Source organism: Caloenas nicobarica, chromosome 2 (genome assembly GCF_036013445.1).
Source record: "Caloenas nicobarica isolate bCalNic1 chromosome 2, bCalNic1.hap1, whole genome shotgun sequence".
Lineage (NCBI taxonomy): Eukaryota > Metazoa > Chordata > Aves > Columbiformes > Columbidae > Caloenas > Caloenas nicobarica.
Window position 1 is genome coordinate 119785109 of NC_088246.1, and position 131786 is coordinate 119916894.

The window sequence follows — 131786 nt, forward strand, 5'->3', positions numbered from 1 at the left end:
TTCATTTTTTTGTAAAGTTAGATTTGACGTAAGGAACATCTCTGCAGCAGGAAAAAAGTTAAAATCAGTCTGAAATGGCAGTCTGTCAGCATGTAATGTTCGGTGTGTTTTAGCCACTTGCTTCATAAGACACCGGCATCTATCTGAGATGGGACAATACTTGGGTTTTGTTTTCTTTTAGTTTGCTCCTAAAGCATAAATATGGAATAAGGGGTCAATTATGGTAGCTTTTGTTTTAACAGGAATCCTGTTCTAATAAAATATTTATGTCACCCGTCATTATTTTCCCAAATGCAATCAGTGTTCGTGTCAGCGCTCCTTGACTATCATTTGTTGTATGGTACGCAGGCTGGCAATATGACAGTTGAACAAGCAGGTCCTGCAAGTGGCTCAGCAACATCTCCTTCTAGTTCTGTCCAAGTCCCTTTCTCAGGACTATAGCAAATGGTGGAAGATTTGTAGGCTCCCTGTAACAGAACAAAAAGTCATATTAAATGTGGTCTACATTAAATCCAACTTACACATCACCTTTAAAGATGAAAAGCCACTTTCGAAAGTGACTTGTGGTTTTGGGCCCTAATTTAAGAGCTTTCCAAGAGGCTTGGTTTTCATATGGGTTGAGCACCCAGCCTTTGCAAATCAGGCTCCTCCACAAGTTCTTTGTAAGCAGATCTATAGGCATACAGTCCCATAAGTCACTTTTGCCAAGTTACCTCTGATTTTTATATTACTCCATGTCAGCGAATACAATCTCGTAATAACTCATCTAAATAGAAACACACAAAGGTGAAAAAATACTCCATGCTCTCCATGTGCTGAAAACCAAAACAAAACCTGCCCCTACAGCTACTTCATCCCTTGTCTCCCCTCCATCCCATCTGAGCGACATACAGACTGGCTGCAAGAGCTTGAAAGGAGTGGAAGGGTCACTGTAGAAAGCAGGTACACACCATACTCCAGCTGTAGCCTCCTACAAGGTAAATACTGTCGTCAAGGACTGCGCAGCCAGGGCCACTGCGACCCTCCAGAATTGGAGTCTGGAGGATATTCCACTGGTCGCCTTTTGGATCGTAGCATTCCACAAGCATTACATCGAGATGGGAGAAACCTAGATGAGAGCATTGAGAACAGAGAACGTGTGTTCTGACATACTGTTTTACAATTTGTTTTACAGTTAAATTTCTGAAATTACAGTTACAAATATATTATTGCAATTATAACACTACTGCTCAACTTTCTTCTAGAAAATATTACCATATACATTTAAGCCATCTTCTGTAACATTAATGTCTCATTATTTCAGCTCAAAAACTGAAAGCTTTTATCATCAGTTCTACGGTCTTCTACAAATCACAAATACATATAAAACCTGAACAAATCAGAAAGTAACACTCAATAAAAACCTATCAACAATGCAAGCAGATTAAAACAGTATTCCTCCTCATCGCTCAGTGCTAATGCGAGTTTGAACAGGTTCAAAAAGGCTCCTGTCAGTCTTTCTCAAAGGTCAGCAGATCTAATCTATTCAAAAGTCGACAGATTAAATCTTGCTTAGAAATCAGTGCCTAACAAGTCAAGGTAAACCTTAGACAACTGATGATGCCACTTGGTTCCAGAGGGACAAGGTGCTTAGCACAAAGGATGTGATGCTACGGACTAGCTTCAGTTTTCACGCTGATTTAAGGTGTACCCTAATCGAGTAGCTGTCATGTGACAAAGTCTTTAAGGTGACAGAAAATGTAACCAAAAAAAAAAAAAAAGATGGCCCCATTCTTCTCTGACAGATCGACAAAGGCTCCATGTAGTCCCCAAAGGGCAGATGGGTCTCAGATCAAGACTCTCAAGCTGTGATGTTTGACAAACATGGACATAAAACACAGGAGTCCTGGTTCCTGCTCCAATATGTAGACATTTCACTATCTCCTACTACCTTCTTTATCAGAGCACCGCAGTAAAATTATGGCTTTCTTAATATGCTGGGATGCTTTACTTGACACTGTTGTCTTCTCCATCAAAGTATGATAGAAAAGAGAAGTTAGATTTTCTGGAAAAGGGCATTTGATGACCTCAGTACTTCACAATGATGCTGCTTGTATGAGTATTATTTATGTCAGGAATGAATAGCTGTGATAAAATAATTTTTCTTCACCGTAAAGATTGCAAGGGGCCACAGAAAGGCCACCGCAGTGCACCCAGAGTCTGTCAAAAGCTCCATAATAAACTGCAGCATGCTCATGACCTGCTGTGGTGCAGTAAATGCGCTGCTGACACAGATCCAGCTTCACAAGGAAGGGTTTTGCTGTGGAGACTGGCTATTCCCACCCATTTGGAGAATTTGTAGCGTTTCACCCATACTTCAGTTCCCCCACTCCTCCCTTTCCTTGCAGTTCTTCCTTTTGTTTCACTGTGCAGAAGAAACCATTTTTGCAAAAAGCCCTTCTTCCCGACAGCAGACAGCTTTCCAGAAACATGGATGCTAAGTACCTCTCACAACAGTGAGCACTTCATACCTAACAAAGGCACCTAGGGCAGCAGTTGCAGAGGCAAAAATGCAATTTTTATTAGAAGTTCCTTCTTTCCCAGAGGGTGGTAGGTGAAACTGGGTGAAGAAAAAAGGCAGGATGGAAACAACTCAAGCCTACATAAACCAAAGCACCTGCTTTAGCTGTAGGAGGGCTGTGACATGTTAACTTTCCCTTTAGTGGGTGGAAAAGCCCACACTATGGAGCTCTGCATCCTCTACAAAATTTTCTGGAGCCCATAAGGTCCAGTCCAGGAGCACCCATCACAGCTGGGGGTGGGACGTGGAGGTACAGCAGCCCTGCACCTGGCTGCAGGGGTTTATGCATCACTACTATTTACCAGGGAAAATTTACATCTGCGACTTTGTCCCCTCTATGCTTGACAGCCGTTCAGATCTCCAAAAAGAGCACACGGTGTTAGAGCCTCACAGGGACTTGGGTACCAGAGTCAACCAGGCACATGGGCCGGTGTTACTGGCAGTTAACATCAGTTTTTCTTTGGCATTACAATTTTCTCTTTTGTTGTGAAGGGGTTTTTTTTTCTGGTTGGGTTTTTTGTTGTTGTTGTTGTTGTGGTTTTTTTTTGTTAAAGCATGAAAGGAGAAAGGAAAAAAAGGGAATAAAAACTGTCAAATATTGTCAGGGGACAAAGGAGCAGGAGCTGTGCTTTTTGCCTAAGTGGCTGGATTAAGCAGAATCTCTTTAGCAGTAAGAGCAACAGTATGTAGGTATTAAGATAAAATTACCAGATGCCTAAATAGTAGTTATTTTAATATGAGACCTTTTCATAAGATGAAAACAAGACCTCTAAAAAGAATTCTAATTAACAAGCTATATTTAATACTAAAAAGGAATCTAAAGAGCCTATTCCTAATAGTTAATGGCTGAAGATTTGTTTTGTTTTTTTCTTCATTAAATCAGGAGCTTGTATTTGTTTGTTGCTCTGAATAAAGCTCTCTCTAACTGCAAATTTTAGAAAATGATTTACAGAGGAAAATATTGCTGGTACTTTCGGGTCAAAGAATAATCTGTTTGTTTCATTGAATTCTTCGTAATGACAAATTGTCCATGCCTTTGAGTAATGGAAGCTCCCATTTTTATTATCTAAAGCATTCATTACTCATGTATTTAATGTACTGTTATAATTTTAAAATAATTTGCATAAAATGTTTTTAAAATTGCTGGCTCAAGTGTCCTGTTAAATTGTGTTGCCTGGTTTATAATGTATTTAACAATGACTGTCTAACAAAAATATTCTTTATCAGGAGATGGGGAACACTGAAATGCTTTTTCACTATTGAAAATGTGACCTTTCAAATGGTTTCCTCCAATTGCATACAGGCGATCATTCATTACAGCCAAAGTGTGGATTGCTCGCTTTGTGTTCATGTCCTGTTTTCGGGCCCAAACGTCCATCACAGGGTCATAGCAGTACAGCCAGGGGACATATTCTCCATTATGAACACCTCCTGCAAAGTAAAGATACTTCTGTTAATTAATGTAAATGGAGACATTGTGCTGCAGCAGGAATTCAGCTCCATGATTTTGAGTTCTGGGTTTTCATGGTTGTTGCTTTGGGTTGGTTTTTTGTTATACAGCAGGAATTATAAAAGATACTGGCCTGAAATATAAATCTTGCCATTGTGAACGGCCCCTGCATGGGCTGCCAAAGGTTGCGGTAAGGATGACACGTAACGCCACTCGTTTGTCTCCAGATTGTAGCACTCCACACTGGACAAGTAGCCAGTTTCATTTCTTCCACCAATTACATACAAGTTCTTGTCAAGGCGACAGGCATAGAAACTGGCTCTCCTGAAGGACAGGGCAAAACGAAACAAAAAGAAGCCAACAACAAACCAATTAGCCACATCAACCATGTTTCTTCCCTCTGCAGCTGACTCCCTGAACTAAGATAGTGGCTCCTTCAAATGCTGCTTCAGAGAGAAGTAACCAGGAGCCTCACATGCTCACTCACAGCTATCCTAGAGACCGTGGCTGCTTTGCTGATCTAATGCTTGCTCCACATCAGACGAATACTTAGTTTTTTGGTGTCAAAATAATTAAGCACACATAATTCTGGAAGAAAATACCCTTTCTCAAAGCTGTTTGTTGCTTTTTCACACCCGTGAAAGATAAAAAGGTGCTCATTAATGTTTGGGGCATTACCTTGTAAGGGATATAACAACTCAGTAAGACAAAGTGAAAAATGAGGTAGATAATGTAACAATAATAAATTATCTTGACATTCACTTTCGTTATGGTCCTTCAAGGGTCATTGTTCCCAATTTACTAAGAGAACCACATCATCAAAATTTTTCTTCAATTATCATTTTTTTCTTCTTTCTGCAGTACTGCAAATAGAACAACTTCCCTTGTGCTAGGCACAATATTGTATTTCCACCCTTTAACTCAAAAGAGGTCTGTCTCCATCCAACTAACTCTGAGAAAAGTTTTAGCCACCTGTTTGCTTTCACATGCAACTCAGGTATCCAGGAAATTTTTTTTTCTGGTCAGGACTGCTAAGCATATATTGGTTCATCTTCTTTGTACCTCCAAAATTAATGGTAAGTGTCTGTTGCTGAAGTGAAGGTAGATGGTTTTGAGAGACCCTGTTTGGTGTAATCCACTTGCAGGGAAAGCTCCCCAGATTATTCAGCAGCAGGAAGGTTGGCTGGGGTAGAGGCCTTTCATTTTAAGCTGCAGGGATATGAGAAAGAAAATTGCAGAACAGCACAGCTAGGCTAGGATGAAGACCTGTGCAAAATGTTGAATGAGAAGAATTGTCAGTCCCAAACCTCAAATTTTCTCCTGGGTGAAACTGGAGCGGTACGCGAGCCCAGAGATGAGCAGGCAGGTGAGGCACAGCAAAGTCTACCTCTGATAGCTCCTGCAAAGCTGGCACGCTGGAGCGTGGCTGCAGCTTGCCAAACCCCCTCCGTGGCTGACACAATGTGCTCCAGTTCCTGGCCAGGGACCCGAATCTGAACCTGGGAGCAGCTGCATGTTGTGCTCCTCAATTGCACAGTAAATCCTGGGGGCTCGACGGTCACCTGCACCATCAAGGGCTTGATCCTGCAGAGCGCTGCAAGGCATTCGGGATGAGTGGCGGTCCAAGTACAGAACACAACACCCTGCAGTGAACAGCTCTGGTATGTCCCAACTCTTGCCCAGGCTTCCCTATAGTCACCCTGTGACAGGTGAGCTAGCAAAGCCTGCTGTGCGATGTCTCCAACCTGCCACCTCGCCAGGTACACATTCAGGAGCATTTCCTTCAGTGAAGGAACAAATAAGATCTCTGCCCTTTACCCAGCTGCCTATTTTCACCAAATCTGTAGTATGCTTTAACATTTTGGAGAAATTTCCTCTTTGTTAAACGTGGCTGAGATTGGCTGTTGGTTTGTAAGTTGGAGGAGAGGTCAGGCAGACATGAAGACAACAGCCATGGAAACGGCAGGGCTGGCTGGGCGCTTGGGGAGCAGACCTGACGCAATGCTGCCTGTTTCTGGCCTTACGTTTTGGATTTGGTGCATGCCTGACAGGACCCCTGACCCGGCTGGAGAGGAGCTGTGTCACTGAGCACCTCCTGCCTACCTCTCGGCCTTCACCTTGCCTGCACATGGACAACTTGGATGGTGCAGGACAGCACGCCTCGTTGAGCAGCAACACTGGCACAGGGGTAGGGCTACCAAAAGAAACGATGCAAACAGGACAGGAATGCTGCTAAGTGCCTTCAGCTCAGCTGACGAATTAAATAAGATCATTTACTTTATCTGTCAATGGGCAGATAGAAGCTGATGGCATTTATTGCTCTGCATGATTGGGCAGCAAATTGTGCATCTATGTTTTTAGCCTGATTTTCTATGGAAACAAAGCTTATTTGATCACGCTGTATGTGTATCCATGTCTGCCTGCGTGTTGTCTCCTCAACAACAACCGTCTGGCTGATTTCACTCTAATTTGACAGAGGGTGTAGGTGTTAGAAGCAATCAAGTGTCTATACGCTTCCTGAGAGTATGTGACAGGCCAGAAGGAAGACAGCCCATAGTGGCGCCAAAAATCGGAAAAGCTGCAGAGGTCACATCTTATGAAACATCAGAGAGCCTGCATGGACAGGCACACGTTCTCTGACCCTTCTGTGTCCACCAGCCGCAAGGCACAAATCAGTAGGATGCCTGGCATCGATACTGGGGGTGCTCACATGTCCACTCATCTGTCCTTGAGCATCACTGACAAACCCATTAACAAACTGGTCTCAGTGTGTTTTTTTCAGTTCAGGTTTAAAAAACAGAGGTAGGTACAACTTGCAGGCTTTACTATTTCAACTAGGATTTCATTGACGTTATTCTGTGCATGTACTCCTGGTTTCATCCACACAGTGTCACTATAAGGAGCAAAAATGAGAGTGTCAGCATGCTTCACTCTTCTGCTTGGATGTGAATATTCACTCAGTTGCTCCTGTCACATATATTTTAAGCTTTTTGGTTTTTTACTTTTCAATGATACAGTGTGCAAGGGGCATGTTGTTAAGTGATGACTCTTAAAACCGCTGTAAAATATGATTCAGATTAAAATATAATACAGCAATCTTTGCACGACAGCTTTTCTCACAAAACTGGGAAGAGACTATCTATTCTAATGAGATAAATGGAATCCACCTCAGGATCTGAATATGGAAAGGATGACAGTTATTTTGTGGTTTTCTTCAGGACTGCAAGTACTTGACGTTCACTGGTCTCTGAAATGCTTTCCCTTCACGCTACTTCACTCAATAATCAACCCAACTAACTACTCATAAGTACACACACATAAAATGGAAGAATTTCTGATTTCCACAGATGATGAATTTATGCCCTGAAACAAGAAATACAACTGACAGTTGGAGGTTTAAACCTACCAATGGTATTGCTGATCATTGCACTATCTGGACCTGATTTCAGAGTCACTGTTAGAGTGAATGCTTTGCTTTTTAAAAAATAAAGTCACATTAATAAGGGTTAACACTACTATTATTAAAGTCAAAGACTAAAATAAAATGTGATATTGTTTCATCTCTTCCTCTGTGGCTTCTTTTCTCCATTCACTCAGCCTCACCTGCTCACTTCCACCTGTGCTCCTTCAGGCCCTGGTAAAATGCCTTATTTTTTGCTGGTCTTTAAGCAAAATCTTTCCATTCAGGATGTAAGAAAAAAGATGTTTTAAGTGTTATTATATTCTACACACCTCATCCAGCTCTGGGCTGAGCTGGCAAGGTGCAACAGTACTCCGACTGAGGTGTCCAGCTCATTCCACAAATTCAGATATGTCCACTGCAAAACCCACTCCTTTGCCAGATCTAGTCTAACAGAACTGCGCTCCAAAAAGCATCCCATTGTTATTGTATTGTCAGGCAGATGTGTATTTCAAAAGCCGAGGAGTCATTTGCTGCTTCTCTAAACAACGCACACCTGAAAATAGTACATACTTTTCGAAAGCATGTGTTTTTGAGATGTTCTTCAAATGAAAATAAACCAAACTTGGCTTTAAAGAAAAAATGCACTGATGGCTCTGAGTCCGTAATGGGATTAGACTTTTCTTTATAGCTCATACAGTAAAATCAATCAGATATGGATTTTAGCATATGAGATAAAAGTTTACTCATCAAATATTTCATACAGATTTTCAACTTTAGAATATACTGTCTGTGAATGAGACCCACATTTACCTGGCAGCCATTTCAAAGGAGCTATTATAGTCTATCCAGCCAATTATTTTCAGACTAAAATTCCTATGCAGGTTTTGACTTGATGGACCATAATGACTCAGAAAAACTCATTAAATAGTCTGTCTTGTCAATGATGCCTGCATTATGCCAGCAGAGACAGGGCATGACCCTGTACTCCTAGGGGGAAAAAATAGCATGTTGACTTTAATGGGAACTTTATCTGACTAAAGGAGCTGTGAAAGGAGACTGCATAAAAGCTCTTTCTTGTTTGTATGATCTTCTAAAAACTGGGCCAGACCATACCTCTAAAGGCTGCAACAACTCTGAGGAAGTCATGAAGGATGAGTAAATAAACCATTAAAAACATTGGAAAATTCCTGTTTTCCAACAATAGCCCAAATACTTAGGAGCCTTTAGAGAAAAATAATGGGCAAGCCTGTGAGTTATGTATCCTGAACAAAAGAGGTGACAATTAACATTGTCATAGTAAAGCCCCTTGCAGAAGGAATGATGTATGAGTTATTTAAATTGCATTTTAAATAACGCTGCAAGGAGCTGGGATGCTAATGCATTGCGGTTTATTACCAGGTAGTTGCTAAACCATCACAATGTCCAGCAGAGTTTCTGACTCTTGGCTGAAGGCGGCAGCTTCCACCAGACCACAAGGCAAGTCATATTCAGCACCTGTGATTATAAACTCATTTTCTAGTGAAACACAACTGGACACTTTGGAGGTGGAAAAAACTCCTATGGTCTGCTTTCTCCAGCCCTCAACTACCTACTTCTGCCTTCTGAGGTTTGTCAGCCAAATAAACCCAACCGTTCAGCCAGTCACACGTGCCCGTCAAGAGTTTTGCTTGCAGATACCCAGAGGGCCTAATTAGGACACAGATTAGGCTCCAAAGAAGAGCTTCAGGCTCCGTACAACCGCTAGTCAGCCTCCTGGTTCACTGAGGATGACCTGCATGGCGATGCTCAATCTCAGGCACAGCTCCTCTCTCCCCCGTGCCAACACCTGGGCTGGCGGTGACTCAGTCCAGGGAGCTCAACCAAAGGGAAAGGCATCCCTTTGTTTTAAGGTAAATGACCCAGCCGTGGGGTCGCCCCGCAGTGCTGGCAGGAGGGAGGAAGGGAGAAGCCAGAGACTATGATGAATTGTGAACCTCTTTTTATCTCTATTTATATTGCTAATTTTATCGGTTTGCTCAGCTCCAACAGGGAACCTCCTCAGATCCGTTCCACTTGTGCTTTTTCATGCAGTGGTACAATGCAGTATTTTTGGGTGACAGGCATTACACATGGGCCTGCACATGGACTCAGGTCAATCAAACTGGACAAAAGCCCTTCAAAAACCCTGCAGACTGACATTTTACCTCTGGAAATCTGAAAAGACAGCCATATTTCCATGCATTTCATAATACACACCTTGAATTGCAAAGTTGCACTGAGTTCAGTATATGACTGCCAGACACCTGAGCACTGGGGCAGCCAGCAGAAAAATATCTGTAACGCTGACAGCACAGGGAATGAGGAAGGTGTCTTGGGAAGACCTTCTGAGATCTCTTGTACATTGGATCAATGAGAAGATGGGTGTCGAACTGAAAGATGGACATTGAATGCTCTTTCATGAAACATTTTAACTTTGGATCATACGCCTTTGAGATTTTCCTTATGAAACATGCATAATTCAGTTCAGATTTGGGGCACTTTTTTCCTGCCAGGGTAGGACTTGGGCTCCAGAGTTAAGTTTACACCATCTTTACGGGTCATTGTGCAAGTCCACATGCACCTCTGCACTTCGGTATACAGTAAGATTAAAATGTGTGCTCCTCTAGTATGCATTGACTGACAGAAACCTCACTCAAAGACCACCTAGGATTAAGAGTCCTCTGACAAGGTGAGTCATGTTGAGAACTTTTCATGGCTGGCATGGTGAGACAGGATGGAGGCAACATGTGAAGGTTTCAGTTCCCTGTAAGATATCTGACTGTAATTACTGCTTGTTTACTGCAAACTCATCATGACACTTCAGTCAGGGGATATGACAGGACACTATGGAGACTTCAGAAAAATCCTTCAGACCGTACTCAGGCAACCAGTAATTGCACAAAGTCCACGGTTATTTTGCATGAGTTAGCACTGCAGGATTTGGCATTTGGAGTTTTGAATTTGGGAAGTTTAAAAAAATTGGGAGACAAATGGGATGCAACTGCACACTGCAGCTTTATCTCAGTATTTTCAATGCTTCTGTATGCCTCCTTACTCCCAGAACTAAGCCAAACTTCAGCTGCTCCTAGGATGATAAAACATATATTGAAAAACACACAGCAGGTTTTTACCTCTCTTGCATGGGTGGAAGTTGTATCCAGCTGTTAAACCTGGGATCGTATCGGCTAACAAAGTTTGTACTGTGTTTCCCTGTAAAGATAGATTATTTTGACACTCAGCTGTTTGTTTCATGTATTTAACATCATGATTTTCATATATATTACATATACTTTACAAGTTGACAGCTTTTATGAAGGGTTCCCCCTTTTACAACAATGTATGATTACACTATGTGTACAGTAATAATTCAACAAATGGGGCACTGCAAGGTTTGAATTAGCAATTGCTAGCAGTAGAAGCAGATAGAGATTATTCTTGCTCTCTGTAATAAGATCTTGAAAATGTGTATTTAAATTTACTTATAGATGCTGTGGTACTTTCACAGCCATAATAAATCACAGCACTAAACAAAATTACTGCCCAAAAGAGGGCATCCCCACAGTATTTTTATGACTAGAGTATTTTGTGCCAGGTAAAAGAACCAAAGGGAGAACATGTGCTTTTCTTTCTCCTCACATCATCTCTGTGTGGAACATGGCAAAAAAACCTTGTGCAAATAACTAGGAGCTGCATAAGCCATCAGCATGGGGTACGCAGTGTTTGCACTAAATGGTTTATTCTACCATGTACTTTTAGTGTTAAGTTAGAAGGAATTACACATGTGCATCGAAGGGGGAATACACTCTTAGATTTATTCCAAGTGTGTTACCTAAAATAAGAAACATGAGCAACATACACCAGCTAACTAGCTTATCCCTGCTGTCAAGCCCAAGAACTGTATTCATGTCTTCACAATATTAAGATTTCACCTTATTTTACATGCAGATTGACATCAAAGCAAGAAAATTGAAGCAAGAAGAGTGTATGGCAATTTCCTGCAACACCTGAGACTTCAACAGATGAGGATCTCGGAAACAGAAACCTTTGTTTATGTATGTGTGACTAAAAAATTGAATTAGAGGCTTCACAAGCCAGCAGAATAACCCAACTGTGTATGTCACAGTTCTATAAATGGTCACTGGGTATTCTACAAGGCAAATATTTTTGCATCGGAAAAGCCTCTGCAGGATTGGCTCGCTTTTGTGTTTCTTTCCACACTTCAGCATGTGTAAACAGACCATCAAGATTGTAGAGAAGAATAACAACACAGCTAGAATTTGTATTCGTAATAATTTAAGATCATGTTCTACAAGGAAACACGAGAAAGAAACCAGGTTGGCCACTCCGTCTGGAAGGAAACTCGTTCCCTTGCTATGTCATAAGCATGTTCCATATGAGGAGGGTAAAACAGAAGATTGATGAGTAATGCAACATTCCCCTTCAAATCCAGTGCGATGCCTAGTAAGGACCAAAGGTCTTTATGCTGAGCACCACTCAAATGCATCCCAAGACACAGGATGATATCCCCGTATGCTAAGGGCAACTGGTCATTTTGCCACTGTGTTTAGTAAAGCGAGGCTTTGCTCTTGGTCCCTATCTGAATTACTTTAGCCTATGCAGACAATTTAGTAAAAGAAGCATTGACAGCTATAGATTGAATAAACAGTGAAAGTAGTAACAGTAGGCATCTGACCACCACTGTTCAGGATATTATTCTATTTCTGATACAAAAAGCAGAATTTCAAACCAATGTAAGTCTTGATCATAAGTTTGGACTTCTAGTAGGAAATTTTAATGCTGCTGTATTCACTACATCTTTCAGAGTTACTGGGGACTTCAGTGGTCACTGGTTATATAGCAGCTTTTTAACTACGTTATAGAAACATCTGATTTGGGGACCTTGGCCTCCTAACACAACATGTGTCACACACATATTCACTACAAATATCACATACATAGAAGATTGTATAGCATAGGGTAGAGAGAGATGGTTTAGTGACCCTAGAGTGGGAATATAAGATACAATCTCGTCACTTCACAGGAAGGGAGATGAAGTCAGACTAGAACAGTCTCAAAGAAGAGCCACTATGGTGGCAGGAGGAACAGAAAGTTTATCTTATGGCAGGAGGCAAAGAACTTGGCTTGTTGTTCCATGGAAAACAAAAGCTGAAAGGGGATAGGAGTGCCGTCTGTAATACATCACAGGAACAAATCTCCAGGAGGGGAAAAACTATTAAGCTAAAGGACAACTTTGGCATGAGAACAAGGTGATTCAAACAGTCAAAGAACACATTTTACTGGAAATTAGAATAAGGCTCCTAGTCATTTAAAGCAATTGGATTCTGTAACAGCTTTCCAACAGGAGTAGTAGGGGCTAAAAATCCAACTGCTTTTTGAAAGGTGCTTAGAAAATGTACAAAATGGGACTATATGATGCCTGTGAAGGCAGGAAAAGGACTCAATGACCTACTTAAGCTTCCTGGTGTAACCAGTGCGACTGGAATTCAGTTTGCAAGACAATTGTATCTATTATTTTGTCTTGCTCACCAGTGGGGAGGTTCACCCACATTAGGCACCTGCCAGAATGTAGAAACTATAACAAGTGATCAGAAATCAGGATTAGCACATCAGGACGACGGGACAAAAAGAGGCAGATGCTGCTGCTCTCTACAGGAAGGTCTCTGCAGCCATGCCAAAAGGTGAAGGGGTCTGACAGTTATGAAGGTTGGTTTTAATCCATGTCTGTGTTCTGCAGCCTGTTCTCATCAGCATTTACTCGTGCGAGGATCTCTTGTGACTGGAAAAGCATAGCCATAGGAGGATGTAAAAGAGAGAAAAAATGTATCCCGTGCTCTCTAGATGATCGGGAAGACACAGGAGCAGTACGGAGGGTACGTGGGCACTCCTCAGTGTCCACCTAGCTTCTCAAGAACCTGCAGGTCTGATGGCTGAAGAAACGCATGGTGCTCCTTTCATTGCCCTCATCTCAAAGATAATTCTGTCCACTGGAAAAACACCTGGCACATTATCATTCAAATCAAAAGCCCTGTAATGCGCTGGGCAAGCGAGTTCCAGCTAGGTCCATAGGAAGCCCCTTTGGTACTATGAGGATAGCAGACGAGGGCCTTTACTTAAATTCAAGTGGGTATGTGAGAGCAGTTCCCATGTAGCTGCACATTTAGACCAAATCAGTTTCAAGAAAGAACTAGCCCGGTAATAGCACAGGATGCAGGTTATGATTTTCAAGTTCCCTTTTTGTGACAAGTAAGATCCACTTCTCTTTGGGCAAATTTGTAAAGAGATCAGTATCAGCAATGCTCCTACCTCTTTTATTCCTGTCTTCTCTGTAGACAAATCACAGCTCTGGTATTCATAGAACAAGGAAGCTGTTAGATGTCCGATGGTAATGTCTTCAGCTCAGAAGTTGATGTACGTGACCTCAGACCTAAGGTACTATCCATCTCACACTTGTGCTCGACTCCTGTCTCAGATGCGGGATATGCACCTGTTCTTACATCTCTCCATCATCTTGCGATTCTGTGTCCACATCCTTAAATTGTGAGTAATTATACTTTTCTTTCTTCCTTCATGTGACATAGCTATTTAATTATAAACTGTCTGGAACAAGGTCTGCCTCTTATTATCCATATGCCTACCACCAAGCACAACAGGGGCCTTCAGCTGTCGGATGTGGCTGATGCTCCTAATAATAATTGTCGTTAATGATACCATGCTATCTCCTGTTCAATATAAAGGAGATCCAACAATAGAAGTGAAGGGCTCTTCTCCCAAGACATTTAGTGATATTTTTAACTACAGCGGAAATATGCTTATAGGGTGGACTGGCTTGTTTGTCTCAGGTTTTAGGAAGTGAACAGATGTAACAATTTTCTATAATTTGGTTTAGTGCAGATGCTGAAATGGGGCATTCACAATAAAATATATGCAGTATATGTAATTTCAGCTGGATCCTCTGGTGTTTTAAAGTAAAAATGTGTACCTGCAAGCTGTTTTATGGTTTCTCAGTCATAATTATCTCTGTTACACAGACTGCTACAACTACAACTCTTTCTTCGTGTGCGAGCTTTTTAACAATGTCTTGACAATTTTGTGAATTTTGCAAGGCATGGTATTCTCCTTTTGCTTTGCTCAGAAGCCTGTTAAATTGTTTAATTTCTCTTTGCGGTAAATTTATGAAGTAATCAAATCAAAGAAGGTAACAGCAGATAATCTATACAAGAAGCTCCTGCACAAGACTAAAAAAAGGACCAGTTTAAGAATCTCAGAATCTAGATAATTAACACATTAACAACTTTAGCTGCGAGTATCTGGTTTGACAATAGAAAGGAAGCATTCATCTACTGCAATTGCATTATTATATTATGACTGGAAGGAGACTGGAAATGAAGGTTAAAATTCTTAACAGCTGCTGCCTGGTGCATGCACTTGAAAGAGTCTGTTCTGCTGCCTGTGGCATTTCTCAAGGGATGTGGGAGCTGATGAATGACGGAGATGCTAATGCTAAAGTAACAGAAATTTATTGCATCAATATCTAGAAGTAGCCTTTACTAGGTTCAACAATTAGGCTGAGGGTCCTCAAAATCCCTTGCTAATGACTACATCAGCTGACCTGATGGACAGATGAGGAAGGCTGATGCTGCCTCTGCCTTTTAATATTCTGTACATACCATTAGGGTTCCACTGGTCTTCTCCTCCGAGCACAAACAAGAAGTTTTCCACTTCCACGACGCAGTGATGGGCACTGTTATATGGCATAACTGCAAGCAAAGCAAGAATGTCAGCTCAGCACACTGATCCCATCAGGTATTTCCAAAGGTACAAAATACAGCACTGGGATTACATCTGTATGAAACAATAGGGGAATGCATCACCCCAAGCATGTATGTCCACTGAATTAGCAGCAGACAAAGCCCCTTATTAGCAATCTTAACATTATGCAATCTTACAAATAATTGAGGAAAAAAGCTGGAACTCTGGTCCCTCAGTGACCCCCCCACCTGCCCAGCCACCATATATGCTGCCCTAAAAACAACTTGTAAAAAGGAGTGAAGTTGCCTGATATTTCCCTGAAAATAAGCAGATGCTAGGAATCCAAATATGCTAGGCAACATTAAAACAACCCTCAGCCCAGCTTTGTTCTGCTGGCAATGTTTCCACAAGAAGAGTCAGTGTGTTCAGTAGCTTTCTATTACACAGCAATGAACAAGCTGCATTTCCATACAGTTTTAAGTTTTTAAATTAAGGTCCTGCTGATTTAATGCCTTTTCCAAATGTATACGCTTAATTTCCTGTACAATGTCATTAGCAGCACAATCACACATTTTCTATTCATCTAATCAGGAAGCCCTTTGTTAACAAAGATCAAAACTGTGGCATTAGGTTTGCAATATCCCTTTTTTTTGGAGGTATCGCGTTTACTACGGACCAACTACAGTCACAATAATCTATTTTTTTTAAATTTCTATTTTCCGCTGCAAATGCTAAGACAAAAAAATAAAGGCTTATATATATATATAATATGCATATATTATTGTGGTGTGCCATACAGCACTGTTGTGATATTATATGGTAAGTGTAAACTTACACAGCATTAGTTATCATACCACATAAAGTAGTTTTGGCCCAGTGACACCAGTAGGAAAAATGATGTCCTTGTTCAGCTCATCATATGGGCACCTTAAATCTAGGTGAGGACAAATGGGGAGGTGATGTGCATGTACAGGCAGGGAACTTATTGCTTGACACGGATCAACAGAGCACTTAGGAAACCAGTGCAGTGGGAAATCAATATGACTCAGGGCCAGCTCTTACTTTGTGCTCTTTTGCCAATGCCAAAAAAAAAAAAAAAAAAAAAAAAAGAGGCAGCCTATCTCACACTTGGATTATTTTGGGTGATATATCTCTCATTTCATTTGTTTTATTATCTTTTATTTTTCTCAGAATGCAGTTGTGCAGTATAGCATATGCAAATAATAATAATAAGAAATATGCATAGCTTTGTTATTTAGGACACATTTTCTTAGAGATCAAGTGGGCTCATTTAAGCTTCTTACTGAAGTTTTTGCCAAGGCAATGATGAATAAGTAAGGTATATTTTTAGTTTCTAGTAAAGGTCGAATATAATTTTCATAGCCTGTGCTCTTACAAGTCATGTAAGTGAAGCAGCTCTTAAACTGGGCAGCCAGGTACACTGAAAGTTCATTAATTAAGGTTATTTGTTACTACTATACTTTCTATAACTGGCAAGTAATCCTATACTAGGCACTGCATAAGATTTTATACTACCTACAGATTCCTACAGTGGGATGAAAGAACGAGAATATTTTTATTATCTTCCTAGCCCCCATATCATATTTATATCATTCTTTAATCTCAGATATTTTCCCCTTTTAAAATTATCTCCCTCAAAAACACGGTACTTTCCTTGATTTTGTGGATGCTCGTACCACGCAATGAATTTGTGTCTCCCACGGGAAATTTGCTGTCTTCTTTAGATATTTTTTGGGACCCCTCCTCTCAAGAAGGATCAGTCCACAGAGGCTTCAATTCTTACCTCACCCAATGCTCTATTATGGTTTAAAATCAGGTCCAAGACATTGGTTGTACTCTCAACCAGGCTCTTCCTTTGGTCAGCCTGGAGACAGCTGGCATTTATCGGAATTGTACATGCATGTTTTTCACATGTTTTCATTTTTACAAACAGTTTTATTTATTTATCCTCTATATTGACACAAACAGGGCCAGTAGAGGAAGAAATTATATTTTAAGCTTTTCTGCTGTTCCCATGCATATAAACTATGCAGCAAGACTCCCGCACTTATGATGATAATTAAACCTTGAAAACTAAGGGCTTAATCCTGGCTCCTACTTAACTTGATGGCAACATTCCCACTGATACAGGATTGGGCCCAAATGACCCAAAATACCACCCATAACTCACGGGAAAGCTAAAGGGAAGCTTGCCTTAGAAAGGAGGGTAGTATTTGGGCTTCAAAAGGAAAGGTGACTGCAATAAAACACTGCAGACCTTTACTATGACCTTTATTTCTCACAGAGCTTTGGGGAAAATCTGTTCTTGGTCTCATGAATCTGCCCGTGGGGTTGGAGGGTGATGGACAAAACGGGAAGGACGGAGGAACATTGTGGACATCGAAGAGAGAGAGAGTTTTGTCACTAAAATAATGAAATCATAAACACCTCAGTCTTTCTTCCCAATCATTTTCAGGGTCCCTCAGAATAATGAGTTATAGACAAAAATCAAAACTATGGGAAGAAACAATTTTTTTTACTGCCGTAAAACACCCCTTGAAAGCACCAGAAAACTTGTGCTGTAAACCGTAATTCTTTATGAACACACAGCCATACAAGACATAACTTTTCACAGACATAGTCAAAATTACATGGCAATGAGTATGCTAAATTCAGCCTCTGGAAGAAACAACCTTCTCAAACTCACTGGGCTTGCCAGGGTGTAACAGGAAGAATTTGGTCCATCACACAGTCTGGCCGAGCTGCTGCTTTCATTAATTTTATATGAGCCTTTGTCTGCTGTTTTGCTTTAATAACATGAAAATCCCATCTTCTCATTTTTCGGTTTCAACCCAGTGGAACACCTGCCTGCCCCGCAAAAAGGGTATTTGAAGAGAAGTTTGTACGCCATGCTCAAACACAGCCCGGTGTGAGTTTTTAGCGTGTCAGTCAGTGAGTTAGAGGGAAAGGGTAAGGAGAAGCTAATCAGGATGAAATGAGATTAAAGGCTGTCTAATTTTACAGCAACTGTGATCCATCAGCCACTGTGAAAGTGACAGTGGAAATGAATGATGGAGACAGACAGGTGGGGCTGTACATTTCACTGATTTATCCTCAAATGCACTGGGCCTTATTTTATTGAGTGAACATGACCGCATTTATCATGACTGTCATCTAAACCCACTTCCCTCCATTTAAAAAGGTCACTTTACTAGGAGGGAGTAGGATAGAGGCACTTTCAAAACAGATTTAAAATTTAATAACACATGTTTATAAAACCCTGTGCAAGAATTCTCAACTTTATTAAAGACCAATTTAAAAGGAAAGAGACAAGACTATTAAAAAGAGGAGAAGACAGAAAAAAAGCCATGGTCATCTGAGAAACGTGCTTAGGTACCATGGCAATAGGTGCCAGAGAATTATAGGAGGCAGACAGATATAAACAGGCTGGTTGGAGCAGGCAGAAACCACCCCCTGGAACCCCTGCCCCTCACACACACTTCCAAGGCTTTGGGGGTCCATAGTTAACAAGCTTGTGCTTTCCTGGAACAAGAGCACAAAGGAGTCCGAGGAGCCCTACAGGGGACAACAGCCCCACCAGCCCCCTGCCCATGTAATTTACCTAAGATCGGTAGCAGACCCTCGGTAAGGTGGGAAGCAATTTCTCCGGTACAGATATGTAACATGCAGAGATTTCTCGGTTAAAACCACATGGGTGATTTATCCTTGAGAATGATCTGGAAGGCTGCGGAGTCCAAGGCTGCTGTGGTGTTTGCTAAGAAATACTCTACCACACAAACACCAGTGACATTGTGCAGGAGGTGACACTCGGGGACGTTCCCCAGATGCAGACGCAGGTGGAAGACACAGTAGCACTCTACACATCAGGATAGCTGTCCCAGGCAAAAAATCCTCATATATGCCAAACCTTAGTTAATAAAAGGTACCACATAATGTTCTGGGACCTACTTTCAAAAGCAGAGCCTACAGGTTATAGCCAAATGCTCATGAAACCAAACATTCTCAAACATGAAGCCTATGAGGTCAGTCAGACGCAATGATGCTCTAAAGACATCTCCAGCTTTTGTATGGGGGTGACAATGACACACCTCACCTAACAAACAATAGTGTGTGCTGTTTGTCTTACCCTGTATTGCTTAGTTTCTGCCAACATTTACACATTTAGGAAACAGCATCTGGTTGTTTTCCACACGTTAATCAAGGGGTCATCAGTTCTTCCTTCTTACAACCCACCTTCCCCTGTCTATTGTCACTTCAACACTAACTAGCAGGGAAGAAGGGGGAACAGGAATGACATTTCTCAAGACAGAAGGAAGGATGAGCTGTGGTCCCAGGAGATCTGAAAGCTGTGATACAGCCCATAGCCATTCCCCTGATGTGCTAAAAGCTCCTTTCAGAAACTGCACTTGATTCTTCTACCCAAAGTTAAAAAAAAATATAATAATCCACAGATTTTTCACTGCCCTGAACCCTTCAATTGCTTGGGATGCAGGAGCTACTATGAAGAAAGCCAAGAAATCTCTTCCTTGGGTATGGCACAGCTTGAGCATAGCCCCTCCAAGACTCAGTATGCACCCAGAAGTCATGCTTATCATCTCTAATGACCTGTGCAGATGATGCAAGAGAAGAGTGTATTTCCAGAACCAGGATGTCATTACCAGAGGACATACGGAGTCAATAATGACCTTCCGCAATATTAACAGCCTAACCTGTTGGCTACATAACATGCAACTACTGATACTTGAGAAATGCTTATTTTCACGTCTCTCCAGAGGGCAGAGTAATGTAAGAAGATGTCTCTTTCCAGTACTGGAGGCACCTGCAAACTCACTTCAGGAGACTGTGATCTGCTCATGGCAGAGACACAATATTCATTTCATTCCCAACTCTCTCCCCAAAATGCTGGCCAGACCACAGCTGGTCCCGTTATTTGCTGAGAACAGAATATCAGACGCTGTTCACCTTTCTTTGGTTCATACATCATTTGCAGGAAGACTAGACACTTATTACTGTATGTTACTTGTTATTTCTCACCAAGGAGGTTACATAAATAAATGCCAGGATTCCTCTGTGAATTGCTCACTTCAATTGTTTGTTATTTAATAACTGTGGGGAAAGACTGACCACAATAAGTATGAAATTCTAGCCTTGGTGAACATGGTGCAAGTTTTGCCATTGACTTTAAAGAGATCGGGTTTTAAACCTCTGGTATTTTCTGCTCAAAAGATAACGAAAAAAAGTTAGAAGAGGAGAATAATCAACAGTATATGGCAAATAGTTATGGCCAAACTGCACCCTGTCACCTCAAACTAAAGTAAATACATGTGAAGTATTTTTTCTAGTAACGCAACAATGCCAATTTTGTGTCTGAGCTCTGGTCAGCGGGTAAAGCCTAGGACAATCCAACAGCAGTCACCATAAACAGAAAATCCTAAGATGATCAGCATGAAGCACTGCACCTCAAAGTCACCTTTGAGAACAAAGAACTGGTATAAGCTCTGGTCCGGCAGCACTGCAGAGAACTTCATCAGCTCAGCTAGAAACTTCACCACCTCTTCATCCCCGTGCCAGTTGTGTGGCACCTCCATCCAAGCCATCACGGGTAGGATGGGCACAGGGCAGCTGAGTTCATCTAGGACACAGCCCCTACATCAACTGAGGCTGCAGGAAAGCAAAGCTAAAATGCCACCCCAAACCTACCTTCAAGTCAAGACAACATAAGCACTAAGAGTTATCTGAGCAGATGAAAGTCCTTGGAATCACTCACAACATAGTGAATGGTATTTCATATAATTAAGATATTTCATATTAATTAAGCTATTTCACATTACGAAGATATTTCTTATTAATGAAAATACCAATATTTTCATTCAAATGTCAGGAGTTATTCTTTTGATACATTCCCTGGAATAATGCCAGCCAGACCTTTTCAGCGGGGTTCTCAGTTTAATTGTTTTAATGGGCCAAATTTTTCATATGTGAGCATCTGAAATAAGACACTTGAATTCATGCTGATGCACCAGATCAGGCAAACTTAGCATGGTCGACTCCGCCCTGAAATAAACTGTTTTAAATTTACTTGGATGCAAGTTCTCAGTACAGACCTGTCTGCTTCCATGGATGAAATTCACCCTATGGCAGAATGTTCTATTGGGTTTTCAGCAACACATATATTTGCCTGTTTGCAAGAACAAATTTTACCCATGTATCTTCAAAGCTGCACGCACCCATTTGGATTTCATTTGAATAATAAAACAAAGCTGCTTACTTGGATCAACAGTATCTGAATAAAGGAGGAAAATACTGCATTTTCACCTTAAAAACTGATATTCCTGTACCAAAATCCTGACACAATCCTCTCCGTGCAATGTATAGCAAAGCTATGCACACTCTGCTGCCTCCCCCACAGAAATGACCCCGTGCAGATACAGCATCTGAGAAGCACACGTAAGTGAATACACCCAACTTCTTGGCATGACGCAGAGCAGGCGAATGTAATGCTCAATCCCGTGGGAAGGTTCAAAGCAACAATTTCTCTCACTTTATTATCCTCTGCCTACCCGTCAATCTGCTGAAGGCTGCCCCTGGCCACTCAGATGCTCCAACAATTCCCACAGATGGTTTATCAGGAGGCACTTGTTGTCCACCACCCTGAGTTATGCAACGCTACCTTAGTGATGGTTGCTCCCCAGTGGAATAAGCTGTGTACCTACTCAGGCCTGGATTTATGGTATCTAAAGTAGAGCCCAACATATAGTACTGGGAAATGACATCTCGTCACACCGTAACAGTCGCATGATGAAACGTTCATGCGTGACATTTTGCACAACAAAATCTCCTCATGGAGAAAATGATGAATAGTCCCTGATGGGAGAAACCCACAGATTTACCAGAAAGCTTCAGAAAGAAATACTATTTTGTCCCACTGGAGGCTTTCAGATCCTCCAAGATGGCAGCTCAAGGACACGCATTCCCTTTTTTAAGAGAGCCACAGGACACAAGACCCCAACCAGGAGTGGTGCGTCAGTGCCCAGGTGTTTGTGACCAGTTGAATCCATTTGTGGCTCAATTTCTACCCAACCATGAGATGCATGCATTCTGTAGTCTCCCCTGAAGGTAACCTTCCAAGCTCAGGACAACCACAACCACTCCTTGCATTTTCCTGGCAGGATCCTGCTCAGGGACCCATGTCTTTAAAAGTATTCATCACATGCAGCAAGATCTTACTTGGCCCCCACTGCCCCAGAAGTTGAATCTTTCACTATTTTCTCTCTTGGTCTCAGCACTTATACTAATCTCCACTCCCGACCAACACATTTTTTAAAGGAAACAAAGGGTTTTTTCTTCCTACTACGTCCTGAAGCCATTCCAGAAGAATTAAAATGTGATATTCCATTCTGAAAATTCTACACGGAAGAGGGATGTGCCCATATTTCACCATATTAGAACAGCACTTTTGATACACTTTAGTTCACTCATAATAGATAAATTGAAACCTTCAGAGTTGCACTGCTGTAGATTTTTTTACTTTTCCCTTTGAAATACTTCAGTATTTGCAAACAAAAGGTTTTGTTTACAAGAGAGTCCAGCACATACCTAAAACACTAAACATAAAGCAGAAGAGGGTGGAAGGACCTGTCCAGTGCTTACTACCAGGAAAAAAAGCTTAAAAAATCCTTTATTTCCCAGAAGAGATATACCTTGTACAGGTACCTGAAGATAAGTCTGAAACTTCCAACATGCCAAACCTCCTGTATCCGCAAGCACAGCATGTAGAAGCACAAATGTCCATGTGGTATTACATTAATGTACCCAGGCTGCCTAACTAAAGCTCAGGTGTCACTGCCAGGGACCACAAGAAGGTTCTGAGTTCATCTTTAATGGACAGGCCACTCAGGTAACACACTGTCAGGGTGCTGAGGGCACCAATACGGCCCAATGACCCTGACTAGCCCCCCAACACCACTTGCCCATGGGCGCATGAGCCCCATTTCAGCTCAGGCCTGGACGCCCAGATCTGGCCAGGATGGGCCCCATGTAGGTACATCTTCAGCCCTGTCTTTGGCCTTGTCTCCTGGATGGACTTTGGACACATGTTGAGGCCTGTCCTCATGGAGCTACCAGCCCCACCACACCCTGGCACAGAGGCGGGAATGTTGCTGTCTGAGCAAGGAGAGCATCCCAGCCTTTCCCTCAGTTCTGCACATCCCTACCAGCACCCTGAGAAAAAAGGCACTTGGAGATACCTTGCCAGAGCTTAACGTTCTCATCATCAATGTAGTCACTCAAGTACCAGGAAATTAGTGTTTTACTGTCGAAACCTTTTCCATATTGGACAGAAAGAAATACAATGTATAATATTATTTTCTCAGGACGGGCAATAAAAGCCCACTGTAGAATGCAGTAACCACTGGGCAAAAAAATACAGAAGGAAACACAGGAATCAATCCACGTAAGTCAAGTAACATCAAAGACTGGTTTCTCCAACCAGGCAGAAATGTTGTTCTCCTAGACCTTTCCCCACAGATCAGCTCCCAAGGAAGGGAAATGGCAGACTCACAGACAATTTCCAAATTCAGAGAAGGGGATTTGACCTGGGCAGCAAAACCACAGACTTCTGTAAAATTGGCACAGATCGCTTACTTTGTAAATCTATACACAGAAGATGAAACTGGAATGTATATCTGGAAAAAAAATCCATTAATAGATTTGAACTAAATTTATGTTAATTTTCTTTTGCTTTCTATAATAACAGTAGTTTAATATTTTCAGAAAAACTGCTGTGAAAAATGTGTTGTGATGCTTAACATAATGACCAGAAAAATTCACTCCATATGAGCACTCATACCAGAAATTTTGTTCTGTCTCCTCAAAGACTTTCTGTGGATTTAGAAAGCATCTAGCCAGGAAACAGACGCAAAACTGTGTTTCTTAAAATTGAATATGGAGCTGAATATCCTAGCACAAGTAGCTGCTATTTTAATCAAGCAGTGTCAAAATTCATGGTCTGAACCACCTTCACACAGAATCACAAATAATTCACAAATCACACACTAGTACATGGTCATGGACTGCTGGCAAACAGGATGAAAGGTCGGGCTCATTTAAATCACTAGCCACATCAGGACTGCAGGATTTGATGTGTACAGTAAATTAAAGTAATTATGACTAATCACAAATACTTAAAGTATACAAAACTAAGTATCCTCAACTGGCCTGCATCTTTTGTTGAAGAAGTTAATTTTGCAGACAGTGTTCTTCATGAAAGTATCATTTTTCCATTAGTTAGGTGAAGGGAAGCGAGGAATGAAACACAATCTGCACGAATGAAACTAGGACTCCCTGTGCTAGTAACCATGCCTTGGACCAGGTTCTGGTCGAGACTGAATTCAAGGAGGGAATGAAACTGAAGTGGACAGGGATGGGTTGGGTCAGGTTGGAGGGAATGTGGCAGAAGAGACCGCGACTGGAGGAAGAGATGGCAAAATCTGCGAACACAGCAGCAAAGACCGATCCAGAGCCCCAAGTCCTGCACTCTTCACACTCCCCTGCTGTCAGCACATCTGGGTGCAAACTTGTGCTGTTTACACCACTTGGCTCCCCAGGCATAGAGCCTCCTCTGTCACCAGCAACCATCTGAATTCAAAAGGCAGAGATGTGTACAGAAGGTCTACAAAGCCAGCCTACATGACGCACTGTTTCTCAGTGTACCCTGAAAAGGCAGTTTCACCTCCAAGTCTATGAAAATGCTGAGGAGATGTGGGGCTCTCAGAAGTTACAGACCGCTATTATGAGAGGCTGCAGTGCACATCTCCTCTGGCACCTCTTTATTTATGGTGGTGAGGTCCTTAAACAGCTGACCATGACACTTCCAAACTACCCATCTTGCTGACGGTTCAGTCCCACGAACACCAGAGACCTGCAGAAGCTGCCACTGCAAGAAACATTTCTGCCCTTTCTCGTCCCAGGTCCCATCACTCCTTGTGATGGCTGATGCATGCATGCAGCCAAGCAATCAACAAGCAGGAAACCACATTGTTTTTTTAAGGTGCATTGAATTTAACCCAGATGTGTTCCCCACTAAGCTTCCCTGCCTGGCCTCACAAATTGGAGTTAGCGGGAGTGCGAGGCCATGAGAAGAGAAGGACTGATGTACCAGCAGCAGCACAGGCTTGCATCAGCTTCTCGCAGTTGTGAAACTACAACCTCAATGCACAATATCAAACAATTTAAACGGGTCTAACCCAGTGTTGCTGTGGCCCTGCTCCTCTTACAGCCCAGGCAATCCAAGTCTCTCTTCGTGCAAGCACAATCTCCCTGGAACCCCCAATGAACCCTTTCAAAGCAATAATCTGGTGGAAAAATAAACCAGAAAACAAGAGAGTATATTTCCATTTTGGTTTAATGCCCTGAGCAGGCTCACCTGTGATTTCCAGAGCTGATAGGAAGGAGGAGACAGGACCATGGGATGGGGTTTGGGTGGAAAGGAACTTGAAACAACAGCAACAGCTTCATCTACCGTATGGCCATGCAGGAGACAAAGCTGCCTTACGAAGGAACTGGGTGACAGTGAACAAGACCTCTGACTGCAAGAGGTTGCTTCACTTCTGGAAGGCATGTAGGGAGAGGCTGGGGGGCTGCCGGAGCTGATGGGATTTCTCACAGTTAAGGCAGCTGTGCCCTGAGCTGGAGAACGTGATCCTGTCCCTGCCTTTGCCACATGATTTTACTGTAGTGCTAGTCAAATCCCTTAAGATATTTTTTCCACAGCTACCTGTTTCCCCTGTTCTGAGAACACTAATTACATGTGTTTCATTTTTGGAGAGCCTGTTCTGATCTCTGTGTCTGATATGCAGGAGCACTCTATGCTCACTGCTGTAACTGAAGTAGGTGGGAGAGGCAGTCTGGAAAGCAGGGTCTGAGGGGTCTTGAAATGGGCACCCCAAAATAAAGGATACCTTTGACTTTAACCTCCTTGCACCTCCATTCCTCATCTGCAAAATGGGAACAACGACAGACTATGCTCCTCACAAAGAGGATAGTGCAAAAATACTGTAACATGCCAATGAAGCAACTGGCCCCTGTTGTTGTGAACACTATAAATGAAACCTTGTGAAAAAATGGTCTTCATAAGATTTTAGTGGCATGTGATAGACAGGATCTGCTTGCTGAACAACAGATAAAACAAAATAGCGTGAGGAGAAATTCAGCACAGTCCCTTCTGTGCACTGACGTGACAAAGAATAGTGTGTGATATCATTAGAGATTGTATCTTAATGCTTATGCAAACAGAGGCCGAATTAAGGTTGCAGAAGCAGCTTAATTCTCACATTTCCTAACTCGAGAAGGGTTGGTATCGCCGTCTGTCTCATGCTCCTTCCAAGCTTGGTGCAAGTCCCTTGTGTGTGATCCACCCCAGGTCTGACAGGCAGCCAGCGCCTTCCTTACCATGCAGCTGCTTCAGCATCTCAGGATCACCCAGGCAGTCGCTCTGGAGTCCCAAGTCTACCCAGCCCATGGCAGGAGTTGCAGGAGCCCTCCTCACCCTCCTCCTCCTCCTGCCGCATTTCCTTCCCGCCGGCAGTTTGAGGCTAAGCCACTAGATGGGGTGCGGGGTGCTCGGCTCCCCCCTCCCCCCCGGAGAAGCATTTCAATCATCTTTTGGCTTCAGGTTTTGCAGCCAACCAAAAAACCAAAATAGGTGAAACGCAGCACAAAAAAAAAAAAAAAAGACAAGACATAGCCAGCTTCCTCCCAAGCAGTTAACTTCTGCTTGTTCCTCGTGTTCGGCGTGAAAGGGAAGAAATCAAACGGAGTGTGCAAACCCCGTCGAACGCTCGGTGCATCAATCCTGGCGGGTGCTGAGCCCCCCCGGCTCCCACCGCCTGCCATGGGCATGGCGGGTGCTCAGGCTTTGGCACGAGTATCAGTCATACCTGCTTTACCTCATCTTGTCTCAGCTCCTCGAACCCAGACTGCGCGAGGATCAGCCAGCAATTTCTCTGGCAGTCCGCACACATCTGCTTTTCTACTCCGCGCGCCAGTCCCAGTGAAATACAGCAGGCACGGTTCCCTTCCCCACCAACACGCCTCCAAATCTCTCTCCCTCTTCTCTCTTAATAATGATCTGGAAGCTGGGTAAAACAACATGCTCGCTTTTGACAAAGAGTGTGCTTCCTCGTTACGGGGGTAAAGAAGAGGAAAGAGGACGTAAGGAAACTGTGATACAAAAAAAAAAAAAAACAACAAACAAACTACAGAATTACAGGGAAAAAAAAGAATCCTTTCTAAAATAGTCATTCCTTTCCAATGGAAACACGGTGCTTTACTCAAGGTTAATCCCAAAGTGAACTGCATTAAGGTGGCCGGATTACAGCTCTCTTCTTGTCACCATAAAGAATGATTTTTTGGGAAGCTGAAGCGTGCCTGTTCCATCAGGAATGTGCAAAGGGACCCGTATGTACCTGCATACACACCACTGCCAAATTACATCTTCTCTCACTCTTTCCCAACTGCTTACAAGAACTGTCCGTCTCAAGGCATCATCCATGCCAGTAACACTACTTATTACTAAACCTGTAAATAAAATACAACTGAGCACTCCTTTCCAACATCCAGCTTCTTCCGGCCCCCCAAGAAAATACAGATACCCTAGATCTCCTACACAGCATCTTCTCATGACCTCGCCTTGTTATCTCCCACAGACTTCTTCTCCATGGCCAAGAGAAAGAGAGCAAAAAGACAGGATCATTTTGAAGTCAGCCTTTTCTTTTGCTTGGCTACCATGGGTAGAGAAAGTCCTCCTCGCACTCAGCGGAGGAAGACTACCTGAGGGTAGATGCTGGGGATGCTCCTAACATGGGGCAGCAGCACTGACAGGGATGAGCAAACCCTCAGTTCTCCCCTTTACTCCAGCAATGGGATAACTTGCATTTTTCAGCCTGTCACAGCTGGTGCTATAGTTGTGAACTGGGAGATGAGCATGGGCAGAGAGATTGCTGCTGCCCAACAGCATGTCTTGTCACATAGCCTGCACGTGAAAGCTCAAGTTTCATTCCTGATGAACTTGGATTTTCACAAAGAGAAACAGATTAAAAAAATGTGGCAGAAAAAAGAAACAAAAATGAAACAAAATTTAAAAGTGCACTTGAGTAGTTTTGGTTTGGGTTTTTTTGGTGGGTTTTTTTGTGTTTGTTTTGGGTTGTTTTATTTATTTATTTATTTATTTATTTATTTATTGTGACAACAATGACAAAATGCACAGTGCATCATTACTGGACATTAATACAGACTGATCCTGCCTGAGGAGTTTGCAGTCTTCCTGTAAATTAATAAAGACAGAACATAATCCCAAATGCAGTGCAGTTGATCATATATATTCATAAGGACACTGCTGATCCACATCTGGTTAAAATAAATGTGTTTTTACACTAATTAGGTTACCACTGATACAGTTTTGATTCATACTACAGAGCACGAACAGATGATCAATGCAATTGCTTTGGTTTAGCACTGTGCTTGTGAAAGTCACCACTTAACAGCTGAGCTGCGGTAATTGCTTCTAGTCTCTTATAATTACAAAAAGCCACTAGCTTAAACTACCTTAAAGCACTGATTAGATTGTTTTAAATAGCACGTTTTACCTTATATTTGTAACCACCTAGGAACACGAGCACTAGCAGGCATTGTGCCTCAACTAGTGGGTGCTACGTTGGAGAAAAGTAGATGAGCTGGATTTCTTGCAATCCTTTGACCACAAAAAAATCACAAAATATTTAGACTCAAAAAACTTCAGAGATGACAAACAAACAATAATAGCAACCACTTGCAAAATGAACTGGTAAAATCAACCTACTCTTTATGCCAATTTACCTTATTTACACAGTATAAAAACACTGAAATTTTGCACTTACTATACATATCTCGAGAAGTAGTGTGGTGTTTTTATTAGAGAAATACCTTTATTAAAATTCTGTAAATTCCTTAAAGCCAAACTTTAGACTTCAGGTCTGCAAAGGCAACTCCATTTGATCAGCTATATATAGACTTCGAAATGTTAGGTCCTCTGATGGATTTTGTTTTCTGATATAAATAAGTACTTTTTGGTGTTCTGCAATATGTAGGACCTCTGAGCGACTACAAAAACCTGTTTGGGACACTTGTTGAGTTCAATGCCACTGAAGGTTCACAAACTCATTCCTATTGTGCTAGCGGGGTACCTAAACATAGTTTTGATAAACACAAGTAATAAGCATTTTTGCAAAAATCTTGTCTTCAAATCACATTCCAAATCTTTGGGCTTCATTATTTGCTCCCTTCTCCACAGTAGAAGTGCTGATAATCCAAAATATTTTCAAAAATTTCAATCCAGACCACTAAATCCAAGACGCTACATATGCTTGATGCCCCTTCAATTTACTTTCTTCAATTTACTTTTAATTTTCAACCATAAGACCAAAACCTCCCATTTAAAAATAATCAGTTGAATCACAAAGCTTTGTCTTAATATTACTAAATGTGCAAGATCAGAGATAAGATTGTTGGCGACACTGCTAATGTAACTCTGCAGCGACTTCCCTGAAATACTCAGAATTAGGTACTCAGTTTGGCTTTATTTAGACACACGACAAAGGGCAGTATTATTGTTGTGCTCTGCGGGGACAGTCTCAGGGTAGAACTGTGAGTACCAAAATTGTTATGGTATCGCATAGCAATACCTGAACTAACTTCATGCTGCTGACTTAGCCAAAACTGGTGTACTTTCAGGTCCTCTTTTGTTTTAAAGGTCCTAGTTGGTCCAGGACCCAAGTTCAGCAGGTGCTGTATCCACTGGTCGCAGGACACAACACATTAAAAAAGCATATAGAAATGATCAACAAATTGGTAAATCAAATACTTCTTTCTGGATTTTTAGTATCTGTGGATTGCAGACAACCAGAAATCATTTTAAAGTAGAACAGACATTACATTTATAGGAGATTTCATCCATAGATTTTACAAAGTGGTATGAATTTGGTCCACACAGTTCACTTTTCCTACCTCTAATAGCCCAGACTCTCCTCTGCTTGTGCTTTTTTCCTGTGACACTCGGATGAGATTTTTGCTCCAGCCTCTGGAACCCACCCAAGATGAATTCCAGCTGTGGACCCAGTGGGCAGCTCTGGTATCTGCCCTCCTTGTCCAACCATACAACCCCCAGCAAACCCAACCAACCAAAACCAGACACTCCTTCACCCTGCCTGCACCCTCCATGGGGTTCCTTACACCTAGAAATGGTGTGTACTTTGGTGCTACCTCTCCAGCCTTGCTTCTGCCAACAGAAGGAGACTTTCCACCCCTGGCCATGCACCATGGGCAGCTCCAGCACCCCGCTGCTACGTAACCCCCACAGCACCCCACAAAGCGTCTGAGCATCAGGGGAAATGCAGAGCTCCCAAGAACACTTTTTGCGTACTGCAAAAAGGTAATTAGTGACTTCAGAAGCAGAGGCAAATAACAGTGGTGTTGTACAGTTAAATGGCCAGCCCTGGAAGAATTTTTTTTTGTGAAAATCAACAGAAGGTGATAGATCAATAGCAGTTTTCTGTATAAAAACATTTTGCCCTGAAACAGTGACTTTAGCATAATTCAAACAAATTCTTCTATTATTTAAAGATGTATCTTCACTCTGGTTGAACACTACTCTCTTGTGCCATGTAAAGCCAGAGGACTTTTCTCTAACGAATCAATTATTTTCTGTGAGGACAAGGAATTATTTTCCAATATTGAAAGTTTCCAATGAAAGCCCTCGAGTAGCAGCAACTGCTTTAGGTGGGCACCAGCGCTATTTTACCTGGAGGGACACCCCTTTCCACAGCAGCCCTGCCTCCCTGAGAGGCCAGGCTGTTAAAATCAAGCAGCTGGGTGAAGCCAAATCACAGCTTCAGGAAAAGGGACGCTATGTCAGGGCTTTACTGCTGTTGTAAATCTCCGCAGTTAAGAAAAAATCAAACTTCTGAGTGCAGAAATGATCATTTCTTGGAGCTGCACTGGAGACAGCCCAAGAGCTGACAGGAGGACAGTGACTCCAGCCTTGCTGGGTAAAATGTGTCCCAGTGCAGAAACCCCTGAAACACCCTGCACGAGACTTAAGTTAGAGACTTGAGCACTGTATAAACCTTTACATGGGACACCAATGCCCTGGACAACTCTTCCTGTCCTGGAGCTGAAGTTTATGTGAGCCAGTAAATGCCCAGCTGACTCCAGTGGCTGTGATTCTGCTGAATAAAACAAAGTTTAAGTGAGCCTGTGCAGACATGGGTGGTAATGCAGCTGGGAGACAAGGACTGCACAGGCACTAGCCAGAAGTCTGGGATGTGGACACCACAGATCATCCAGCTCTCTGCTACTGGCTGCCACAGTGCTTGAAATAATTGTAGTTCTCTGGAGAGAGTGTATAGATAAACTATGTCCTACGTTAATGCACTGTCATATAGAGCCGTTTACAGGCAGTACTTAGTAAAGTACTTAGGCATGTATTTAAACACACTGCTGAACATCAGTGCGATTAATACTTTGCTGAATTAGAGATATGATATGAATACATTTTTGTGCTGTTGTAATTTTTCATTATATACAATTATAAGCTGGTCATAAGGATTTTCTTTCAGTTTTGCAACCAGCAAATGAGTTAATTTGAGAGTCAAATTCTGCCTTAGTTATGCCTGCACAATGCCTTTCACATGCATGAGGGCAGAAGGCTGTTCCGTGACCTTTAATTGGACTTCTTTTTTGTTAGTCTTTAACAATTCATCTAGGAAAACAAAATCCGGTTCTTTCTCTCTGATCTGGCAGCTCTTTGACATTCACTTCACGTCCTTTCAGTCAGAAAAGTATTTTTTACATATGGTATGTATGTTTGTTAAGGCTGTGCGAATACACCAGCTGCAATTCTTGACCAGCAAGAAAGCAGCTGCTCGTGAGTACAGATGGGAGCCCTGCGCTCTGCACGTAAAACTCAGGGGGAGGGAGAGAAGAAACATGGCTCTTGCATCACGTATCATCATAATTCAATTTAAATCTATGTTAATGATTTCTAACAACATAATTTGCCAAGCCTTCCCATCTGAAAGTGATGCAAGTGCATCTCTCTCTCACTTTTCCCCTTTCCTGCTTAACCTAGGGAGAAGCATTTTACCATCTCCTACTTTCAAGTTTTGGAGTCAAACTTTTTTTTTTTTTTAATAATTAGAACTCAAAGCATTGGCTTACTCATATACATTAAAGTGCTGGTTATTGTCATCACTGCAAAACAGTCACTCCACTCTCACCTATTTAGTTTCTACTCACAAGGAAATGAGCATGATTTAATAGTTTTAGCTGTAGCTATCTCAGAGTTGAAGACCTTCCCCCCACCTCCAAAATCATGTCCATTAAATATACAATCTACTTGTAAAAAAATGGGAAATTTTAAAATGATTCAGTCACAGATAATTTGTTACTGCAAACAGCAGGCTTGCGTCAGACACTGGAAGCTCTGGGTGTTTGCTGGGCTCAGGGAGTGCCTGGGTAGGCTTACCTGGGTTCATGGAAAGCAGACGTTCCCACTGTGGAAAAGATCCCGATTCCCTTTTGCTGTCCCTCTCACTACCTCCCAAGAAGCCCGAGTGGGTTCTCTCATGGCCAATGGTTGGGGTGCCGGGGCTGCTCCCACGCCTCAGCCCTCACATGCCGTTCACATGATGCAGGTGAGCTTGGGGCATCACAGATGGAAACCAGCCACCCCCTCCCTGCCAAAAATACAGCCCAGCTTATTTCACGCACTGCTTCCTGCAGGTGCCACAGACAAGACCACCCTATGTCCGGTTTTTGCCCCAGTCCACTGACTTCTTTTTTTTGCACCTGGGGATGATCTGTTCACAAACAGCAGGGGCACAGCCATGGGGCAAGGTAAGGTAGCTCGTACTACAGCTGCCTTTGTTGCTCATGCCCGGCGAATACTAGAGGGCATCACTCATCTAGACTGACGGGAAGGTGTATGTTAAAGCAATTAATTCATCTGGCCTAAAAGACTGAGACCAGGCCAGAATTTGTACCTTTCCTAGGGCTCGGGCTGATGTTAAGCAATGGGATTTCCACCATTTCCCATGGGAGATTATTCCACAACCTAATAGATCTCAATGTCAGGAAGTTTGTTCCTGATATTCAGCCATAATTCATATCAATGAATTATGAGCTACTGTCGACATCACACCCATTGAGGCATTCCTAGAGCCTGCTTCATTTAAAATTATATGCTCTAGTTATGCAGGGTTTCTGTGTACTAGGGTAAAATGCTTTTTCTGCAGGTTAATTCATTACTATTCAATTTGTTAACACTTTTTTTCTTGGTGCGAACAGTCATTCTGCAGTTGCACACCCTATAGGAGCACAATCCCCACTTGGGAATCGAATCACAATACATAAATATGACAAAACAACATACCAAAACCCATCCCTGTAAAGACATATTAGTCTGTTCCTGCAGATACTCCAGCCTTCGGTTAAATGAAAGCAGTAGCTCATACAACACCTGGTATGAGACAGAAAGCTTAGAAAAAGCCCCTCTCAAGTCTGTAATAAATTTTATTCTGTCTTAAACAGAGGGAAGGTATGGGAGTATGGGAGCCAGTAGGGAAGGGGGAAAGGATGGAGAAGGGAAAGGAGAAAAGAATTTAATCAAGCCATGAGGAAACAGAGGAAAATTGACAAGAGAATGATTTCCTGCAAAGAGCCACTACAACACAGGAAGGACATACAACAACAAATAAAGTTAAGGATGCAAAATGCACATTAATAGCACTTACAAGACTGAGAAAGCTAAGGCAGGCTTCTGATATCTGCATTGCAAATAATCGTGTACAAAACACTTATTGGGAGGAAACTGCCTTTTGTTTTAGGAACATTTGAGAGGAGAAAGTTTATAAACTATGTATCAATTTCTCACAAAAGTCTGAGGATTTTTATGAGAATTTCTTATGATAACATTTTGCCCAGCTAGTGGTCCTTTGCCATCCTGTTTGCAACCCATTTGTACATAAATAAAATAACACATTAGATACTGAAAAAAGGGAACGCTTTCTAAAGTAAGCAACTAGCAACACGCCAGAGTTCATTTTCATCTCCATACATGCCTACCTCCCATTAATGCTACATAAATCCCAGAGTAACTAGATGAGAATAAACACATAAATTTTACCTGAAATCATCTAAGAAATAGAAAGCCATGGTTGCAGTGAGTACTAAATTCACACAATGCCACATAATTTTTCGTGGAAATTATTCCAGATGGCTGATTTTTTAGAGACAGTGGCCAAATAGTGTTAAGGGACCTACACAAACAGATCTGCTGAGAACACTTTCAATGATATTTCCTTCCACTGGAAATTAGGTGACTTTACTGAAATCTGTATCTAGCCAGGTGAGACACTTGCTTTGGACAGAAGACAGGACAATGCAGCTCCCAGCTCCTACTGGACCAGGATATCTGTGTTCATAGCAGACACACAATGTCCATAGGTTGAGATGGCTCAAAATGTTGCAGATTCTTTAGAACTGCAATAAGCCTGAGGATCTATGCTCTGTCGCTCACCAGGGTGTACCTGTGAAGTCATAGCAGCTTGTTATTTGTAGCTATGCAGTTTCTGGTTTGCAGCGAGCCTTGCCAAGGTGGACAAAACTCTCTTTGGTGGTGCTGTGAAATACCCATTGGGACATATATGAGGGATTCCTAAGTTAAAAAATGGTACTCTGACTTAAGCAAAGCAAGGACTTGAACCTCAACTGCCTGCCTCTTCCCCAACCTGCAAGAGATGTTGAGACGAAAAGGGACATTCTGATACAACTCGTTTTGAAAAAACATTTGAAGGAATTTGTTTTCATTTTGCCTTGGAACAAAGCTGTAGAAGTTGCTGCAAAATGGAACTGTCATCCTCAAGCCATCTGTAAAGATACGTAACCCAAGTTGAAAGATGAGATAGGAAAAGGTAAGTTCTACGATCCAGGATGAAGGTTTCGAGTCAAAGGTTCTAATGTACTTGTAAGGATGCGGCAGGGAGCAGCATCTCCAGGAACTAGCAGCTTTCTTTGTAAGACATCTCTGCAGAAGCCTGACATCAGCATCTGCTGCGGAAATGGCACAGATCATCTGATAACTCATCTTTCACCTGTCACCTTTTTACTCGGAGCCACCCACGGCTCAGGTCTGCACTGTCTTGGTGCCCTGCCTAAGGATGCCTTGGAACAGGGTTGTGTCCTGTTCCCTTGTCCCACTCGGGTTTCCAACCACAAACGGTCCTGGCTGAGCACAGGCAAGGAACAGGGCATTTAGGTAACACTTCTGGATTCTACCTAAAAGTAACTGTATGCCAGTGTAGTTTCTGAGGATGAAGGTGGGTAGATTCAGGCATCTTTGTATATGCAGAAGAAAATGAACAGCCTGGTATCCAGAGACATGGGTATTCACAAGTCCATAAGAAAGGGCAGAAAGTAGCCAAGAGAAGCTGAAACACTGCTGAGGGCTTAGGCACAAACAGACTGGATGCAGTGGCGAGACCGGCCATTTCAAAGACACAGCATAGCGAGATTTAAAGGGACTGAGAATACAGGAAAAAAAAAAAAGCTATCCAGAATCAAAAAGACACCACACTTACAAAGAAGGTACAGAGTACAGAGGTTATCACAAAAGACACACACCGTCAAGTTACACCTGTGTAAAAGCAGAAGCTAATAACATTGTAATCAAAGAGAAAAATGCACAGAAAAAGGGCTGACATTTCTTGAAAGTTATCTCAAATGGCAGTGCAGAAGAAAGCAATATTTAACGCACAAATACAGCATTCACTGTGAGAACATGCTACATTTTCACTCCTTCTTAGAGCTCTGTCTTGCTCTTAGATACGCAGGCGTGCACCATTAATGGCACTTGCATGGTTGAATTCCCTTGGATCGTTCTCAGAATAGGAGTTGTGGCTAACCTCTGGTATGTCACACGTAAAAAACCACTCTTTGCTATATTTCTGTTTCTCACTTCTATGTGCTCACTTCCCTATATGTGTAAAACGTGGCTTATTGGCAATGTGTCTGACCACTCTGAATTAATCTCTTAAATCCAGGCTTAAAGTTGGATAGTCATACCAATCAGTCAACCTTTCTGTGGATGAATCCCTCTTCTTTTGTGACTATATTTTCCTGGTTTTGAACCTCTTAAAAGGGTCTAAATTTAAGGATGAAAAACCCCGATGGAATTTATGTTTAAAATGAGTGTGTTAGTTTAAGAAGGAGGATACATTTAAGCATGTGCATATGTGTATGTGTACTTGTACAACTTTTACATATATCTACCACATTTATTAAACCTGTCTGGTGGGTGATACGAAGGCTTCTGCTTAGCAAGATGCTAAAGCTTGCTCAAGCTTTTCAATGCAGTGCTGAAACCATCCTCGACACAGCACTGAAGCAGAAGCTGCAGCATCCCTGGCTGCTGGATAAATGGAGAAAGAGAGATTACATTCATCAGTGCTGCCAAGAAGTGTTCATCAAGATGTATTTTTGATTAACATAAGTGTGCACTGTCCTCACAAGTGACAAAAGAAAGGGGGAAGAAATTATAAATGGCATGTGTCAAGAGAACCTGTCCATCTGACTCAACTCACTTTCTGCAAACACCACTTATTTTATTCAGTTACCAACTGATTTGGGTTAAATTGACAGAGGAAACCTTTGTTTCTAACACACTATTATTCTTCTAAAATGTAAAAGCTCTACAGTGGATTAATTTATTTACTTAAACAATGTAACACTTCCAAAGGCACAATATGTGCTAGGCATGTAGTGGTACTTAAGCCTTTGAAAATTTCTCCCAAGAACCTCTCATGTGAGAATATAAAGCATACTGTTTGTCTTGCAAGTAACCAGCCTGGAAAAGAGAAAACTGGATAGAGCACTCCAACACATGAAGGACCAAGAAGTGTTTAGTGACTCTAAAGCCATTTCGGAAAAACAGAGAAACAGGAGTTTGTTAGTAATTTGCCCAGGAAGGACAAAATATCATCCTGTATCGGAAAGGCTGATGCAACTGAGCACCATGGAATTGTCACAGAAAAAAGAGAAGAACAAAATATAACCTGTTCCAGCAGAGGTGATGTAGGCTGGGGAGTGGAGTGACCCAGGGTCTCTTATGCTGACTGTGACATGATGCAAACCATTCTACCTTCCTTTTACTTGACTTTCCTGTGGATAAAATACATCAGTAATGATGCTGAAAGGGTTTCTAGAACCACTAGTATGCCTAAGTGCTGGCTGACATTCAAAATGTTGTTACTGAAGATGGAAGACCGCTGTACAGGAGGCTGCACTGTCATAGAACATATTCAAGGGAAATTTTAAAAAGTCGAGATGACAGAAATAAAAACACGTATTCAGGCCAGACTACCTGCAGTGGAGACCGCCTCATGTAAAAATGAAAGCACAGCCAACCTGGGGAAGGAAGGAGCAGGTGGATCACCTTTATCAGAGCACTGAGGATGAAAAGGATGAAACCGGCTGCTTGTTATGATCAGTGAGTCAGAGGAAGACAAATAAATGACAGCTCCCTGATACTGTGTGATTGCTGCTGGCATGAAGGAGGGGGATGGAGAAGGAAATAAAAGTGCCTGATTTTGTCCTTACACATTGACCAAACACAGCAGACTTAAATATACCTAGAAAAGGGCAGGAAAGTCAAGATAACTAAAATAAGACTAAGGGATAACTAGGAAAAGAGGTAACCAGAAATTAGGTGCTGATTATTCCAACTAAAGTCTCCAGTCTGGCAACCTTCTGGATATTTCCCTGTCTTTCCTATCCAAATATATCCCCTGTGTCATACTTCTCATTGGACAGTGATGTTGGCTTTTACATTGGACTAAAATCCAAACCTAGTGCAAGCCCTAAGCATAAATGCATTATTGCATTTATTGCTAAGGCCAGCCCTCAGGAATCCCAGACCCTAGAGATAGGAGAGAAAGTCTGGAAAAAGGAAGACTCTCCCTTGTTCAAGGAGGATCAGGTTATAGATCATTTAGGCAAACTGGACACCCACAAATCCATGGGCGCCAACAGGATGCATCCACAAGTGCTGAGAGAGCTGGCAGATGTTATTGCAAAGCCACTCTCCATCATCTTTGAAAGGTCATGGAGAACAGGAGAGGTGCCTGAGGACTGGAGGAAAACAAATGTCACTCCAGTCTTCAAAAAAGGCAAGAAAGGTCATGGAGCAATTCATTCTGGATATTGTCTCTAAGCATGTGGAGGAAAAGAAGGTTATAAGGAATAGTCAACACGGATTCATCAAGGGCAAATCATGCTGTACCAATCTGATAGCCTTCTATGACAGCAAGACTGGCTGGATAGATAAGGGGAGAGCAGTGGATGCTGTCTACCTTGACTTCATCAAGGCCTTTGGTACTGTCTCCCATAACATCCTCATAGGTAAGCTCAGGAAGTGCGAGTTGGATGAGTGGACAGTGAGTCACTAGAAGGCTGTGCTGCTATTCAGCAAGACCCGGACAGGCTGGAGAGTTGAGTGGAGAAGAACCTAATGAAGTTCAACAAAGGCTAGTGTGGGGTCCTGCACCTGGGGAGGAATAACCCCAGGCACCAGTACAGGCTGGGGATTGACCTGCTCGAAAGCAGCATTTCAGAGAAGGACCTGGGAGTCACGGTGGACAATAAGTTAACCATGAACCAGCAATGTGCCCTGTGGCCAAGAAGGCCAATGGTACCTGGGGTGCATTAAGATGAGTGTGACCAGCAGGCTGAGGGAGGTTATCCTCACCCTCTGCTCTGCCCTGGCGAGGTCGCATCTGGACTATTGCGACCAGTTCTGGGCTCCCCAGTTCAAGAAAGGTGAGGAACTACTGGAGAGTCAAGTGGAGAGCTACAAAGATGATGAAAGGACTGAAGCATCTTTCTTACGAAGAAAGACTGAGACGGCTGGGTCTGGTTCAGCCTGGAGAAGACTGAGAGGGGACTTTATCAACGCTTATAAATATCTCAAAGGTGGATGTCAAGAGGGTGGGACCAGACTCCTTTCAGTGGTGCCCAACGATAGGATGAGGGGCAATGGGCACAGACTGAAGCACAGGAGGTTCCATCTGAATATGGGGAGAAACTTCTTTACTTTGAGGGTGCCAGAGCACTGGAACAGGCTGCCCAGAGAGGCTGTGGAGTCTCCTTCTCTGGAGACATTCAAACCCCGCCTGGACACATTCCTGTGTGATCTGCTCTGGGTGAACCTGCTGTAGCAGGTGGGTTGGACCAGATGATCTCCACAGGCCCCTTCCAACCCCCAACCATTCCGTGATTCTGTGATTCTCTGGAGACATTCAAAACTCGACCGGGCGTGGTCCTATGCAGCCTGCTCCAGGTGAACGTGCTTTAGCAAGGGGGTTGGACTAAATGATCTCCAGAGGTCCCTTCCAACCCCAACCATTCTGTGATTTTGTGATTGCCCATACATGTATTTGCCACTGTTTTGATGCCCCCTGGACCCTCTCTGTGGTTTACCAAGATTATGTGGTTAACTAGGGAGGTTAAGAAATGTTACAATTAGCATCTTTTTGAAAAACAAAGTACCAATATGAAAAAAAGATCTGCTGTAGCTGCAGCATCACATGGATGGAACACACCATGTAAGAATTCAGTAACATTTCTAATGTTTTACCCTTTTGTGCTTTCGAAAGAAAGGAATTTTGCATTGAAAGGAGGATTTGCTGTATACCTAGAAATCTGTACGACACGATTCCTATTCATTGCTTCTAATCAGACAGAAGGATACATTGCTATGGAAAAAATACAAAAAAAAATAAAACAATGACTGCATCATTTTTATTTATTTCTTGCATTCTCTGTTCACACAGCAAGAAATTTAATTCCAGTTGGATCAGTCTCTTGTGATATTTTTTTCTTTCATTTAATATATTTTTTAAATGCTTAGAGGCGTTATGACAGAAAAGCATGTATTTTTTTGCCCTGGTTTATACCCATCATCCTTACCATTACAACAAGATAAAAGCATTAAAGTAAAATTAATCATGTCAAAAGATTTTAGCAAAAAACAAGGGAGACCATGCATAAAGCATCGCTTTGTCTAGTGTGAAGTCATGCTCTGATTAAAAACATATAATGAAAGTGAAAGTAATACATCATTGCCTTAGCAGTAGGGTTTTTGGGAGAGCTGTGCAATTCTGAACACACAAAAATCTTTATAGGCTCTGGATTTTGAAACGTGCAATAATTACAGAATAATTCTAACAAACAAAACATGGTTTCACTTCCTTAAAGTTTAATTAATCTTAAACATCGCAGTTAAAATGAACAACCCAAGGAGTTCTAGGATTAAACAAGGACTCCTGGCAAGGCCGTAGCTGGCAATTAAAACCAAAGCTGCAGTGGTTGGTTCTGAGCAGTGAGGCATGAGGTAGTGACACAGGGACCACCCCGACTGCCCCACATCCAGCAAGTAGTTATGAAGATTGCAAAATATCATGGAATAATGAAACCTCATTAATAGAGCAGAACTTTTGCTGTTACTAAGGGCTGTCAAACACCCATCAGCTGTTCAGTTTGTGTCACCAGGCAGTGGGAGCCTGTTGCTGCTACGTGATATAGGTAGTACCCAGTTAAAAAATAAACTGGTGTTTGTGCGTGTGTAGGCAAGCCTGAAAAGAAACCACACAGTGAAGATCTGCTCGCTGTACTTTACCATACAGTCTATAAAAGCCTCTACTTCACTCAGGCACAACTGTGCAATAAGTAGTGTTTCAAATTAAACAGCAACGTGCACATTATGAATCTCACATTTGGATTGTGCCCACACCAAGTAAAATTAGGTGGCAGAAAATATTTGTAAAACGCCACTTACTTTCTCCTTTCTTTCTTGACTCTGTCTCTATTCTTTCTTGCCAACATAGAAAAAATAACTCTCTGAGAAATACCAGACAGGAAAAATACACAGTAATACTAGACTGTGAAAAATCTACTGATCTCTTGAGCCATAGCATTCTTGCCTATAGATGATGACATTAAAAAATTGGAAATGGGTGCATACTTCCCCTCCTTTTCTGGATCTATGAACAAGGCAAGTTGTTTTCCTGATACCTTTAGAATTACTGCCATTAGTACTGATGCATTTGGTGCTTTGGGTAGCCAGGCAGAGAGAGGTGGGCAGTATCCCCCGCCAATAGATCTAGTCTTGTAGCGGGAACAAAATGGGATTGCTACTCCGCTGAGCTGTCATACTTGATAGCTTGTGCTGTTCCACCTGCAACTGTCTTCAGAGCTCCAGCTGCAGTGCCATGGCTTGCAGTTTCTGATGGCTGATCTTCTGCTGTTCTTATGCATCACACAAGGCAGGACACAGAGCCATAAACAACTGAGTGGCTGCAACAGCCGCCCTCCACTCCAAGAAGGAAAAAGGCAATAGGCAAGCAGCTCCCCCTCAAATGGATTTGTAGGCTCTGCTGAGTAACTTCTGGGGCTCCTATCAGCAGAGGGTGACAAGAGCAGGTTCGGTCTCCCCTCAGGTATCTCCTTCTATTGTCCTGCCACTGCACCCAGGACTAAGTTCTAAGCAAGCTTCTTTCACACTTTCCCTACGTCCAAACGCCACTGGTACAGTGAGCAGAAAATGACTAATGTAGACGGGTTTGGAGGAGGGAAAGGGGAATTTCTGTGCACAGTTACATTGGATCAGCAAACCTCTAAGCACAAAGCCTGGCTTTTTGTTGGTATGTGGGGGAGTCACAATAAGGTCTCCCCAGAGCCTTCTCCACGTTGAACAACCCCAACTCTCTTGGTCTGTCCTCCTACAAGAGCTGTTCCAGCCCTCTGATCATTTTTGTAGCCCTCCTCTGGACCCTCTCCAACAGGTCCATGTCTTTCCTGTACTGAGGGCTCCAGAGCTGGATGCAGAACTCCAGGTGGGGTCTCAGCAGAGCAGAGCAGAAGGGCAGAATCACCTCCCTTGACCTGCTGGCCATACTCCTTTTGGTACAGCCCAGGATATAGTTGGCTTTCTGGGCTACAAGCGCACATTGTCAGCTCATGTCCAGCTTTTAATCCACCAGCACCCCCAAGTCCTTCTCAGCAAGGCTGCTCTCAATCCCTTCTTCCCCCAGCCTGTATTGATACTGGGGGTTGCCCCAACCCAGATGCAGAACTTTGCATTTGGTCTTGTTGAACCTCACAAGATTCGCATGGGCCCACTTCTCGAGCTTGGCGAGGTCCCTCTGGATGGCATCTCATTCCTCAGGGGTGTCAGCTGCACCACTCAGTTTGGTGTCAACTTGCTGAGGGTGCACTCGATCCCACTGTCTACATCATTGATTAAGATATTAAGCTGTCTGTACTGGTACCAGTACAGACTCATGAGGGACGTATGTTTGCCAGTACATGAGGAAATTAAATACCCCTAAAACAATAGTAAGATAGAACAACCTAAAATACCGGACTACAAGGACTGAGATTCTTCCCATCATAAAACCTCATGAACAGGACACGGCTTTTGCTCTGTCCCTGTTCACTAGGGAGCAAACTCCTCATTTGCACTGATGAGATGGGGGTGAACTGCAACCTCAGGACTGACAGTACTGTCTAAACAAGTGAAAAAGAAACAACAAAATTCCTCCTCCTTCACTGCTGATTGTACATGTCTGATAAGAATAAACAGACCAATTATTTTCCAAAACTGTGGACTGGGAGAGAGATAAAAGGGTAAAGGAAGGAAATAAATGTACTTCTTCCTAAACTGCAAAAAGTACATGTAATATAAAGATAGAACAATGTCCTTAAATTCCCACACACTGTAAATGTCATAGTATGTTCATGACTGCACTGAACTAGCATCATGTTATAAGGGGATTAGTTTGTGGTCCTCCCTAAAACTGCTCAGTCACAGTTCTTCAAGTCCCTGTGCTCCTATGCTGTAGAGTCTTTCAACATTTTATGGAAAGGACAGGACAGCAGTTCTACTTCAACTTGTCTCTACTTCCTATCCTTTCTTAAATTAAGTTAGAAAATAAAGCAGTGAACACTTGAGACTCTTATTTCAACTTTAAAAAAATATTGTCTCTACCAGTTAGTGAGTAGTAATAATATTTTCTAACAAATCATGCTTGCTAACATTTAGTCTTTTTCAGTGTGAATAGACAAGCATTCTCCTCCGCATTCCTTGAACAGTAGTCCAGGCCAAGAGGGTATCTTTTTCTAGAGGGTATTCTAAGACTCAAGTCATGAGAGGCTTATGTATTTGACAGCCACTGTCTCAGCTGACACCGAGGCAGATCCTCCAGGACTTCCAGTGCTGAGAACCAAGAGCTTGAACATGAGCTTGCTGTAACACAAGCATTATCTTTTAATCACAGCACAGAAGGTTATGTGCAGTAACCAGAATGGAATGAGAATTTTTGTTTACTATTGGTTAGAAGTAATAAAGACTACATTCTTTTGATAAAATTACATAAAATCATTCAGAAAAATCTTTCAACAACACCACAGAAGTGGTGTTATGTAAATACTAGTGATGGACTTCTTAGCAGAGCATTTAAGCATCCCGCCTCTGGGACAGCATCACAATGTAAGTAACCAATAACTGAGTAAATTTAATTCTTAAAAAATCTGACCTATCTACAGATATGTAAGGTTCAGAATAAAGTTTTTTACTTTAATTATGTGGAGAGCTCAGATCTTGAAGCACAAGATACATTTCTTCTGTCTCTCCTGGTGAGCCACTGGAGTAGACACAACAAATTCAAAAAACCTGAACATTTCTGCCTTACATAATATCACTGATTTTTCACTGACTTACCATCTTCAGAATTTTCTTAGAAGCAGAATACAGATATGAGTATTATATCTCATTACTCCGAAAAATGTGAAGCATAGTATATTCCCTAGTACAGATGCTGTACACTTTTCTAATGTACAGTTCAAACCACCTTTTGTAACCGCCATTCTTATACAATACTCTCAACTATTAGTCCAGGGCATCTATACCTAAGCAGTCTTTATCTTGCAGTGCTTTGAGAAAGGCTCCTAAATTTTCCATGGGAGAAAGCAATTTGCAAAGGCATCATTTCAAGTCCTGCATCACAGCAGTCTTTTAAATTCTTTTTCATCCTAACCTGTGCATATAATACTGATGTGGCTGTATTCCATTAGAGGGCTTTGGATAAGACATGAAGAACAGAACTCTCTAAAATGTATTTTACTGGGGGAAAAAAAAGAGCAGATGTATTAGGAAATCCAGGTTTTACCAGCTGTCCAGTTTCAGAAGTATGGCTTTGATTTATGGATCAAAATTGCTCATTTATTATTTTATCTATACTGCTTTGGGCAATTTTGACAGTTAAAATTTAGTTTTATTGACCAATGCAGCCAGTTTAGCCACAAGGGGACTAATGCACACACAGCCTGCTGCACTCAAGAAGCTATGATTTGATTCCATGACCAACTCGGACTGGGAATCGCAACCAACATAACAATAAGTTCCAAATCTCTACGCTCAAGGCAAAATACTTACTCTAAAACACAATCAACCTTTAAAAGAAGGTGGGAAATAATTTTGTGATAGGAGCCTCTGTGCACCATTTGCTGTAGCTGATATATTTCACCAAGGCTTCTGTCAGCAATGGATGCAGAGCAGTACAGAGGAAACCTTTCTTTAATGATTGTGGACAACAGATAAAGCTGGAAGAAGGGAATGAAAATGCAAAAGAGAAACAAAGGTGTGCTCTAGTACTGTGCCTTACCAGTGATCTGACTCGGAGAAAACTGTCTCGAACACTGTCTTTTTTTTTTCCTAAACCAGATTTTATTCATATGTACATAAATATGCATGTATTCATGTTGCAGTAAGAAAGACTTACAAGTTGACTTAAAAAACTTACTGGAATGATTTTAAGCCAATGTTAATTTAGGCCTATCCTATTATAAAATTAGCATCTTCTACAATCTCAATTTATTGCTCCATTGTGAAGACCCTTGTGATACATAAACAAATCTCTGAAGAGAAACAAATCAATAAAGTGTCTAATTTGATTAACCATGTTTTTAAATTCATCAAGACAACTGTACCAAAATAAACCACTTACTTGTCAGTATTTTCCACGTCTTCTTTTCATCATCATAATACTGAACCAAATTGCTGGGTAGCCGGTCAGGTCCGGGAGGCAATCCTCCAACCAATAACAGCATTTTCTTATTGGAGCGAATTCTTCACCCAAAACAAGAGGAAAGATGAACAACCACATTACTGAGGAGTATTTTTAGTGGCAACAAAATCATAACCATCAAAAGAATGTTCACTGCTTGCAGTTTTCTATTTCATTTTTTTGTGTTTCTTTCCCCAATCATGTCTCAACAATTTTTTGAACCAAGCAGAAAAATGATCAGAAAAGCTGCATATCTCTCTACTCATGGAATAATAAGCTTCCTTTATGCAATTTGTTAGAGGTTCATTCTAGAACGACCTTTTTCTTATATTATCCCTTTAAATCATCACTCTTTACAGCTGAATACACATGAAATGCTCTGGAGTTGTACTAAGGTTAAGCATTAAAGTTGCATGTCAAAAATCGTATTAGTCAAAATCATTATTATAAGCCATTCTACACTCAAAGAACCTTGAAAAAATTAAGGTTATGCAGAGAGTTTGTGAGCCAACTCTTTAATCACACACTGAACTTCAGATATACTGTTTAGTACAATTAGCAGCACTGGGCTAATGGCTATGGGTTAGATGCTACTTACAAGCACTTTTGTTTGTTTAATTTAGTCCAGACTCTTGCTTTCCCTCTCCCCCCGCAAGCTTCCCCTCCTTCTCTTTGCTCTCCCCCTGTGCACCACTGGCTATAGCAACACCAATTGGTAAAAATGAGACTGTGATGTTGTTGTGAGCCTCCCCAGAGTGGAGCCCTGCCAATGCTTGCCACTGATCCAGCGGCATGAACCTGCTCAACTGTGCAAAGTCACTCTAATTCCCTCCCTCTGTTTTTCTACCTTCTCCCCCAGGGGGCAACCACTGAAAGGAGTGACTACCCACCCATCAAGAGCTGGCAATTCGCTGCTATTAACCGTGACCGTGATTCCCAATCTGCCTGGCAGTTCTTAAGAACAGGACTGCAATGTCTCATAGGCAGTAAAAGCGGTTATCTGCACCCCGGCCTCCAACGCTCCACCTGATGAATGTACGATTTCTTTGCAACATTAAGGGATTAAGCACAATTGTAAGCGAAAAGGGGAGGGGAGGCCCAGACCCCCAGATGAGCCCTGATGCTTTAATAGTCACTTCACATATAATTGAACTTTCATCAGTTATACTAAGCTTGGGTGTGATAACACTGAAATAAAGGTCTGTGCTCAAAATGTTCCTGTTTAGTAGGCAGGTGACGTAGCCCAGAAAACACGCATCGATACAAATGAATGTGCAGGGGGACCATGCATTTGATGGAAAGCACCCTTGTCAAGCACTAACATTTTTTTCCAAGCGCAACAACACCGCTGCAGCAGCCTGTGTGTCAGTCTGCAGCAAACGCTCCTCACCAAGAAAGGTACAGAATGCCACAAACCAAAGCCCACTACCCCAACTACGCATGGCAGGGTCAAACCACTGCCCAGGAGCTCCAAGCTCAGCAGTGCACTCTGGCAGCAGGTGCTTTACTACCAAGGCACACCAGCGGCTTAGCTCCACCTGCTACCTAGAATGAGCGTCAGGGACCCAACAACTTCCATTTGTATCAGGATTCTGTCCTCTCTTGTGAAGACCGGGCAAAACGATCGAGGTTGTGCTGTAGACACGCACTACCCAAAAGTAACCTCCTTCAGGGAGGGAGCAGGCAGCTGAAGGCTCAATATATAAAATGTTTAGGAATAAAACATTTTAAAATGCCTATCCAAAAGACAACTACAGACTGTAGAGACATCTGTCCCAAGGATGGCCAGGGAATTATCTGGCTGATGGCCTTGTTTGGTTTTGAATGGCTTTAGGGCCCAGGGAAGGTCCTGAATTGACAGGGAAGGAAATGAAGCCCTCACTGCAGGGGCAGCAGTGACACTGTGACATTCTCCCATTGCTGTCCTACCCCCCTGCTTTGCTCCCAACTTGGGGGGAGCCCCTGGAGTCCTTCAATCTTTCTGCCAAGCCAGCCTTGGACCTCTGCACCGAACCTGCTACGTACTGTCAAATGATGATGGTTACCTGCCCACCAGACTACATCTGTGCAGGATATCAGGAACCGTCTCGCGATCACTGTCAGCACCAACTCCATTCAGTGAGACCAAGCTCTGGGCAAAGCTTTTCAGAAGCATTGCCAGCATCTGGAAACGTTAAATCTACCCAGTAAAGTTTTTAATGAGAGAACACTTGATAAAAACTATGCAACACAGGAGTATGATAAACTATTTTTGGTATGAAGTTAGGGATGACTGAACACGTAACAAGTGGCAGAGCAAACCAGAGCCATAAGTCAGTTATGCATGGTCATCCCTAACGATAGAGAATAAATTGTTTATTCCAACCCTCTTGTATTGTATGTTATATCACAATCAACTCCCTGTGTATTGTAAAATTCAGAATGCCCTTGCAAGGTTTGCTTGATAAAGGAGTTTATTTTGATTTTCATCTTTCATCTGTAAAACTCCCTTCTAACTCCAAAGCACTGTGAAATACCAACGAATGGCCAAGGCTCAATAGCTAAAGTGAAGAATGAAATGTCAGATGTAACTCCGAGTTTCCAGACTTTGGCAGCTGCAACTATCCTTAACATTACTTTTTCAGCTAAACAATCTGAGAAGCTACTGTTTCTTGAGATGGAGCAGCACTGCTACATGGGAATGTTTAAAAAATATTTATTATTTTACACGTTTAAAATGGGAAGTTGCATGAACAGAAGCCCTTAATAAAAAGTTTAACAGGAGCTTAATAGCCAGCAGAGTCTCCACCAAATGCACAGGGAACTCTCACATGGCTAAGAAGAGGTGGGTTCTTTTACCCAAAGTATCTAATTAGTCTATCTTGAAAGCTCTCTCAGTGAACCAAGTAAAGATAATACAGTTACTAAAGATATGCATGTTTTAAACTGATGTGTTCTCTTGGAGCCAATTCTTCTTTTTAAGTTTTGGTGTGAACTGCTACATTTTAGGTATTGAAAAAAAAATTCTCTATTACATCATATTTGTGTTTCATATTTCACCAAGTAATACTGTTAAAATATTAAAATACATTCTAAAATACGAAAGACATGGAAATGATCACTGCTTATATGCAGAAGACTTTTCCAAATATTAATAAAAATGTAATTCAGTGAAACACTACAATGAAGGATTTAGAAATATGTGTAATACCTTAGCGAGGTGAAGTTTCTCCTTTTCTTGCTTTACTACATGTTTGCTGTTCGGCTAACTCAACATTACCACGTGAAATGCTGTGCATTGTATCTGAAACACTCCCTTTTCATAGTCCTTATTTCACAGTGTAATATACTATTCAGTTACATACTGTGGTTCACAGTACCCCTAGCAAGGCTATTATTATCATCTCATGTTCAATTAACAGTTGTGGGTCGTGGTCAGGGAAGGCTAAAATAATGTTAACCATGACCTGGCAGGCTGATGTCATGGCAAAAAGCTGAGATAAACTTATCCATATTTTATTCTGAAAGCATTTCTTATACCTGGAATACAAAACTCAAGTTCTCACTGATGAACATACACGTTGCTGTTATTATTACACACACACTTTACAGATCTTGTTCTGTAAAGATTCTAAACCAATTAATTCACCTTAATTAAGTTCCTGGGTACCCCATGTGATGGGAAATTTATTTTGTCTACTTGGAAAACTGGAAACCAAAGTGTATTTTAAAGTCAATGTTTTCAAACTTGTATAATTTCCTTCAGGCACACCAAACTCGGAATTCAATAACTCATGCAAGTGGCTTCATTTTCAGATATGTTGAATACCCATCAACATACCTAAATCCTACTCACTTCAAAGGTAGCAGCAGATGTGCATCAGCTCTAAAACTCAGGTCACTAGCCCATAGTCTAAACTAACTGTGAATACACAGGGCAAGATGCTGAGCCCAAGAGAGATTATCAACTCATAAGGTATCAGCAGAAAAGACAGAAACAGACCTCAACACTCCTGACAACCACTCCTACCCAAAGCTCTTTTGCAACCTTGATGATCTCATGTTAATGGAAAATGCATGAATGGGAAATACTCTTACTGTACATTGTTTATTAGCATATCCATCAAACTTGCACTGATGGGTTTTCCTTATCTGGGCAATTAGTCGAAGTTCATTCTACCAAGGCTGGCAAGAAAACAAGCCTCAAACAACGGGTTTGCTCCAGACTCTTCCGGTTTTTAAACAATGCAATAAAGCTCCCCTTCGTATTAGTGAATGCAAAGAAATAGAAAGAATACAACGATGAAGTGGTAGTCCTGTGGTTCTTAATGCATTCAGTGTAGTGTTACATATCAGTAAGAGAGGTGCATCTTAGACATACAGGTGATCATGGTAAACAATAATAAAAAAAAGACGATCCAACTATACTTACCTCTTAACTCAGGGCTATAATAAAACAAAAAATCTGGATAACCGATTCTCTTTAAATACAGGTTATCACCATGGCTTTGATTATGGAGCGAGCGAGGTGGCTGTTCAGACCAGGGGCCTCACAGACATGGGATGCCTCGCTCCTGCTCGAGTGCTGACCTCAAATGCAGCAGAGCCAAACTGAAGTTCAGGCCTTGGCTCACTGAACTCAGGCGCAAACAAAAACAGCCGGACGACCAGTCCAGATCCAGCAAGAGCAGGTGAATGAGTGGTGAATTTTACTTAAATCCACAAATCTCATTACATCAAAGGATCTGAGAAACAGGTGGCTGACACATAGTGGTACTGCCAAAATAAGAAGTAGCAAGAATGTCAGAAAAAGTGGCCCTATTAACCAAAATGTTGCAGTGAGGTTTAGATACTGATGTCAAGGTAACAAAGACATAAATACACTGTCTCAATCAGCAGTTCAGTTGAAGACCTTTTGTTTGTTAACTCTAAAGACTTAACCTAATCTTCGGAAACCACAACAGTCCTTAGCAACCTTTTTCTTCTACAAAAGCATCTGAAGGAGCGTTGTGTCCAACAAAAATTTAACGGAGAATCTAGTTGCAGTCTGCAAATCTGAACTGATGCTGCAGGCATCCATTTACCCGTGACTGAAGAAACTGTTTTGCCATCACAGAACATGTGATGAGATCTTTGACAGTCACCTTCCCCACTTCTGGATAGGCATTTCAGTGCAACAAAACTGTCACATGAAAACTGTTTATTTCAATGGATTTTGGCTTCCGCAGTTGACTGCAAAGACAGCCATGACCAGCAACACATGTTTAATAGATAGAAAGTATCATTATCCAGGAATTTAACTATGAACTTGATGAAAGCCAGAAGACACTATGTAAAAATTATTTTGGATGGAGAAATTTTGCAAGGTTTTGTTATCACAATAAATGAATTAATGGACATCACAACCTATAGGTGAATAGCCATCTAGAATCTCTTCTTAACCCTATAGCACTGCCAGGGGAAGGATATGAGCCCTCACAGTTACCAGACCAAGTCCTGGAGGTCAGACGTCTGCTGAAACTCTGACCCACCAGGAATATCTTTCTTCTTATGGGCAAAATACAGACCTAAAAGAATATCTCAATTTTGTCAAAACCTAAAGCACGTGGAGGTCTCTTGTGAATTATGACCAAGCAATTATTTAGTTCTTAGGTTCAAAATATGTTCAAAAATATGCTGAGTGTATGAATGTTGCTTTATGAACAAATTTTTCCGAGTCTTCTATGGCACACCTATTGCGCAAGGCACACTTGAAAGAATGTGAAAAAACTTTCTATTAATACTATACCTGACAACCAGTCTTATAATTCACTTTACTGCATGCTTAGCAGAAGGCCCCAAGCACAAGTTTTCTTTGCAGCAGAGCTCACCGTAATGTTCACCGAAGAGGTCTGGTGATGCCCAAGAGACACCCGCTCTCCCGCTCATTTAACACATTTTGCTGACCACTGACAGACTGAAGTTTAGCAATATAAACACTAAGTTTGGAATGATTTGCTGCAGACATTGATTGTTGGCTTTGTCCTCTGAATCTATTAGAATTTTTTTTGTCCAATTTTTTTTTTAAATAAATGCATAGAAAAAAAAAGGAAAGTCACTGTTTGCTCCAACAATCTTTCCTTTTTGCCTCTATCTGAAAAGCAGAAGCCTAAGGGTAAGTGAACCTTTTGTCTAACAGGCCACACTCAATTGTTGCAAAGTTACCTGACAAGTTCATGTTTCCTTTATTACTACATTTGCCAGATGATTTTCCATCCCCTATATCAAAATAACTTATAATCTGTATGGAGCTTTGAATATCAAATTTTTCTTTCTGCCATTTCTAATTTGGAATGGTCTCTAAGCAAACATTCAAGAGTTAGAGTATTCTTTTAGCTGGAAGATTTTTAAAGGCAATGTCCCCTCCTTTTGGCATAAAAGCCTCTGAGCTAATAGGCAGCTCAGGGATGGGCAACTATCCTGGAAGAGTGGCATCTACCACCAGTGTTCCTTTGGGAGGAACACACAGGAATGTCCTTTTCATCTTTGTCTCCCTGTATTACCAGCTTATTCTTCACGTTGACAGGAGACTGGTACAGCTCCCCAGAAAGATGCTCAGTAGCTTTCCCATACAGAGTCCTGCCAAGGTTGCTGTATTCATACACAATGCTTGTTCCTTATAGTATGATACAGGCTTTAATTGAAGTGTTGCCTATGTGAGATCATGAACAGTACTTCTATAGTGACAATATCTACACAAACAGATCATTTGAAAACAAGTCTCACTGAGATCTGAATGCTGAAGATATCCTTACGAACCACACAGTGACTGTCTGAAACATTGTAAGTGATTTGGATCAAAGGAATTTTACTAGCAAAGCTTATGTTGGTAAATGAGTCACAAAACCTCCCATGTCATGAATCTTATTGGCAAAACTATGCGAACAACTGATTTTCCATATACTTGGAAGTTCTGAAAAACCTTAAAGAAACTCCCTTGATCCTGAGCACTTTTAAAAATAAAACTAAAGACAATGCCAAAGCTGGATGCTTTTGCAATTTGCTTTCCCTTCCCCACCTGCTTGGTTTTTTGTTAGTTTGTTTCTGTTGTTTTTGTTTTGGGGTTTGTTTGTTTGCTTTTGTGGGACTTTTCGTTTGTTTTAGACACAGACGGTAAAAAGGAAATGTTTATAGAAGGCTTCAGGGTGGTCAAATCCTCATTTTTCCCCTAGGACGTTTCAATCAAGTTTTCTTTTTGATTTTCAGACTGTGAAAATTGAAGAAGGTCCTTTTTTTTTGTTTAATTCTATATGCCCATGATGACAGGATATCTCTGCATCAGAGGCTGTGTTCTCCCCAGCTAAGGCTTCGTTTCCTTAGGAAACCAAGGAGAAGAAACACAACTTGCTGCTGTCTCACCCAAACTATGACTGGTTACCTTTTCGACTGCTTTTTTTTTCTTAGAAGGAGGCAGCAGTCAGGGAACGCAGGAAGAACCAACTGTGGCACTAACTTCTACTTACTTCCAGTTTCATTGCGAACCGTCCACTTCCACTCAACTTGGCAGCTGATAATATTTGCTCAAAGTTTATTGTCTGCTTTCCAAGAATACAGCAAGAAGCGTTGACGACTAAGTACTAGGCATGACGGTCTTTAAAGAAAATTTCAGGGAGGCAGCAAATATGAAAAATTATGCCAGAAAGTATCTACTAATGAATATCAGCTTCACATATTTAATTTCTTTAGATGGCCCTTTGGTAAACCTGTAATACCAGACAGGATCTGTTTCAACAAAATCAACAAGAGAAATGTTTACAGAGCAGTGAAATCCAGCTCAAAACTTTAATTCAGGATTCCTATTAACTTCCTGCTCAATCTATGCAGGATATACTTTGCAAAGGATAACAAACTTTGCTATCATTTAGACAACTGCTCTGATTTTTAGAAAGCAGGAGCTGTTTGAAAAGATAAAACAGTGTTTTCACACATTATGATGATTTCTTCCATAACGTGAGTTTAACAGAACCAAAGCTTTTTTCCCGCTCAACTATTTTCTGTTGATTTTGTGTTCTACGTTTGCTCTCCTCACTCCTCTTGTCCCCAAGGCTCGCTGTACTCTTTCTTCAAGTACAAATCCAAACAATTACACTGTCTCAGCTCTGTTCCATTTACCACTCAGCAGTTACAGAGTCAGAATCTCCGTATTCTTCTCCCATAAGGAAAAAATTATGGTGACTCCAGGCCACAACATGCCTTCAAAGACCCTCTCCTTTCTTTCTACCTCCTCTCTCCACGTGAAGGGGATGCACATCAGGCAAAGAGTGAACAGAGAAGCCTCAGATAGGACACACAGGCAGCCAAGACAGGTGTGTGTGATGCTCACTGTGATCCTACAGCACACTCCATTTGTAAAAGGTACACCCTAAGTGTAATATAACTCATACCAGGAGGACTTTGTTTGAGAGGGAACTTCCTTATCCACGAGACTCTGTACCACCTGTGACTTACATTCTCCCTGACACGACAGTCCTGGATTGTGCTGCCCAAGCATGGGCAAGAATAGCCCACGACCTCATGGGAGACAACTCCATTCTTTTAGGTACCTACACGATTTGTAAGGAGCTGCACAGACAGTTGCAGGTGGTGGAAAGGGGGATTTTGCTTTTGAGGAAGAAGCTCCCGTTTTCCCAGGCTCTTCATCCTCAGTTTGAGCAGCTTAGTAAGATTATCTTTTTTAACTTAATTTTCCCTCTAGAACAAGGCACCTTGAAATCCAGTGGAAGATTTCCCCTCTTGGAAAAAGAGTTTGGACAAGGAGATGCAGATACTTGAAGCTGCTTCAAGCGGTAGAAGGGGCAGGGTGACAGAAAGCCAAGGAGCAGCACAGCCCAAGCAGCTGTAGTAGCCTCCGGAGACCCAAGCTGAGAGGTCTGGAGCAGTCAGCATTGGTGTGGGTGAAGAAGGGAGCCTGGTGGAAGGGGCACCAAGGGGCCAGGGGCCATGGCAGCAGAGGATTCAAGAGAAGGAACAGGTGGAGGTGAAGTTCAGATAGGCTGGATCTCGGGAAGAGCCCTATCTGGCAGAGTGGCCTGGGAGCAAGGAGGAGCCTGTGAGGCAGGCTGGTAAGGGAAAATGAGTTATTCTGGATGACCAAAAGGCTTTGAAGTAGGGGATTTTGAGGAACTGAAGTTCTGGAACAAAAGAGGGCAGGAGGTGGGGAAGGTGCTGGAGGTACTGGGACCATGTGTCGCCTAAGGACATAAATCAGGAGGGGCTGGCAGTTTACAAAGGAGATTATCCCAACTAGTACCGCCGACCAGGACACTGGCTGGCAGGGGAAGAAAAGTACCTGCACATGGTCCTTGGCACCCCTTCTTCATCTACAGCTGTTGGAAAGATGGTTGCCCATAAGAAAGGCCACTAAATGCCCTTCATAAATTATGTTTGTCCTAACAAGTACTATAACCGGGTCAAGGAATTGGTTATCACCTATGCCACCGCAGCCCTCAAGGATTTTACCAGCCAGGACGTAGATGTCTTTAAGAAGGCTCCCAAGGACTTTCCTGACCCACAGCAGTCCTTTTAGGAGAAGAGTGCTGCCTCTGACCCTAACCTGAGCTCCAAGCCTCCTTCTCTCTTGGATACTCAACATTTCTCCACTTACACTTCAGCACTAGCCTGTCTCTAGAGGCAAATGAATGCACATAAGGCAAGAAAGGCAAGTAGGTGAGACTAACCAGGATTAAACTGACTACAGGTCTGTGGTTCATTTGCCCACAGCTTCTAATGTGTCAGTCTTCCTTCTGCAGTTCAGCTGAGAGAGTCCTGGCACAGGTACAATTTCCTGATATTAATTCGGGCACATAATACCCGATCCAAAGCCCACTAAAATAAACTGGAGCCTCACATTCACTTCATCCACACCGTAATGCAAATGTTAATAATCAATTCACATACATTTTAAGGTATGTTTTTTATCCGAATGTTGATTTGGGGTCTGAAATATTTCTCACTTGCAATTAACCATGAGAATGAATATTAGTTAAAAATACAAATATTGGTGTCAGGATCACAAAGGGACAGGCAAGCAGCTGTCAGTAGAACACACAACAATGTATTTCAGTGAAAAACAAGCAAATTTTTACAACCATCAAACATGCCCTACTGATATCCTACAGAAATCTCAGTAGAAAAACAAGTCAAATCAAACTACATCCTGTGAGATTTGCAGGCAAATAGTGTATGCAAGAAGGAAATCGTTTAATTGCCAAGGATTCTTCAAATTTTTAATCTCCTCTGTATAAAGTAAAACTGGGTATATGTCTTCCACATAAATGTTAGCATCTCACATTGTTCAGCACTTTACATTTTCCTTCTTCAACAGTTACCACCTTCCTACTGAGTGAAAACTGGTCATATCATCTTCATCAGTTGTCACTGTTTAATTTACTGTCACTTTCACTAAAATTACGTAACACTAAACAGTGTGGATGACACCCTCTCTTCCCTGAAATTAAAGAAAAATAAAACCCCCTATAATTAATTTCAGCAAGACTAGAATTTGCACTTCTAATCTCCCCAAGGTCTAATAGTCCAGGGAACAAAAGTATAGAAAAGCAGCTGGGTTTGTGAATGCTGGGACTTCACTGAACCCAGGAAACAGCACAGTCAGGCTTAGCCTTCTTATCTCTTTGTCTTTTTATTTTCCTTTTTTCTCTTTTTTAACTCCATATTTCTTGCCCACGACTTCTCGAATTTCAGGTCGGTTCCTCAATCCCCATCCATTTTTCCTCCCCCACATCTGAAATAGCTTTACCAGAAACTGAAATGCTCAGCTGTTATTGACAACAGACGCTGTTTCTGCTAAAAATTAGGGTTTTTTTTCTCTTTCGCTTCATTCCCTCTCTTATCTGCCAAGGTCTTTTTTTGTTCTGCTTGTCTCCTTTCCTGTGTGGTATCCTATTCTTTCACTTTTCTCCCTTCAAAAGTGCTCTTCTCTCCCCTTTTCACTCATTTGTACTTCTTTGCTTCCGCTACTTACGTCCTGTTTTTCCCCTGGGCTACCTCAGTTCCTTTCTTTTTCTGCATTGTCCTCTCTCAGCTTCACTTTCCTCACTCCCCTCTGCCTTCAGGTACCTGATGCAGCTGTACGGACATCTACCTGCTGCTCTGCCAGCAAACCAGCCCACACGCCTATGGATGTTGAGCAGAGCTGCATGTGTCCTGCAGCCGACAAACAACTCCCAGGCCGTAAGGGGCTGCTTCTCCCCACCCAGCCTATCTTTGCATCTCTGTCTGGAACAGAAGCCATTGTAAATAGTTGCAGGTAAGCGGAACCATACAATCATGGGAATATTCTATAAAAAAAAGCAGCAATATTTACGTAAAAACATTTAATAAGAAGTCCCATAATTTAAATATTTTTTCCATAATGCTCCGGTCTCTGTCTACAGCTATATTGTGCATTAGTACAAGCAAAATTAAAGTTAAAAGCTCAGCGTCTCATAGCAGTGATGTGTTTTTAACCATTTTCATTGCTGCAAGTAAACATGGAAGCAATAATAATTCTCACTAGCTCACTCATCTTTAAAAGTGAAATTCTTTCCAGCAACACGGTAATGCTCTAACCCAGACCTTTTTAAAAACTGGAAACACATAACGTGTATTGTATAAAATATATTATATTACACAATAAAGCACAGAGGCATTTTATTCAACTCAATACTCTGGTGAAGTCCCGAGAGTCAAATAAATAACTGGAAGATGAACGCTCCTCTATCTAAATGCATTTTCTTCCCAGAAGGACAGAAAACATGACACAGCACAGAGTTACCTGTGTCTCTCAGGGACATACAAATGTCTGATGTTCATGGTCACTGTAATGGGCCTGATTCACTCCATGCTGAAATCAACTGGGATTTTTCCTACTGATGGCAAAACTGACTGTGCCTCAAGAGGCTTTAACAGCAGCTTGTGTGCGCTGAGGCCCTACTGTAGGTGAGGATCACAGAGGCCGGAGAGCTCCAGCATTAACCTCAAAAAGGGAGATCAAAGTCAACAGATTTACTAACTTGCTTAGAATTGAGCACCTGATTAAATTCCAGATCAGAGCCAAAACACCCACCCCCCGTGGTAAAGTCCTAAACCTCTGAGTGCATGGCAAGGTTCACAAGTCAGGAACGTCATTCCTCAACTTTTTAAACGATGATCGTTTAGTTGCTGCACTTGGAAAAATAATTTTTGCAAAAATGCAGGAGGGCACTCAAGTGTTACCTTCTTTCAGGAAATTTCATGAAAAAAAAAAAAAATCTGCTCTCCCTGGAGGTAAATAGTGTTTTTCGCTGAGGCACAAAAGACAACCCGGATGCCTTCTAGCCCCAGCGTCACTTGTGCTGTAGGACCTGCATTTGTAGCACAAGCTTTATAAATAACTCCATTCACAGTGCGCAGACTGGCTCTTAAGATCCAAAATTGCTTTCCTCCAGCCCTGACAAGAGCAAAAACTTGTGTTCATCAGAAAAGTGAGCACATGTGATTTACCACATAAAAAATAAGAACTGGTGCTATTTTTACAGTTACATTTCAGAGGAGAATCACTGTATTTCAAGCTTTCCATTACACTCATTTTGCTTAAGAAATATACACAGCCCCAATTCCAAAGTACTCCAAAGTGGCAGTGTGCATATGGATATGTACGTACATATGAGTACACACTTTAAGTAATGTGTTACAAAAAAAATAATTTGTTTTAAAAATGCAGAAAAATTATTGGCAAGTTCTAATTCTGAGTGCGATTCTCCTTATTTCTTCAGTACGCAGTAAGCAGGTGGCTATGGCACTGTGCTGCTTGTATTTCTCACTGACCCATACTGTACCATGCAGTATATATTACACAGGAGGAATAGTTAATCTCTTTCTAAAGACATGTGAATCATTTGTGAATGACCTTTCATTAAACTTTAAATTCCAAATTACCAAGGTCACCATTGCTCATAGAAAAAGCAAAGTTTTAAAGTCCTTTTCTGTCTAATATTTTTAATCTATTTGCACACGTACTTAACTGTTAGTTACTTTTAAGATTTCCTTCTGTAACTTAAGAAACTCTTTGCAGATTTTCTTCCTTAAGATAAAATTTTACTGAGTGACACCTGTCACTGCAGCTTTAAAGAAACTGAGTAACAGGAAGGACAAGTCTGGAAATCTCTGTAGTGCTAGGTATGTTTATTTTGTTTCTTCATTCATGTTTAAGAAGGCACTTAGGTAGCCTGATGAAATCTTAAAGCGATTAAGATTCAAAGACAGGGCTTCGTGACCCTCACAAATTCCCAGGAGCATCATTCGAGACCCAAAATGAAAATATACCGATTGTATTCTCTATCACAGAGCATTTCAACATCTCCAATGTTAACATTTTGAGCAAGTTCTAATGCCTGCTTATAAACAAAAAAAATCTAAATGGTTTTGGTCCGATTTCACCACCACTGAAGAGCCCAATCAAGAGAAGCTAGTTATGACACTGTCATTAAACACACATTGAAGTCGAGAAGGTGACAGCACATTTTCATCCACTACAGTTAGGGGTCTCTGAAATACCACTGTCTTCACAGACATGCAAACCTATTACAAACAAAAAACGTGGTGTTTGAGCTATGTGGAGTCCCCTGTAAGTCATTAAGTAAGCGCAACTTAGAATCTAATCTAGGTCTACTGAAAGTGTGTCCCTTTTGTGTACAGTCCTGCTTACAGGGAGAGGCAGCTCCCAGCACCAGAGGTATCAGATTCTTGCAGCGTCCATGACACTTGTAAGCATTCAGTGGTCAGAACACCACTACATATCCTTCAAATGACATGGACCAGTGAAGCTGGAAGGTATCTTCACTGAACCAAGCCAGCTGGTATCTCAGCAATCCACCAGGACACGAGCACAGGCATGCCCCCGGCGGCATGCAGAATCGCCACTGAGAAGGAGGTGGTGGGGTTTGCATTTTTGACAGTCAACAGTTTTGAATATTGAAATGCAAAGGGTACGGACCAGCTGCAACGGCAGCGTCTCAAAAATACTCTACACTGCAAAACACTGCTATTTGTTCTTTATTGTAGGATTTCGGAGTGAGAGTCGGTTAGACAGCAAGGTGATAAGCACAACAAAACACTAACAGAGGCACTAGCCAGAGATAATAAAAGAAGCCACAGCATTTTCAAAGTTAAATCATCGGGGTACCTATTACATGAAGATACAAAGAATACATTAATGCTAACAGAGCGTATTATATAAAATATATAATAACACACTAGTTTTCCTTGCTCCTAAGTCATTAATAATATGCACCTATTAGTTAAAAAGCTGAATTACCAAAGTGTGCTTTGATTTCTACGCTACTGTGCTACTGTACTTGGAAGATGGTATTATCTTTCAATTTTTGAATGAAATGAAGTATAAACGTATTTTAAAAGACAAAAAATAAATACCCCCTTCATTTTGGGTATATTTACTGCTCATTAAACTACACGCTGTGCTTTCAGTTCCTAATACCAACCTTATATTGTCAATCTCTGACATCAAGATTCATTACATTATCAAATGAAAATAACTGACATGTCGTAGATGTAAGGGGTATGAAGTCACAAGTTTCCATGCACGCTATGGACATCACCCAAATACCAAGTGTACCAGGAAGCGCACAAATAACGCGGTTATTTATGAAAATAACTAATTAGGTTTATGACTTGAATATTAGAGCTTAAAAAAACCTGAAGATGCAACTCCTTGTTCAAAGTAACATCGCGGGAAAGTAAATAAATAAATATGGCCTATAATAAATAATTATTATACAGAACAACAGGTTCCCAGGGCCCGGGGTCCCTCATGTTCACGTCTTAGCCCCACGGACCAGGCGTGACGGCTGAGGGAGCTGCGATCGCCGCCAGCCCGCCGGGGAGCCGGGCGGGCACGGCCTCCCCGCCTGGGCTGCCCAGGGGCCCACGCCCCGGGAGGCCCCCGCCGCCGCCTCCGAGGAGGCCTCTCGCCCTCGTACGCGGCCTCCGTCCCCGCCGCGGCCCTGCCGGGGGTCCGGCCCCGCGCCCTCAGCGCCGCCTGGGCGCCCCGGGCCGGGCCGCCTCTCCGCGCAACCAAGGGCCAGCGGCCGGCCGGGCGCTGCGCGGCGCCAACCGCCACCCCCCCCGCCCCCGGCCGCAGCGGCCCCGCCAAGCGGAGGGGAGGGGACGAAAAGTTTGGCGGTGCTGGGGGCGGGCAGATCGGCCCCGCCGCCCCCCTCCGGCCGCTGCCGCGGGCGGGCTCCTGCCGCCCGGCCCGGCCGCAGCCGCCGCGCCGCTCCCTGCCCCGCCGGGGGGCGCCCGGCCCGACCCCGCGGGGTCCCTGCCCGGCGCCGCCTCGGCCCCGCGCCCTGCGGGGACTCCCCGCTCCCCCAGCCTCCCGCGGCCAGGAGCCGTCTGTGAGGAAACGTCCCCCCTCCCCGCCGCCCCCCTCACCTGCTGGCCAGGCTCTGCCGGCAGTGCTGCCTGAAGGGCATCAGGTGGTAGTTCATGGCGTCCAGCAGCAGCTTCTGGCAGACGGGGTCGGTGCGCATGAAATCCACCGACTGGACCCGCTCCACCAGCTCCGGCGCCGGGATGAGGGCGAAGCGAAGGCGCTTCATCAGGTCCGGGGCGTACTGCATGCGGGTCTCCCGGTCGTGCTCCAGCCAGAGCACGGACATCTGGAAGAGCGCCAGCTCCGACTCGACGGGGGGGGGCAGCGAGTCGAGCAGGGCGCGCATCTCCTCGAAGTTGAGCAGCAGCACGTCCTCCACCAGGTACTTGTTGGCCAGCTTCTTGGTCTCCTCCAGGCCGTGCAGGGCGGCGATCTTGCACACCTGCTTGTAGTTCTGCACCGAGATCTGGTCGTTGAGGAACTGCACGCACAGCTTGGTGACCTGCGGGATGTGCAGGATCTTGCTGACCGACAGCACCTCTTCCACTGTGTCCAGCGAGAGGGTCACGTTGGCCGTGTACAGGTACTCCAGCACCAGCCGCAGCCCGATGGACGAGCAGCCCTGCAACACCAGGTTGTTGATGGCCCGCGGGCTGGCCAGCAGTTTGTCCTCCGGGGAAGAGGACGGGGTGCCGGGCTCCTCCTGCGGCTGCGGTGGCGGCGGCTCCTTCGGCGGGCCCCCCAGCCCGTCCTGGGCGCCGGGTCCCAGCCCCAAGGCGTGAGGGTGCCCGCCGCTCCCGCCGCCGCTGGAGAAGAGGGATCGGAAGTACTGGGAGCAGGAGGCCAGCACGGCCTTGTGGCAGTGGAACTGCTGGCCCTGGGCCGTCAGGGTCACGTCGCAGAAGAGCTGCTTCCTCCAGAGCAGGTTGAGGCCGTGCAGCAGGTTGTCGCTGTGGCTGGGGTCGAAGGTGGAGGTCCTGTCCCCGGATCTGGACATGGCGAGCGGCCTCCGACACACCTGCCTTTTAAACCCTCCTCCAACCTGGGCAGAGGGGTGGGGAGGAGAGCGGGGTGGGGGGGACACACGGGACGACACATCAATAAACACAGAGCTTTAGAGGCCCGGGGGGCGCATCCCGGCCGTGTGCGCACGGGTGGCGGGGGGGGGCGGCCGGGGGACGGGCTCCCCTCTGCCCGCCGAGCTGCCCCCCCCCGCCCCGGGTACGGACGGGCTCGCTCGGAGGAGCCGCAACTTGGGAGGGCTGGAGATTTTTTTTTTTTTTTTCCACCCCCCTCCCCCTCTCCTCGTCTTTCCCCCTACACACACACTCACATGCACACACTCAACCCCTTTCTCCTCCCTCCTCAGTGCACACCGGTTTGCTCTCCAGGGGAGGAGCGAGGAAGCCGGGGACGTTTTCAGAGCTGAGCCACCCCCCCCCCCCCAAAAAAAAAAAAAAACCACAACCGCACCAACCACCCAAACGATCGAACACACAGGAAGTAAGATCTCCTCCTCCTCCCCCCCAACTCCGCGATGCCCAGAGAAACTACCAAGTGACTGAAACTCTGCCGGGGAGGGGAACAGCCCTGCCCGCCGCCAGCCCCCGACCCCACCGCCGCTTTGGCAACTCGGCGGTGCCGGGACCTGCTTCCTCCCCGGGGCCGGGGGACGGCGTGCCCGGAGCGGGGGACCCGGCGCTGGCCGGCACCGAAGTTGAGCCTCGCTCCTGGACTCACTGTCGGGGGGCTGCAATACTTTGCACCCGGGAGGAGGAGGCGGGCTGGGGGGGGAGTGGAAGCGGCAGCCCCGGGCCCGGCAAGGGGCCGCCCGCTGCTGTCCTGCCTGTCTCGCTTCTCCTCGCAGCAGACGGCGCCGCTGCCGTAACTCCGGTAACTACGTGAAGTTCATGTTGGGGGAAGGACGGGGGAGGCGGGCGGGGGCGGCGGGGAGCAGGGCCCTGCCCGGCGGCCCCGATCCGGGCGGGCCCCGCCGCGCCTCCCCTGCCCCGGCCCCGTGCCCGGCCCGGGGAGGGGAGGGGGTTCGGCGGGCCAGCCCCGAGCTGCGGCCGCACCTGCGGGGACTGCGCAGCCACCGACCCGCGCTGGTCGCATCTCGCCCCGCGGAGCGCCGCCGCCACCGCTCTTCCTCCTCCTCAGCGGGATCCCGCCGAGACCTGCTCCTGCCATTGCAACGCGCTCAGTCTCTCCTCGCCAGCTCTGGGCTTCCTCTGCCTCCCTTCACCCCCCCCCCAGCCCGATTTATCGACACAGTGAGGGGGTCCCTCCAGCCGCTTCCTCTGCCCCGGCGCCGCTCAGCCCCGCTCCGCGCCCCGCCGCCGGCAACAGAAACCTCCCGGAGCCTCTCCCTTTAAGTGGACCCGGTCAATCCCCCCCTCCCCACCGCAGACACACACACATACATACATGCACACACACGCACATACACACACGCTCTCCTCCTCTTTCTCCCTCCCCTTCTTTCTTCATCGTTTTGCCCATTTCTTGCAATCGGAGTTTATTCTGCAAACGCGTTCGTTACACAACTGCCCCCCCCCTCCCTCCCGCACACACTTCCAGCGCACACACAGACACCCCTTTCCTCTCCCCCAACAACAAACAAATCAGGAGACACAAGAAAATGCACAGAGACGGTTAGACACAAGGCCAGAAACTTACCTGCTCCACAACCAGCTGCCAAAGTAAAGGTTCACTTAAGCTCCCCCCCAAAAAAATCAATTGTCCTTCCTTTTTAAAGGTTTGCTCGCTCCTTCCAAAAAAAAAAAAAAAAAAGGAGAGAAAAGAAAGAAAGAAAAAAAAAAACCTTCTGGTTCCCAACTCGGAGCAGTCACTCTTTACAATTTATTTTGCCGTACATCATTTGATCACCATGAATTAGCAACAGCAAGAAAATGTACGAGAGAGAGAGAAGGAGAGAGAGAGAAAGAGAGAGAGAGAGAGCACAGAGCTTTCTGCAAGAGAAGAAGAAGAAAAAATGTACGTGTGACAAATTATGCTACCAAGAAACAACACATCATTATCCTTGGGCCTGGGGCTCAGTGAGTCGTAACGAGAGTAATAGGAAATCCACGGTTGGGGAGAGAAACGGTCGTGCATGGCCAGTGGAGAGAGACCATACAGGGGGATGGATGCTGGAGAGACTCGCAAAATTATGGCTCAAGGCTATTGTAAAAATTGTCGAGCGTAAATGACTGCGATTTCAAACATCTTTGGAAGAAAGAAGGGGAAAAAGCGAGCCCCCCCCACCCCTCCTCTCTGTCTCCCTCCCTCTCGCTCTCCCTCTCTCTTCTCTCTCTCTATAAAGAACCGTCAAGTTTTAGTGCGCATTGCTAATTAGTCAATTTCTCTCTGCCTTCACAGGCTGGCGACTTTGCTGCTGAGCTGAAACTGCTAATTTCTGTGACCAGCTTTTTTCTTAGCTGTGATCTGGATGAATGAGTAGCTGTCTCACAGAGATGACAAAAATAAACTCTAATCCCCCCAAAAATTTCCACTACATCTTTCTCATGCATAGATTTATGATCTTCAAGCGCCCTGTGCAATATGCAAACTTTTTGTGTGCGAGTGTGTGTGTGTTGCTGGGGGGGCGGGGGTAAGTCTGTTGTATTCAGGTTGCACAGTATTTGGTTTATGTCTCTACTCTCCCCCTGCACCCCGGATGTGATGGAAATAATGTCTGATTTCAGTACCCAATATATTGTCACCCCCACCCCACCCCCCTTGTATTTATATTATTGCTTTGACAGGATACATCTTCCTTCCTTGCAAGTATGATGAGACTGGAGGGGTGGAAGGGAGAGAAAGAAAGTGAGGCTACTAAATGGTGTTAGTGGTAAAACGTTCCCTTTACATTTGTTCCCCTGCACTGTTCGAGATTTATGATCTTGTTTGAAGGCATATTTTCTCTATCGTTTTGTCTGGTTAGACAACCGTCTCTGAACTTCACTGTCAGCTCCTCAACAGATAAGGGTTCAGAAGTCACTTTTTTTTTTTATTGGGAGATTAGCATATTGTCAGATTTGTCTTTTGGTTTCAAGACTTTGCAATGCAGAAACCTGAATCAAATGGCAGGAAAGCAGCTGCTATTTCACAAACATAACCTTTCAACTTTCTGCCGTAGCTGATACCCTAGAAACGTGCACGGCACAGCCCATGGGTTGGGGCTTTGTTCTGGTTTTTGCTCCTTTATAGTTGTAAGAAGTAGAGGGGATTCTCATTGTAGGCATTTAGGGCTTTTTCTTTCCACCAAGGGGCATTTTGGTAGAGGACATGTTCTCCACACTTTATCTCATGATATATTGCACCCTCATATTCATAGCTCTGTTCTTCTGTTGTCAAACCTCCAATTGTCAAAAAAACCCCAAACCAAAACCAAAACCAAACCAAACCAACCAGCCAAATAAACAAACAAAAACCAAAACCACCAAAAAAAAAAAACCCAACCCACCACCCACCCCAAACAAAACAAGACAAAACAAACCAACCAACCAAACAAAGGTGGAATGGATGCCCTTGAATAAAATGTGCATGAAAGGAGACTGGAGCGAGCACTTAGAGAAAGTTGTACCTGATGTGAAAGCCACAAGCCCCTTCCCCTTTCCCAGATAATACTCTGGCTCCCGTTAATTAAAATACACACCAGGAGCGGACTTTGAATGCCAGGTCTCATGGTCTTTCCCTTTGACTTGGCCAAGGATGCCAATGCATTTACAGAGCTGGAGTCAGATTGCTCAGGAATGCAAAGGACTGGAACTGAAAGGCATCAAGGCAGGTTTCGCTTTCATTTATTTTCTGGTGACCTTAAAAAAGAAGTTCTGCCATACCTCTCTATTTTTCCTCACCAGATAGCTCCCTTACTCCTCTCTTTGACATCAATTATTTCTGCAAGAAATTTCCTAGAGAAATTAGGCAGCTGTTGTTTTAGGGCATGGTATTCTTCCCAAATTAATGACACCATCATATGCTGCTTCTAAAACCCTTTGCTTTGCTTTGCTCCTGTTGTCCTTCTCCTTCCTTCCAGTTGTACCCTGTTCGCCACCCAGATTTTGACCTGGTTCAGATGAAGAGAAACATGAATTATAAGACGCCTTTGATAGTAGCTGCTGTCTTCAGTGATGCGAGTTGTCTCTCAACTGTAGTAGATGGGAAGAATAATTTTTGTATCATGCTTGTGCTGTTAACTTTTCTGCTGTAATAGCTGTAAATAATCTCCATGGGGTTTTGTATCAGTTTTCACTGAGTGATGTTTCACACACTCCTATACCATTGTAAACTGCCAAAATAGGTCTGTGCCAATGTGTAGCAAGTTTCTGGGACTAGCATACTGGTATGTTTTCCTCATTAATGAAAATGAGACTTGGTTAATTTGTATTTAACTTTGGTACACTAACTCAAGTTGAAATAAGGTTCACTCTTACTTATGTATATGATTTGTGGTCATTTACGAATTACAATTGACAAAAATTGCCAAAGGTCGTGGGTATGGTATTTTCTAAATGGGTTTGAATGCTTTTGAAAGGAGAGTTCGAAGTTTCTAACTCGCTTGGGTGCTTTTCAAAATTTTACACCTTTTTATCTGCAAAGTAGAAAATTTAAGTTCATCGCTTAAAGGTGGCAGCTGTCAGCAGAAAATACCATGTGTTTTCTTTCTTCTGTAGTTACTTCCAGATCTGCATTTTTTTTCTTTGAAGCAAAACTAGATGTACTGGCCACTTGGCTTAAGCAGGGACTTTGTGTCTCTAGTTTATAAGCCTAAAACCATCACAGACTTACCATTGGGAGCAGCGAGCATCTCCTCTGAGGCACTGAACACATACTAACTACTGAGCCTTCCCAACTGTAGCTTTAGGGCTCTGTCCCTAACCAGCATTTCCAAAGAACAGGAGGCAGTGCCCCATGCTTTCATCTTTTCAAGGCCAGAGGTTGGTAGATGTTGTGCTTTTACTAGTCCTCCCTTAGCTCATCTCTTACTGAAGCCTTGTTGCAGAGACTTGTAGTAGAGGGGTAAATGCTGCAGAAGAAACTGAATCACATCTTGCAATTAAAGGAGGAGGTCCTCACGCAGAGGAGATCATCAAGAAAGCATAAGGCATTATCGTTAAAATCCCAAGGAACAAACTCAGTAAATAAGCAAGGTAAATACTTTTCACTGAGTAATTATATAAAAATGAGAAATTTAGAACCCTTTGATTATCTGTGCTTGTAATATGAAACATATCTCTGCAAAACTGATGTTTTGTGGGGGATTTTTTGCAGTTTTTGTTATTGCAATATACACTGGTATCCTGGCACAGCTCAGAAATCAAGTTACATGCAGAGTGTCTTAATTATTAAGAACAAAAATAAGTGTCAGTTCTGAACACCTGCCCCTTTGTCATTGACACTGTTGTCAGAAACAGGACTTCAGCTGGCTCCACTGGTTTTGGGCAATGTTCTCTGGCTTGCTGAATTCTCTCAGCAGTCTGCATTTCTGCCACTGTTGCATTTCAAATGGTAGAACAGAGATGACAGCATTCACTGGAGCCACCTGTATGTGGGTGGGATCTCTCACCACAGAAAAGGGAAATTCGCTTGGGGACCTTCCAGAGACATAAAGACTGGGTCATTTTTGTTGGGCAACATGCCATACTAGTTGTTAGGACAGATCTGAGCACATAGGTCCCTTTCGTAGTACAAGTACTATACAAATAGATGAGCAACAGCAGTATTGGCTGTTACCAACAACATTGCTACTCATGCCAAATATTGTATAATCCACCTGAAGTTTCTGACGTGGAAGTTTATAAGCTCGCACTTCTGAAGGTAGACCTGTCATCACAACACTGTTCCTGGAGTACAGACTAACTCCTCACTTCAACCATGCCAGGCACTGTCAGCCTAGGAGCAGAGCAGGAGTGAAAGATTTCAAGAGATTGTGTTGGTGGTTGTTAGATCCAGGGCCCATGAATTTGGACATCTGGATTCCTACCACTGGCACACAGGGATTGTACCTACCTTGGTTTGCACACTTTGGGGTTAGGGCCTGGAAACCATCCAAACCTTGCAGGTGCCTTGTTGTTCCCTGAGGAGGTCTGTTCCCTGGGAGTTGAGGAGATGTGAGGCATCACAAGGAGCTGGGAGGGAGAGAGATCTGAAGACAGAAGTTATCTTGGGTCTAATAATGTAGATGTAACAACCTTGACCCAGGTGCATCCTTTAATCTCTCTGTGCTTCAGTTAACAAATGCTAAAAAGGGTTTTCATTAGTGCAGTCCAAGGCTCTCCCAGCTTGTGGTCCCTTGGCCCTGCTGAGCACATCTGCCCAACTCCACCCCCAGCTGGGTATTTTTGAATGTTTACTATTACGCTTGCTATGCCAGTGGCTGCCGCAACCGTGTGGCTCTAGAGACTGGCACAACTGGCCCCAAAGGTGTCATAGGCGTCCTGATCTCCTGTGCTGTGTCCTGGTTAATCCATGCTTGCCTAGTGCTTTGAGATTCCTCCAGCAATACTGACTGGTTTTACTTATACACACAGACATCTGGTGAAGTATTGTTTATATGCCTCAATGTATGCAGAGCAGAATTTTTTCTGTAACAAGGAGCATGATATCATTATGTATTCACACTTTTGCTCTACTTCCCCAAATCTCTGGTGAGAGTGGACTGGGAGCTACTAAATAGGATCCTAAATGAGTAAACCTAAGACACCAAAAGACAAACTGTACTTTCTCCTCTCTCAGTCCCCAAAAAGGCAATAGGGTAAACTACATAAAAAATTAAAAAGTCATTTGATGCTATGCAATCAAGATGACATGAAAAAAGTTCATCAAAAACCAGTAGCTTCTGAAAAATCAGAATATAAGGTATTGCCTCTGAAAGAGTTATTAAAATAACTGGGCGGGGGGCAGAACTCAGAACTGTTAAAAGAAGCAGCTAAGCTTGGGGAAATTGCAATCTAAAAGCAAGGTGGATTAAGCAAATCCTTCTGTATGGAACCATGCTACAACTAGGAACCCTCTAACCATCACTTGGAAAAGCTTACGCTCTGGGACTCGATTTTCAGGCACATAATATGAGCTTTAGTGATTGTGTCTGCACTGTACTCCCAAATAAGGGATACTCTCTTGTGCTTAAGTCCATTTCTGTTCAGGAAAGCATTTAAGCATTTCTTAAAGCATATTCTTAAGAACTCCCTTGAAAAGGGATGCTTTCCTGACATGGGAGATGTGTCTGCCTTCACCATTCAGTTTGGCTGAATTTTCCCAGCCTGGTGCACACAGGACTCATTGCAAAACCAGGAGGAGGATATGTTGGTGGCGAATGGCATCACAATTGCTCCAAAGTGATGGTCAGGCTTTGTAAGAAGCCATCCTCAAGTGGGACAGTGCTCTATACCAGTTGCTTGGTTTCTTGATGCAAGACTTTGAGACACATGGGACAAAGGGTAAGCTTCAGAGCAACAGGAACTAGCCGGATTGCGGTGGCTAGATTTAGAGTACATTTTTGTACTGAAGTAATATATAATCTATAGGTTGAATGTGGCTCTCACAATCCCCAAGGGAGCACTAACAATTTTTAAGGGAGAGAAGAGTTGTGAAATTTTTTAAATTCCCTTTCAAGACAAAGTCTGCTGACAAAGACTTTTGTTCTGCATCGCATTTAAGTGCTCTAGGGACAGAAATCTTTCCTGTAGTGTTCCATTTCAACTGCCCCAAGACTGTCTCCTCCCTTTGGATGTAGTAGAGAGGACTCATTGGATGTTGACTCCCTTGTGAGAAATAGTGATTTTAAATAAAATGTAGTGTTAAATTTGACTACCAAGATACTCATCATTAACATAATTTGGGTGTCATAAGTTAAATGTGAGTATAAAAAAGCAAAGGAAATGCAAGTTAATGTTTATGACCTCCCTTTGCTTTACTCCATCTTTCTAAGATAACACAGAGCACCTTCTGACCTGGCTGCTTAAATAGTAGAGCTGTGCTTAAATATACAGCCTTGTTCTGCTGCAGAGGGGAAAAAGGTGATCTCTCTATGGAGATGATGTATCATTTTCTCAGTAGCTAGACCTATTCACCATTGTGAAATAGTCAATATGCTGCTTTGCCCCCATATTCCAAATTGTATTTTTAAATTCATAACCTACTAACTCAAGTTAGCTAGTTTGCTGAGAGAAAAACCAAACCAAACCAAACCAAAAGAACCCCACAAAACATGGAGACAGGGCTTCATTAGATTAAGACCAGATAAACGCTAACTTTATGTAGCCAGTGAAGGTCAAGCATTGTTCTTCCAATTGGTGTTGACGCTCACTAGCTGGTGAGGCTGATTTTGGTGAAATTCACTAGTGGCTTCTACTTAACCCAACTAGCTAAAGGATAAACAAGGATCTCTCTCTTGTCTCCAATAGGTCCAACTGCAAAACAGAAACTGGAGGTTGCTGTAGCATTGTAAAAATACACTTTTTTTGTCAGGGAAGAGATAACTTTGGTAGCATGTACTCTGAATGGGGAGAAAGTGGGACATGGAAAATAATGACTTTCCTCTGCCGCAGTGTTTCACTGCTTCTCAGCAAAGTGGGCAGTTGTGTCCAGCTTCCTGGTTCAAATCTGGCCCAGGCAGTAGAAACCAAGAAAAAGTCATCACTGAATGGCCGGCAAGGCTCTGTGTGTCACCAGTCAGCTGTTTCAGGCCAGCATCTAGTTCACATAACAAAAATGTCCTTGTATTTGGCTCTAAGTGACATTGCCTTGGAATACAAACAGATCATCTGTGGTCTGCTTTGGCGTGAAGGATATGCCAGCTGTTCACAGCTGGAAATTGTTCCCCCCTCATGTTTTGAATATTTCAGTTCTGTTTAATATCTTTATCAATGATCTGGATGAGGGGTTTGAGTGCGCCCTCAGTAAGTTTGCAGATGACATCAAGTTGGGTGGGAGTGTTGATCTGCTGGAGGGTAGGAAGGCCATACAGAGGGATATGGACCAGCTGGATCGATGGCCTGAGGCCAATTGTATGAGGTTCAACAAGGCCAAGTGCTGGGTCCTGCCCCTGGGTCACAACAACCCCACACAACGCTACAGAAGAGTGGCTGGAAAGCTGCCTGGTGGAAAAGGATCTGGGAGTGTTGATTGACAGCTAGCTGAATATGAGCCAGTAGTGTGCCCAGGTGGCCAAAAAGGCCAACAGCATTCTGGCTCGTATCAGGAATAGTGTGGCCAGCAGGACTAGGGCGGTGATCATCGCCCTGCACTCGGTGCTGCTGAGGCCCCACTTCGAATCCTGTGTTCAGATTTGGGCCCCTCACTACAGGAAAGACATTGAGGAGCTGGAGAGAGTTCAGAGAAGGGCAACGAAGCTGGTGAGGGGTCTGGAGCACAAGTCTGATGAGGAGCGGCTGAGGGAACTGGGGCTGTTCAGCCTGGAGAAAAGGAGGCTGAGGGGAGACCTGATCGCTGTCTGCAACTACCTGAAAGGAGGTTGTAGCATGGAGGGGGCTGGTCTCTTCTCCCAAGTAACAAGCAGTAGGACAAGAAGAAATGGCCTCAAGTTGTGCCAGGGGAGGTTCAGATTGGATATTAGGAAAAAATTCTTCACGGAAAGGGTCGTCAAGCATTGCAACAGGCTGCCCAGGGAAGTGGTGGAGTCACCATCCCTGGAGGTGTTTAAAAGACATGTAGATGTGGTGCTTAGGGACATGTTTTAGAGATGGACTTGGCAATGCTAGGTTAACAGTTGGCCTTGATGATTTTAAAGGTCTCTTCCAACCTAACCAATTCTATGACTATATGATATCCATGGTGCCGAAAAAGGAATGTGAGGAAATCAATACTAGCTCCATTTCTGTTGTACCAGAGAATTAAGAGGAGACTTTAGTCTTCCCTGTTAACAAACTCATTCATGAACCATATATGGGAGGCAAAAAAGCAGGTATGAGGGTAGATATGATTTATTCTAAAAAATGGCAATGAAATAGAATAAAACGGTATTTGATGATGGAGCCCAGTCACCAGAATTTCATCTTCTTTTTTTTTTTCTTTGGCTCAAGTTTCCTGGGTGATTTTCAGATACCTATTGCTCATGACATAGTATCTTCCTGTCTGCCAAATGCCTCACAATTATTTGCACCAAGGTATAAATAAACATCCCAAATATCCTAGATCTGAGAAGAGACACCAGAGAAAAATGAAAAATGTTTCCGTTTTAACTTCATTTGAGTACAGCTCATCAGCAGACAAAGGTTCATTGCTGATGTAAAGGGAGGGTCCTAGTGGACCCAGTGCTCACTCACACAAGCGATGAATCTGGCCAATAGTCTTTTACTGATGATAAAACAGGGAGACAGGCAAAATGAAGAACATCCCTCTGCTGAGAAATTTCATTTTTTAAAATTAGACGTTTTAGTTACAAAAGACTGCAAAGGTGTTCAAAATAATAAAACTTTAGGATTTCTGTGCTCCTTATCTCAAGAATAGCCGCAATGATTTAAAATGAATATGATTAGAAGAGAATTTATATATTGCACCTTGACTTTTGTTTCAGACCTGAATGGATTTTAACTGCCAAGCAACAAGCCCTTTAAAAAGGGATTAACAATGGAAATTCTGGCTTTTTTTAAGCTACCATGGTACTATTATAACACAGGCTTCTTCATAGCCCTTGGTCTGTCATCAAGAACTCCCAGTGACAGACACCAAGACTAAAGCTAATGCAGTGACCTGAGTTATTTTGGAAGTTACAGCTCAACATATAAGATTTCATGCAGTAGCTCTGATGACAAAAAACAAATTTACCACATGGAATCTCACAACATATTGTGCGGTAACTCAGAAAATAACTTGGGTTACCATTGCACATATATATATAACGTGCATTAACAGCATTTATAGACACTGATCTATTAAGTCATTTTCCTACACTACCTTCAGACCTTTTGCGTGAAGCAGAAAAACCATCATTAAAGCTATGGTTTGCCAGACAATTACTTTGTCAAATCTCAAGAAATTGCATAATAAATTGTATACATGCATCAAACATGAACAGCAGAGGGGTATAACAAGCTGCGTATTTCCAGTCCAGTTGTTCTTTCAGCTAAACAGTAGCTTTTGTTTTGACGAGTAATCCTATATTCTATTCAAGGCATAAAATGTGCATATACATTTATCTATCAAACTAAGTAGAAATAATTGAAACACTTAATATGCACAGTAATAAAGAAATGCACGAACAACTTCATTATTAATGTCTATTGATTATTTATGTTTTCAAATAGGCAAATGTAGCTACTAATATTTGATCATGTTAGTCTATATGTGCTTTTTGGCTTTACCTATTTATTGGCAAATTTACTATCCACATTATGGGTGTTTTTATTGCTGTACACTCATTTACTATGCACATAACTGAGGTCAGTTTACGAACTGACTAGTGTTTACTCAATTTGATTACTATGTTACATTGCTGAGACTATTCCCCCTTTGGAAAATTAACTGTACAAGGAAGCCCAGTAAATCTTTACTTAAAAATTCCAAACTTTAGATTGATTTCAGCAGTGGGTCTGTATTGATCTAAAAAGCTTTGCGTTCCTAACTAAAAACTAATCTTTATTTCACCCTTTAGTGACTGCAGCCATAAATATGTTCTCTGGTACTGGAGTTTAGTGGATTAATGGTTATTGGAGATTGTGGCTTCCAACTGCGGTTGGTAAACCTTAACCTTTGGAGGACAACATGAAGGCATTTACCCCTTGTCATCTGTAATAGCTGGCTCCCTTTCTGACAGTTACCTGAGTGTTAAAGAGGAGGCAGAGCAGGGGATAGGAAATAAAGCACCAGCAGCTCACTTTAGCTATTTGTCACTTATTAGATGCAGTGCTGTATCCGGACCTGGCTCATTTTCTGATGCAAAGGCATTGAAATGAAGCGATTAGTTTTGTTCGTGATACCAGAACTCCAGAATTTCCAAGCACCAGAATTAGTCATGCCTCAAAACTGAGAGGCAGAAGTATTGTGTCTTCTTTTATTTCACCATGTTTGAAGGAGATGCTTTATGTGACTCAGGACAGATCTTTCTCACTGTCTCTGACAGAGGATTTTTGAAGGCAGCTGGCGGGAAACATTACCTTCCATTCCACTGCAATGACTTATTAGTTATTACCCAAAACATAATTATACTAATTGTTATAAAAACCATAATTGCATTAATGTCTCAAAGTAGGGTTTATTCCGGAATGTCATGTTCTGAAATAGATGTCAATTAGCACTTAAGTTATGAACAAGCCATCCCTACAAAACTTTAATTCACTCAAGTCAGCTTAAGTTACTCAAGAAAGTAATGTGAGGGTACAAATTATTCCCACATGTAAGGACTGAAAGATCTGCCCTAACTTTTCATTAAAGAGAATAATGATTATTGAGAACATAAAAAAATTATTTCATTAGCAATACAGAGGAGGTTTCACTGGAACACGAAATATACAAAACGGTAGATGTCAAGCGATTATATTAACAGACACAATTCAATATCCATTGTTCCAGAAAATATACTGAGCTTAAAGGAGAGATTTCTCCTGCAAGAAATATTGACTCAAGCCTGCCTAAATTCAAGAGAGAAATTTATTTTTCATAAGCAGGTACCATCTTGTGAGAGTCACTTCTGAAATTATTCACATTTGAGAGTGTAAGGGATACTTGTGTTAAAAAGGGCACCTGGTTTTTGGAAACTGACCTTATTTTAAAACATTTCTTTCTAATTCTATTAATTCTTCTATTTTTGCAAATCAAATTTCCAGGAAGGAAGATTGCTTTTGTAATAACATAGAATCGCAGTCGCTGGCAGCTGTTGCAAATGATTCTAGGCAATTTACATCCCTCGAGACATTTCCCCAACATCAAGGTAATCAGGGCCAGTGGGATATAATCTGGGCACAATTCTAACAACAGGTTTTCCATCCTGGACCAAAAAACACAGTCCCAGGGGACACGCAGATCACTCGCTGTGCCTTGACATTCATTCCTAACACTTAGCTGCAAATTTTGCATCTGTTTTGTTTATTAAACTAAGAGCATTGATTCAAACATTTAAACAAAGGTAACCAGACTGTAGGAATACCAAACATCTGCTAGGCAGATCATCGCCCTTATTTTGCTATTTCATTTGTCTTACCTTTTCCTTGTTCTTCCAATTGTCTCTGACTCATTTCCCAGTTTCAGACTGTGATATATTCCACCCAAGAAGGTAAAAAAGCACAGCAGAATATGGGGTGAGACCTCACTATTTGCTGTCCTCACTGAATATGGAAACAGGATTTGTGGGGGTCTTCTACAAGCATTGGCTAATCACAACACCCACTGGAGCTTTGTAAAGGTAATCTCAGTTTTAATAACAAAGCATCAGCTTTCTTAAATATATTGGTTTCTAGAAATCTTTGATGATCTGACTGAAGTGTGTTTCCCTTTAGTTGGCAAAACAAGCCTTAAAAATGAGACCAAAGAGGAGAGAGTGGAAAGAATAGACAGTGCTTGCGCTGCAGGAGGCTGAGCAGACAAAAATATGCCTCTGTCTCCCTGCCGAGCATATACCAAGAATATATAAAAAATAGTAGCAGTTAAGAGTGTCCTAAAAACATAAACTCATTAAGACCCCTAAAATCTTTGTGCAATATAAGTGAAGTCATAGTAATTGCAGGTATCTTTTGATTGCACTTGGAGTGGGAAGAACAGGGCAAACCTGTCTCAAAACAGTGGAAATGAGAGTATGGAGCTGATGTTTTCTGGTTGAGAAAGGAGTATATGGAGTTGGCATGTTTTTTTTGTGAGGAGGACATGCCCGCAGAACATCACAGGTATCACCGAGGGAGCGGGAAAATATTTGTGGGAACCTTTGTTAAACTCATGGGAACCCATCACTGATGTTCACCTAGCTGAGATCAAAGTAAGGCCACCTGGAGTGAGACTGCTGTTCTCCTCAAACAATGCCAAGCTGCTTAGAATATTATAGGAAAAATAAAAAGAAATTAAAAATGACCACATCATTTCACACAGCAATAAATATGTCAGAAGGATTTTTTATCACATGCACTTGATGCATGTTGGACAGTAAGAAAATAGATTTGATCAACAGGAATAGCTGCTCAACAGCTAATATGATCTACTGAGTCACAAATCCTCTTTTTCATAATGCTTAAATATGGATGTACATGATGGACCATAACAACTCCAAATGCACCATTTATGTTTATCATGTAAATAATGATGAGTTTTCAAATTAGAATGCTGATCAAAATAGCATGCTAGTTATTCAAATGGCTTCTGGGTTCAGAAACTCACTTTTTGAATAGTTCTAAAGTATGAACTCTTTAGATTTTGAGTGTACATTACTGAGACCCAGGTGAGTGTTGTGCACATGAGAGTGGTCCTGCTGAGCTCAATAGGTTCACTCAGTTGTATAAGGTTACTTATGGCTATAGGTACCTGCAGAAGGGATGTCAAAGTCAGTAAGGACACTTTATTTTTTCTTGTTAACTTCCAATGATTCTGTGAGCTGATCACATATTAGCATTCACTATTTACTGCTAGGGGAATAATTTCTGTGTCCAAGGCACGTGCAATGTGATCACTAGTTTGCCAGATTTTTTACCCTTTTCTTCTTCCACAATCCAGTACTTTAAAAAAATTCAAGAAACCTTGCCAGGATCCTGTCTAAGGGCACACACCTTCAGAAATGCTGTGCTACCCTCTCTCAGCCTGCCTTTGCAAGCCTCAGCTTGTGTGTCTAGGCACAAATGTGGGGATCTGTGAGAGTCAGGATAGGCCCTACATTTGACATTTAAATCTTTGATAGTTGAGCAATAAATTGTTCTCCTGATTGTCTCGTGTTGCTGGAAAACAGACACATTTTCACCTTTGGTACTAGGATCTCAGCCAGGAGTGGCTTCTGTAGTTCTTCAAGGCTAAAAACCAGTCTTGTGCAAAAGGCCAGTACAAAGGTCTTACAAGTCAAGTTATTCAAGCTCTCCCTCAGCCCCGAAAATTAGTCCTCATTGCTGTAATTTGGCTGACAAGAAGCTTTGGGCTGCCTCTCAGTAGAAAGGTGAGACCTAAAACTAACCAATGCCCAAGGGATCAGGGGACACTAGAGAGCCCAAAGGTTATTTGGCATTATCTCTTCCTGTTCTGTACCCATCTCCCCCTAAACAGACAGAGTCCATCCCCTTCTGCTTCCTCTGAGTTAATTATAACTTGCATTGAGTAGTGTCATGGAGAGAGACATAAAAAGCAGCAACACTAATAGTACTCAGGGGGAATTTAGCAGCTCTACAGCAGAACAAAAATCTCCCAGCAAAGAGCTGTGGCAATAAGTGAGCCAGTTTGATACCAGTCAAAGTCCACATGCAGATAGATTTATTTGCTCTATATTGGCCATGCTTTTCCAGCTTCATGAGATATGGATATTTCTGCAGGAAGGATTCCACGTTTAGATGGAGAGGTAGCATGTCCCTGCAACATAAAGCATTCACTGGCCACTGCACCGGTACAGGGACACCGGAGTTCAAATGAGCTTTTGCAAATCCCCAAGAGGGGAAGAAAAAAAAGACTTAGGCACTGCTTGAAAAGAAATATTTGGACGTACATTTCAGTAGAGTTGCGGGGGGGTGGAGGGGGATGTCTTGCTGTCTCTGTACCTGTTTGAGACAAGTCACAGCCAGCCAGAGGCAACCAGCATATAAGTGGTGTGATGTGAAGGCTTCCCCAGCCTTGAAGCTCCTGAGCTGTACGGGTGATCTGGGATTACAGGCGAAGAGCAGCATGGAGATGATGCAGGGAGCAATTCAAAACAGACCTGTGATGCCAGTATTTAGCTGTTTGCTTTTGTTTAATTTGTTTGTGCCAGTTTAGATGTCAGGCAAATTCTCAAGGTCAGTAGTGCCTTACTCATATCAGTAGCTGGAGGGGACAATATGAAGCTACTCCCAGCTGGAATTCCAACCAACCCATTTAATTCCTTCCTCTTGATTACTACTAGCTTGTCCAAAGTACCATATTCTTCCACCTGAAATTCAGCTCCAGTCCTTGCTTCCTTCTCCCTCTCTCTCTCTGGTGACATCTCTGTCTCTACTTAGCAGGTAGTTACTAGCCTTCTCATAAATGATCTGAGCATCCTTTTGCTCTTCTGGTAGATTCCAACTTGTAGGAGGAAAATGGACATTTTTCATCAAGAGGGCCAACACAGTAGCAGAGCTATAGCAAGAACTCACTGGGTTTATTTAACTACATTTTACTTCAGCATTTTCCTTTGTGATGGCTAAAATCCCATATGTAAAGTGTGCTGACCACGCTCCTTGGTAACATGTGAGCACAATGAAGCCAGGGCTGTGGATACCATACTAGTTCAGAATCTGTATCTTTGAGATGTCTGTTTCCTAAGGGATGTCTTCACATAGTGAAGGGCTTGTACTTGTGCTGTGAACTCATGTCCATAGCCTAGGTCAAACACAACTGATAAAAGGAAAAAAAAAAGGTTCTATATCTACAAAGTTGTCCCCTAACACCAAAACAGGATTTAGCATTTAATTCTTGAAGATAAGAGAAGGTAAGAATGATCTCTAAGGGCTGGAATCTGTAGCCTCTGTTTGTTATTCAGGCTGCTTGTTTTTAAGACATGCTGCCTGTGCAGTGCAGTTGATAGGGGAGTGTGGTCTGTCTGAACAAGCTGCAAACCATCTCCTTCTACTAGAGAAAAGGCGGCAGAAAGCTTTGGAAGCCATGGGTCTGTGAGTAGTCTGACTTCCTTTGTATGTGTTTCCCTTCATTGCAAAATGATAAAGATTTTCTCCTGATACTTAAAGGGCCAATTTCTAAGGCAGTGAAGAGATCCAAATGATTGCTCCAAGTTTTCCAGATACTCCATAGGCTTTTCTCCAGATGGAAAAGATAGATTTATACAAGAAAGTGCTGAAAACTCTGATGCTAAGGAGAAAATGTAGGGAGAAAAAAAATGTCCTAAATGCTAATTAAACACAGAAGTGCACGAAAATTTACCATGACTTCCCATCCCTGTCTTCAAGTCAAACTGAACTTGTTGACTACCACTTGGTCTTCTTCAAAGGTTTATGGAAAATAAACAGGCTTCCTGTGAAATTGCATTGAACAAGCACCAGATACAGAGCTCCCTTCCCCCATCACCTTTCTGCACCATTGCAAAGACTTACTTAATGATTTACGTTGTTCAAAGAGTCACTCAAGCAGGCAAAGTGGAATTCCACCTGATCAGTAACATAGGGTACTTCCTATCTGAGCTGGCATGTGAGCTGTTTGTCAGCTCTCCTAACACGTGAAGAGCTATATGGGAACTGCTGAGGTGGCTATAGATTTTAAGGGCAACAATCTGCCTTTTTTTTTTTGATGGTGTGAAAAAACTACCATAGAGAACGCTGTTAAGACAGGGAGAACTGTGAACATAAGCACACCAACACATTATCCAGCCTCAATGGCACATGGTACATTGTTTCCATTATCAGACAAAAAAACCTCACAAGAGACAGAGATCAAAGGGTTAGCTTTTCAGTGATCTTGTCATGCGGCTTCTTAAATGATAATGTAAAGGTTTTAAAAAACATTTACCGTAATTTCTGCTAAGTGTCACAGCCTAGTGAACCATTAAAAGTGAAGCAGCTCACTGAACCGCGCGGAAGTGAACAGATGGAATTCCACCCTCCCTCCGCTCCAGAGCCTCCTCGAACAATGCAAAGTCTTCTTTCAAATCTCCTCCTCTGAGCTCATTACCCAGGGCAAATATGTGGCAGGTTCTACTGCCACAAAGGCTGGGGCTCGCTCTTCTCTGCAGACAGGCAGTGTGGTAGGATTTAAAAAAAAAAACACAAAAAAACCCCAACAACAACAAAATTACACTGATTTCTACACCTGTACAATCCTTTCTTTCTTCCTCACTTTATATGGATGCTTGGAGAAAAGTAGGACAGCCTGATTTGAGCTTCTCAGGCTTTTATGGGTAACTGTTAGTCTTGTTTTTTCCTGACTTCACTTTTTTTTAAAAAAAAAAGCAGCCATTTTCTTTGGGAACAGTTGTTTGTGCCTCCATAGTTCTGAATTTTCTAGAAAGAAAGACATAGCCCGAGCACCATTGCTGCTGTTGCACTTATTGCTGCTCCTCATACATCCTCCTCTCTGCTTCCCTGCAGAGGCGACAGGTAATTCTGCACAGGTGTGCATGATCTTGCACTCTCCTCGCTAATTTTTTAGAGCGCTTTATGGGCTCATGGAAATCTGGATCATTATCACAGGGCTGAAATTTCCACTGAGTTTTGTGGGTTCTGTGAGCACAGTGTGAACCATCTCCTCAGGCCAGCTTACAGCAGAGGCTAGCAGGGGTCCTGCAAGCTCCAGTGGGACATGTGAATCAGTGGTGCAGTAGCCACAGGGGGAGGAGGCTGCAGGGCGAGATAGGGGATGCTCAGTGTTTGCTGGGTGCCAAAGTGTTTGAGGAGAGAGGATTCATGCAATAAACTCCAGTTCCATGCAGGGCCACCCTCTCCTTCCAAGGAGTCTCACTGACGGGTAAAGAGTGACATGCAAAGGATTGATCTTCCTCAAATTTGGACACATTTAACACCCCAGACTAAAACTGCAAGGTCCCCATCTACAACTTGCATCACCTAGTAAGCTTAACTTGGGTTAGGCTCATTTCTGGAACACGTCACTGAAAAAATGTTTGGCTTTTCATCTTTATCTTTGAAGCCGAAACCACAATTTCTGCCGATCTGTGGGTAAGTGCCTGACTCCTCTCTGTCCTGTACTGCATTTACATCTGTGTAAAACTCTGTTGGGTATAATATTGTTTCCAGTTCCCACTGAACCATTGCAATATGGTCCAGAAACCATCTGTAATTCTCCTCAGTCTGCTCTTGCCTATGGCCTTCATCACAGAAAGGTGGGGCTTACGGTGATTCAGCCATTGGAAGTCCTTCAAACCATGAAAACCAGAAGCCAACCGTCTTCAGGATTCATTCACGCATGGTTTCAGCATTTTACAAGGAGGTTCACCCGTGTGAGAACTGGTGTCTCCCAAAAAGCCCCTTTCCTGTTATCAACGGACGTTCTGAGGGTACCTGGTGGGAGTGGAGTACAACATTTGTAGCTGGAGAAAAAACACACTTAAAGTGGTCCTTTTCTAGATTAGATGTTGTTTGTGAGTCATCAGTGCAACATTGGGAAATTCACCATTTTGTCCTCAACTTAAGCGTGCTGGAAAATTTGAAGAGTTATCTTGCAGCTTGGCTGCTAGACATCAGGCCTGCTTTGAAATCTGGGACATAAAAAGCACCCTGGTATCTTGACCTCCCCACTTTGCAAGGTTGACCTGAAATAAGTAATTCCATCCTTTCTGGACACTGGAGAAGATTGGAATTCAGCTTCATGGTGTACCTGGATGGTGATGTGGGCTGAGAAATACAGGGCTGTGGCGAAGGAAGGAGAAAGGCTGTGGCGAAGGAAGGAGAAAGGCTCTGGCACCTCCTTTTCTGGGAGAAGCAACAACCCCCATCACGGACTCAGTACAGCAGCAGGAGATGCTGCCAGCTGAACAACACATCCCTACAGGGGCACGAAGTGGTGCTCAGCCGGGCACGGCCAGCCCCGTCTCTGCCTGGCCGGGCACTCTGCTGACTGCAGCACGCTCTCACCAAGGACACCCTGTTTCTGCCCAGGAAAAGGCAAAGCACCTCCTTCAGCACATTCCCCCTCTCCATCACACAGCTTCTTGTTTTCACAAGCTTCTGCCATCTGTCTCTCTGCTGAGACCCTTGCTAGGCAAAGTCTTCAATTTCCTTCCCAGGGTAAGATTTAGACAGGTGACTCTGGCCCTTCCACCACCAGTTGCGCAGAATTAAAATGATCCTCTCTGGTGTGACAAACTGGCATTTGGGAGAAGATACAGAGAGTTTGCTCAGAAATGGCAGTTAAAACATAGGTAAACTGGGAAGGACTGAGTTTGCTTACTGGGAGAAGCTGCTGCCCCCCCTCACCTGGAAGCTGTGGCCATCCCAGGAGAGGCAGAGGACCTGACTGTGTCTGTGTGAGGCTGTTCTCTGCGAAATGAAATGCATGTGCTTGAACCACCTCTCTGATCATTTGACCATGCCCTTGGAGTAATTTGTATGGATCAAGATGTACTTCTTCCTCTTGAATCCTCCAGGTTGTCCCAGCAGGTGAGAATCACTACCATGTTGCCAGGGTAGACTCTGCACCAACTCTTATGTAGCCACTTCTCAGTGGTCTTCAGCACTGTAAGAATGGGATCAGACCTTCTGCATGTGAGTTGTTATCCAGCAGCTGTCAGCTTCCTTAGGGACACACTCCTTGAGCAACCCTAACTCGTAACCTCACTCTGCTGCAGCCACGGGAGCTGCGCTCTGAATGAAAGCCTGAGCACTGGTCCTTTTATTTGTGCAAATAGATACGAACGAGTGCTCCATGTTTCATTATCATCTTTCTTTTTTTTATCTTCTTCTTCTTTCTTACCATTTACATTGCATGCATACACTTGAACAACTTGGCTTCAGTCTTGATTGAAATATTTAATGGATATTATTCATTGTTGGTATTCTCTCAGTGTTGTTCTCATTCATTTTAAAACTGCCAAGCCTTCCCATTTTTCAAGGATGCCTGGCCTTTTAAATAAAGCAAGCATTTTGATACCTTTATTACATTTTTTGAGGCCACATTATCTTGTTTTTGCTATCATTTTTACTTTGATTCTAATAAACTGAATAGAAATAGCAGTCTCTCCATTTCTTAAATACCACATGGTTTTCCATTATTGTCCACAAACAGTTGATTCCAATCAACTTTCTTCAATTCATTCCATCCTCAAAATTATTGTACTTTTATAACCATTCACAAATATTTTCAGAAGTGTTTCCAATTTGATGATATTATAACCTAGCCCTAAGGGTTTATTATCTTCTATATTATTCATTTCACCTAGTTTCATTTCCTTGGACTAAGTCCAAAATAGCCCCTGGTCTTGTTGATTGCTCCTCAAACGGAAAAAAACAGTTTGGTACCACACTCAGAAACACGCATCCATCCTTAATGACTCCACTACTGCTATGCCCATCAATGTCAGTATAATTGAAATTCCACTATAGTCAGTGCCTCTGCCTTTTTACAGCTCACCCCTTACCTATGTAAGCGTTTCCTGATCTACTACTTTGTTTTACCCACTTTCCAGGTGCATGCCAGTTTTCTTCTTGGATTGTGTCATACCTTGAAGAGGTCCTTATTCATGCTTCACATTTGTCAGTTATTTGACAAGCTGAATGGAAAAGAAATAGCATTATAAGGAGCATGTTACCTATTTTTGGATTTCTCCTCAATGCGGCAGTAGGGCATGTCTTAGAGCATTTGCCAACTATGCCAAGAATGGTTACTCAGGTGCAAAGAAAGCAGGAAGGCAAACAGAGGGAAAACACTCCCCCCCTGCATTTAAGCCATATATATTCTTTTCCACATGCGGTTTTTCTTGGGAAATTCTGACCGTAAAATAAAGCAGAACATTTAGGATGCTTCAAATAATACAACCCTCCTCCTGGTGAGCAAACCATGAGGGGGCTTCCTGACCCTCGCAATGTTGCAGTGCCAGCAGAGAGAAACTACTCTTCCGTTGCTTAGGCATACACTCAGCCTTTGAGAGCCTAATTTGGCTTTTTATATAAGCAGATCTTCCTTAAAAAGAATTTTGAGTTAGCGATGAGCCCTTTACACTATAACTCTAGGGAAGGTAGAGCCTTTCCCCTCGTTTATTAAAAAAAGTAACTTTTACGTGGCATGCTGAGATCTTGGATTATTGAGATGGGTGGGTAGAATAGTTTACTTCCAAAACTGCATAATCTCACTGGTGATATTGCTAAACTGTGTGAGCTTTTAAAAGCTGCCTGGTGCTGCTGAGACTCACTGAAATGAAACCTTCACAGGCCTGAGGTCCCCTGAACACCTGCCTTATCAGTGGGGGGACCTAGGGGACCCACATGTTGCTTAAAAAAGCTGGTCCTCACTGGGGGACATACATGTAAAATAAATATCAAATGAGGTTTAAGGGCTTGAGGAACTTTGCTATGTGTTGTTGCATGAGCAGGAAGGCTGTGGTGTATTGCTCAGATGCCCAGCTGGTTGCCATCCTAACACATCCAGCCCACAGACATGGGAAGAGACATCTGCTCTTCCAAATGGGGATCCCGCTTCCCCAAGGGCCGTTTGCGTGTTCCCTTCAACAAGGAGCGGGGCAGTATCTCGCAGGGTTGAGCAGACACTGCTACCAGTGTTTATTTTGTCTGGGCACTGCTGCTTACACAGGGATGCTGCACCTGGCAGGTGTTTCCAGGGAGCAGCTCAGGCCAGGGTGCTGCTTTCTCACTCTCTCAGCACCTTTGGATGTTGTTTGTGAAAGGATTACAATGCCCGTTCATTTCTCACATGCCTGCCAGCTTAATACTGTACCTAACCTTGCATTTGGGCATCGCCCATTCTGCAGTGCATGTCTAGTGTTTATTTCAGAGTCTGTCAGAGACCCAGGGTTAAAACTATTGGAGGTCCAGATGACATCTGGCTTCTCAGCTCCTCCAGAATATTGGCTGCAGTGTTTATCAGTGCATTATTCATCAAAACTGATGATGCAAAGTACAACATGCTGTCTGCAGCTCAGTGTAAGAGTGGAAAGAAGTTGGCAGAAATGCCTAGTGTTCTGTGAGCAGCATGTAATCAATAGTCTGGGTGCTTGTTCACTTTATGTTGATGACTATTCCCTCTGGTACGTCTTTGTATATTTTTGGGTTCTCAGTATTACCAGCTGTGCAATTTTTCTCTCTCTTTTCTGGGTGCCAGCCTTGATAGAACAGAAGGGGCAACCTTTTGTGCGGTAGGTGTCAAATCAAATAAACTATTTGCACAAAGCCTGGAAATGAGAGACAGAGAAAAAAAGATTTAATTGAGAATTTCCATGACAGGCTGTTTTTTGCCCCCCTACCCCTCTTTTTTTTTAAAGGAAAAGGAAAGATATTAAATATAGTAGAGCTAAAAACTACTTTAATTGTCATCAAGATTTTGGACTAACATCTGCTCTCCAGGTAAGGTATATCTAGCAAGACTCCAGAGATTTCAATGAAGTTACTCCCACTTACACCAGTCTAACAGAGCAGAATGTGAATGCTTATCTTTAATGCAAGAACTTGCAAAACAATAATCAGATTCTCAGCTGGGGTAAGTTGGCAAGTTTCCATTAAAGTCAATGGACCTAGGCTGATTTACACCAGCTGACGATCTGCCCCGGTATCTGCCATACCATACACAAATACAAGTCACTGTTTATTTATTTTTAGTGTTAGACCTGCATGTGAATTTGGTGCTACAACAACTGAAGAACAGCAGTAGGTGAGTCTTATTGAAAAGGCATATTGCATTATTTTTCTTACAGATCTTCCCTTAGTATCTGTGTATCGATCTGCAAAGTCTTACTATTCCTGTCCATGGCAAAAATTATAAAGAAGAATGGAACTAAAAAAGGCTGTTTGCTTTGTGACCCAAAGCAAAATAGCAGTCTTTGAAATTCTGAAATAGAGACTTCACACTAATTCTCCTAAGCAAAACGTAAGGGAAGCAAAGCAAAACAAAGTCTTGCCACCTCATTCAATGGCTTGTCTTAGAAGGGCTTATGATTTTTGTTTTCCAAAGGGGTGCACAAATGTGTCAGCCAGCTGTATGTGGATCAGTATGCACTGTGGCAGAGGGGGGCTGCTGTTCATCAGTTATCTGCCATTCTTCCAAAGCTACAGGAGGCCAAACCATGCATGGAATGGGTATGATGGCTGCTAGGTCTGAATGGTGAGTCAGTCCTCGAGTTTCATTTAGCCCATATTGTGTATTCTTGATATTTGAACAAGACTACTGATAAACAGTAAGTGTTGGTAAGGCTGATGAGGTAAGAGAAGCTCAGATTAGAAAATATAGGTACGTAAATCAACAGCTTATTTGCTCCTTCAGTAGAGATCTGTTGTGCTTTCAAGATTGAGAAATGTTCGGTCGAGTGCCTAAGGAAAAGAGTAAATTAGAGGGAAGAGGAGTTTCAGACTTGAGGATGTTTGCCTCAGCAGTGTCACTGGACTTGAAGCTGAAGCCACATTCGTGAAGCTGTGTAGACTCACCAGGTACTGTCTACAGCTTTTCCATCACAGCATGTGTTCTTCCTGCCTGAGACACAGAAGTGAAGTAATAACTTCAGTCCTATTGCCATAGCTGAGTAACCTTCCAAGGCTCACTAGGGTCACAGATACAGGACTTAAGTGCTCACATGTAGATGTGAGGAATATCAGAGGGTCTGCCTTGTACTTACTGTGTCTTTGACACTTGGAGACATTTTTTCAGTAGCTGCAGAATCCCCAGTGTTTGGACCAGAGAAAGTGGTGGGATAAGAAACACTCCCCCACTGAGAAGGAAGAGATTTTGTACTTATAAAGGTTCTGAGCATTAGGTCAAAAGACAAACTGTCCTTGAGGATGTTCAAGACTGAGGGAACATGGGTTATGCTGGAGTTTGTGTCTCTGCTTTGGCTCTATTCCACATGCTTTCTGCAATATGTGGAGTATGTCCTGGAAGCATAATCTTTCCTAGAGGAGAGTTCTGATTAGCTCGTCAGACTGACCTGCTCATCTTATTTGTCTCAGTTCAGTAGGCATGCTGCTAAGCTCAGGCTTTTTGGATCTCTCTGAGTCATGGGGTGCTCTGGCACAGCAGATCTTCAAGGCTGGGAGTTAAAGAAGTGACAATGCTAAAGGCAAGTGATTTTTGAGAACCACAGATGAAAGGAGGAAATAAAGAGTGAAAGTGGGTCACTACTGCTATATGCTGGTGTTCAGATTTGATTTTGATCACAGCCTGTCACCAAATCGTGCCAGATTTAGCCTTGTCCCTCAGGGAACTATGGTACCAGAAGATCTTGCTGTGGGCAAAAGGAAGGAAACAGTGTTATTGCGGCTACCCATAAAACATTCAGCAAGACAGAATTTTATCACAGTGACTGTTTTGCCTGGATGCAGACTGCAGGATTTGGACTGGAACAGTAAAAGAATTTGCTTACAGTTGTGTAACAGGTCAGGAGTTGGGTCAGGACCAGGAACATGTGATGTGGCGTACCATCCTGTAATGATTAAACCATTTGTCACCTCTTGCTCCTGTACTTTTCAGGCTTTCAAAGGCCAAGCACACCTTCAACAAAGTCAGACGACAGGAAGCCCATCATGAACCTTGCAGCCTGTAACTAATTGTCTATGTCTCTATAGTCCCATGGCTATCTCCACGGTGTTCTCTGTCCTTCAGTGAACCCCCAGATATGTGTGACATGATAAACCTCATCATACCCACTCTTCCTTCCTAGGACTTATACATGATAGAGATATTAAGAATAGTGACTTCTGAAATATCCTCATTTGCCTCCCAATTGGCAAGAGAGTCATGCAGGAATGCTTATATATTGAAAATGCTTCTTATTCCAAATAAAAATTATAATTCCCAAACTGGGGTGCTTGCTGGGATGTAGAATTGAGTTGTTTCGCTTCTTATAGAAGAGAAATTTTTGAAGAGTTCTGGTTTGGCAAAGTTCTTTGCAGATGTTTTGCCCAATAGACTGAGGGAACATGGGAAATGGGTAGCTTTGGGGGGGATGTGGATTCAAGCATTCAGAAAATAAAGCAAGAAGGCTAGTGAAGACCTCTGGGGCATATTTCATGGGATGATGCCAAGTCATGGAATTAATATATTCCAGCGGAAACCTGCTCTGACAGAGTGTTCTGGTCAGGTTCATTTCAATATCACTTCTTCCAGGGCTCTTGGGGAACAAATAAAATTCCACCATTGCCACCTGATTGGAACATCACACTGTGGTCTTAGATTGACTGTACAGCCCAACCAGCCCAGTGTGGAGAGCCAAGATTCATTTTCATCCCCTTTTTGTGCATGGCTTGCATAGCTAACCAGGGAAACACCCTACACCTGGCATGGCTCTCCCATTCAGTGGGAAGCTGGAGCTTCCTCAGTATCATAGTGCACCAAGGATTCCCAAATCATCTCCTATCCAAGTGCGAACTGGGCCCCCCTGCTTGGCTGCTGGGCCTGGCTGGGTGGTAGGATGAACTGACACCATGCTGCAGCCTAAACCATGGACCATTTGCACTTGCCAGCAGCTACATCAGCCTCTCTGCCAGGAGCAAGTGCCATTGCCTGCATCAAGTTTTGAAGGCTTTTCTTTGCAAGAGTACAAGCAGACACTCACTTAACTGGAAACAGGCTCAGAAGAATGACTGAAACATTTGTCTTCATACCTATGACATCCTGTCTAAACCTTTCCACTTCCCAAAAGGGTCTCTCTGCACCATGCACAAGAAAACATTTTATCTCCTTCACAGATTTCCCAATTTGTCAGATTAGAAATATTGGGCTGGTGCTTTGTACTAGGGATGGGAGTACGAACTATCTCACATCCCTGCTGACACACATGCACACGTGTGTATGGGCATGCAAATCCTCCAAGTCAATAATATCTTGGATGACTAGTAGGGTCATAGCTGTTGTTTCCTGCGGATTAGTGAAAGGTAATCAGGAAAAAAAGATATTCCTTTCCCTACTGTTCTGGTTTCAAATGAAATCTGAGATAAATTTAGAGTAAAGGCTAGAGGAAAGAAAACATTTAGCTTTCTGTGACTCCCACTGTCAACTTTCATCTCAAATCCCCCACCTGAGCTAGCTTTTACTGCAGATTTAAGCAAAACTCCAGTGTCAGGATTTCCCGGTTTTCACTTGTCACTTGCAGTCTGACTCCATGTCATGCTGTGCTCTATCCACAGCTGGTCACCACCTCCCTCTTCATTTCTGATGCTTTCTAGAAAGTGCTGGTCTGCCTGACATCTGTCTCATAGGTGAAGGACCTCTTCTCCTCCCACCTAATCTCCTCACAAAGCTGACCACCATGCAGTGACAGAGAGGCACATGGCACCCTCCCCAAGTGCACCTCTCTTCCCCATCACCTCTGAAGCTTTCCACCACACCTGGCCCAGGTGTGCCCCACCTGCAGCTTGCAGTCTGGACCAGCTTTCTGCCCAGCATCCCAAGGTGGAGACTCCAGTATCTCCCTGGCAACTCTTTGACCCCTTCCCTGCCCTCCCAGTCTCCCCATCATAAACCCATCCACGCGGTCCTGGCTTTCCCAGTTGTGTTTCCTGACACCTGGTCCACCTCCAGACTGAGAAGGTCTGAATAAGAAAAGAAGTGAAAGGTCATTTGGTTCTTCTTACATTTTATTGTATACGACACCACGTTTTGAGCTAAAGTTCAGAGCAGCTCTTGTGTGGTATAATCCAGTTGCCTTCCTTGCCACTAATAATAGTCACTAATCCAGCTCCAGGTGAGCTAAGCACCAGTTTCCAAAGGTGTGCTTATCATATGTTCTCTAAAATGAAAACACAGCTATTTTTCTTGCTAAACATAAATGAGATTTTTAACATTATCACCACAAGACACACGCTGGCCAAACACCCAGAAGGATTTTGATTGTGAGGAAAAAACTGGCAAAATTATTCATCAATTTGTGGTGTCCACAACCTTGGATCAAATCCTACAGTGCTATAGGTAAAGAGACTCCCATTACCTTCAAAGTGGGAATGTGTCTTAATGAATTAAACATACATGGAGCAAGGTCCTCAGAAATTGATATAATTTGTCGAAGTATTTTCTAATTATCTAAAAGATTATCTAAAATAATATTTTTTTAAAGTTTCTTATAAAGCAACCGAAGTTCATTATGCTACTATTAGGATTAGTACAATATACTATCAATAATAACATGAGTATTTTGGAGCCTAAGATCAAGTAATCTATTAATAACCTGGTGATATGTTAAAAAGACTTTTAGGGAAATGAGGTACTACATAGAATTTTGCTGCAGGACCAAGATTTTTGAGGGGAGTGGTGATTTTGAGTGACTCAGGTTTGGAAAGTTCACAGCACTATTCGGTATTTTTAAAAAAATAAAAAGAAGGTAATTTAAGACAATAACTGATTTAATTCCTACTTCAGAAAATATTAGTCTGTTTCTCCCAAGAGGGGAGAACATAGATCGTACACTTACCTATCTGGGAACTTTGCCTATGGTTAAATAATCTTATAAGAATATTTCTTATGTAGGAGTGAAATTGTGTAAGAAAAATTCACTCATCAAAAACAAACAAAACCCCAAAGCTGTTTTAATGGCTCCTGCTTTCAGTGGCATAGCCATGGAATGAATCAGCATTAAAAAAAAGAAGAAACCTGAGCTCCTTTCCTTTTTTTTTTTTTTTTAAACTTTGTAAACCAATCACTTTGGATTATCCAGTTTTTTAAAAAGCATCTGCACATCAATTACCCAAGCAGTTTAGAATGCCATAATCTCATTTTGTGACCAGGATGTGAAATCCAAATGTCATCCAATTTTATCAGTAAGTGACATTATGGTGCCTTGTGCTAGATATTGCACTGTATCAAAAACTCCCCAGCTTTTTTTTCGTTGCTTTTAAACACAAAAATATGTAAGAGAAAGCAGGTATAAAGATTTATTTTATAGATTCGTCAGAGAGATAGGAGGGATTTGCTTTATCAGAAACTGGGAAAAGACAAAGGGATTTTTAATTCAGTTTGGGATATAAAGTCTGTGTTGGGCAGTAAGTGTTGTTGGTGTAATATTTGATGTGCGTATTTTTGACACCTGCACTCAGATATTTTCACCTGCAGATCTATAGACACAGTTCTGTATGGGCAGAAATGCAGCCTGCTAAAGGCACAGTGGAAAATTTATCCCTAAAATATTGATTACTTTCCTGGTTGTTAAATCATTATCAAAGCAGGTTGAAAACTCGTTTGCAGTCTCTTCTAATACTCCTGGTGTCACAAGTGACATCACTTTTTAACAAGATGGATGTTTCCAATGCTGGGTTCAGAAATGCCAAGTGGAATTAGCAACTTTAAAAAAAATGCATTTCACTGTTTATTCGTGGTGACAAGTGCTTCTCGCACTGCACTTTCATGCTGCTGGCCTCCGCAATGTGGCTGCAGTTTTATTTTAACTCGCGAGGGTCGGGCAGCTCCAAGGAGGCAAAGCAGAAGAAAGCTTGGCAGGGCACAGCCTGGTGAAGCGCGCGGGGGGCTGAATTCCACCCTCCTCATCGCTCCAGTCCAGCGAGCTGCCTCCTTCTGAATGCTCCCTACGCTGTGGCTACAGGAATTACAATAAAAATACTTGCAAAGTATTCTTGAGTTGTCTGAAGAAAGGGACTTCATGCAGAGAAGATTTCGGGCAGAAACCTTGCAGCCTTTAGAAAATATTAGTGTGGAGCAGATGTGCACATTCAGAAGCCACTCTTCTGCCATTAAGAAACAACGAATAGGCACAAGCTTTGCATAGAAGGTGATTTACTGAAGTGGGATCAGATGGTCATATGTCCCTTCCAGACACTGGAATGAAGTGGCGAGTTGTTATTCCCCAGCTATGGTGTCCTACCACTGCAGTTGCCACATTTCTGTCATGGGCAAAATGATCTCTTTGGAAAATATTTTAGAACCTTTTAAAATCCGTGCCATGCCGGGCACTAGGCTTATTTTTCTCTCCTTGCTTCGTAGGTAACCAGAAAGAGGTACAGGCAATAATTTGTTCTCTTGATGGAGGAACACAAAGGATATGTAACTCCAGTTGCTTGCCCTTGAGTAAACAAGTGGAGAGGGACAGAGAAGACCCTCTAAGGAACCAGTGAACAATGTATAATATCACACATACATAACATACTGTTATTTGGTGTAAAGCACTATGAAATTCTGAAGAATACTATGACATGAAATGTAACAGGCTCCTTTGAGAATTATTCTGCATTCAGGACCTCTGCAATGTTTCGGTGCTGTCTGCTGGGCTGACTCTCCTTAACCAGTGCTCGCCTTAAAACATCTTCCAATGTGCTTGCAGCAGGAAAAGTGTTTGTAGGACACGGCAACCAGCTGTTAGTCAGACATTTGTACCACAGACTCCTGCGCTGCCCCTGAAAAGCACAAGATTTTATAGACCTACCTTGAAGTGATGTTTTCTTCTTCATTTGACCCTTAGCTTTTATTGTCCCAGGGAGTAACTGCAGCTCTCTTTAGTGTTCTGTGGTTTATCTAAGGTCTTGGGGAAAGAATCATAGAAAAAATGCAACAAAAGTATTAAATAATATGAAGAAGAGCAGAAGCCAAATGAATACAAGCAAAGTGCTTTTAAAATGGACTTTTTCTCATGGCTGAGGACAAAGAGGTGAGAAACGATGCCTTGGAGCATGTATTGTTGCTCTTTATGTCTTGCAGTGGGAAATCAAATTTACAAGAACAGTGGGAAGGGTGGAAACAGTGAAACCCCAAGCAACATTAGTATATGTAGCTGAGCCACAGCACCCATGAGACCAGAATCTGGGTCACAGCCTTGTCTTACCTTACAACATGACAAAATGGCCTCTGAGGAGCACAACCAGTGACCAAAAAGCAAGGAGAGAGGAGTTTGGATATCCAAAAGCCTTGGGAACGGGACTGCAGTTTCCCTCTCTATAGAGGGCATTTGAAACCTAAAGCAAAGCCCTAGAAGAGGAAAAGTGTGTCAGGAAGGGAATATCCAGACCCCTCCTGTCCTCAGCATAACACATGTTCACCTATTTTTTTCCCGTGACATCATATAGTGCAAAGAACATCATCTGGGTTTGTTGAACGTTTTCGATGTGCAGCCACTCAATTTAATGAGCCCGTGAGAGGGAATTACCTCCTGACTCTAACCCCTGCTGGAATGCAGTGTTCTCGCACAGCCGGGCTCGGCGCTGGCCCCAGAGCTCCTGTCCTGCCCACCTGTGCCAGGCATCAGCCCCTGCAGCACCCATGCCCTGCTTGCTGGAGGGGCCGCTGCTGCACGGGAAAGTGTGGGGGACATCTCAATAAGATCCCGTCCACACCAGATTGCCCTTGTCTGTGCCTCTCCTCCATCCCCGTAAAGGAAATTTCTTATTCCAATTTACTCATTCTACTTTTCTTACCCATTTATTTGTCAGCCCTCCTGTTACTATTTTCCTTTTTTCTTCTCTCTGTTTTGTGGCTTTTCAGTGTGTCTTGCATCAGGTGTGGAGCTTTATGCCTTATCATACTTGTCTGTGTGTAAAAGGTACCTGCATTTTGCCAAAGCATCAGCTGAGACACAGAGGCTGTATCTAATCTGCCTGTGATAGTTATGTTTAAATCAGCTTGCATTTCAGAGTCAAGAGCCATAGGGCAGTTATATCTGTACAGCACTTAAGGACTGAGCTCACACGGTGAGTATGATACTACTTAATTTTCAAAGCAGCTAACTGTCTGCACCTACCTTAAACTTTCAGAGGAACTAGAATTGCTCAGCACATCTGGCAGAAGAAAGATGTTGATGCTGTAATAAAGACTCGGAAAGAGCCAGAATAATAGCTCTAAGTAATTTTTTTTCTTTGTTAGCATTTTCCTTCCTTGCTGGTGCAGGGAACACCACAGCTTCCCGGGCACAGCTAGCACGTCTCTTTGCCCCAAACAAAGCCCACAAGAAAGCAATGAAGCCTAAAATCCTATATGTGTATTGCCACATGAGCTCAAAGCTGACCTATTCCTACAATTCAGCTTTATAGCTATTCTCGTTAGCAACAATAAAATATCAGGTTTGCACAAGGCTTTCTGCTACCCAAAGTTTGCCTGTTTTGTGCAAGGAAGGCGTCCTCTACTCCTATTATCTCCTGACCTCAGGATGACACAGTTCACAAATTGCCCCTGCTGCAGTGCAGGACAGTAGTTTCCAGCACAGTTTCCAGACAAAACTTTTGCCAGAGCTCCATATCCATCTCCAGCAAGAGGTGCGAGACAACAGAGGAGATTTTTGTTAGTGTGGCTGGGCTGCTGCCATGTCCTTGTGCTTCCCTGTCGTACAAACCTGCAGTGTCCTCTCTGCTCTCCTGGGCCCATGTGGGGACCAGTCTCACTATTTTACCCTCTCTGACGCACCTAAAATCCACTTATTTCCTCTTTTTTTTTTTCTTTTCTTTTTTTTCCTGCTCTTGCAGTTACAAAAAGTCCTTGTCTGCATCATGACTCCGTAAAACGTTGTGCTTTTCCCCTCTCCTGCTTCCCTCTTTACCTTAACCTCACATAGGACACCATTGTACCTGTCACCTGCTGCTCTCCCCCTGTGAAGAAACCTTCAGTTCTCCTCACTTAGACATTTTCACTGGCTGTCTTACAACTGATCTTCAGATCCAGTTTTCTCCTAGGCCTTTTTGATGTGCTTTGTCCTGAGGGAAGCGTTAGTGCTTTTCTCCCACTTGTGTATTCTTCCCATCCTGCTGCTCTGGCTACCCACCCGCTGCTCTCGCAGATCCTCTGCTTCTATAATGGACTTTTTCAGTCTCTGTAGTGATATAATATACACTGTAGACCTAATATCCAATAAAGTCAGGACCTTTAACAGAAGTGTTCTGTTAGCTCCTTTTCTGCTGCCTGCTCCTTGAGGTGGGCTGTGTCTGCCTTTATGTCCCTAGATCACCATGCAAGTTGTTAATGCACTGTCAGAGGCTTATGTGGCAAAATATATTTCAAGTTTCCCACCGAAACTTTGTTCAGCTTTGTCTCACGCCTAAACTATCCTATGGATGCTGAGAGATCTGGGCATCACATATGTAATGGCAAAGGTGAGCCTGGAAGACAGCTGTGATTTTGGTTCAAACTTCCATTGAGGAATTCTGGACAAATTGTGACGCCTTCACCAAGTGCACCTGGAAAACTCTGCCTAGGACAACTATCAAGCAACTCACATCTTGTTCAGTTTGTCACATAGAGTGTGGTCAGCTTCACAGGGTCTCTGCCCTCCAGGTTGGCATTTGGCAATACTTCCACGCCTGTTTCCTTCCTTTCTGCCAAGCCCAGTCCTCACAGAAGAACACAACAGCACTGTTCTGTCCTGACAGCAGTGCTGGAAAGGGTTAATTTTGTATTGTTGTGATCAGGAGACTTCTTTGTAAACACTGCTGACATTTCATCACTGGGATTTGTCACAAGACAAAATAAGATCATATTCCGCTGTTTAAAGGACCTGAAGAAGTGTCACTGTCATCTCTTTGCTTAGGGCTGCATTAGTTTCTCTGCTACAGATCTTGCTTTTACAGATTAAGAACATCCACAGAAAGTTCTGTATGCACGGCTGAAGCTATTTAAGAGCAGTGTTTTACAGGAAATGTGAGGACAGACAAAAAAAAATGCAAAACAACACATGAGAGACGAAAATAACAGTCAAAAAGAATACATTAATAAAGTACTCTCCTAGAAAAGGGAATGATCTTCCTTAGGCTTATATGGCAACTCAAAATAACCTATCACCAAAGACAAGGTGTGGCTTTTTAGTCTCTTAATGCCTTTTGCATCACTGCACCCAGACAGACATCAAGGATTTAGGGTGGGGGTCAGGACGAGGTGAATAGGTGGATCAAATGAAATGCAGCTTTTAAATGCACTTTCCCTGTTTCTGTACCTGGTTTTCCAAATGCAAATCTTGTCTGGAAGTGAAACAGCTCCAGGGTGTGTTATGACTCTCTGGACACTCTCTCTGACTTCTGCCACATAAATAAAGAGAGATGAGGACAACTGCACAGCAGCTTCTCTCATGAGCTGCTGGGGAGAGGGGCTGTAAACTGAGGACAAACCTTGCCCTAATAATTTTAATGGCTGACATTTAAAGCACAATATAAATTTAAAGCAAACAATATGAGCTAAACCAACACAATATAATCTATGATTTGTAATGCTCTTGCTAGTTACTCTTTTTGTGCAACTACTGTAAAATGACAGCCAGCCCAGGCTAAGTTAATGCCAAAAGATGGGTTTGTGTTCTGAGCTCTGCTATGCCTGAGCTAATCTTCTGGGTAGGAAAAGCATAAATACTACAAGTATCCAAGAATAAGTAACGCTTGTAAGTTTTCAGCAAGGAGATAATGAGACAAGTTCACCAGTTGGCTCAGCCTTACTGATCCAGGCATGGCGATGACTCCTGGCAGGCGCAAGGATGAGATATAAGCAGCAGGTCAAAACTTTTAAGCTAACAGATCACAAAAGTGGGATTCAAGGGAGAAAAGTCTGGGTTATCCAGCCACCTGGCCCAAAATAATATAGGCTGTCCCAAGCCACAGGGAGGACTCAGCTTTCATTCTGAGTCCCCCCAGGCTCCCCTCTGCAGTTGTTATCACCGTGGGGAAGGAGGGCTCATTCTGGGAAGTCATTAGGTCCTCTTTCCTCTCTGACAAGCATTAGGGCTGCCACTTGATTTTCACTTTTGGGAACTAAACCTGAGGCCTGTAATCCTTACCAGGCAAAAGTCATGGGCTGAGGTGATCTAAATAGGTGCCTATAAACTCTTAAAACAAAACTTTGAAGTCCACATTCTGTTCAAATAGTCCCACAATGGAGATACATCAGGATCTGATACTTTTCGCTTCAAGGGAACAAATTTTGCCTTGGCACCCAAAGTGGGCCAGTCCTGCAACACTCCATAACTGCAACCCCTACTCTGCAAGAAAGCTGGACAAGGCAGTCCCGTGACCACATAGGTAGACGCAGGAACTAATTGTGGGGCTAGGAAGCAGCAGCATATATAGCATGGATCTTGATGGAAGGGACAGAAGGGGCCTCTGTCTAGCCCAGCACCTCATGGATCAGACTCATCTGCAAGGGTGTGCAGAAACATTCTGGCGCCAGCCACGGTGGTGTGCATGTCCACGTCTGGAGCTGGAAGAGTAGTTAAGCAGCTGCACATCTCCCTCACTTAAATCCTGCCTGTCTGCCATGAACCAGTGCTTCCCTGTCCTCCCAGCTTCGATGCATGGTATGTCCCTAGCCTGTATGTCCTGCTGCAGACATACCACCTACACATCATATGCAACCTCAGCACTAGAGGAGCTGCACACAGTTTTGCCAGGGAGGGAGCTCACTGTCCTCAAGCAGGAGTAAAGTGGAGGTAACACCGTGTCCCGATGTCATGTGTGCCTTGTTAAAGCAGCACAAAATCTTGACACAGCTGCAGCATCACACCTGCTTATCAAGGAGGACCTCAGGGTAAAGGATGCTGTGGGAAGAAGGAGGTCTATGGAGGCCTGGGCTGGAAAGTACAGGATGGGAGCTTGGAGAAGTTCGTCTCTCAAAGAGCCAGCTCAGGGCTCGGTTCACTGAAAGGCTGTGCCAAAAGACAGGAGAGAAGATAGAGCCTTTCTTCTCTGTTCTGTGAGTTCAGACTTGGCCCATGGTGGCAGACAGTAATTATTGTTTCTGCATGATGGGTGTTTGTGACACCGCTTGATAGGCTCAAGCCAGCCCTAATGGCCAGAAATCTGCAGTGAGACAAAATTGTCATTAAAACTCTGGAAGGCTGGAGGAGTCCTTGCTAGGGTGTTGGGAGGAGACATGCCCTGGGGCCTGACTGAGCCCTCCGGGATGGGTGAGAGATTTTTGTGGGGCTGTGCCATGGCTTGTGTCACAGAATCCATAGGGGCATATCCCTGTATGGAGAGGGGAGAGACGGTTGCCCTACCGTCAATGTGCTAAATTTCATCGGTACAACAACCAAACAGTGCCCCACTCTATAGTAAGACATCCACATATTAACAGCTACATGGACACCTCTTTCTCACAGATACCAGTGGCATAAGGGCACAGAGAAACTGAATAGATGTATGGGATGGCAGACCTGAGATGGTGACGACGTGATGTTGGGAGGAAGGCACTCTGCAGAAATAAAGTGCTTGGCTGACGTGGCTGCTGGGGCACATCTGCTCAGCAGACGAACAGGAAAACACGGCCCAACCGTTAAGATAGTTACACTTGGTAAGGTCAGGTAGGACAGCAGGAGCTGCCTCCTGCTTCAGGTCGCACCACCCTACTGCTGGTAACATCATGGGTTAAAAAATGTGTTCCTACCCAGTCTTGTAGAATGAGTGTTAGTTAATTTTTATTCCTGGTGTTTACTGGGACATAGTAACAAAGAGGACACAATAAGCTAGTGTGAGATGTCAGCCTTTAAATTCACATGGCTTTGTCCTTAAACAGTAAAGATTTTTTTTATCACTACTGACACCTCAATATATAGCAAAGGACACCCTGAAATGGTCATTGCTATTTCAAATGAATGAATGTCAGCACACCACATTGTCAAAAGGAATTATGCACAAAACCAGGGCACTTGAAAGCTGAACTTGCCCACAGTTGTGCGATTTTATGCATCTGAAAAACTGGTAGTGATAGGAAATAACTCCATGCGGTGTTTTACATGGACATGTTTGAATCACACATACAACAAAAGCCTTCCATTTTTCACCTTGCTAGTGTGAGTATATAATTTTCCTGCTGTCTTTTTCCCCCTTTTGTTCTTTTCAGCTATTTTGTGATTAACACTGTCTGGAGAAGAATTTCAGTATTTTCTCTGGTTTAGCAGGTTGTGAGTGAGGTGGTGCTGCTGCATGAATCTTTTAAAAGCAGCCTAAGAAATATTTAAGACCTTAGTCTAGGAGGAACAGCTCTCCCAGGCATAATTTTTGGTGCTGGTTGCAGCAGGGAGCGTATGCTGTGAGGAAAGTATTATTTTTCTAAATGGAAGGTGTCAGATGGTCACGCAATGTGACTGCATGTTCGAGATCACTGCCTCCCATCTGCAATTTGTGACGTGTGAAAGATTCTGCCCAAATGTGCTCACCAACTGGAAACCCTCGGCACTTTTTTTTTCTTATCAGGAGAGACCAAGATAACCAATGGTTTTACAGATCAGGGATCCTATCAAATTAATATCATTCTAGGATAAAATCTGCTTTAAATACAACCACTAAACTCCAGCAAAGTTAACTAGTACATACAAGTTCATTCAACTGATTAAAAATCCCTACTAGTAAAACAAGAAAATATACATGGAATTTTTTCAAGAAAACTATTCTGCTCCTGTCTTTTAACCAAAGGCTTGGTATAAAACATGACAGTCTTTTCCAGCACTAATTAATGCCATCTAATTATAACACTTACTAGACTCATGCCAAACATTAATATACTGGGGATAGTTTCTCCTTGTCCAGCTTCCCGCTGGATCAAACAAGATGATTGCTTTTTGCATCTCTCTGTCGGTTAAATGGATGCTGCTGTGGCTGGGGCAGAGGCTTAGCAAAGATTATTTGCCTCCAGAATAGAATTTGCAGCCTACCAAGAGGGGAAGGGGCTCTGGCCAGGGGCAGTGGGCACTGCCTCCCCTGCCCTCTGTCCGGTGAGGAAAGTACTTCCAAGGGCTTATGAGCCAGTGAGTCGAACCCCGGCTGTGCCAATGGTGGGGGGCACGTCACGGCTGCTCCCCAGCACTGCAGGGTGCTTGCTGCAAGGTTCAGGGGCTGCATGGAGCAGTGTAGCCGGGATAGCCTGTCGTCAAGTGTCCCCTTCACATAGCACAGAAAATGGGGCTGTGAGGCAGTAGTCAGGCTACCCCAGCATCCCGTCTGGCCACGTTGCCCTCAGCTTTGCCACAGAGCAGTGTATGGTAACAAACATGGATGATCCTTGTCTACCACAGGGCTACAGTGTGGCTCACCTAGCATTTTATAAACCTCGAAGAACCCCAAACAGGAGTACTCGGTGAGTTCAGGGCATGGACATAAACCTCACCCAGCCACTGGAGCATCCTCCAGTGCTTTATAGCCTGAGCTGACAGCTACCAGAGGAGAACTCCTCTCCTGTGAATTACTGTTTTTGATGATCAATAAGTTCATTGCATTTAATTTCTCTTCTTGGTTCAGCCAGGAGGTAATACAGCAGGTACCTCTGCCAACTCCCCAAAAAAGAACAGATGTGCTCATGACTCAGCACCGGGTGCCTGTCCAAGGAGGAGCTGCTGACCAAGGCCGTGTGATGAACAATACTGTTACAGATGTGGCTGCAGCTGTTTTCATGCAGCAGAGCTGTCTGTAACCTAACAGTTGTACACACGAAGTGGAACAGGAGAAGGAGAGACTTGTACAAGTTGCTTAAATCCTTTCCAGGAAGACAGGAACTTGCCCACACGCCAAGGACCTAGTTAAGGTTCTCAGCAACTGCTATTGGCACTGGGATTAATGAGATTACAGATATCTCTACTGTCACCCATTACCACACAGACAGACTTCAGGGAACTGTTCTTATAGAAGAAGTCAGTGAACAAAGTGCAGGTGAAAATCATTTGAGTAACAGCCCTTCATCTGCTGAATGGCTCTAACAAAGGTGGTGACAAAATCTTGCCTGCATTGCCTCTCGAGTGGGCCATTATACCAACCTAGAAAAGAAGGTTTTGTCTCTTTTTAGATGTCTCTGCTAGGAGAAATACCAAGTATTTGCTAGAGGTGCAGGCATTTTTATTCATGGACTGCAGAGGAAGGTCTCCTGGGGGAGGGAGCCCCTCCTCATTTGAATCCCTGCCAGATACACCCACTGATCTCTGCTTGGTATTGCTTGCCCCACTTTAGTAGGAAGGCAGTGAGCTTTATTCAGTGATACAGATCTGCCTTCTAGTTGGCTAGAAACCCCCCTAAAACAGCCTGTTCCCATGTGTGCTTCTGCCTACACTGTCCTTTAGAGTAAACAGCTCTTCTCCATCCCTATGTTTATCTTTTTTCTTGCATTATGGGTGTGCACAGCCAGAGGGTAAATATCTCTTCAGAGCCTTTGTTTTTCACACAAACTGATACGTTCTGGTCACACATACAAAAGGATCTTCATTCCCCTGACCAGCCTCCCAGCCCTTCTCTGCACCTGTCCAGACCATGCTCCTTCGTTTGGATTTTGGTTACCCCACTACTTCAGATGATGCCTTTGCCTTGCACAGTGGATGAGTATTTTGCTATCTGTGCCACAGCCACCTAGTCTGATATATTCCAGGTTGCATGGCTTCAGCATGCTATTTTTTTGTAGTCACCCTTTGATGTACTATTACAGGTCTTTCTCTTCCCAAGCCATATCTAATCAATAAACTCCCATTTTACTATAATAGAAACAAACACTGAGACCTTAAAACTTCTCTAACCAAGAGAAGTGGAGAGCTTGCTACAGGCACTTCAAAATGAATCTGAGATAGAACCAGTTTTCTAAGGTATTCAGGCATACAGGAAGATTAAAGTCCTACAGTATTTCTGTGCACACCTTCCTGCATTTAGCTTGAAGCCCACCTCACCCATGCTTTCCTTGTTCTGTCAGTCCATGAACTGATTGCTCTTAGGAGAACTTGCAACAGCTCCAAGAGATCTCTCCTACACTCGGCTCTGATTTAGCCAATCAATATCTTACCCAAAGCCTTCCATCCATCATCTTTCTCTTCTCTTGTCCCATAGGAAGTGATAGCAGATTTCTGACCATATTTATTCTTACTTTCCCCATAATTATCTTCCCTCTCATGTCCCTGCTGTAGCAGCCAGCTCACAGGTGGTGCTGGTGGCTTCTGTCTGGCAGCCACAGGGCCACCAGGCCCCTCAGAGTTGCTGAGCAAGGGGCTTGCTATAAATCACAAAAATGCAGTAAATATGTTTTGTCAGCATTCAGTGGTCATCAGCAAGTCAAATGAAAAAAGGAAAAATAGCCATTGCATTTCAGGAGCTAGAGCCTGGTGAGACATTTTCCAACAAAGACCATACAATCTATACGATAGGATTCTTCTTTGTGTGTGTGTGGTTTTTTGTGTGTGCTTGTTTGTTTGTTGGTTTTTTGGGGTTTTTTTGTTTGTTTTGTTTTGGGGTTTTTTTGGTATGTTTTGTTGTTGTTTTGTTTTGTTTTGTTTTGTTTTTGTTTGTTGGTTTTGGTTTTGTTTTTTTTTTTTACGTCTGAAACACAATAGCAGAAGTTTTAAAAGCCCTAATGAAAAACCCCAAGCAATAAGCCCAGTGCTAAGAGTATGTCACCTACTCTACCCCAAAATGTGGTGAGCTGGACTGAGAAGTGACCAGAGCATCCCCAAATGTTACATATGTGAGGCAGGAAGGTTGTTGGAGACAGCTTTGAAGAAAGATTTTGTATTGTTCAGAGAGTTACCCAAGCATGGCGAGGCTGGAATTCCATCTGTTCAGCTCTGCTCAATGAACTGGGTCACTTTCAATGGTTCACTAAGTTCTGACTATCTAAAAAGTACAGTTATTATGCTTTTAAAATCTTGAGCTGCACGGCAAGATCGCCTTCCTGTTTTTTTCTCTGTCACCCTTGAGTTATGCACCTCTGGAAGAGGGTTAGGTGCAGTTTACAATCTAGAAGGTGCATCAAGTGTCGTATAGAGCATTTGGCTTTCTGGAAAAAAGACGTAAGTTTACTCATGAATAAACACCCTTGTGTCAGAGCAATCCTTGGCAGGAATTTGTTTCCTGAAGAACTGATCTCTAATGTTGGGAAAAGCTGACCTTCTGAGACTGAGCTTTGGTTTTCGGTCCTTGTGGAGGTCTCTCTGCACTCTGGAGACTGATCTCTGGCTGCAGCAAAAGACAGTAAGTATTTGGATCATCTTTTTGCAGTGTTGTTCCTTGTTGTTGTAAGAACAGCTACAAGAACAGTGGAAGACATGGAAAGATAATGTCTTTGGGGGCCAAAAAAACAGCTTGCTGAAGGGTGGGAAGAGGGGTGAGGAAACAGAACTGCATAGTTCCTGGATATTCAATATCTCATGGGTGGCATTTCAAAGCAACTAATCACAGATCACCTCTGAGAAACAACTATTGCGTGCTGTGCCCAAGTTTGGCTCAGAAAAGAGAAGGAAATATATCTGCCTTTACCAAAATATGGATCTTCCTTCATGAACACTGGGGGTTAAGAAGGTGATCTCTACTCTGAAATAAATAATTCACTTATCTTTAGTTATACTTTATCCCTACATAGATGGTACTGGGGCAAATTTACATTAATTTTTAGTGTTATAACTTCTTTTTCCTCTGTACAAAGAGGTTAATAATATTTAGCTGCCTTCCAAAGGTGATTTATGTTGTTCTAAAGAATATAAGAGAGTTAAAGAATGAGCACAGCTCACCAACAAAACTATACGTACCTCTAAACAGAATCAACTGAAATCAGCACTTTGGAATTTAATGTGAAGAACACATTATGGAGCCTGCAATTAAAGACTTTTTCCCCCTAGATGGTCACATAAATAAATGAACCATGCAAAGTGAATCAGTTCACTGAGGAGCAGGAAAGTGCACAGCATCAACTTTCTGATCACCTCCTGACACGGGTACTATAACTTCCACGCCCTGACCTCTTCCATGCCCTCCTCTCTAGTCCATTTGGGTCACGGGCAAATAAGTACCCAGGATGAAACTCCTTATGGAGGTATTTAAGCTGCTAAGCACTAAATGCACCTATTAGGTAACTGCAGATGCTGTATATTTAAACTTTCTTCCCACCTGGCAGATGAAACTGAGGTTCAGTTTTGCTGCAAAGCAGCAGCACAAAATAATGGTACCTCCCATCCAGGCATGGACAGCTTGGCGGAGAAGATCAGGTCTCACATGTATGACAGGAAGAGGAGATCTGTCTGAACTGGAGAAAGTCCTGGAGATGCAGCAGATAGGTGGTGCAGTATATTGATTTGGGTTTTTCTACACGGAAAAAGTTCCAGCCATTTTTATTGTGGAGGAAGGAATCCAGATTACAAACTGTTTGAGTTCTTGCAGGCTTTTTTTTTTTAATCAAAAAGAAAAAAAATCTTCAAAGTATCTCAAGGGCAATAAAATATACACCAATACCAGATTTTTTTTTTTTTTTAAATATACATCAAAGTGATTGTAAGCATTATTGGCAGATTCTTATGTGATTCTCTTATAAGTCTCCATTTCCATTTTATGACTGATTACATTCAGTTTTCTTGCATACAGTTCTTCAGTATCCGACCCACATAACCAAGAAAATAAAAAGAAAGAGCTTTTCAGCTAATTTGGAGGACAGCTCAAAAGCAAACCTTCAGACACATCTCAAGAAGTGACCACTGCACTTGTTTGTTGTTCCTTTTGCCCACACATCAACCTGGTCATTGTGGGAGGGTGGTAGGATATAAAGCTGCCCTGCCCCTTCTATCTGCTTAGCTGTGTGGATAATCCAAACTGCTGGGGCTACCCAACTCAACTCCAAGGCTCAGGCAATTACAAAGGCAGAGGAAGGAGAGATTATTTCCAGAGCTGCACTGGGTAATACGCAGACATAACTCATCTTCAAGGTAGTGGAAAGCACAAAAAAAAAAGAAAAAAAGGTGACAATAGGTCAGTTCCTGCAAGATGCTAAGTGTCATCAGTTCTCCTGACTTTCACAGAAGGTGACATCATACATTTTTCAGAAGGTACCACTGGAGCTGCAGAAGCACATCCCATAATCACGCTTTTACAGTGCTTGTCCCTTCGGATGTCAGAGCCCTTACAGTATTATCTCTCTACACCCACTCTTATTTGCTTTTTCCGCTTCATAGAAACAGGTGCATTGAAGCATAGGGAGGAAAAGAGCTACACGAGCAAAAGCAGTTTCTAGTCTGGGTTCATGAGGAGGGGTTGGAGGTGAAGTTCACAAGGGCGATGTTTGACTTCTGCCTTGAGGACACCAAAGGTTGAGAGAGGAGGGAATGAAGTCCAACCCAAGACTTTGTACGTGGGAGATCTCAGTAAGTTGCAGTAGGAATTGGATGTACTGTGCCTCTGGTAGTGCAGATACCCTCATGCTGCTCAGATACTGGAGACTGAGGCACTCAGAGAGGGAGACAACTTTGGAAATAACACTGTGTGCAATTTACCCTCACTTTAGCGTGATTCTGCATTGTCTTGTAATTTGCTATTACTTGTGGCTTTGTGCAATGAGACCAAAGCACATGTTGGACAGTCCCTCCAGCTGGGGAATGTCCTGGGTCTATAAGTAAAGCTGTGTAGAAAATGTTTCTGTGAATCAATAGCAACAGAACTCTTGATTTTAAATCCCAGTTCTCTTACCAAATAACGCTTTCATTTGACCTAGTTGTTATTATGAAATAGAAAGAACTTCATGCCTGGTATGTTAGGATTTTTTTTTTTTTTGGGAGAACCAGATGAGCAAAGGAATAGAAAGAAAAACACACTGCATCAACTACACCAGTACTTGCTTCTGAGTCATTGGCAGCTCTAAAGGAAATGATCTCAAATACTTATGATCAAAGGTATAGCAAATAAGGAACAAGGTGAAGTGACAATTGACAACTACTCTGGGCTACGAAATTGCACAAGGGAACAGGATTGCTGGTCCTTCAAACATCTTTCTATATATAAGAAGTAGGGGGAAAAAAAGCTGTATTAAAGGAACAGATTTCCTCTGATTGACATGTGCAAGAAATATCTGGCTGGCAGAACTAAAATGTCCTTGAAATTTTTTAAAAGCATGGATGACAACTTCATACTACCAAAAAAATAAAAAAACCCCACGCCAGTTGTATCCAACATGGTGAAAGTTATACCGGAGTTCATCTAACAGAAGAAGAGAAATTTATGTCTGAAATAAAATCAGAGAACTACTCAGGATTGTAAATTGGCTCTGTTTGTTATGTGAAAACAGAATACAGCTTGAATCCCCAATACATCTGTCTGGTGCTTTAGAAAAGGTGTATTTTACACAGCCTAAAATATCTGAGCCATGTATTTTAAGCAGAAAAACACAAATGATAACTCTCAACTGTTTGAGAAATAGTTGCCTCACCAACTTCACATAAGTCCAGAAGAAAGGCTGTATGAGCTAAAAAAGCATGGAAATATAAACAGCTATAAATACCAAACCAAAAAGTTAAAAAAAATGAAATACCAATGGCAATGAACATACATTAAAAGCAGGAAAATACAGAAAACTGAATAATAAAGCTAGTGGATATGAAGAGGAAATTTCCAGATAGAGGAGTTAACAGAAAAATAAAAGAAGGATCTTTTTAGACCTTGAATAAAAATATTCTGAACTGAAGGATGTTTCAAAAAAAGAAGATGGAAATGTTAGAATAAACATTTATAATATAAAAGGGTGGAAGCATTCAAGAAATCTCTCTCTTTTTCAGTTAGGAAAAAAAGCAGATCTATATTCATGTGATATGAAACTGTCCCCGAACTATTTCCCAGCATTGCTAACAGTACTTAAGGCTGATGGTAGGCAGCCATTACAAAGGTTAGATGTTTAAAATCATCGTATGTTTTATTTAGAGCTAGCCAAGGACCTTTTAAGATTGTTAACACTGATTTTCAATATATTTGATACAATCCAGATGTTGCAGAGGAGGAACAGAAAGGCAGCGTTGTGCCAGTATTTTTAAAAGTGTACTACTATGACCTCATTAGCTCCAGGCCTCTCAATCTGACATCAGCCCAGAGTTTTGAAATGGGATCACTGGCAGCAGATTTTATTAATAGATAATGTTGTATAATTCGTGATAATTAGCATGATTGTATAGAAACCAGTTCTTGTAAAACTAACTTTCTATATTTTTTTTGAGATTATTAATTTAGTTGATAATTATATTGATGTAGTATACTTCAATTTTTGTGAAGTATTTGACCTGGTACTTCAGAGTACTTTGATCAACACACTACAGCAATACAAAACCAGTGTGGCACACGTTAAATACATTAAAACTGGCTAAATGACATATCTTAAAATGTAACTGTAAACACCAATCATCACTGACTGTGTTGGTTGCTAGTGGGGTTCTGCAGGGATTGGTTCTTGGCTGTAATTTAACATTATCCATGACGTGGAAGAAAACATAAAATCATTGCGATAAAGTTTGCAGATGATGTGACATTTGGGGCCACGTTAAATAATGACCTGGAGAGATATCTGCTGCAGGAAGGGCTGATTACTAAGACAATGGGCACAAACAAACAGTGTAATTCCAGTAAAGCTGTATGTGCAGCTTCTTGGGGAAAAACACTTCGAAGAGAGGGGACATCTTCATAACAGAGGCAGGGAGAAAGATGGGAACCATGATGACAGGTCAAACGAGCATGAATTCCAGTCTGGTCCTGCACCCGGTGTGGTCTTCAAGCGTATAAACAGGAGGCTATGCAGTTACAAAAATCTGGTTATTTCAACCATAATGCTGCTGAAGTCCTTTGTCCTGTTTATAAGCCCACAACTCACACAGGCTGATAACAAGCTGTAGGTAGAACATGGAAGACTGTCAAAGATAGCTACATTAGAATTACATGAGAAAACACGCCTTAATTAAAAAAAAAAAAAAAAGGTTTGAGGAGCTCTATCTTCTTACCTTGTCTGGATGGAGGACAAAGGTGTTTCTGAATGATGAAAAATTGATGCTAGATGGGTCCTCAGACTTCTAGTCAGACATAGGACAGCTGCTGGGGCTGAAGCTGGAACCTTAACATTTATAGAGCTAAACTGTGAATGAATGACTTTGCAGTAATGATCAATTTGGTCAGTCTGTCCCAAATTAAAAAACCAAACCAAACCAAACAAAAAACAACCTGTCTTTTTGACATTGAATGCTGTTGATTTTGCTGTTTAGAGTGATAGATTCCTTGCAAATCTAGGTCTAGAGCTAAAGGTAGAACATTCAGGAATTGAAGGTTTAACAAGTCCTACTAACAAGCCCATTATTTCCATTTCCTAAGCAGGCTACTGTAGATCTTACTCTGCCTGGGAGCTGGATAAAAACAGCCAGTTAATGTACTAAAGGTCAAAATTTCAGAAGTGCTCTACAAATGCATTACAACCAACTATTAACAATTCTCTCCTTTTTTTTAAGGGGTCTGGTCATGTCCAAGGGAATGCCAGCTACATTTTTCTTAATGTATGAGCACAAGTTACACATAACAACCTAACAACACAATACTGCCTCTTTAATGCTAATCTATTCCTTGCAATCTACTAGATACATGTAGAATCATTGGTGTGTATCAAGAGAGCAAAATCAGATTCTGAAAATATCTGAAAGGATGCACTAGAGTGTACATAATAATGTATTTTAATCTGCCAGGCCTTAAAATTAATCATGAATTCCCACAGAGATTTTAATAATTTTGAGATGATGTTTTTTTTCATATAGTGATATTCTTGGACAGAGTTCTCGAAATGCTACATGGAAATGGGTGGGGGAGGGAAAAATGGGGGCCATTTTTCAATTACCACATTAGCTAAGATACAGATACGAGAGCTACTGTTTAATTGGTTGTTTTATTCTTTTTCTTCCACCTGATAGATAATCAGCAAGGCACCTCAAACACAAACTTTTATCACATCATAAAGTTGGCATACAGCATAAAGTTTATCTCTTTGGGCATATACTTAAGGGAACAATTCTCATCAGCAAATTCATGCACCGAAGGATTTGAAAATTCCTGGGGAAGTTTGAAAGCCCCAGTGTTTGACCATTGAGATTTACAGGGGTTCCACGCTCTGGAGCTTCCCCTTGAGTTGTTAGGCACAGATCCTAAAATACACCTTTAGGATCTCATGTTATATTTTGTCCCAAGCATTTTTGTCTCTTTATGGAAAAAGAATATGTTGTGGTTGCTCTTATCTTCAAGTCACACAGGACCATAGCTTTGGTCCCAATACTTGTGTCTCCCGCTATTAAGTATATTTTACCGGTTACACTTTGCACGGACACAACAGAAGCATTATAATTCTCTCAAACCCAAGATTTTTTTTTTTTGTTAAATGCTCTGTGTTTGATGTGTGGCCATGTATAAAGTATGGCAAACAGCATTAGTATTGCAGAAGGTCTATGATTTTCAGAGGCAAGATGAAGGTATTGTTCTAAAACATACTACTGAATTCACCAAATCAAGGTATTTTTAATACATGTGAAAGTAAACCAAGAGGTACGTGGTTACTGTGCACCCCTGTTACTCTTACTTGGGAGATATTAATATCATGAGGGATCAAGCACGATGACCAAAATGCATTAAACTCCTCAAAAAAAATCCTTGTAATTTTTTAAATTAAAGAGTATTACTTATGTTCCACCATTTATATGAATTTTGCACAGCTGTTTACACTAATATGCATTAGAATGGGTAATTACCGCAGCAATCATGGTGTGATAGGACACTCTTGCGCCATTTTAAATATATAGCCCTGCTTTTATCTCTCTTACCCATAGAGAAACCTGGTTTTATGCTGTTTGCTTGCTTGTTTGTTCCTTCGTGCTGGTTGGTGCCAACAAATATTTCGGACATTGAATATTTGACATATTTCTGGGTCTTGTGTTAACAGCTTCTGGGCTATGTTTTTGTTTCCCTGTTTTAATGGTTAGGAGAAGCAAGAGGCAAACGGAATAGTGATGTTTATGATGAGAGGGTAGATGAAGGGGTCGAGGAAAGCTGGAAATAGCTGAAGTGTGTCTGACACAGCAGTTTCTCTTCTGTATCACTATTTTATTTTTATGAGGCTGCAGCAAATTGATAGCTTCTGATACCATAGTCAATAAAACGTTGTGTAAATTCCAGCGATGGGCTGGAAAAAGATTGAATTAAAAGGGAGGTATTGGGTCACATCCATATTTCAAGTCATTTCTGTGCTGCTTTATTCCAGTACCTGGGGGAAGCAGTTTCTTCACAACTCACCATTCAGTTATTACCTACTGAGTGCCCAATGCTTGATTTTCTTCTAACTGTCCCCATCTTTCTATGCAAACCTATCTCTGAACAACAGTTTCCATTTCATCCTATAGGAGAACTTTTCTTTTTAGAAAGTTTGGACAAGTCACAAAAAGGGGTTTTAGAAAGAAAATTATTCTGAAACCTCCCCAATCCTGGAACACTCTTTTTTTTTTTTTTAATTTGGAAACATGATGTGGCATTCTGTTTAGCCATAATTATTGCTGCAGTTGTGTTACTGTTTCTGCCAGGAAGTTTTCTATAGGATCACAGGATAATTCAAGTCAGAAGGGATCTCAGCAAGTCTCTAGTCCAGGGGTGTCAAACTCATTGTCACCAGGGGCCACATCAGCCTCATGGTTGCCTTCAAAGAGCCAAATGTATAAATGTAGGAGTAGTTACATTTATACAGTCCTAAAACTACATTTGCCCCTTTAAAGGCAACCGCAAGGGTGATGTGGCCCCTGGTGACAATGAGTTTGACACCCCCGCATCTAGTCCAAACTTCTTCTCCAACCAGGTTTGACCACGAGCTCAGATCAGGTACTTGGGGATTTCTCTGGTCAGGTCTTGTAAAGCTCCAAGGGTCAAGACTGCACAACCTCCCTGGACAGCCAGTGCCACTGCCTCATTGCATTCCTGGGGAAATCTTTCTCCTTATATCAGTGTGAAGATGTCATACTTTCAATTTGTGCCTGTTGTCTCTTGTCATCTTACCATGCACCATTAAAAGAGGACCAGCTCCATCTTCTTGATGACTTCCACATAGGTACTGGAGGGCCACTGTTAGGTACCTCTGAAGATATCTCCTCTCCAGGCTGAATAAGCACTGGCCCCGCAGCCTCTCCTCACAGAGCAAATGCTCCAGCCCTGACCATCCTAGTGGCCTCTGCTGAACTTTCACCAGTTGGATCATATCTTTTCTGTACTGGAGGGGGCGGTGGGGAGAGGGCATATTGGAACAGGCAAGTATAGGGTGGATGTTCTCAACAGCATGTGATAAAGCTGACAGATTTCAAGGATGACAAGCACTTTTGTAGCACACTGACCTGCTGCACAGCTGGGCAGCTGCTTTGGGCCAAGAGGGATATGAGCGGCAGTGCACCTTGATGCCTGGGTCCCTCTTCCTTCAAGTCTTGCCAGAGGTTTGATGCTTCCTTAGTCTATCCCATTACCAAGGACTCTGGCCATCTTACCTTCAGATACCATTGGTTTCACTAATCTAAACCATCCATTGCCACTGTGTAAAAACCAAGGAGGTCTCCACAGAACCAATTCAGCTGTGTCTGTACTGTCAATTAAATCAGAGCACTATCCACTGCTGTCCATACTGTTTCATTGCCCTCTGGCATGAAGGCGATGCCAACAAGTGCTCTCCCAGGCAGTCCTCCAGCGCATCATGAGCCAGGGACCACTCCTGGATACAGCCATGCTGTCCTGGATGGACAAGAGAGCAGAGAGTGCCCAGGTATGCAGATGCAAACTGTGTGATGCCTTGTGGCTGTGGGGCTGGGGAACAGCCCATGGCCTGTTTTATTTAATACAGATTTTGCATTTGTCCTGAATCCTAGCGGCCTTCCTCATGTCATCTCACACAACTCCTCAAGCTTTCTTTGGCCTCTTACTGTCAGAAACCTACTCTATTCCTAACTTGCACCAAGTTCAGATGTAAAAAATGTGACCCAAGAAAATAAGGCGTGGTTGAGCTTCGGGTGGACAGGATGGGTATTACACGGCTCTCTCAAACACTTTGGGGCCATTCACCACCTCAAGCATAATCTCTGCCATCTCTAAGTTCTCTACAATCTCTAACAACCTCTAGTGAGAGGGTCACTCCTGTTTGCTTACAGGATATTTGGCAGAACAGGAAACCTGCTAGAGCACAAAGACATGCCTCTGCATCCTCAGCTGGCCTGAGTCATGAGGTTTTCTTTTCCAAGTCATATAGAACTGAATGCAGCTAATTTACAAAAAAAACACCCCTGCCCAATACCCCAATGCCACCTCTTCGACCTTGAGGACTGCACTGGAGAATTCCAGAAGTGACTGTTTCTGCCATCTATGTGGCCACACTGCAAACCTACTACTGCTGCCTGTCTTTTTGCACTTTTGTAAGAAAAAGAACAACGGCAACAAAAATCCTGGAAAGGGATCCTAGAGGCACTAAGATGGGGCTTTGTGCACTACCTCTGCATTTAGGTTTATTCAATTCTATATGATTTGTAGAAAAAAATACTTGGCTCCTTCAGCTGATAAAAAACCTTAATGTTCATCATTATATCAATTTGATAAACTACAAGGAGAGTGAAATATATTTAGAGTTTCCCCTGCAAGTGATGTTGCTCATAGTACTAAAATATAGTCTATACTTTATGTACCACCTTTTATGGAGAAGGACTCCAAAGCATTTACAGACATAAAGAAACAGAAACAAATAAGACTCTGCTTACCATTGAAATGCAACCTGGAGCTGGAGGTAAGTATTCAGCAGTACACAACAGAAAAGGAGTTTATGACAGAACATAAAGAAAAATTTTGCACCTACCAGAAATTGCAAGGGGAATTTAGCTAAACGAAATGAAATTCCCTAACTCAGCATCTGGAAAGGACATCATGCTTATGTACTTTTCCTTCTGGAAAAATGTCTCATTTCTGGCTCTTCACACTCAGCCTTTTAGACCATGCTGACTCACCATGAGCAGTGGAACCTGGAGAAGATAATAAGGGTGAAACCAATGGGATTCAATAGAAATCACTCTGGATAACAGATGGCATTACTAGAGAATTATTTAAATTCTGGAGAACTGAAGAGCTAACCTATTGAACCAAGCAGCATTTATATTGCACACTTCTTCTAGTATGACATCGGGTGATGTAAATGCCCTGTGGAAAGAGACATCACTATGTCAGATTTTTCCAGAAGACCAGAATTAAGAAACCCATACATAACTACCTCATGCTCGTTATGATGCCACGGTTAACACCTTCACCATCCTTTCCTCCCCAGTGCTCATTACCACAGCTCATACCACCACTCTGCGCTGTACTGCCAGTGACACAGGGAGTGTGTCTGGGGTGGTAGGAAGGGTCCTGCAGGCAGCCTGGGGGATGCTGCAGGCATCTCAGCAGCGTTTATTATGGGAAAGGTTTAAATGGCAACTAGAGTGGAGAGAACTGCTGTATCCCAGGTGCAGCATTGGCTGGTGATGGCTGGTGATGAACAGGGAAATCATGATAAGATACTTGAAATATATCTATAACAAGACAAACTGTAAGCACTGTATAACAATTCTTAAGACCTAAGCAATTTTTTAAATAACAACTCTGAGTATAACTTATGATTCTTTTATTAATGCATGTTTAGTAATTACAGTATTTGAAATTAATGTGATATTTACTGAATTGCTAACATTTTGTCCTTTTAATTAAACACCTCTTTAACAAAAGGAAGGCTGAATCCAACATATCCATATGAAGCATGTAGTGTTGTGCAACTTACTAAAATACCTCAGATGTTTATTAGTGAACTCTGGTATGTAAAACTGGCAGACTGCTTGCTTTTGCACTTTGTATGGATGCTGTGCCCCTCTCGCAAAGAAAAAGACAAGTATAAAAGACATAAGAATAGAGGCAGAATGAATGATGATGAGAAAAGAAGAAATTTTAACACAAATCTCCAAATGACTCTCCTCCTGGCCTCAATTACATGTACAAAAGTAGTCCATGAACAGAGGTCATGTCAGACAGACCGAGTATTTTGTATTGCCACTTGGCAATTTACTACATTATTTATTGCTTGTTTAAGAGTGAGGGGCCTAACTTCCATATTCACTGGCCTTTTGCATTCACACCTTCAATGTCCCATTCACATAGTTTTATATGTTGTCTATTTTAGTAGGAAACACCAGTTTTCTTTCTCCATTTCATTCCTCTTTTCTCAGACTTCTCCTGTTTCTCATGGGGAGATGTTAGCTCAGCCGAGACGGCACGTTGCTGAGGGAGCTGGAAGCAGCAGTCATGGCCATCTCATCATTGAAAGCCATGGATGCAAGCAAGATGGTGAGTGTGAAGAGAGGATAGGTCATCACCCCAACAAGTGGGGCAGGGGATGTGACATAGGGTAGGCATTGCTGCTGAGCAGAGGGGCCAGGTGGGCAGACCGCGGCAAGGGCTGGCATGTTCAGTGCCGCTGGGGACAGCAATTTCCTGGAGGGGGACTGTGGTGGGCTCCTGTTGCACTCGGTAGCCCCTATGGCATTTGTCCCTCTTGTGGGTCTTTGTGCAGTGATTGTGGTGGGAAGACAGTCTTGTAGACCAGCTGGTGAGCTAAGAAGTCTCCACCAAGAGGTGAAGAGTCGGGACATGCTTCTGGCCACGTGCCATGACTCTCAGGAAGACACTGGCAGAGATGCTGGCAGACCCCGTGCCCACCGGCAGTCAGTGCGTGGAAAGACATGGGATCTTCCAAGACCCGTGCAACATAATGCGTTGTTTTCCTCTCTCAGCCTTGTAAGTGCATGAAGGCCCTTTGCCTGTGGTTCTGTTGAGCCCATAGAGAAACCCAAATTGCTGCAGCCTCCAAGTAGCACCTGAGACTTATAAGAGCAAAGTCATACATGACCAGAACGAGAGCATTTGCTGCTGAGATGGTACACGAGCAAACATATTTGTTTGGTATTCTACATGGGTGGGTGAACTTGGCATAGCAGTATTTCCCTCCTATCTGCCAGTGGCCAAGCTCAGCTTTCCCCGGGGAAAAGGAAAGTCCCAGGGCTCCTGTGGGGTGGGGAAGAGCCACAGAGAAATGGCAATTTGCTCTTTTCTTCCTCTCCCCTCAGCTTTTTTCCTGCAGTGAGTTAATAAGGGGAGCAGATGATGAGTGTAGGATGGTTTCCAGGCTAATTGTCAGGAAAGCAAAGAGCTCAGCCCAAGCTCCATTACACCAGGTTGAGTGTGTCCTGCTGCCACCATCAGTGCAGCCCAAAGAAGAGGGCAGCAGCTAGTCCCACTAATTCCGTAGCCTCAGGGATATCCTTCATCTTGTTCACACCACAGGGGCTATGGCACTAGCGCTGGTGGAAACATCCTGGAGCTACAGAAGAGGAGCAAGGTGCTTTTGTGGCATGATGCTGCTGTGCGCTGGGGTACTGAGAGACAAAAAGCATAGGCTGTCCACGTGCTCTCTGGAGCTCATGACAGGCACAGGTACACACATCTCAATGCACAGACAAACATGCATCCTGAAACTCAGGAAAATGCACCTTGTCTTTTGCCTGGTGCCTTTGGCTGGGAGCTGAGGTTGTGGAGAGCGAGGCAGCTCCCCAGTGAAAGAGCCCCTGCAGCTGCCTGTCCTTAACGTGGAGAAAACAACACTGAACATGTGCTCTCCCTTCCCAAATTCTTCGCTGGGAGGGTTAGGAGAGACTTGGCTCCCTGCCGCATACGGTGGTGTTGTCCCTCCCTGTTGGCAAGGGCTCAGCCTGCATTTGAAAGAAGGAGAAGTGAAAAGCAGCAGAAACACAAGTTCTTGCAGCTTCTCTTGTGCGTGCTGGCAGACACCTCCAATGTGTCCAACCTCTGAGTTACCTGCCAAGCCCTGAATAAGTCAGCCTTTGGACTGACGGTTCTTTGGCCTTTCAAGCAATTTTCCAATCCAAGGGTGTGCATTTTCTGAGGAGTCACTGAGCCCACTCCAAGGATAATCAGGGTTGCTCGCAGTTGCATCCCTTCTATTCTCCAGGATTTTATTTTTCCCTGTGGTGTTTAACTCTTAAATCCTTATGCTGGGAGCAAGGGATCTGCGTCTTGTCTAATATTGCAACTATTTGTAGCATCTGTTATGAAATTATTTACTGGGCAAATTTCAGTAGCATTAAGAGCCTAGGATTCTCAGGAAGTTCAAAATTTATAATCAGATTTTTAAAAAGCATAATGAATAGGCAGTTCCATTGGTACAATTTTATTATAGAATTGTATTCTTCATTCAAATCACAATAAAATGGTTTTTAATAATTTCTCTCAGCAACAATCCTAAATAGTCTGAATACTTTTTAATCAAAACCCATGGGATGGGCAAAATAACACATATATCAAAGCCATTCCCTGAAGTCAGTCACTTTGAAGTGTTAAATTGAGGGCATAACCTAATATTATTTGTGTCTTACTTAAATCAGTCTTTAATTACATATTTATTTTCCAAAATTTTGAATGTCATCTGCAATTATTATGGAGGAATATTGAGTACCTCTAGTAGATTATCCCTATAAAAATATTTTAAGGTGCAAATGCTTCATGAATTATTCTTACATATACTGGCCTGCTAATGGTGATTCCACCTGTCAAATCACCCTTTGTCTGTGACAGTATCAGTCCCATGATCATTTTGGTGTAGCCATAAACCAGTTACTGTCTTTTAAAGTTACTGAATGTCAGTAATGACTTTTCAGCACTTCTGGTTTGAAGGACTACCTATGACCTGAGATAACTGAAGTCCAGGACTGAAATTAGAGGATTTTTATACAACGTGTTTACTACCATAATCCCGACTCTGCAAACCTACAAGTATGTGCTCAGCTGTAAAGCCACAAGTGTCATTGTCTTTAATGGGACCATTCGTGTGCCTAAAATTCAATCACGTATACACATGCAGAATTGGAATCACAATAACAGAAAACAGATGCAATGATTAATTACCCAATTGAAAGTTGTTCACAAATACTGTGTCTGACAACTCTATAAATCCATTGAAATCTGTGTTAACAATAAATGATCAAAGCCTAATATTAAGAGTATAGCCTAACTGGTAGGACAGGAAGTGATAAATTCAATAGATATTAACAAAGACTACATTTAGACATTGGGAAAACCTTTCTGGAAAAAAAGAGTAGTGAAAGGCAGGCACAAATTGTTCGGGGAAATCATGGAGCTGCCATCACCATGGAATTTTAAAGAAGAAATGAGGTAACATTTCCTTTTTTTTTTTTTTTCTGGTTTCACTCCTCAGTCTTGCGACAGAGAAGCAAACAAGGTAATCTCTGGAGCTCTTCCATCTGACGTGCTGTTATTAGTGTGGCATCCTTGCTGCCAGAGCATAATTCTACATTAATTAACCCTGAATCAGTTTAGCAGCAGATCCCTAAACTGTAAAGGTCAGATGTAAAGCAAAGCACACAGCTGCACTCCTGTAGACCTGGTCTGAAAGCACAACACAGTGTTTATACCAGCTAGAGCAAGGGTTCTGCAGAAGGACAGACAATGTCTGAGCAGTATGTAAGCACCTGATCCATCAGGATCTAGATTATGTTGAACTGCCTTCAATATTTGTGAACAAATTTGAAGCAACCAAATGAGCTTGTGCTGGCTCAGTGATTTATATCATGGTGGGTGGGATGCAGTTCCAAATACTTTGGAACCAGATGTGAAACTGCATCTTGAGGATAAATAAACACCATAACAATTTGAAGGAGTGAAACATCTCTCAGTCTTTTGTCAATGATTCCTGACAACATGCCAGAGGCTGCACGAGAAGCTGCTTGGCACCATGTTTTGTCCCAGGAAAAGCTACTGAGAATGAGCTGAAGAATGACTTCTTTATCTTGGAGACTATTTACTCTGAACATATCAGCTGGTCTAATACCTACTTGATCTTGACCTACTCAGTTCTTTGAATCATTATCACTGCAGCAATACCACCGCCAGAATGACAGACGTTCCGCCAAGAATACTGTCTCCAAACACTGCCAGCTCCATGCTTCGTACCACCAAGAGGCACAGACATTGCAAATGGAGGTTGGTGGCAAAGGCAGGACAAACAGTTAACTATGGATACTATGCCACTTCAAACCATGGAAATATTTTCAAGCAGAAAGGTCCAACTGATTGGAAACCAGCCAGAATAGCCTTGATGGCAGATGCTGCTCAACAGGAGGGACTCTGCATGATGCTTATGTTGCGGGTCATGGTGGGGTATTTCAGCCTGCATCAGTCATTGCCGTGGGTCTGACTAGGACAGCATGGGCCAGTTGTCTGGAAATCTTGGACCACCTGGATACTTAGGAGGGATAAGGAACTGAGTATAACTTGGAGACCACATCCCTCACATGCTACCGGTAGCAGCCTAATAAAACATAGCATGACTAGCCCCTTGGAAACTGCTGCTTTGCTGTGCAGCATAGTTAATTCTTACCTGAATTCACCTTTCTCAGAGCTGCTCTTCTGATTCGCTCAGCATCAGTTGATAGAAGAGAATTAGGCCTTGATGTAGCAGAGCAGGAGCTGGTCATCATTAACACATGGATAGCACCAGAGCCTCCATTGCTCCCCAGTGACATCCTACAGGGCATATGTACCACAGAGAGAATCAATGCCCATGAAATGATGCAGATCAGTCACATGAAGAAGAGGAGCAGCTTCCTGCCACTGCACTCTGGAGTGTCTCTGCCTGTTGACCCCAGCGGGCAGTGTGGCAGGTGAATGAGTTGCCCAGCAGTGCTAAGAGGTTGATGGACATCTCCCTGGTGCCACAAGGGTGCAGCTCATTTACACTTCAGTCACATTTACTCACCTTTGTCACACATGGTCTTCACACAAATCTGGAATGGCCTCACCTTTTCTTTCTCCTTGGCTTTCATACAAATATGAGTCCAAATGGGAGGGTACCTGTGAATAAGCCTTTCCTACAAGTATAGGTAGAATGGGAAGGGCTGGGCAGCCTTTCGCTTCTGTTGTAGTATTTACCCACTATATATGCAGATATTTTCCAGAGGCTTTCACCAGAAAAGGTACTTCTAGCCTGTGAGGTAGAAAACTCCAACCTACCTACAACCAGCACTAGTGAAAAACTCTAAGCACTTTATCCCAGACCTTCAACTATACTATAAGAAAGGAAATATACTTTGTCCTTTCCACATTCATTGCTTCTGAAGATCTGCATGGAGTAGCAAAGGTCTCATGCCATGTTTTTCATATGCTTATTAAGAGTTTTTGCTGGACTCCTGGATTTCTGTCTCTAGGAATCAGTGCAGATGGTGCATTTTTTTTTTTTTTTTTTATCTCTGTCTCATACAAAGCCATTTTACAAGGCAGTTTTCAGAATGCATTTAAGATATGAACCTTGTTCAGGAAGATTGCAAGACAATGAGAGGGGACATCAAAAGGGTAGTTGACTGAGCAGGGACACATCCAAGTAGCTCCAGACAAACCTGAAAACCACACATTTGGTCTGCTCTGTGTTTGTACTGGATACTCTGGGGTCACTAGATTTCCTTGTGGAATCTAGTTTTAGTGACATCTGTACTCCTTTGCTTATAGTTACAGCAACTGAGAGAAAATATAACTTGATTAAGCTGCTTAGGGTCAGTTCTTTTCCTCCTCCTTTATTCTATAACCCCACACCTCATCCTCATGAATCATCATGGCCCGATGGCACAGTGAAGGTAGCAGATGTGCACAAGGGGTAAAAGCCCTCAGTATTTCCCAGACAGCATAAAAGTCTTCTGGTGGTGGGGAGAGAAAAGTGTTCTGACCAGCTCACAGGCCCATTGTTCTGGGGCCATCAACGGCAGCAGTTTTAACTGCAATTTCCTGAAATCTCCTGCAGCTCTTCTGCCTCCATTGCCCCCTCCTTTGGTTTTGCTCTCCCACTTCTTCTTTCAGGTATCACCTAAATGTTCTTCTTTTACCATCAAGGATTGTTCTTGTTCCCTGCCTCTTCCCTCCTTCAGATGATCTCTTGTTCATCTCTCCTGGCCAGACAAATTTGTTTTCCAGTCCTGCACAGATCTTTATGCCAGATCCTTCATGCTGTCTGTTTTTCTGATATCTCCTTAAGGATAAATAGCCATCAGTTCAAGTCTGGGGTGACAAAAATAGTGATCTTCTATTTTTCCTTTCAAATCTTTCCCTGCTTGCTCCTTTTTTTTTTTTTTTTGTCTACACCGTCATCATCCTGTTGGTCACTACGCTCTAGGTTCAGCTTTGACCTTGTTCTTTTTAGATGTGCCAATGCCATATCTAAACCTTTATCCATATAATTTTCTCAAAACTTCTGCCTTCCAAGCCAACCTATGATGTCCTGCATGCTCTTGGCCCTGGTGAGATGTTGACTGTTCCCTGGCCCACGTGAGGAGCTCCCACTTGCTCAGCTGCTACATCCAAGCAAGTGCGCCCTCACTTTCTCCGTTGCTCTTCTTCAAACTTGGGAAGAGTGGTATACAAACATCAGCAGATTCACTTCTTTGTTTACTTTAGGGGTGTGTGCGTTTCCCCTAGCCCCCTCCAGGTACTTAGAAAAATTGGCACCAATTCTACAGCTGCTGTGCTGAGAGCTCTGCCTTGCATCTATCTGAAAGTCCCCCACTATGCACCCTCCAGCCACAAGCTGCCCCCTCTTCTTAGCTTGCAGACTACCTGGGCTGTGATTCACTTGTAGCTCTGTAGTAGTACGGCATCTGACATAGTGGATTCAGGACATATGTAGCCTGTAGGGCCCACAGGACTGCAAAGAATTGACGGCAATGTATAAAGACTGTAGCAGTGTACACATTTGCAACGTAATGTCTTTGACGCTACCGTCTGGATCATCTTAAAGTTTAATATGCTGTATAAGTACTTTGCAAGAGGAACTTTTAGCAAGAACAAAAATTGTTTAGTGACGTAAGTTACCGATTTCTGGAAACTAGATAAAGGGGATGTTGAACAGCTACTGCTACTACCTGCTTTTACAATGTTTTTGTTCTCTTACCAGAGAAGTCCTGATGTCATGAAAGAACTGAGTGCATCGCCATGCAGGTTTATATGATGTTTCTGGCTGTGCTTTGCATGCTTTTCCTCTGTAATGGTGCCATAGTTTGCTGATACGGTATTTCGGATATTCCTGTCTGCACAGAGATTCAACATTCAAATTATCCCAGGAGACAGAACTGTGAGTAAATGGGAATGTGAGCTCAGAATGTTTTGCTTCTTAAGTGTATGGAAGTTCTTCAAATAATTAATAATTTTGTAAGGAATGGAGCGCAAAGTGTTTCTCTCCCTCTAGTCGGAGATGTGCCAGATTGCTGTTTATCTGTGATCTTCCCAGCAATCTATGAAATTTGAAGCCTGGAGTGATGCATATTTAGGTCTTGGAATCAGAAATTTCAGTTTAATGCCACTTTCTCATCAAGTGTAGAGTATGGTGTACATCTCCAGATGGCCTATACAAATGCTCTGCCGTACTTCACTCACTTTTTGAATGTCAAGCATCTCTGGGATTCAACACATCACCAATTAGCATCTTATATCCATTTGACAGAAATGATTCCTCATTATTTCATACATTTCTTCTTTAATAATATTTGCACACTGAATTCCTTTTCTGATAAGAGAATGGGAGATAGCTGTAAGATTGTGGACTGTTTGTAAAACATTTTTCTTCTGTGCTGTCCTAAGTTGTTCACTTGATTAAAGTGGTGGCCACCTCTGGGTTGAAGCTCTGGCTGTGAAGGACAGTCATCTTTAGGTCTCACACAGCACTGAGCATTAGTAGCTTTTTCAATACAGTATTTATGTAGGACATACCACAATAGCATGTGCACCCACACCAAGATTCTCTCACCCAGGAAGCAAAGGAAGCACAGGGTACAAAAAACTGCACCTCCACTCAAAACTGCCCCCAAAATCCCCTACTCATTGCTTCTCTGAAATCCACATTTACCCACAGTACCTGAAACAGTTACAGCTGCTATTGCTAGCCAGTTCTGAAATACGCCCTTGTTTGCATTCAAAGAGCTGATGTGCCTTATACCAGCCTCCTTTGCCCCCAGCACACACGTTGCCTCCACATGCCTTTTAACATGCACATGCACCTCTCCATACGATGTCTGATAAGAGAACCACAAATATAGACACAACTAAGCATATCTGACTCCTAATATTGTGATGCTAGAGCCTTTCAGCTACATGTTTTCAAACCACAGCTGCATGTGGCAGAAACCAGCTGCTCACACAATCACCTGACGCCGGGAACGAGGGCTTTCAGGGGAAATCCATGAGCAAGATTTGCTACGGAACTGGCAACGTTGGTAATATTGCAGTCCAAATCCTTGTTATGTGGGCAAACTACATCGAGCCTCAAAACTACACTGCACACCCATGGATGCATAAGACTAATTAATAAAGTATGCTTTTCTACTGATTGCATTATTTAGTTCTTTCCCATGTGTGTGTGTGTGAATGTAAAAGCTCTGTAGAGGTATAAAGGAGGAAGCCAAAGAGGGCTGTAATGGGTGAGAAGGAGGAACGCTTTTGGAGAACAAGGAGGGGCTGTGAGTCCCCAGGAAGTTGCAGAGTTAAGCCATGTTCTGCATTAGCCTGGTATATGGGGTTATTGTATTAGCCTGGAGTATGGGGACACTTGTGCATGCAGATTCAGCTGGGAATAGGAGTGAGACCGCTTGCATGTGTTTTTAACATGTAAACATTTGCATGGTAGCAATATAAACAAAGGTTGCTTTTCAAAATACAAATGTGTACATGCCTTTACTCTGTACCCCATTTTTCCACTCTGTCATGATGAGGATGGCTGAATTTCTATGTCCCCTGCTCACAACACTCAGGACAGGCCGGGTGGGCCAGCAGCTGCAGGGGGGCACAGCGGCATGTTCGGAAGGGCTGGGTGTGCTGTGTGTTCAATGCCTCCCACCAGCAATGTGGCAAAACCGAAGGGGAACCTCCAGCGGCCTTGTGCTCAAGTCTAGACCCTGGTCTGGGGTGATGCTGTCCGTGGCATCCCAAAATCAGCTCCCCGCGTCAGCTGCTCCCACCCCAATGTGCCCCACAAGGAGGTGGCAATGGCGCCATTTGCTCTGTCTGCAAAACCGCGGGGCATGATGTCATTTGGGAAAGAAATGCATCCACCAGGATTTTACAGCTGAGTTCCCCTCTCCCTCACAGCTCAGGCAATCTGTGGGTGCCGGTGGCGTCCCACACCCCCACTTTCTGTGCACGTGTGTGTGGGTGCACGCTGCTCACCCCGGCTGTGTGCGGCTGGTGGCATGGCCATGAGCTGCAGTGGTGTAAATCAGCAGAGGCCTGGCGATGCTCCTTCTGCTGACATGCAGGTGGGTCTCTCCTCACAGCTGTACAAAAAGCAAACATACCCCCAGGCTGTGCTGGGGACATGGAACAAAAGCTGCTGGAGGGAGGTGCAAAGGGGATGGGGGAGCTGGTGTTGGTGTGGGAAGGCGACAGAGCCAGGACTTTATCAGCTTTCTCACTTATTTTTGTTTTGTTTTGAAACAAATAAGTCAGGGGCAGGCACAGAAAATAAAACCTTTATCTGTGACCTTGTGTTAGGCTTCTCAGGTAAAAATGTAAAATGTATGCACACAGGTTTTTAAAATGAATATTATGTTTCTGATAGACCAGAACTGCTGGAGCAGATCAGATCTCTCAGTTAAATATGCATTCATACATTTTTAAAAAATGTATAATATTGACAATATCAGATGTAATGGCTCCTGTAGAGTCATTACAGTGCAAAGTGCAGGCTCTTTATTTGGTATTGTATCAATTTGTAGGGTGGACTGTCATGGTGTAAATACAGATGTATGTTAATAACAGGATGGAAGCACAGTATATGCTGCATGTCAGTAGCCAGCTTTTAATTCCAGCATTTTTAGCCTTCTAAAAAGATATTTGAGCTAAAATTCTCCCTTCCCCTCTGCCCGATAAGAAGAGGTCAGAAGCGTGGCCCTGGGTCGCTGCTGCATGTGGGTCACCAGCTCGCAATCGGGGGGAGGCACACACCAGACGTACAACGGAGAGCTGCAATGCAGGGTGGAAGAGAGGGAATTTGGCCTGAAAAGATCAGATGGTTCATGTCTTCATTGGCAAATGAGGCTGCCTTAGGGCTGCAAGACAGGATGTGTGAAAAGATCAGAAAATGGCTTGATTTGTATTTGCTTTGACATGAGATAAAATTGTCTAATGTATTTGCAGTTAAAATATGAAAGGAAAAATATATTTACTGAGCTCAGATACCATATTGCATGTCTTGGGCATGCAAACAATTTTTACAACCAATTTATAAATACTTAAAAATCTGTTTTTCTGTAGAAAAACAAACAGAGCTATAGTGACATAAACAGCATCTCTACAATAATTCTGTAACTTCATACTGATGTAACCCACCAGCTCACAGGAGAAGCCCTCCATGTAAAGGAAACCAGAGAAACTATAATGATTTTCAGATACAGTTGACAAGAGACCATTTAGTAAACTTTTATTTTTTTTAACTAACAGTATGCAGGGATGTTGTATTCTAGGCTGCTACTAATAATCTCATCAGAATGCAAAAGCAGTGACTGTGTTATAAAACCAATGATCTGTTATATTCTGCAAGAATTTACAAAAGCCTAATGTCATTTGCTACACCATGAGAACCATACTTGGATTAAAAAAACAAAAAACCCCAACAAAAAACAGAATTCAAAAAAACCCGATTACAGCTGATGAAAAAACAAACTGTTTGCTAATGCCAAGCTTTAAAGGTATGATCCATGTTAGGGTTAAAAAAGGAATATACCCTGAGACTGGGAAAGGGAATGGTTTTCATGTTTGGGAAAGTGTCACCGAAGTCGATCAGAACTGCACTCGTATCACAGATTTGCTGTGGCTGGTCAGCCCCCACCCCCTGCAGTGGCCACTGGGTTTGTGTCCTGGGCTCCGTCTTGGGGGTTCTTTGCCCAAGCATAGTTGTTGGTGGGTTTTTTTGTTCCTGTTAACACTTCCAACAAAAGAATGAGTGCACCATTCATAGAAACAGGTTTTCAAATGATTGCAAAGGAAGGACTTTTTTTTTTTTTTTAAATTTTATACGGAATAAATGGAGCAATGCCTAGACAGACCCAAGACCTTGCCATGCACTGAACACATCATCATCGTAATAATGGTTATTCCCTTTCACCAGCAATAAGATGTGTTTTGCAAATGTAAACTAATTAAGCCCCACAACCTTGGAAATGAGTCTGTAATTTCCTATAAAAGGGGAAGCTTAAGTGAAGGCCAGATTGTGACACACTTACTAAGTACAAGCGCTCCACAAGTAGCTCCATTGACTTCCGCGAGACCCTTTTTGGTGTAATGTGTAGTGCAATGAGAGGTATCACAGCCTGGTGTTAAACGACTTGCCCGGAGGCGCACAGCGAGTCAGAGCGAGGCCAGCACCAGGCTCCGGGACCCAATTCCATCACTCCCAGGGACGTAAATTGCACCGAAGTCGATGGGAGCTGCGTGCGTGCACCCGCCGGGACCGAAGGGCCCCCCATGGCTCCTACCTGCCAGCCTTGCTCTCAACCCCTCCGTCCAGGCTGGGGAAGAAATGAAACTACAAAGAGCTTCTTGGAAACAGCCTGTGATGAGTTGTGCCACTTTGGAGAAACTACAGGTGTCACTCGCCCTAGTGCCTATTTGTGTTAAAGGTTGAGACCGATCATACCATAAAAATCCAAGTCCTTATTTTGACAAATCACAGAATAGTTTGGGTTGGAAGAGACCTTCAAACGTCATCTAGTCCAACCTCCTGCAATGAGCAGGGACATCTTGAACTAGATCAGGTTGCTCAGAGCCCCGTCCAGCCTGGCCTTGAGTGTTTCCAGGGATGGGGCATCTACCACCTCTCTGGGCAACATGGGCCAGTGTTTTACCATATTTTACCAAAGAAAGGCAGAAGATATTTGCCTAAGGAAAGACTGGAGAGAAGAGGAAGCTAGGCTGTCTGTGCAGGGGGGCTCAGCCTCTAAGGAGCTGGAGCTGGGGCTCTGGGCTGGCCCCCGGCAGGTGATGGGGTGACCCCCCTGCACAGTCCCCAGGGCAGCCAGGTACCATGGGGTGAAACTGGCTCTGTTCAGGCTGCAGGGGCTGCAAACAGTGTGAGGTTGGGACAAAGGGCATCCATTAAAGCAAGACTGCACTCCCCACAATGACGAGTGGAGTTATGGCATGTCTTGCAGTTACAGGACATAGGAAAATTAGAAATGCATGTCACTTGAATCATGGTGATTCTAGGCAAGACAGCCCCATGTTGCACAGTAAGGACTAAACATTGCAACAAGGAATTGCTCCTTGGGAGCTGTAAACATTGTCTGCTACAGGTCTTAGAAATATCTCCCAAACAAGACATTGGAGGCGGCAGCAATGCAGTCACAAAGCTAGATCAAGCAAAGGAAACCAGTGCTGCATTTCTGAGCTTTTGTGCTTGACATTGTCACTTCAGTGAGTGTTTTTCTAACTGCAGTTTTGCATATACCGATACACAGAGGCTGACACTTCAGGTGATGCATCTCTGGAGAGCAGACAGCCTATGGTATAAAGCTTTTGCACTTTCAGACTTGCACATTCTGGACGTGCCAAGGTGCTGCACACCACTGCCAGCAGAAGCACCTCATCCTCTGAGGCCCTCATTGCTTTTACTTAACATCGGAAAGACTCTAAAGAACAAAGTCAATAGATGGAATATTTGTTTGTTAACCTAAGCTTTTGGTGCATCTGGTTCTCCAGCATCACATGTAAGAGAATGTGTTAAATAGTGGTTAGATTCTCTTGATGGCAGTAAAAAGAAAATAGATTCAGACATCATGCAAGTGGACTAACAAAACCAAGGAAAAATACTTTTGCCTTTATAATATACAGAGGGAGAAGTCCATATACATGATTCCAGAAGGTCTTAGCTTAGTGTAGGGTTTTGTGTCTATTTTTAAACAAAAAAAACCTGTGTATTTTTCTTTTACAGAACAGTGCGCACATCTCCAGCTCGCCTTGAATTTCTTTCCATGTTGGAGGCCCAGATGACAATAAGTGAAAAGATCACGGCACCAGCAGCTCTGGAAGGCTGCATTTCCCCCAAGCCTTCTGAGACATGCTTGTCCTAATGTCCCTTTCTCCCTCCTCCACTATTGCTTTTTTCGTTTGCTGACAAGCCCAACATTAAACATTTGCTGGAGTTTTCATATCGATAATATGTTATATTGCCATTACTGAACAGTTTGGGGCTTTGTGGCTAGCTACCATGACAATAGATGCACAGCCTGGAACCAGTTTTAGTTAATTAGAGTCAATCAATCCAAACTTTGCTAACTTACTCATGTGAAACAATAGTATAATGAACCAAAGTCTGCAAGATGATTGGGAAACACAAATTATTGCACCCTGATAAATTAAATGTGACTATTGCAGAACCTTCCTTCTAAATGAATACTCAGAGAGGGAATGTATGGGTGAATAAGCATAATTTAGAATACAGAAAAAAAATTAAAGAAGCTGTTATAATCCCACTTCGATGTTTTCATTTTTCTTTAAAATAAGTAAAAAGCCAGATTGCTGTATATATGGGACCAAATGGGTGCAACATTTTTAAGATTAAAATATTTGCACAAACTAATCTTATAAAACTGACACCTCATCATTTGCAAGCTAAATTTCACAATACACACGGTGTCTGAAGAAGTGGAATCATTCTGGTTTGTGTGTCCTTCACAACTGCTTATTTTTCAAAGGTATTACATTTGCTAAATGCTTGTCTGACCTTGGCAAGGGAAAGCCCCAAAACCTCTTCAAGACAGGACAGCCTTTTCCCACAGACAAAAAGACTTTTTTCCCCCATTTTAGGGTCATAAATATTTCCCCAGTGTTTGGAGTTCAACCTATATACCAAAAGAGAATGGTTCTTTCCTTATCTGTTTTCTCTTGATTTTCTAAAGGTGGTATTTTTAGAATAAAAGGATCCCGTTCATAAAAACAGTACCAAGATGGCGTTTAAGCTTTAGTATTAAAATTGCATTTTAGGTACTACGCTGGCCTATGATAAGCTACTCCAGTGGTCTATGGGTTTCACATGGACTTAATTTTGTCTGGTATGCTTCTTACACTTTTTAATTCACAGTATGTCCTTCACATGTGCTATAACATACAAAAGGAGACATGTGGCAAAGGACTGAGGCCCTGTCCTGAAGAGATTATCGTGTAGAGTTGCAGTAGAGGAAACACAGTGCACACACGGACCAGCTGAGCCACAAAGGATCCTCGGAATTAGGGCACACGGGATTTAAGGAGTGGGTTTAAGCGAAAGGGCGGGGAACTCTGATATGATGGGTTCACAAATCAGCATGGGATTTGAAAAACTGGATGTAGCACCCAATATGTCTTCTGTAAATATTTCAAATTGTCTGTTTGATCAAACACCACTTTCCAGAAGCGGCGAGCTATTTCTGCACAGTGATGTAGTGACACAGGTTTGCAGGGAAGGGAGTTATGTGTGGGACAGAGTAGAAGTTTACCTCTCCTAAATAAAAATTTTAAAAGCTCTTGAAGCTTATGGGGTGGGAAAGAGTTTGTGCTCAAGACTGCAGTTCTTTCCCAGATGTTTGTGACATAATAGGTCCTGAGGTTTATGAACATTTGGGTTGCTGAATCACAGGTGTGTTAGGTGAGAAAAGGTGGGATTTTTTCTGCCCCATGACAGAAGTAACCACATTTCTCCCGCCATGTCTATTTGTATATTATTTTCCACAAACTATCCCAAAACTGTACATTGCCTTTACCATATAAGGGTGTAATAGGACATGTTACAGAGAAATAAAATTGATGGATACCTCCCCTCCTGCCTATTTCAATGTTACATGGATTCTGCTTTTCATTCAGAGACTAATCTGAATTAGGTTTTGAAACACTTCTCCCTGTGAAGAAGATAAGAATCTGAGTATTCTCTACATATTGCTAGTGCCCAGGCTGCTCTTCTACCAGCAGTTCTGGATATATTTTTGAAGGAAAATTAGGCCTTTGGCTAAAAGAAAATCCTGAGATATCATTTTTACATATTGCAGTTGGATTCCTAAAGATAAGGCTGTAAGCTGTTTTTAACAAATTCAATCAAAACCATCTGACAGACATTTCTCAAGTAGTTCAAAAGATCTAAAATGGTATCTTTCTCTGCAATTCAGTGAGAGGGTCAAGAAAACTAAGGTGAATGTTAATAGTGAAATTTTATTAGCACCTGAAATAATTTACAGAATGGATTTTTCAAAAATTATCCTATAAATTTTTTTCGACAATAATTTCATTTATCTTTTTTCTTTTCTGTTATGTTCTGAATTTTCCTTCCCACATTCATTTGCAAAGACATCTGAAATACAGCTATATATTAAATAAATGAATTAGAGAAAGTACTCATCTAATATGTCCAGTAAATGCATAGGTCTGGTTACAGGTAATCAGTATTTTTAATGTCTCTTCTACCATGACTATGTATTAGTGAGGCATGGGAATAATATAAAGCATACCTGTGCTGTTACAGGTATTGGTAGAAAATTTTAAAAAGAAACAAAGGAATAAAGTACATGGAAGCCATAGCAAAAGAAATACAGTGTTATCTCAAAGTAAATCTGGGAATGTGGATCTTAGAACTTGGGTCAGTTTTTTGTTAAGAGCCTAAAATAAAGTCCTTCAACTCCAGGAAGCCAAGCTTTGATTTAATATGCAACATGAGTCTAGACAACGCTGTTTTGTACATATATTTAGAGAACAGTTGCTTCTTTAAATATCTCTTGGATGGGAACTCATCTGAATCCAGTTACCTTCACTGATATGCCTCCGACTGAATAAGCCGCAACATGACCTTGCAAATTTAATTCTTCGGTAGAATAATGATGAGAAATTAAATCATCCATTTTGCTCTGACTTTTCTATATTCTTTATCCTAAAATTACTGCTTGGCATTCAGCCCCTTTTTCCCTTACACACACTTTTTGTTTTGTTATAAAACATGGGAATCATGATACAGGGAGAATTATTGCAGTTTTCCCAGATGGGGACAACCACAAGTACCTATTAGTATCCCAACACTGCTGTGCTCTTTATATATGGCTTTTTCCTTTCCCATCATTGAGCTGACCATGTCCTTTTGCAGTTACTTAATAACTGTGAAGTCTTCACTGATAGCATGCTGTTCACAAAATAGGTTTCTCAACCTTAAATATATAAAAGAAATACCCTTTGTTTACTTTACACTAGTCATACCAATGAACACAACTCATATTTGCATCTTAATTTCTATGCAGATGCAAAGTTTAGTCAGCCTCTAGCAATGTACACTAGGAATAGGACAGTGATTATGCACAATTATGTCGCTGTTAATGACCATAACCAGGAAATGGGTGAACCTGTTTTATTTTTTATAAATCATACTCGTTTTTCTCTTATCCCTTCCCTTCCCTTCCCTACCTTTCCTTCCCTTCCCTTCTCCTCTCCTCTCCTCTCCTTTCCTCTCCTCTCCTCTCCTCTCCTCTCCCCTCCTCTCCTCACAGGGAGACACACTGCTACCTAAGTAATTCTTCCATCTCATGATGATTATGTTGTTTCATAAATAAGTTATCTCATAATCAAATAAAGCGAGCTTGATGTATCTCCTAAAGTTCACCAAGGGGCCTGATTCAGATCCATTTAAATTAATAATAATCATCTGAGAATACCTATGGTCTTGGTAACTTCAACCAAAAAATTAGTCCTTTGAGAATTCTGCCAAGATCTTCTCAGAAATCCATGGAGAATTCAGACAATCTTTTCCATATTTGAAAATCTGTCTTTGGGAGCAAGCTGTGTCCATTTTCATTTGGTCTTTACTTTATACAGACTGGAAACTTCAGCTCAGAAGGACAGCCATTATTCTTGCATCAATAAAGTGAGGTATCAAAGGAAGAAACACCCTGCATTTTCAAAGCTCTCACTTTTCAGTTTTCACTGGCAGTTTGCTATCATGAACATGGTAGTTCGTATTAGTAATATTCATAGCCAGACTGAGGAGGAAACTGGATGATGAAGCTATAGTTCCTCTGATGGGTCATGGTAACCTCATAAAACATTAGGTGGGAATCTACCTACACAAGTCACTGCACCTGATTCCCACTTGTACTGCTTTATCCCGTCATTCTTTCACTGCTGACTCCTCCTTTTTCCAGGGGTTTATGTCTGACAGGGCAGCTTTTTGACATTCTTTTCATCCTCATGAGTACAGAAGTAGTGCCCAGCTGCTTGGTGTAGAAAGCACAGTGCTGTCCTAATTGTGAGCCGCGCCATTGCCTTTCCTCAAATGAATATGTAGGACTTACTGAGTGGGGCTGCGAAACCTGCCAGTTCAGAGCAGAGCTCTGGTGCAACGCCCAGTGGCTTGACACACCACGTCCTCACCTCCTTTTGAAGGAGGGACCACGAGTACGTTCATGGATATGATGGCATGCTGTAGTGGGAAATGCTGAAGGCTGCGAGCACTTTCTAACCATGATGGGGCATTAAGAGAAGCCAGTGTGGTGAGAGAGAACAGTCATAGGCTCCTGATACTGCTTTCCTGATTTTCACCCATCTCCAGTGCCGAAGTCCCCAAATCTCTTAGCTGTTAGCTAATACGACCTGTGAGAGATTTAAGTGTATGGTAAACATTCCTAAGAAAGGATGTGTATTGAATAAAAACCAGAACATGTTTGGTACTTCTTTCTCTAATTCATCAAAAAAGTATTTCTATGCACATATTTCATCCCTGGAGAACTGCAGTTATCATACATTTTCAGAAGTAGGGAGTCTTTTTTTTTTTTTCCCCCGGAATGTTGTTACAATATATCACAAAATACCAAGAACATTTACAAAAAAATTGAACCAAAAAATGGTAGAGGAATATCCATAGATGTAATATCACGAAGTAATAGTTTGATGCTTTAAAATTCTAATTATTTTTCAAAAATGAGACCAAAATGTATAATATTAAATGGGAAAGAAAAAATAATCTCGAAAGATGGAATTTCAATATAATTCATTTGAAATTACAGCACACATGTATGCACGTACATGCAATGAATTGCTAAAGCTGTTAAAAACATTTGTATAAAATAATGGATTGTTAGTAAGATGTAATCTAAGTTATTTCATTCAAGGTAAAAGCATGCATTTGGAAGTGGAAATGTTCAGGATCATAGTCATGATCCACTGACTATTGACAGCAAACAGCGTTAACTTTGATGTCTATTGAATCAGCCAGTCATTTATGATTATTATTTATTCTTTTTGCTGAATGGATTCATTACTCAGGTTGATATATGCAATAGTTGACCCTTTGTCTCATAGAAAACCTTGCTGTTCCAGACATGATGACCATACTATTTTCTGCTGTGCAGGAGAAATAAATTGAAAGTTTAATTCAAAAAGAAA

General features: G+C 42.7%; 1 protein-coding gene across 1 annotated transcript; it reads right to left on the bottom strand.

Moving 5' to 3' along the window:
* Positions 1-326: 326 nt before the first annotated feature.
* On the bottom strand, positions 327-61816 carry KLHL14 (kelch like family member 14). Its single transcript, XM_065629664.1, has 8 exons — positions 60879-61816; positions 45372-45493; positions 15120-15209; positions 10563-10641; positions 4144-4334; positions 3833-3991; positions 951-1108; positions 327-467 (listed from the first exon to the last, which is right to left on the bottom strand). Exons 1-8 carry the CDS (start codon positions 61814-61816, stop codon positions 327-329), a joined length of 1878 nt encoding a protein of 625 aa, XP_065485736.1.
* Between the last annotated feature and the right edge of the window lie 69970 nt (positions 61817-131786).

Excerpts from the sequence above, each read along its gene's own strand:
- KLHL14 (XM_065629664.1), bottom strand. The coding sequence starts at position 61,816 with ATGTCCAGATCCGGGGACAGGACCTCCACCTTCGACCCCAGCCACAGC. Across the intron at positions 15,210-45,371 it reads GACGTGGAAAATACTGACAA|TTATGCCATATAACAGTGCC; the intron begins GTAAGTGGTTTA and ends CTTTGCTTGCAG. Across the intron at positions 468-950 it reads GAGGCTACAGCTGGAGTATG|GGAGCCTACAAATCTTCCAC; the intron begins GTGTGTACCTGC and ends GTTCTGTTACAG.